The sequence below is a fragment of the Streptopelia decaocto genome (assembly GCF_964273445.1).
Source record: "Streptopelia decaocto genome assembly, chromosome: 14".
Taxonomy (NCBI): Eukaryota; Metazoa; Chordata; class Aves; order Columbiformes; family Columbidae; genus Streptopelia; species Streptopelia decaocto.
Window position 1 is genome coordinate 15,227,587 of NC_138669.1, and position 144,179 is coordinate 15,371,765.

A 144,179-nucleotide genomic window follows, 5' to 3' on the forward strand; every position below is an offset into this window, starting at 1 on the left:
ATACCCCTAGGGAGAAATCGGTGTGCTCGGCATGCTCCCTGAAATGCCTGTACACCAATGCGCGTAGCATGGGGAATAAGCAGGAGGAGTTAGAATCCTGTGTTCGATCAGAAGGTTACTATCTAGTGGCAATTACAGAAACATGGTGGGACAGCTCACATGACTGGAATGTGGTCATGGATGGCTATGTCCTTCTCAGGAAAGACAGGCCAGCCAGGTGTGGTGGTGGAGTTGCTCTCTGTGTGAAAGAGCGACTACAATGTACTAAATTCTGCCCAGGAGCGGATGAGGAGCGAGTTGAGAGTGTATGGGTCAGGATCAAGGGGCAGGCTGGCAGGGGTGACACTGTTGTAGGTGTCTATTACAGGCCACCGGGTCAGGCTGAGGAAGCTGATGAGGCCTTCTATGGGCAGCTGAGAGTGGCCTCACAATCTCAGGCCCTGCTTGTTGTGGGGGATTTTAATTTCCCTGATGTTCGTTGCAAGGACCATTCAGCCAGCCAGGCACAGTCCAGGAGGTTCCTCCAGTGCATTGACGAGAACTTCCTCATGCAGATGGTGGAGGAGCCGACTAGGAGAGGTGCACTGCTGGATCTCATCCTCACTAACAAGGAGGGTCTGGTCGAAGCAGTAAAGGTTGAGGGCTGCCTGGGTTGCAGTGACCACGAGATGGTGGAGTTCAGCATCTTGTGTGGTAGGACCAGGGCAATAAGTAGAATTGCAACCCTGGACTTTAGCAGGGCTAACTTTGGCCTTGTCAAGCAATTGCTTGGGGAAATCCCATGGGCAAGGCTGCTTGAAGGTAAAGGGGCCCAAGATAGCTGGGGGACATTCAGGGATTGCTTCTTCCAAGCTCAGGATCAGAGCATCCCCACACGCAGGAAGTCAAGGAAGGGAGCCAGGAGGCCTGCGTGGTTAAACAGGGATCTGTTGGGTGTGCTCAAGCAGAAGAGGAGAGTTTACAGGTCATGGAAGCAGGGGCTGGCCACTTGGGAGGAATATAAGGCCTCCTTAGAATTAAACCTGGTGAAAGGGGTCAAGGACAGCAAAAAGAGCTTTTTCAAATACATAGCAGATAAAACTAACAGCAGAGGCAATGTAGGCCCACTGATGAATGGGGTGGGTGCCCTGGTGACGGAAGATACAGAGAAGGCAGAATTACTGAATACCTTCTTTGTCTCTGTCTGCTGTGCCGGAGGCTGTCCTGGGGAGCCCTGTACCCCTGAGACCCCGGATGAAGCCAGGTCAATGGAGGAGTTTGCTTTAGTCGATGAGGACTGGGTTAGAGAGCAATTAAGTAGTCTGGACATCCATAAATCCATGGTTCCAGATGGGATGCATCCGCGGGTGCTGAGGGAGCTGGCTGAAGTCATTGCCGGACCGCTCTCCATCATCTTTGCCAAGTCTTGGGAAACGGGAGAGGTGCCCAAGGACTGGAGGAAAGCAAATGTCACTCCAGTCTTCAAAAAGGGCAAGAAGGAGGACCCGGGTAACTATAGACCGGTCAGTGTCACCTCTGTCCCTGGGAAAGTAATGGAACGAGTTATCCTTGGTGCCATCTCAAGGCACATCAAGACTAGGAGGGCTATTAGGGGCAGTCAGCATGGCTTCACCAAGGGTAAGTCATACTTGACCAACCTCATAGCCTTTTATGAGAACGTAGCAAGGTGGATGGATGATGGCAGAGCGGTGGATGTGGTCTACCTTGACTTCAGCAAAGCGTTTGACACAGTCTCCTCTAGCATCCTAGTTGCTAAGTTGAGGAGGTGTGGTCTGGACAATAGAGTAGTGAGGTGGATTGCAAACTGGCTTAAGGAGAGAAGCCAGAGAGTGGTAGTCAATGGTGCAGAGTCCAGTTGGAGGCCAGTATCTAGTGCAGTGCCTCAGGGGGCAGTACTGGGGCCAATATTATTGAATATATTCATTAATGATTTAGATGAGGGAATAGAGTGACTGTCAGCAAGTTTGCTGATGACACCAAGCTGGGAGGAGTGGCTGACACGCCAGAAGGCTGTGCTGCATCCAGCGGGACCTGGAGAGGCTGGAGAGTTGGGTGGGGAATAACCTGATGAAATTTAACAAGGGCAAGTGTAGAGTCCTGCATCTGGGCAGGAACAACCCCAGGTTCCAGTATAGGCTGGGGAATGACCTATTAGAGAGCAGTGTAGGGGAAAGGGACCTGGGGGTCCTGGTGGACAACAGGATGACCATGAGCCAGCACTGTGCCCTTGTGGCCAGGAAGGCCAATGGCATCCTTGGGTGTATTACAAGGGGGGTGGTTAGTAGATCGAGAGAGGTCCTCCTTCCCCTCTACTCTGCCCTGGTGAGACCCCATCTGGAATATTGTGTCCAGTTCTGGGCCCCTCAGTTCCAGAAGGACAGGGAACTGCTGGAGAGAGTCCAGCGTAGGGCAACAAAGATGATTAAGGGAGTGGAGCATCTCCCTTATGAAGAAAGTCTGAGGGAGCTGGGTCTCTTTAGTTTGGAGGAGACTAAGGGGGGACCTTATTAATGTCTGTAAGTATATAAAAGGTGAGTACCATGAGGACGGAGCCAGGCTCTTCTCGGTGGCAAACAATGATAGGACAAGGGGTAATGGGATCAAGCTGGAACACAAGAGGTTCCACTTAAATTTGAGAAGAAACTTCTTCTCAGTAAGGGTGACAGAGCACTGGAACAGGCTGCCCAGGGAGGTTGTGGAGTCTCCTTCTCTGGAGACATTCAAACCTGTCTGGACATGTTCCTGTGCGACCTCACCCAGGCGTTCCTGCTCTGGCAGGGGGATTAGACTGGATGATCTTCTGAGGTCCCTTCCAATCCCAAACATAGTGTGATACTGTGATACTGTGAGGAATCTCATGTCACATGTCTCATGCTGGGTTGGCATCTTCAGTCATGTGGGTGTGCTTTTTGGTGTTATAATGAGCAAAGTTCATCTAAAGGCCACCACCTTACAATGTCGAGATATACGTTAAACAACTCATCTCTCAGGCTTCAAGATGAAGTCTAAGGTGAAAAGATAAGACTGACCTGAAACTGGTCAATTGCTGACAGATTTCACATATCTTTAGGTTAGCAATCACCCACAGGATTAATTCTTTAAGTGGTAATGACTACAAAAGGATAGGAGAAGATAATAATTGTCAATGACTTACTAGGTTCAGGGTGGAGAATCACAGAATCCCAGAATGTCAGGGGTTGGAAGGGACCTGGAAAGCACATCCAGTGCAATCCCCCCATGGAGCAGGAACACCCAGATGAGGTTACACAGGAAGGTGTCCAGGCGGGTTGGAATGTCTGCAGAGAAGGAGACTCCACAACCTCCCTGGGCAGCCTGGGCCAGGCTCTGGCACCCGCACCAGGAAGAAGTTTCTTCTCATATTTTAGTGGAACCTCCTGTGTTCCAGTTTGCACCCATTGCCCCTTGTTCTATCACTGGTTGTCACCGAGAAGAGCCTGGCTCCATCCTCCTGACACTCAGCCTTTATATATCTGTAAACATTAATGAGGTCACCCCTCAGTCTCCTCTTGTCCAGCTCCAGAGCCCCAGCTCCCTCAGCCTTTCCTCACATGGGAGATTCTCCACTCCCTTTAGCATCTTGGTGGCTGCGCTGGACTCTCTCCAGCAGTTCCCTGTCCTTTTGGAACTGAGGGGCCACAACTGGACACAGTATTCCAGGTGTGGTCTCCCCAGGGCAGAGTAGAGGGGCAGGAGAACCTCTCTGACCTACTGACCACCCCCTTCTAACCCACCCCAGGTACCATTGGCTTCCTGGCCACAAGGGCCCAGTGCTGGCTCATGGTCACCCTGCTGTCCCCAGGACCCCCAGGTCCCTTTCCCCTACACTGCTCTCCAACAGGTCGTTCCCCAAATTATACTGGAACCTGGGGTTGTTCCTGCCCAGATTCGAAACTCTACACTTGCCCTTGTTATATTTCATTACATTTCTCCCTGCCCAGCTCTCCAGCCTGTCCAGGTCTCTGGATGGCAGCACAGCTTCCAGTGTCACCACTCCTCCCAGCTTGGTGTCATCAGCAAACTTGCTGACAGTCACTCTATTCCCTCATCCAAATCATTGATGAATATATTGAACAATATTGGCCCCAGTACTGCCCCCTGAGGCACTGCACTAGATCCAGGTCTCAACTGGACTCTGCCCCATTGACCACGACTCTCTGGCTTCTTCCCTTCAGCCAGTTTGCAGTCCACCTCACTACCCGATCATCCAGCCCGCACTCCCTCAGTTCAGCTGTGAGGATGCTGTGGGAGACTGTGTCAAATGCCTTACTCAAGTCAAGGTAGATCATGTCCACCGCTCTGCCATCATCCATCCATCTTGTTATGTCCTCATAAAAGGCTATGAGGTTGGTCAAGTACGACTTCCTCTTGGTGAGGCCATGTTGACTGCCCCTAATGACCCTCTTATCCCTGATATGCCTTGAGGTGGCACCAAGGATCAGTCGTTCCATCAGTTTCCCAGGGATGGAGGTGAGGCTGACCGGTCTATAGTTACCCAGGTCCTAATTCCTCCCTGACGGTTCCCCTGTCCGTCACTACAACGTCCACAACCTTTATGGGTGGTCACAAACAAAATCCACCCTCCAATAAGTCTCTTTTTTTTTTTCATTCTTTCCAAAATATGTTGCAAATTAATATTCTGTGTCTCTGTTCTCATGACTGAAAGTTTCAGAGTTATTTCCTAGAAATCTTTTTTTCTCATAATTTTTCTATTCATCTGAATATCTTCAGTTCTTCAATTCAGTTACTTGCGGATAATTTGAGTAGTTCAAGTACACAACATTTTTTATTTCTGCAAAAAATTGGGTTATTATAATGTTGAGCTTCTTTTGGCCTTGCCTCACAGGAAGGAAAGTGAACATTAAAATATAACCTATGTTTTACTAATGCTACTAATAAGAATAGAGAAAATAATACAAAATATACAAAACCAATCTTGAAAGTCTCAGCAACTGCAGAGCCGCCACCCGAAGTCCTGGACTGGACTCTGCAGCCAACCGGAGCTGGATTCAGTCTCTCACTAGGGCTCAGTTCACAGGGACGACTCGCAAGGTCCTCTCCTAATGTCGACCATAAGCAGAAGGGAAAAAAGCAAAGGCAAAAGGGACGAGATCCTCGTGATCTCCCACTTTTATATGAAGTATTCACGTGAATGGAATGTTGTACACAGTTGGTCAGTTTCTTGGTCACCGGTTTCTCGTCGCCCCTCTCGCGAGATGTCCATCTGTGCTTATCAATAAGTTTGCATTCCATTGCTAGGTTTACCAAAACATGTGTCTGGTTCTCCAGGAAAATGCAGTTAATATGAAGGCTTTAGCTGACAGGCAAATTCACTAAAAGAGAAACTTGTTTTTAACAAAACTAGGACATTCCACCCCTTATAATATGCCATTCACAGAATACTTAAACCTTATCAATACAATCTATCAACACAATCTAATTAATCACTACTACTATATATATATATATACATATGTACATATATACACAGGAGTAATTAATCAGTGGACCATCCTTTAAAAAGTTCATTAAGTTCATTTTGTCACGACAGTCTCCCAGGGCAGGAAAAATGGTACAAGTGCATCTCATGACCACTGTTTGTGGGTTAAAGACATCAACTTCGAAGAAGTTGTCAGGCGCCACTCGAAGAAGCTAGCTCTGGTTTCATCATCACTGTCTTGATCTGAAAGACACTTATTAAACACTGTTAGTACGGCAATTCACATCATGCAGTTCAGTATTGCATATTTTCACCTAAACTCAAATCCCCTTGAGGTACACACCAAACTTCTCCATCCTTAAGCATCACCCACCAGGTGCTGCCAGGTCCCTGGGCAAAAAAAACCCCACGAATGGGCTTGCCTTTGCCTGAGGCAGGAGTAACCGACTGCCTTTCCTAACATATTTTTCATGTGTACAACAGGGACTTTATCTCCTTCTACAGTCCATAGAATTTCTGATTGGGCAGGCCCGGCTCGATTGGTTGATCCCCTGGTGTTGACCAACCAAGTGGCTTTTGCTAAATGTGAATCCCAGTTTTTAAAGGTTCCACCACCAAGTGCCTTTAGTGTAGTTTTTAACAAACCATTGTACCTTTCAATTTTCCCAGAGGCTGGTGCATGATATGGAATATGATATACCCACTCAATACCATGTTCTTTGGCCCAATTGTCTATAATACTGTTTTTGAAATGAGTACCATTGTCTGATTAAATTCTTTCTGGCGTACCGTGTCGTCAAAGGACTTGCTTTTCAAGGCCCAAGATAGTATTTCGGGCTGTAGCATGAGGTACAGCGTATGTTTCCAACCATCCAGTGGTTGCTTCCACCATTGTAAGTACATAACGCTTACCTTGACGTGTTTGTGGAAGTGTAATATAATCAATCTGCCAAGCTTCTCCATACTTATACTTCAACCATCACCCCCCATACCATACAGGCTTTAGCCGTTTCGCTTGTTTGATTTAGGCACAAGTTTCACGTTCATGAATAACCTGTGAAATAGTGTCCATAGTTAAATCCACCCCTCGATCGCGAGTCCATTTATATGTTGCATCTCTACCTTGATGCCCTGAAGCATCATGGGCCCACCGGGCTAGGAAAAGTTCACCTTTATGTTGCCAGTCCAAGTCCACCTCAGCTACTTTAATCTTAGCAGCTTGATCCGCTTGTTGGTTGTTACGATGTTCCTCGGTGGCTCGACTTTTAGGCACATGAGCATCTACATGACGAACTCTCACAGGCAGGCTCTCCAGCCAAGCAGCAATGTCTTGCCACAGTGTGGCAGCCCAAATGGGTTTACCTCTGTGCTGCCAGTTGCTTTTCTTCCATTGCTGCAGCCACCCCCACAAGGCATTTGCTACCATCCATGAGTCAGTATAAAGTATTGGCCACTTCTCTCGTTCAGCAATGTCCAAAACCAGCTGGATGGCTTTCACTTCTGCAAATTGACTAGATTCACCTTGTCCTTCAGCAGCTTCTGTAACTTGTCATGTGGGACTCCACACAGCAGCTTTCCACCTTCGATGTTTTCCTACAAGATGACAGGATCCGTCTGTGAACGGTGCATACTGCTTATCAGTCTCTGAAAGAGTATTATACGGTGGTGCTTCTTCAGCACGTTTTACTTCCTCCTCATCTGGAGACATCCCAAAGTCTTTGCTTTCTGGCCAGTCTGTAATCACTTCTAAGATCCCTGGGCGATTGGGACTTCCAATTCGAGCTCGTTGCGTGATCAATGCAATCCATTTACTCCACGTAACTTCGGTTGCATGATGTGGAGAGGGAACCGTCCCTTTGAACATCCAGCTTAGCACTGGCAGTCGAGGTGCCAGGAGGAGCTGTGCTTCAGTACCGATCACTTCTGAAGCAGCTCGAACTCCTTCATATGCTGCTAGTATCTCTTTTTCAGTTGGAGTATAGTTGGCCTGAGATCCTTTGTATCCTCAACTCCAAAAACCTAAGGGTCGACCTCAGGTTTCTCGTGGTGCTTTCTGCCAGAGGCTCCAGGTAAGTCCATTATCTCCGGCTGCGGTGTAGAGCACATTTTCAACATCTAGTCCAGTCTGAACTGATCCAAGGGCCACCGCATGAGTTATCTCACACTTAATTTGTTCAAAGGCTTGTCATTGTTCCGGGCCCCACTCAAATTGGTTCTTTCTACGAGTCACTCGATAGAGAGGGCTCACAATCTGGCTGTAGTCAGGAATATGCATCCTCCAAAAACCTACAACGCCCAAGAAAGTCTGTGTCTCCTTTTTATTAGTAGGTGGAGACATTGCTGCAATTTTGTTGATCACATCCATTGGGATCTGACGACGGCCATCTTACCATTTTATTCCTAAAAACTGGATCTCTCGTGCAAGTCCCTTGACCTTGCTTCGTTTTATGGCAAAACCAGCATCCAAAAGAATCTGAATTATTCTCGCACCTTTCTCGAAGACTTCTTTCACTGTGTCACCCCATACGATGATGTCATCAATATATTGCAAGTGTTCTGGAGCTTTACCTTGCTCCAGCGTGGTCTGGATCAGTCCGTGGCAGATGGTAGGACTGTGTTTTCACCCCTGGGGCAAGCGATTCCACGTGTACTCGATGCCTCTCCAGGTGAAAGCAAACTGCGGCCTGCACTCTGCTGCTACAGGAATAGAGAAAAATGCATTAGCAATGTCAATTGTAGCATACCACTGAGCTGCCTTTGACTCCAGTTCAAATTGCAGTTCTAGCATGTCAGGCACAGCAGCACTCAGTGGTGGCGTAACTTCATTCAGGCCACGATAGTCCACAGTTAGTCTCCACTCGTCACTAGACTTACGGACTGGCCAGATTGGGCTGTTAAAAGGTGAGCAAGTCTTACTGATCACACCCTGGCTTTCCAATTGACGGATCAACTTCTGGATAGGAATCAAAGAGTCTCTGCGAGGGTGAAGAATCATGAACTCCACACAATCCAATATGAATTCAAGCAAAGCCGTTTATTACTTGTTATAACTCTCCTTAAATATCTTTTTGACCTGTCCACACGCTGTCCATGCATCAGAAGGCTGCTTGTAATTGGTCAAAGCTGCTGTTCACGCGCCGCAAACTAATAGGTGATTGGATTATACAATTCTTACATAAGCTCTAATGTTAAACAAAATGTATCTATATTATAGCTGGCTTGCTGACTCTTTTCTTCACTAGACAGTCTTTCTTTTGTTTTACCCAAGGTTGTATAAAGTCACATAAGACACGTAGGCTGCTCGACTCTTGCTCTCTTGCTCTCTTGCTGAATACATAGGCCTCAGAGGCCTGTTCAGTTCCATTCCATACAATGTCCATTAACTTCAAGAAAATCATTCAAATGTCCCACAAGTCTCGGTTGGTGCGATACTGCCGGCGATGCACCGTCGTGGTAGCAGCAATTGGCACCTGCTGATCATCAACCATCAGCAGTCCTACAACAGAAGGGTCATCTGAAAGACCAGGCAAATCAGACAGCTGTTCAATTTTCTCAGTGTCCACAGCTGCTATACCAAATGCCCACCTATACCCTTTTGGGTCCTTAAAATACCTTCTCTTGAGGTAGTCTATGCCAAGGATGCATGGAGCATCTGGACCAGTCACAATGGGATGCTTTTGCCAGTTTTTTCCAGTTAGGCTCATTTCAGCCTCTACAACAGTCAGTTCCTGGGATCCCCCAGTCACTCCAACAATATTGATGGATTGTGTTCCTTTATAATTAGAAGGAATTATTGTGCACTGAGCACCAGTGTCCACTAAAGCTTTATAATCCTGGGGGTGTGTTGTACCAGGCCATCGTATTTGTACAGTCCAATAAACTCTGTTATCCCTTTCCTCCACCTGATTGGAGGCAGGGCACCTCTAATTTCTGTTTTGCACAGTCTCTGGGTGTGAATTAGAGGTTCCTTCAAGAGCATCAGAATCTCTTCTGCGCCTTTTGTAAACTGGAGCAGCCACCTTCCTAGGAGTTTTTCCTTTGATCTCACATACTCGTTCTTGAAGTTCTGAGGTAGGTCTTCCATGCCACTTATTCATGTTTTCTCCCTGCTCATGTAGGAAGAACCACAGTGAACCTCTTTTTGTGGGCTGCCTCTGTCCTCTCTTTTGAGATTGGAAACACCTTTTCCTAATAGCTGAAACATAGGTTTGTGCAGGTCGTGAATGGTACGTGTCTTCTCTGAGTTCTTTGATTTCTTGCAATAGCTTTTCAAATCGGTCATCAGATTTTTCACACAGTTTCTCCACAGCAGAGACACAAGCCCGTAGAGAACCAGCAAGGCTGTCCTCAAAGTTCCGGAGCTGCTCAATCACTTCAGTAATATCTTGTGCACCTCCAGCTGACCAGACCATTCCTGCCAATGACTTAGCATATGCAGGTGGTGCACTTTGTACAAATCTGCGCCACAGAGGTCGTGTGCAATTGATTCTATCTGGATCTGTCCCCTCTTGGCTGTTTGGTTCAAAATAGATGATCTCTCGCACAGCTAATTCTCTCAGGAACTGAATACCTCTCTCCATAGTATTCCATTTCCCTAACTTGGATATACAATCTTCCTTGTAGGGAAATCTTACTTTCATAGCTGCCAGCAGTCGGGTCCAGAGAGTAGTGGCATTAGACTCTCTTGAAATTGCCCTATCAATGGTGGAATCTCTTGACAGAGATCCCAGCTGCCTGGCTTCACCACCTTCCAATTCAATTGTTCCTGCCCCATTGTCCCAGCATCGGAGCAACCAGGTTAAAATATTCTCGCCTTCACGACGACTAAAGTCTTTTCGCAGATCTCTCAGCTCACCTGGAGAAAAGGACCGAGTGGTGGTCACTTCATCTCCTCCCTGTCCTGATGGTGCCCCTTGGGTTGATGTTGGCCCTGTGCCATCATCTGCTGCACGGGTAGTCTTTCTAGTGACTTTCTTACAACCGGCAACTGATGCTGATATGGGTTTACCATCATTTGATTCATTTCCAGAGTCTGAATGACTGTCACAGTGGTTACTGTGGTTACAGCAGCAACAGTGCCCAGTGTGTGAAGGAGGGGGGGCTGCCTTAGCCTGTGAGGCTGGAGAAGTAATGTTATCAGTGGCCTTGACAGAGTAACTCTGCGTAGGAGCCGTACCTTCAGCCTGCGAAGTGGCAGCAGCTGCAGCTTTTGCTGTTTTGCTCTTTCTCGAGCGGCTAGGAGAGCTTTTTGCTAAAGCTTCCGAAGACGCACCGCAAATCTCAGGACAACAAAGAGACGCAAACCTCCTGTTGAACGCCATTTCTCTTAACAGAAGCACAAACTGACACACATTCAGCAAACCAGATAACACCATTACAGTTCTATCAAAACTCCAAGGATATTCAAAATTCTCTAAAACATTTGCGAACTCTCCTAGCGAAAAAACGAAAGTATTGTTAGTCAGCCTTTCTAAAGATTCACTTGACCAATTAGCAAACACAGAGCCGTACTGCTCTTTAATCTCTCCTGGAGGCTTTTCAAGGTAAAGCAGAAGCGAGCAGAAATTCATTAGCGGCTGCAGTATAACGAAATAAACCAGTGACAAACCACACAGTATCATCATGATCATTGTCCAGTTCCTTGTTGTTATATAATGAATACTTCGATTTAAAAAGAAAGCCCAACACAGATATGGAATCAGTGAGCACAATGTAGAAAACAACTGATACAACTTATGCCATAACATCTTTAAATCAATGTAATTCACTTTGCCTTAATATCACTAAATAATATCCGAAGCAAGACGCGCAAGTATCACAACTCTATGAGTTGGCACCGTGCCAAGAAAACTAAAAGGTACGTCAGAGCAGTAGAAAAGCCAAAAATCTCCAAATTTACCCCTTTCTCGAGCCCCACGTTGGGCGCCAATTATCTGTCGAGGGTTAAGATTGCGGGGTGACAATAAAACCCTGGCAGATGTATTGTTAACCTCCTCCCCCCCCCACTTCCCCCTTTTTGCCCCTCCCTCTCCCCCCTTCCCACCCAGGACAGGCGATCGGGAGGGAAAGAAGAACAGAGAGAAGAGAGTTGGAAAAATTAAAGATGTTTTACTAATGCTACTAATAAGAATAGAGAAAATAATACAAAATATACAAAACCAATCTTGAACGTCTCAGCAACTGCAGAGCCAGCCACCAAAGTCCTGGATTAGACTCTGCAACCAAGCGGAGCTGGATTCAGTATCTCACTAGGCCTCAGTTCTCAGGGACGACCAGCAAGATCCTCTCTTAAGGTCGGCCATAAGCAGAAGGGAAAAGGCAAAAGGGACGAGATCCTCGTGATCTCCCACTTTTATATGAAGTATTCATGTGAATGGAATGTTATACACAGTTGGTTAGTTTCTTAGTCACTTGTTTCTCGTTACCCCTCTTGCGAGATGTCCATCCATGCTTATCAATAAGTTTGCATTCCATTGCTATGTTTACCAAAACATGGGTCTGGTTCTCCAGGAAAATGCACTTAATATGAAGGCTTTAGCTGACAGGCAAATCCACTGAAAGAGAAACTTGTTTTTAACAAAACCAGGACAAAGTGTCACCGTTTTGTCGGGGATTTGGAACATTTCCTGAGAATTTCCAAAGTTTCCCTGGGATTTCCAAAATTTTTTCAAGGGAACTCCAAACATGTCAACATTGATTTTAAGAATCTCCACTGGAGTTTGAGAGATTTTGACGTGAAAGTGTCACCATTTTGTCGGGGATTTGGAACATTTCCTGAGAATTTCCAAAGTTTCCCCGGGATTTCCAAAATTTTTTCAAGGGAACTCCAAACATGTCAACATTGATTTTAAGAATCTCCAGTGGAGTTTGAGAGATTTTGACGTGAAAGTGTCACCATTTTGTCGGGGATTTGGAAAATTTCCGGAGAATTTCCAAAGTTTCCCCGGGATTTCCAAAATTTGGAAGAAAACTCCAAACATGTCAACATTGATTTTAAGAATCTCCACTGGAGTTTGAGAGATTTTGATGTGAAAGTGTCACCATTTTGTCGGGGATATGGAAAATTTCCTGAGAATTTCAAAAGTTTCCCCGGGATTTCCAAAATTTGGAAGGGAACTCCAAACATGTCAACATTGATTTTCAGAATCTCCACTGGAGTTTGAGAGATTTTCATGTGAAAGTGTCACCATTTTGTCGGGGATTTGGAAAAATTCCCGAGAATTTCCAAAGTTTCCACGGGATTTCCAAAATTTGGAAGGGAACTCCAAACATGTCAACATTGATTTTAAGAATCTCCACTGGAGTTTGAGAGATTTTGACGTGAAAGTGTCACCATTTTGTCGGGGATTTGGAACATTTCCGAAGAATTTCAAAAGATTTCCCGGGATTTCCAAAATTTGGAAGGGAACTCCAAACATGTCAACATTGATTTGAAGAATCTCCACTGGAGTTTAAGAGATTTTGATGTGAAAGTGTCACCATTTTGTCAGGGATTTGGAAAATTTCCTGAGAATTTCCAAAGTTTCCCTGGGATTTCCAAAATTTGGAAGGGAACTCCAAACATGTCAACATGTTGTTAAGAATCTCCACTGGAGTTTGAGAGATTTTGATGTGAAAGTGTCACCATTTTGTCGGGGATTTGGAAAATTTCCGAAGAATTTCCAAAGTTTCCCCGGGATTTCCAAAATTTGGAAGGGAACTCCAAACATGTCAACATTGATTTTCAGAATCTCCACTGGAGTTTGAGAGATTTTCACGTGAAAGTGTCACCATTTTGTCGGGGATTTGGAAAAATTCCCGAGAATTTCCAAAGTTTCCACGGGATTTCCAAAATTTGGAAGGGAACTCCAAACATGTCAACATTGATTTTAAGAATCTCCACTGGAGTTTAAGAGATTTTGACGTGAAAGTGTCACCATTTTGTCGGGGATTTGGAACATTTCCTGAGAATTTCCAAAGTTTCCCCAGGATTTCCAAAATTTGGAAGGGAACTCCAAACATGTCAACATTGATTTTCAGAATCTCCACTGGAGTTTGAGAGATTTTGACGTGAAAGTGTCACCATTTTGTCGGGGATTTGGAACATTTCCTGAGAATTTCCAAAGTTTCCCCAGGATTTCCAAAATTTGGAAGGGGACTCCAAACATGTCAACATTGATGTTGAGAATCTCCACTGGAGTTTTAGAGATTTTGACTTGAAAGTGTCACCATTTTGTCGGGGATTTGGAACATTTCCGAAGAATTTCAAAAGATTTCCCGGGATTTCCAAAATTTGGAAGGGAACTCCAAACATGTCAACATTGATTTGAAGAATCTCCACTGGAGTTTAAGAGATTTTGATGTGAAAGTGTCACCATTTTGTCAGGGATTTGGAAAATTTCCTGAGAATTTCCCAAGTTTCCCTGGGATTTCCAAAATTTAGAAGGGAACTCCAAACATGTCAACATGTTGTTAAGAATCTCCACTGGAGTTTGAGAGATTTTGATGTGAAAGTGTCACCATTTTGTCGGGGATTTGGAAAATTTCCGAAGAATTTCCAAAGTTTCCCCGGGATTTCCAAAATTTGGAAGGGAACTCCAAACATGTCAACATTGATTTTCAGAATCTCCACTGGAGTTTAAGAGATTTTGACGTGAAAGTGTCACCATGTTGTCGGGGATTTGGAACATTTCCTGAGAATTTCCAAAGTTTCCCCGGGATTTCCAAAATTTGGAAGGGAACTCCAAACATGTCAACATTGATGTTAAGAATCTCCACTGGAGTTTGAGACATTTTGACCTGAAAGTGTCACCATTTTGTCAGGGATTTGGAACATTTCCTGAGAATTTCCAAAGTTTCCCTGACATTTCTAAAATTTGGAAGGGAACTCCAAACATGTCAACATTGATTGTAAGAATCTCCACTGGAGTTTGAGACATTTTGACCTGAAAGTGTCACCATTTTGTCGGGGATTTGGAAAATTTCCTGAGAATTTCCAAAGTTTCCCCGGGATTTCCAAAATTAAGATGGGAACTCCAAACATGTCAACATTGATTTTGGGAATCTCCACTGGAGTTGGAGAGATTTTGACGTGAAAGTGTCACCATTTTGTTGGGGATTTGGAAAATTTCCTGAGAATTTCAAAAGTTTCCCCGGGATTTCCAAAATTTGGAAGGGAACTCCAAACATGTCAACATTGAGTTTAAAAATCTCCACTGGAGTTTGAGAGATTTTGACGTGGAAGTGTCACCATTTTGTCGGGGATTTGGAAAATTTCCTGAGAATTTCCAAAGTTTCCCCGTGATTTCCAAAATTTGGAAGGGAATTCCATACATGTCAACATTGATTTGAAGAATCTCCACTGGAGTTTAAGAGATTTTGACGTGAAAGTGTCACCATTTTGTCGGGGATTTGGAACATTTCCGAAGAATTTCAAAAGATTTCCCGGGATTTCCAAAATTTGGATGGGAACTCCAAACATGTCAACATTGATTTTAAGAATCTCCACTGGAGTTTAAGAGATTTTGATGTGAAAGTGTCACCATTTTGTCAGGGATTTGGAAAATTTCCTGAGAATTTCCAAAGTTTCCCTGGGATTTCCCAAATTTGGAAGGGAACTCCAAACATGTCAACATGTTGTTAAGAATCTCCACTGGAGTTTGAGAGATTTTGATGTGAAAGTGTCACCATTTTGTCGGGGATTTGGAGCATTTCCTGAGAATTTCAAAAGTTTCCCCGGGATTTCCAAAATTTGGAATGGAACTCCAAACATGTCAACATTGATGTTGAGAATCTCCACTGGAGTTTTAGAGATTTTGACGTGAAAGTGTCACCATTTTGTCGGGGATTTGGAAAATTTCCTGAGAATTTCCAAAGATTTCCCGGGATTTCCCAAATTTGGAAGGGAACTCCAAACATGTCAACATTGATTTTAAGAATCTCCACTGGAGTTTGAGAGATTTTGATGTGAAAGTGTAACAATTTTGTCGGGGATTTGGAAAAATTCCCGAGAATTTCCAAAGTTTCCCGGGATCTCCAAAATTTGGAAGGGAACTCCAAACATGTCAACATTGATTTTCAGAATCTCCACTGGAGTTTAAGAGATTTTGATGTGAAAGTGTCACCATTTTGTCGGGGATTTGGAAAATTTCCTGAGAAGTTCAAAAGTTTCCCCGGGATTTCCAAAATTTGGAAGGGAATTCCAAATATGTCAACATATGACATTAAGAATCTCCACTGGAGTTTGAGAGATTTTGATGTGAAAGTGTCACCATTTTGTCAGGGATTTGGAAAATTTCCTGAGAATTTCCCAAGTTTCCCTGGGATTTCCAAAATTTAGAAGGGAACTCCAAACATGTCAACATGTTGTTAAGAATCTCCACTGGAGTTTGAGAGATTTTGATGTGAAAGTGTCACCATTTTGTCGGGGATTTGGAAAATTTCCGAAGAATTTCCAAAGTTTCCCCGGGATTTCCAAAATTTGGAAGGGAACTCCAAACATGTCAACATTGATTTTCAGAATCTCCACTGGAGTTTGAGAGATTTTGACGTGAAAGTGTCACCATGTTGTCGGGGATTTGGAACATTTCCTGAGAATTTCCAAAGTTTCCCCGGGATTTCCAAAATTTGGAAGGGAACTCCAAACATGTCAACATTGATGTTAAGAATCTCCACTGGAGTTTGAGACATTTTGACCTGAAAGTGTCACCATTTTGTCAGGGATTTGGAACATTTCCTGAGAATTTCCAAAGTTTCCCTGACATTTCTAAAATTTGGAAGGGAACTCCAAACATGTCAACATTGATTGTAAGAATCTCCACTGGAGTTTGAGACATTTTGACCTGAAAGTGTCACCATTTTGTCGGGGATTTGGAAAATTTCCTGAGAATTTCCAAAGTTTCCCCGGGATTTCCAAAATTAAGATGGGAACTCCAAACATGTCAACATTGATTTTGGGAATCTCCACTGGAGTTGGAGAGATTTTGACGTGAAAGTGTCACCATTTTGTTGGGGATTTGGAAAATTTCCTGAGAATTTCAAAAGTTTCCCCGGGATTTCCAAAATTTGGAAGGGAACTCCAAACATGTCAACATTGAGTTTAAAAATCTCCACTGGAGTTTGAGAGATTTTGACGTGGAAGTGTCACCATTTTGTCGGGGATTTGGAAAATTTCCTGAGAATTTCCAAAGTTTCCCCGTGATTTCCAAAATTTGGAAGGGAATTCCATACATGTCAACATTGATTTGAAGAATCTCCACTGGAGTTTAAGAGATTTTGACGTGAAAGTGTCACCATTTTGTCGGGGATTTGGAACATTTCCGAAGAATTTCAAAAGATTTCCCGGGATTTCCAAAATTTGGATGGGAACTCCAAACATGTCAACATTGATTTTAAGAATCTCCACTGGAGTTTAAGAGATTTTGATGTGAAAGTGTCACCATTTTGTCAGGGATTTGGAAAATTTCCTGAGAATTTCCAAAGTTTCCCTGGGATTTCCCAAATTTTGAAGGGAACTCCAAACATGTCAACATGTTGTTAAGAATCTCCACTGGAGTTTGAGAGATTTTGATGTGAAAGTGTCACCATTTTGTCGGGGATTTGGAGCATTTCCTGAGAATTTCAAAAGTTTCCCCGGGATTTCCAAAATTTGGAATGGAACTCCAAACATGTCAACATTGATGTTGAGAATCTCCACTGGAGTTTTAGAGATTTTGACGTGAAAGTGTCACCATTTTGTCGGGGATTTGGAAAATTTCCTGAGAATTTCCAAAGATTTCCCGGGATTTCCAAAATTTGGAAGGGAACTCCAAACATGTCAACATTGATTTTCAGAATCTCCACTGGAGTTTTAGAGATTTTGACATGAAAGTGTCACCATTTTGTCGGGGATTTGGAACATTTCCTGAGAATTTCCAAAGTTTCCCCGGCATTTCCAAAATTTGGAAGGGAACTCCAAACATGTCAAGATTGATTTTAAGAATCTCCACTGGAGTTTGAGAGATTTTGATGTGAAAGTGTAACAATTTTGTCGGGGATTTGGAAAAATTCCCGAGAATTTCCAAAGTTTCCCGGGATCTCCAAAATTTGGAAGGGAACTCCAAACATGTCAACATTGATTTTCAGAATCTCCACTGGAGTTTAAGAGATTTTGATGTGAAAGTGTCACCATTTTGTCGGGGATTTGGAAAATTTCCTGAGAAGTTCAAAAGTTTCCCCGGGATTTCCAAAATTTGGAAGGGAATTCCAAATATGTCAACATATGACATTAAGAATCTCCACTGGAGTTTGAGAGATTTTGATGTGAAAGTGTCACCATTTTGTCAGGGATTTGGAAAATTTCCTGAGAATTTCCCAAGTTTCCCTGGGATTTCCAAAATTTAGAAGGGAACTCCAAACATGTCAACATGTTGTTAAGAATCTCCACTGGAGTTTGAGAGATTTTGATGTGAAAGTGTCACCATTTTGTCGGGGATTTGGAAAATTTCCGAAGAATTTCCAAAGTTTCCCCGGGATTTCCAAAATTTGGAAGGGAACTCCAAACATGTCAACATTGATTTTCAGAATCTCCACTGGAGTTTGAGAGATTTTGACGTGAAAGTGTCACCATGTTGTCGGGGATTTGGAACATTTCCTGAGAATTTCCAAAGTTTCCCCGGGATTTCCAAAATTTGGAAGGGAACTCCAAACATGTCAACATTGATGTTAAGAATCTCCACTGGAGTTTGAGACATTTTGACCTGAAAGTGTCACCATTTTGTCAGGGATTTGGAACATTTCCTGAGAATTTCCAAAGTTTCCCTGACATTTCTAAAATTTGGAAGGGAACTCCAAACATGTCAACATTGATTGTAAGAATCTCCACTGGAGTTTGAGACATTTTGACCTGAAAGTGTCACCATTTTGTCGGGGATTTGGAAAATTTCCTGAGAATTTCCAAAGTTTCCCCGGGATTTCCAAAATTAAGATGGGAACTCCAAACATGTCAACATTGATTTTGGGAATCTCCACTGGAGTTGGAGAGATTTTGACGTGAAAGTGTCACCATTTTGTTGGGGATTTGGAAAATTTCCTGAGAATTTCAAAAGTTTCCCCGGGATTTCCAAAATTTGGAAGGGAACTCCAAACATGTCAACATTGAGTTTAAAAATCTCCACTGGAGTTTGAGAGATTTTGACGTGGAAGTGTCACCATTTTGTCGGGGATTTGGAAAATTTCCTGAGAATTTCCAAAGTTTCCCCGTGATTTCCAAAATTTGGAAGGGAATTCCATACATGTCAACATTGATTTGAAGAATCTCCACTGGAGTTTAAGAGATTTTGACGTGAAAGTGTCACCATTTTGTCGGGGATTTGGAACATTTCCGAAGAATTTCAAAAGATTTCCCGGGATTTCCAAAATTTGGATGGGAACTCCAAACATGTCAACATTGATTTTAAGAATCTCCACTGGAGTTTAAGAGATTTTGATGTGAAAGTGTCACCATTTTGTCAGGGATTTGGAAAATTTCCTGAGAATTTCCAAAGTTTCCCTGGGATTTCCCAAATTTTGAAGGGAACTCCAAACATGTCAACATGTTGTTAAGAATCTCCACTGGAGTTTGAGAGATTTTGATGTGAAAGTGTCACCATTTTGTCGGGGATTTGGAGCATTTCCTGAGAATTTCAAAAGTTTCCCCGGGATTTCCAAAATTTGGAATGGAACTCCAAACATGTCAACATTGATGTTGAGAATCTCCACTGGAGTTTTAGAGATTTTGATGTGAAAGTGTCACCATTTTGTCGGGGATTTGGAAAATTTCCTGAGAATTTCCAAAGATTTCCCGGGATTTCCAAAATTTGGAAGGGAACTCCAAACATGTCAACATTGATTTTCAGAATCTCCACTGGAGTTTTAGAGATTTTGACATGAAAGTGTCACCATTTTGTCGGGGATTTGGAACATTTCCTGAGAATTTCCAAAGTTTCCCCGGCATTTCCAAAATTTGGAAGGGAACTCCAAACATGTCAACATTGATTTTAAGAATCTCCACTGGAGTTTGAGAGATTTTGATGTGAAAGTGTAACAATTTTGTCGGGGATTTGGAAAAATTCCCGAGAATTTCCAAAGTTTCCCGGGATCTCCAAAATTTGGAAGGGAACTCCAAACATGTCAACATTGATTTTCAGAATCTCCACTGGAGTTTGAGACATTTTGATGTGAAAGTGTCACCATTTTGTCGGGGATTTGGAAAATTTCCTGAGAAGTTCAAAAGTTTCCCCGGGTTTTTCAAAATTTGGAAGGGAATTCCAAATATGTCAACATATGACATTAAGAATCTCCACTGGAGTTTGAGAGATTTTGATGTGAAAGTGTCACAGTTTTGTCGGGGATTTGGAAAAATTCCCGAGAATTTCCAAAGTTTCCACGGGATTTCCAAAATTTGGAAGGGAAGTCCAAACATGTCAACATTGATTTTCAGAATCTCCACTGGAGTTTAAGAGATTTTGATGTGAAAGTGTCACCATTTTGTCGGGGATTTGGAAAATTTCCTGAGAATTTCCAAAGTTTCCCCGGGATTTCCAAAATTTGGAAGGGAATTGCAAATATGTCAACATATGACATTAAGAATCTCCACTGGAGTTTGAGAGATTTTGATGTGAAAGTATCACAATTTTGTCGGGGATTTGGAACATTTCCTGAGAATTTCCAAAGTTTCCCCGGCATTTCCAAAATTTTCAAGGGAACTCCAAACATGTCAACATTGATTTGAAGAATCTCCACTGGAGTTTGAGAGATTTTGACGTGAAAGTGTCATCATTTTGTCAGGGATTTGAAAAATTTCCTGAGAATTTCCAAAGTTTCCCTGGGATTTCCAAAATTTGGAAGGGAACTCCATACATGTCAACATTGATTTTCAGAATCTCCACTGGAGTTTTAGAGATTTTGACGTGAAAGTGTCACCATTTTGTCGGGGATTTGGAACATTTCCTGAGAATTTCCAAAGTTTCCCCCGGATTTCCAAAATTTGGAAGGGAACTCCAAACATGTCAACATTGATTTTAAGAATCTCCACTGGAGTTTAAGAGATTTTGACGTGAAAGTGTCACCATTTTGTCGGGGATTTGGAACATTTCCTGAGAATTTCCAAAGTTTCCCCGGGATTTCCAAAATTTGGAAGGGAACTCCAAACATGTCAACATGTTGTTAAGAATCTCCACTGGAGTTTGAGAGATTTTGATGTGAAAGTGTCACAATTTTGTCGGGGATTTGGAAAAATTCCCGAGAATTTCCAAAGTTTCCCCGTGATTTCCAAAATTTGGAAGGGAAGTCCAAACATGTCAACATTGATTTTCAGGATCTCCACTGGAGTTTAAGAGATTTTAACGTGAAAGTGTCACCATTTTGTCGGGGATTTGGAACATTTCCTGAGAATTTCCAAAGTTTCCCTGGGATTTCCAAAATTTGGAAAGGAATTCCAAACATGTCAACATTGATTTTCAGAATCTCCACTGGAGTTTGAGAGATTTTGATGTGAAAGTATCACAATTTTTTCGGGGATTTGGAAAATTTCCTGAGAATTTCCAAAGTTTCCCCGGCATTTCCAAAATTTTCAAGGGAACACCAAACATGTCAACATTGATTTGAAGAATCTCCACTGGAGTTTGAGAGATTTTGACGTGAAAGTGTCATCATTTTGTCGGGGATTTGAAAAATTTCCTGAGAATTTCCAAAGTTTCCCCGGGATTTCCAAAATTTGGAAGGGAACTCCAAACATGTCAACATTGATTTTAAGAATCTCCACTGGAGTTTGAGAGATTTTGACGTGAAAGTGTCACCATTTTGTCGAGGATACGGAACATTTCCTGAGAATTTCCAAAGTTTTCCCAGGATTTCCAAAATTAGGAAGGGGACTCCAAACATGTCAATATTGATTTTAAGAATCTCCACTGGAGTTTGAGAGATTTTGACGTGAAAGTGTCACCATTTTGTCAGGGATTTGGAACATTTCCTGAGAATTTCCAAAGTTTCCCCAGGATTTCCAAAATTTGGAAGGGAAGTCCAAACATGTCAACATTGATTTTCAGGATCTCCACTGGAGTTTAAGAGATTTTGATGTGAAAGTGTCACCATTTTGTCGGGGATTTGGAAAATTTCCTGAGAATTTCCAAAGTTTCCCCGGGATTTCCAAAATTAAGAAGGGAACTCCAAACATGTCAACATTGATTTTCAGAATCTCCAGTGGAGTTTGAGAGATTTTGACATCAAAGTGTCACCATTTCGTTGGGGATGTGGAAAATTTCCTGGGAATTTCAAAAGTTTCCCCGGGATTTCCAAAATTTGGAAGGGAACTCCAAACATGTCAACATTGATTTTAAAAATCTCCACTGGAGTCTGAGAGATTTTGACGTGGAAGTGTCACCATTTTGTCGGGGATTTGGAAAATTTCCTGAGAATTTCCAAAGTTTCCCCGGGATTTCCAAAATTTGGAAGGGAATTCCATACATGTCAACATTGATTTTAAGAATCTCCACTGGAGTTTGAGAGATTTTGACGTGAAAGTGTCACCATTTTGTCGGGGATTTGGAAAATTTCCTGAGAAGTTCAAAAGTTTCCCCGGGATTTCCAAAATTTGGAAGGGAATTCCAAACATGTCAACATATGATATTAAGAATCTCCACTGGAGTTTGAGAGATTTTGATGTGAAAGTATCACAATTTTGTCGGGGATTTGGAACATTTCCTGAGAATTTCCAAAGTTTCCCCGGCATTTCCAAAATTTGGAAGGGAACTCCAAACATGTCAACATTGATTTTCAGAATCTCCACTGGAGTTTGAGATATTTTGACGTGAAAGTGTCACCATGTTGTCGGGGATTTGGAACATTTCCTGAGAATTTCCAAAGTTTCCCAGGAATTTCCAAAATTTGGAAGGGAACTCCAAACATGTCAACATTGATTTTAAGAATCTCCACTGGAGTTTGAGAGATTTTGATGTGAAAGTGTAACAATTTTGTCGGGGATTTGGAAAAATTCCCGAGAATTTCCAAAGTTTCCCGGGATCTCCAAAATTTGGAAGGGAACTCCAAACATGTCAACATTGATTTTCAGAATCTCCACTGGAGTTTAAGAGATTTTGATGTGAAAGTGTCACCATTTTGTCGGGGATTTGGAAAATTTCCTGAGAAGTTCAAAAGTTTCCCCGGGATTTCCAAAATTTGGAAGGGAATTCCAAATATGTCAACATATGACATTAAGAATCTCCACTGGAGTTTGAGAGATTTTGATGTGAAAGTGTCACCATTTTGTCAGGGATTTGGAAAATTTCCTGAGAATTTCCCAAGTTTCCCTGGGATTTCCAAAATTTAGAAGGGAACTCCAAACATGTCAACATGTTGTTAAGAATCTCCACTGGAGTTTGAGAGATTTTGATGTGAAAGTGTCACCATTTTGTCGGGGATTTGGAAAATTTCCGAAGAATTTCCAAAGTTTCCCCGGGATTTCCAAAATTTGGAAGGGAACTCCAAACATGTCAACATTGATTTTCAGAATCTCCACTGGAGTTTGAGAGATTTTGACGTGAAAGTGTCACCATGTTGTCGGGGATTTGGAACATTTCCTGAGAATTTCCAAAGTTTCCCCGGGATTTCCAAAATTTGGAAGGGAACTCCAAACATGTCAACATTGATGTTAAGAATCTCCACTGGAGTTTGAGACATTTTGACCTGAAAGTGTCACCATTTTGTCAGGGATTTGGAACATTTCCTGAGAATTTCCAAAGTTTCCCTGACATTTCTAAAATTTGGAAGGGAACTCCAAACATGTCAACATTGATTGTAAGAATCTCCACTGGAGTTTGAGACATTTTGACCTGAAAGTGTCACCATTTTGTCGGGGATTTGGAAAATTTCCTGAGAATTTCCAAAGTTTCCCCGGGATTTCCAAAATTAAGATGGGAACTCCAAACATGTCAACATTGATTTTGGGAATCTCCACTGGAGTTGGAGAGATTTTGACGTGAAAGTGTCACCATTTTGTTGGGGATTTGGAAAATTTCCTGAGAATTTCAAAAGTTTCCCCGGGATTTCCAAAATTTGGAAGGGAACTGCAAACATGTCAACATTGAGTTTAAAAATCTCCACTGGAGTTTGAGAGATTTTGACGTGGAAGTGTCACCATTTTGTCGGGGATTTGGAAAATTTCCTGAGAATTTCCAAAGTTTCCCCGTGATTTCCAAAATTTGGAAGGGAATTCCATACATGTCAACATTGATTTGAAGAATCTCCACTGGAGTTTAAGAGATTTTGACGTGAAAGTGTCACCATTTTGTCGGGGATTTGGAACATTTCCGAAGAATTTCAAAAGATTTCCCGGGATTTCCAAAATTTGGATGGGAACTCCAAACATGTCAACATTGATTTTAAGAATCTCCACTGGAGTTTAAGAGATTTTGATGTGAAAGTGTCACCATTTTGTCAGGGATTTGGAAAATTTCCTGAGAATTTCCAAAGTTTCCCTGGGATTTCCCAAATTTTGAAGGGAACTCCAAACATGTCAACATGTTGTTAAGAATCTCCACTGGAGTTTGAGAGATTTTGATGTGAAAGTGTCACCATTTTGTCGGGGATTTGGAGCATTTCCTGAGAATTTCAAAAGTTTCCCCGGGATTTCCAAAATTTGGAATGGAACTCCAAACATGTCAACATTGATGTTGAGAATCTCCACTGGAGTTTTAGAGATTTTGACGTGAAAGTGTCACCATTTTGTCGGGGATTTGGAAAATTTCCTGAGAATTTCCAAAGATTTCCCGGGATTTCCAAAATTTGGAAGGGAACTCCAAACATGTCAACATTGATTTTCAGAATCTCCACTGGAGTTTTGGAGATTTTGACATGAAAGTGTCACCATTTTGTCGGGGATTTGGAACATTTCCTGAGAATTTCCAAAGTTTCCCCGGCATTTCCAAAATTTGGAAGGGAACTCCAAACATGTCAACATTGATTTTAAGAATCTCCACTGGAGTTTGAGAGATTTTGATGTGAAAGTGTAACAATTTTGTCGGGGATTTGGAAAAATTCCCGAGAATTTCCAAAGTTTCCCGGGATCTCCAAAATTTGGAAGGGAACTCCAAACATGTCAACATTGATTTTCAGAATCTCCACTGGAGTTTAAGAGATTTTGATGTGAAAGTGTCACCATTTTGTCGGGGATTTGGAAAATTTCCTGAGAAGTTCAAAAGTTTCCCCGGGTTTTCCAAAATTTGGAAGGGAATTCCAAATATGTCAACATATGACATTAAGAATCTCCACTGGAGTTTGAGAGATTTTGATGTGAAAGTGTCACAGTTTTGTCGGGGATTTGGAAAAATTCCCGAGAATTTCCAAAGTTTCCACGGGATTTCCAAAATTTGGAAGGGAAGTCCAAACATGTCAACATTGATTTTCAGAATCTCCACTGGAGTTTAAGAGATTTTGATGTGAAAGTGTCACCATTTTGTCGGGGATTTGGAAAATTTCCTGAGAATTTCCAAAGTTTCCCCGGGATTTCCAAAATTTGGAAGGGAATTGCAAATATGTCAACATATGACATTAAGAATCTCCACTGGAGTTTGAGAGATTTTGATGTGAAAGTATCACAATTTTGTCGGGGATTTGGAACATTTCCTGAGAATTTCCAAAGTTTCCCCGGCATTTCCAAAATTTTCAAGGGAACTCCAAACATGTCAACATTGATTTGAAGAATCTCCACTGGAGTTTGAGAGATTTTGACGTGAAAGTGTCATCATTTTGTCAGGGATTTGAAAAATTTCCTGAGAATTTCCAAAGTTTCCCTGGGATTTCCAAAATTTGGAAGGGAACTCCATACATGTCAACATTGATTTTCAGAATCTCCACTGGAGTTTTAGAGATTTTGACGTGAAAGTGTCACCATTTTGTCGGGGATTTGGAACATTTCCTGAGAATTTCCAAAGTTTCCCCCGGATTTCCAAAATTTGGAAGGGAACTCCAAACATGTCAACATTGATTTTAAGAATCTCCACTGGAGTTTAAGAGATTTTGACGTGAAAGTGTCACCATTTTGTCGGGGATTTGGAACATTTCCTGAGAATTTCCAAAGTTTCCCCGGGATTTCCAAAATTTGGAAGGGAACTCCAAACATGTCAACATTGATTTTAAGAATCTCCACTGGAGTTTGAGAGATTTTGATGTGAAAGTGTCACAATTTTGTCGGGGATTTGGAAAAATTCCCGAGAATTTCCAAAGTTTCCCCGTGATTTCCAAAATTTGGAAGGGAAGTCCAAACATGTCAACATTGATTTTCAGGATCTCCACTGGAGTTTAAGAGATTTTAACGTGAAAGTGTCACCATTTTGTCGGGGATTTGGAACATTTCCTGAGAATTTCCAAAGTTTCCCTGGGATTTCCAAAATTTGGAAAGGAATTCCAAACATGTCAACATTGATTTTCAGAATCTCCACTGGAGTTTGAGAGATTTTGATGTGAAAGTATCACAATTTTTTCGGGGATTTGGAAAATTTCCTGAGAATTTCCAAAGTTTCCCCGGCATTTCCAAAATTTTCAAGGGAACACCAAACATGTCAACATTGATTTGAAGAATCTCCACTGGAGTTTGAGAGATTTTGACGTGAAAGTGTCATCATTTTGTCGGGGATTTGAAAAATTTCCTGAGAATTTCCAAAGTTTCCCCGGGATTTCCAAAATTTGGAAGGGAACTCCAAACATGTCAACATTGATTTTAAGAATCTCCACTGGAGTTTGAGAGATTTTGACGTGAAAGTGTCACCATTTTGTCGAGGATACGGAACATTTCCTGAGAATTTCCAAAGTTTTCCCAGGATTTCCAAAATTAGGAAGGGGACTCCAAACATGTCAATATTGATTTTAAGAATCTCCACTGGAGTTTGAGAGATTTTGACGTGAAAGTGTCACCATTTTGTCAGGGATTTGGAACATTTCCTGAGAATTTCCAAAGTTTCCCCAGGATTTCCAAAATTTGGAAGGGAAGTCCAAACATGTCAACATTGATTTTCAGGATCTCCACTGGAGTTTAAGAGATTTTGATGTGAAAGTGTCACCATTTTGTCGGGGATTTGGAAAATTTCCTGAGAATTTCCAAAGTTTCCCCGGGATTTCCAAAATTAAGAAGGGAACTCCAAACATGTCAACATTGATTTTCAGAATCTCCAGTGGAGTTTGAGAGATTTTGACATCAAAGTGTCACCATTTCGTTGGGGATGTGGAAAATTTCCTGGGAATTTCAAAAGTTTCCCCGGGATTTCCAAAATTTGGAAGGGAACTCCAAACATGTCAACATTGATTTTAAAAATCTCCACTGGAGTCTGAGAGATTTTGACGTGGAAGTGTCACCATTTTGTCGGGGATTTGGAAAATTTCCTGAGAATTTCCAAAGTTTCCCCGGGATTTCCAAAATTTGGAAGGGAATTCCATACATGTCAACATTGATTTTAAGAATCTCCACTGGAGTTTGAGAGATTTTGACGTGAAAGTGTCACCATTTTGTCGGGGATTTGGAAAATTTCCTGAGAAGTTCAAAAGTTTCCCCGGGATTTCCAAAATTTGGAAGGGAATTCCAAACATGTCAACATATGATATTAAGAATCTCCACTGGAGTTTGAGAGATTTTGATGTGAAAGTATCACCATTTTGTCGGGGATTTGGAACATTTCCTGAGAATTTCCAAAGTTTCCCCGGCATTTCCAAAATTTGGAAGGGAACTCCAAACATGTCAACATTGATTTTCAGAATCTCCACTGGAGTTTGAGATATTTTGACGTGAAAGTGTCACCATGTTGTCGGGGATTTGGAACATTTCCTGAGAATTTCCAAAGTTTCCCAGGAATTTCCAAAATTTGGAAGGGAACTCCAAACATGTCAACATTGATTTTAAGAATCTCCACTGGAGTTTGAGACATTTTGACGTGAAAGTGTCACCATTTTGTCGGGGATTTGGAACATTTCCTGAGAATTTCCAAAGTTTCCCTGACATTTCTAAAATTTGGAAGGGAACTGCAAACATGTCAACATTGATTGTAAGAATCTCCACTGGAGTTTGAGACATTTTGACCTGAAAGTGTCACCATTTTGTCGGGGATTTGGAAAATTTCCGGAGAATTTCCAAAGTTTCCCCCGGATTTCCAAAATTAAGATGGGAACTCCAAACATGTCAACATTGATTTTCAGAATCTCCACTGGAGTTTAAGAGATTTTGATGTGAAAGTGTCACCATTTTGTCGGGGATTTGGAAAATTTCCTGAGAATTTCCAAAGTTTCCCCGGGATTTCCAAAATTTGGAAGGGAACTCCAAACATGTCAACATTGATTTTAAGAATCTCCACTGGAGTTTGAGAGATTTTGATGTGAAAGTGTCACAATTTTGTCGGGGATTTGGAAAAATTCCCGAGAATTTCCAAAGTTTCCCCGTGATTTCCAAAATTTGGAAGGGAAGTCCAAACATGTCAACATTGATTTTCAGGATCTCCACTGGAGTTTAAGAGATTTTAACGTGAAAGTGTCACCATTTTGTCGGGGATTTGGAACATTTCCTGAGAATTTCCAAAGTTTCCCTGGGATTTCCGAAATTTGGAAGGGAATTCCAAACATGTCAACATTGATTTTCAGAATCTCCACTGGAGTTTGAGAGATTTTGATGTGAAAGTATCACAATTTTTTCGGGGATTTGGAAAATTTCCTGAGAATTTCCAAAGTTTCCCCGGCATTTCCAAAATTTTCAAGGGAACACCAAACATGTCAACATTGATTTGAAGAATCTCCACTGGAGTTTGAGAGATTTTGACGTGAAAGTGTCATCATTTTGTCGGGGATTTGAAAAATTTCCTGAGAATTTCCAAAGTTTCCCCGGGATTTCCAAAATTTGGAAGGGAACTCCAAACATGTCAACATTGATTTTAAGAATCTCCACTGGAGTTTGAGACATTTTGACGTGAAAGTGTCACCATTTTGTCGAGGATACGGAACATTTCCTGAGAATTTCCAAAGTTTTCCCAGGATTTCCAAAATTAGGAAGGGGACTCCAAACATGTCAATATTGATTTTAAGAATCTCCACTGGAGTTTGAGAGATTTTGACGTGAAAGTGTCACCATTTTGTCAGGGATTTGGAACATTTCCTGAGAATTTCCAAAGTTTCCCCAGGATTTCCAAAATTTGGAAGGGAAGTCCAAACATGTCAACATTGATTTTCAGGATCTCCACTGGAGTTTAAGAGATTTTGATGTGAAAGTGTCACCATTTTGTCGGGGATTTGGAAAATTTCCTGAGAATTTCCAAAGTTTCCCCGGGATTTCCAAAATTAAGAAGGGAACTCCAAACATGTCAACATTGATTTTCAGAATCTCCAGTGGAGTTTGAGAGATTTTGACGTCAAAGTGTCACCATTTCGTTGGGGATGTGGAAAATTTCCTGGGAATTTCAAAAGTTTCCCCGGGATTTCCAAAATTTGGAAGGGAACTCCAAACATGTCAACATTGATTTTAAAAATCTCCACTGGAGTCTGAGAGATTTTGACGTGGAAGTGTCACCATTTTGTCGGGGATTTGGAAAATTTCCTGAGAATTTCCAAAGTTTCCCCGGGATTTCCAAAATTTGGAAGGGAATTCCATACATGTCAACATTGATTTTAAGAATCTCCACTGGAGTTTGAGAGATTTTGACGTGAAAGTGTCACCATTTTGTCGGGGATTTGGAAAATTTCCTGAGAAGTTCAAAAGTTTCCCCGGGATTTCCAAAATTTGGAAGGGAATTCCAAACATGTCAACATATGATATTAAGAATCTCCACTGGAGTTTGAGAGATTTTGATGTGAAAGTGTCACTATTTTGTCGGGGATTTGGAAAAATTCCCGAGAATTTCCAAAGTTTCCACGGGATTTCCAAAATTTGGAAGGGAACTCCAAACATGTCAACATTGATTTTCAGAATCTCCACTGGAGTTTAAGAGATTTTGATGTGAAAGTGTCACCATTTTGTCGGGGATTTGGAAAATTTCCTGAGAATTTCCAAAGTTTCCCCGGGATTTCCAAAATTTGGAAGGGAATTCCAAACATGTCAACATTGATTTTCAGAATCTCCACTGGAGTTTAAGAGATTTTGACGTGAAAGTGTCACCGTTTTGTCGGGGATTTGGAACATTTCCTGAGAATTTCCAAAGTTTCCCTGGGATTTCCAAAATTTGGAAGGGAACTCCAAACATGTCAACATTGATTTTAAGAATCTCCACTGGAGTTTTAGAGATTTTGACGTCAAAGTGTCACAATTTTGTCGGGGATTTGGAAAATTTCCTGAGAATTTCCAAAGTTTCCCCGGGATTTCCAAAATTTGGAAGGGAATTCTAAATATGTCAACATATGATATTAAGAATCTCCACTGGAGTTTGAGACATTTTTATGTGAAAGTGTCACCATTTTGTCGGGGATTTGGAACATTCCCTGAGAATTTCCAAAGTTTTTCAGGGATTTCCCAAATTTTGGAAGGGAACTCCAAACATGTCAACATTGATTTTAAGAATCTCCACTGGAGTCTGAGACATTTTGACGTGAAAGTGTCACCATTTTGTCGGGGATTTGGAACATTTCCTGACAATTTCCAAAGTTTTTCCGGGATTTCCCAAATTTTGAAGGGAACTCCAAACATGTCAACATTGATTTTAAGAATCTCCACTGGCGTTTGAGAGATTTTGTCGTGAAAGTGTCACCATTTTGTTGGGGATTTGGAACATTCCCTGAGAATTTCCAAAGTTTCCCCGGGATTTCCCAAATTTTGAAGGGAACTCCAAACATGTCAACATTGGTTTTGAGAATTTCCACAGGAGTTTGAGAGATTTTGACGTGAAAGTGTTACCATTTTGTCAGGGATTTGGAAAATGCCTTGACAATTTCCAAAGATTTTCCGGGATTTCCCAAATTTTGAAGGGAACTCCAAACATGTCAACATTGATTTTAAGAATCTCCACTGGAGTTTGAGACATTTTGACGTGAAAGTGTCACCATTTTGTCGGGGATTTGGAACATTCCCTGAGAATTTCCAAAGTTTCCCCGGGATTTCCCAAATTTTGAAGGAAACTCCAAACATGTCAACATTGGTTATGAGAATTTCCACAGGAGTTTGAGAGATTTTTACATGAAAGTGTTACCATTTTGTCAGGGATTTGGAAAATGCCTTGACAATTTCCAAAGTTTTTCAGGGATTTCCCAAATTTTGAAGGGAACTCCAAACATGTCAACATTGATTTTAAGAATCTCCACTGGAGTTTGAGAGATTTCGACGTGAATTTCACCATTTTGTCGGGGATTTGGAACATCTCCTGACAATTTCCAAAGTTTCCCCAGGATTTCCCAAATTTTGAAGGGAACTCCAAACATGTCAACATTGATTTGAAGAATCTCACTGGAGTTTGAGAGATTTTGACGTGAAAGTGTCACCATTTTGTCAGGGAGTTGGAACATTCCCTGAGAATTTCCAAAGTTTCCTCGGGATTTCCCAAATTTTGAAGGGAACTCCAAACATGTCAACATTGATTTGAAGAATCTCCACCGGAGTTTGAGACATTTTGACGTGAAAGTGTCACAGTTTTGTCGGGGATTTGGAACATTTCCTGAGAATTTCCAAAGTTTCCCCGGGATTTCCCAAATTTTGAAGTGAACTCCAAACATGTCAACATTGATTTTCAGAATCTCCACTGGAGTTTAAGAGATTTTGACGTGAAAGTGTCACCGTTTTGTCGGGGATTTGGAACATTTCCTGAGAATTTCCAAAGTTTCCCTGGGATTTCCAAAATTTGGAAGGGAACTCCAAACATGTCAACATTGATTTTAAGAATCTCCACTGGAGTTTTAGAGATTTTGACGTCAAAGTGTCACAATTTTGTCGGGGATTTGGAAAATTTCCTGAGAATTTCCAAAGTTTCCCCGGGATTTCCAAAATTTGGAAGGGAATTCTAAATATGTCAACATATGATATTAAGAATCTCCACTGGAGTTTGAGACATTTTTATGTGAAAGTGTCACCATTTTGTCGGGGATTTGGAACATTCCCTGAGAATTTCCAAAGTTTTTCAGGGATTTCCCAAATTTTGGAAGGGAACTCCAAACATGTCAACATTGATTTTAAGAATCTCCACTGGAGTCTGAGACATTTTGACGTGAAAGTGTCACCATTTTGTCGGGGATTTGGAACATTTCCTGACAATTTCCAAAGTTTTTCCGGGATTTCCCAAATTTTGAAGGGAACTCCAAACATGTCAACATTGATTTTAAGAATCTCCACTGGCGTTTGAGAGATTTTGTCGTGAAAGTGTCACCATTTTGTTGGGGATTTGGAACATTCCCTGAGAATTTCCAAAGTTTCCCCGGGATTTCCCAAATTTTGAAGGGAACTCCAAACATGTCAACATTGGTTTTGAGAATTTCCACAGGAGTTTGAGAGATTTTGACGTGAAAGTGTTACCATTTTGTCAGGGATTTGGAAAATGCCTTGACAATTTCCAAAGATTTTCCGGGATTTCCCAAATTTTGAAGGGAACTCCAAACATGTCAACATTGATTTTAAGAATCTCCACTGGAGTTTGAGACATTTTGACGTGAAAGTGTCACCATTTTGTCGGGGATTTGGAACATTCCCTGAGAATTTCCAAAGTTTCCCCGGGATTTCCCAAATTTTGAAGGAAACTCCAAACATGTCAACATTGGTTATGAGAATTTCCACAGGAGTTTGAGAGATTTTTACATGAAAGTGTTACCATTTTGTCAGGGATTTGGAAAATGCCTTGACAATTTCCAAAGTTTTTCAGGGATTTCCCAAATTTTGAAGGGAACTCCAAACATGTCAACATTGATTTTAAGAATCTCCACTGGAGTTTGAGAGATTTCGACGTGAATTTCACCATTTTGTCGGGGATTTGGAACATCTCCTGACAATTTCCAAAGTTTCCCCAGGATTTCCCAAATTTTGAAGGGAACTCCAAACATGTCAACATTGATTTGAAGAATCTCACTGGAGTTTGAGAGATTTTGACGTGAAAGTGTCACCATTTTGTCAGGGAGTTGGAACATTCCCTGAGAATTTCCAAAGTTTCCTCGGGATTTCCCAAATTTTGAAGGGAACTCCAAACATGTCAACATTGATTTGAAGAATCTCCACCGGAGTTTGAGACATTTTGACGTGAAAGTGTCACAGTTTTGTCGGGGATTTGGAACATTTCCTGAGAATTTCCAAAGTTTCCCCGGGATTTCCCAAATTTTGAAGTGAACTCCAAACATGTCAACATTGATTTTCAGAATCTCCACTGGAGTTGGAGACATTTTGACGTGAAATTTTCACCATTTTTTCGGGGATTTGGAACATTTCCTGACAATTTCCAAAGTTTTTCCGAGATTTCCAAACTTTTGAAGGGAACTCCAAACATGTCAACATTGATTTTAAGAATCTCCACTGGAGTTTGAGAGATTTCGACGTGAATTTCACCATTTTGTCGGGGATTTGGAACATCTCCTGACAATTTCCAAAGTTTCCCCAGGATTTCCCTAATTTTGAAGGGAACTCCAAACATGTCAACATTGATTTGAAGAATCTCCACTGGAGTTTGAGACATTTTGACGTGAAAGTGTCACCATTTTGTCGGGGATTTGGAACATTTCCTGACAATTTCCAAAGTTTCCCCGGGATTTCCCAAATTTTGAAGGGAACTCCAAACATGTCAACATTGATTTTAAGAATCTCCACCGGAGTTTGAGACATTTTGATGTGAAAGTGTAACCGTTTTTTCGGGGATTTGGAACATTCCCTGAGAATTTCCAAAGTTTCCCCGGGATTTCCCAAATTTTGAAGGGAACTCCAAACATGTCATCATTGATTTTAAGAATCTCCACAGGAGTTTGAGAGATTTTGACATGAAAGTGTTACCATTTTGTCAGGGATTTGGAAAATTCCTTGACAATTTCCAAAGTTTTTCCGGGATTTCCCAAATTTTGAAGGGAACTCCAAACATGTCAACATTGATTTTAAGAATCTCCACTGGAGTCTGAGACATTTTGACGTGAAAGTGTCACAGTTTTGTCGGGGATTTGGAACATTTCCTGAGAATTTCCAAAGTTTCCCCGGGATTTCCCAAATTTTGAAGTGAACTCCAAACATGTCAACATTGATTTTAAGAATCTCCACTGGAGTTTGAGACATTTTGACGTGAAAGTGTCACCATTTTGTCGGGGATTTGGAACATTTCCTGACAATTTCCAAAGTTTTTCCGAGATTTCCCAACTTTTGAAGGGAACTCCAAACATGTCAACATTGATTTTAAGAATCTCCACTGGAGTTTGAGACATTTTGACGTGAAAGTGTCACCATTTTGTCGGGGAGTTGGAACATTCCCTGAGAATTTCCAAAGTTTCCCCGGGATTTCCCAAATTTTGAAGGGAACTCCAAACATGTCAACATTGGTTTTGAGAATTTCCACAGGAGTTTGAGAGATTTTGACATGAAAGTGACACCATTTTGTCGGGGATTTGGAAAATTTCCTGAGAATTTCCAAAGTTTGCCCGGGATTTCCCAAATTTTGAAGGGAACTCCAAACATGTCAACATTGATTTTAAGAATCTCCACTGGCGTTTGAGACATTTTTATGTGAAAGTGTCACCATTTTGTTGGGGATTTGGAACATTCCCTGAGAATTTCCAAAGTTTCCCCGGGATTTCCCAAATTTTGAAGGGAACTCCAAACATGTCAACATTGATTTTAAGAATCTCCACTGGAGTCTGAGACATTTTGACGTGAAAGTGTCACCATTTTGTCGGGGATTTGGAACATTTCCTGACAATTTCCAAAGTTTTTCCGGGATTTCCCAAATTTTGAAGGGAACTCCAAACATGTCAACATTGATTTTAAGAATCTCCACTGGAGTTTGAGCCATTTTGACGTGAAAGTGTCACCATTTTGTCGGGGATTTGGAACATTTCCTGACAATTTCCAAAGTTTCCCCGGGATTTCCCAAATTTTGAAGGAAACTCCAAACATGTCAACATTGGTTTTGAGAATTTCCACAGGAGTTTGAGAGATTTTTACATGAAAGTGTTACCATTTTGTCAGGGATTTGGAAAATGCCTTGACAATTTCCAAAGTTTTTCAGGGATTTCCCAAATTTTGAAGGGAACTACAAACATGTCAACATTGATTTTAAGAATCTCCACTGGCGTTTGAGAGATTTTGTCGTGAAAGTGTCACCATTTTGTTGGGGATTTGGAACATTCCCTGAGAATTTCCAAAGTTTCCCCGGGATTTCCCAAATTTTGAAGGCAACTCCAAACATGTCAACATTGATTTGAAGAATCTCCACTGGAGTTTGAGACATTTTGACGTGAAAGTGTCACCATTTTGTCGGGGATTTGGAACATCCCCTGAGAATTTCCAAAGTTTCCCCGGGATTTCCCAAATTTTTAAGGGAACTCCAAACATGTCAACATTGGTTTTGAGAATTTCCACAGGAGTTTGAGAGATTTTTACATGAAAGTGTTACCATTTTGTCGGGGAGTAGGAACATTCCCTGAGAATTTCCAAAGTTTTTCCGGGATTTCCCAAATTTTGAAGGGAACTCCAAACATGTCAACATTGATTTGAAGAATCTCCACTGGAGTTTGATACATTTTGATGTGAAAGTGTCACCGTTATGTCGGGGATTTGGAACATTCCCTGAGAATTTCCAAAGTTTGCCCGGGATTTCCCAAATTTTGAAGGGAACTCCAAACATGTCAACATTGATTTTAAGAATCTCCACTGGAGTTTGAGAGATTTTGACGTGAAAGTGTCACCATTTTATCGGGGATTTGGAACATTTTCTGAGAATTTCCAAAGTTTTTCCGGGATTTCCCAAATTTTGAAGGGAACTCCAAACATGTCAACATTGATTTTAAGAATCTCCACTGGAGTTTGAGAGATTTTGACGTGAAAGTGTCACCATTTTGTCGGGGATTTGGAACATTCCCTGGGAATTTCCAAAGTTTCCCTGGTATTTCCCAAATTTTGAAGGGAACTCCAAACATGTCAACATTGATTTTAAGAATCTCCACTGGAGTTTGAGACATTTTGACGTGAAAGTGTCACCATTTTGTCGGGGATTTGGAACATTTCCTGACAATTTCCAAAGTTTTTCCGAGATTTCCCAACTTTTGAAGGGAACTCCAAACATGTCAACATTGATTTTAAGAATCTCCACAGGAGTTTGAGAGATTTTGACATGAAATTGTCACCGTTTTGTCGGGGATTTGGAACATTCCCTGAGAATTTCCAAAGTTTCCCCGGGATTTCCCAAATTTAGAAGGAAACTCCAAACATGTCAACATTGGTTTTAAGAATCTCCACCGGAGTTTGAGAGATTTTTACATGAAAGTGTTACCATTTTGTCAGGGATTTGGAAAATGCCTTGACAATTTCCAAAGTTTTTCCGGGATTTCCCAAATTTTGAAGGGAACTCCAAACATGTCAACATTGATTTTAAGAATCTCCACTGGAGTTTGAGACATTTTGACGTGAAAGTGTCACAGTTTTGTCGGGGATTTGGAACATTCCCTGGGAATTTCCAAAGTTTCCCCGGGATTTCCCAAATTTTGAAGGAAACTCCAAACATGTCAACATTGGTTTTGAGAATTTCCACAGGAGTTTGAGAGATTTTTACATGAAAGTGTTACCATTTTGTCAGGGATTTGGAAAATGCCTTGACAATTTCCAAAGTTTTTCAGGGATTTCCCAAATTTTGAAGGGAACTCCAAACATGTCAACATTGATTTTAAGAATCTCCACCGGAGTTTGAGAGATTTTGACGTGAAAGTGTCACCATTTTGTCGGGGATTTGGAACATTTCCTGACAATTTCCAAAGTTTTTCCGGGATTTCCCAAATTTTGAAGGGAACTCCAAACATGTCAACATTGATTTTAAGAATCTCCACTGGAGTTTGAGACATTTTGACGTGAAAGTGTCACCATTTTATCGGGGATTTGGAACATTTCCTGAGAATTTCCAAAGTTTCCCCGGGATTTCCCAAATTTTGAAGGGAACTCCAAACATGTCAACATTGATTTTAAGAATCTCCACTGGAGTTTGAGCCATTTTGACGTGAAAGTGTCACCGTTTTGTCGGGGATTTGGAACATTCCCTGAGAATTTCCAAAGTTTCCCCGGGATTTCCCAAATTTTGAAGGAAACTCCAAACATGTCAACATTGGTTTTGAGAATTTCCACAGGAGTTTGAGAGATTTTTACATGAAAGTGTTACCATTTTGTCAGGGATTTGGAAAATGCCTTGACAATTTCCAAAGTTTTTCAGGGATTTCCCAAATTTTGAAGGGAACTCCAAACATGTCAACATTGATGTTAAGAATCTCCACTGGCGTTTGAGAGATTTTGTCGTGAAAGTGTCACCATTTTGTTGGGGATTTGGAACATTCCCTGAGAATTTCCAAAGTTTCCCCGGGATTTCCCAAATTTTGAAGGCAACTCCAAACATGTCAACATTTATTTTAAGAATCTCCACTGGAGTTTGAGAGATTTTGACGTGAAAGTGTCACCATTTTGTCGGGGATTTGGAACATCCCCTGAGAATTTCCAAAGTTTCCCCGGGATTTCCCAAATTTTGAAGAGAACTCCAAACATGTCAACATTGGTTTTGAGAATTTCCACAGGAGTTTGAGACATTTTGACGTGAAAGTGTCACCATTTTGTCGGGGATTTGGAACATTCCCTGGGAATTTCCAAAGTTTCCCCGGGATTTCCCAAATTTTGAAGGGATCTCCAAAAATGTCAACATTGATTTGAAGAATCTCCACTGGAGTTTGAGACATTTTGACGTGAAAGTGTCACCATTTTGTCGGGGATTTGGAACATTCCCTGAGAATTTCCAAAGTTTCCCCGGGATTTCCCAAATTTTGGAAGGCAACTCCAAACATGTCAACATTGATTTTAAGAATCTCCACTGGAGTTTGAGAGATTTTGACGTGAAAGTGTCACCATTTTGTCGGGGATTTGGAACATTCCCTGGGAATTTCCAAAGTTTCCCCGGGATTTCCCAAATTTTGAAGAGAACTCCAAACATGTCAACATTGATTTGAAGAATCTCCACTGGAGTTTGAGACATTTTGACGTGAAAGTGTCACCATTTTGTCGGGGATTTGGAACATTCCCTGGGAATTTCCAAAGTTTTTCCGGGATTTCCCAAATTTTGAAGGGAACTCCAAACATGTCAACATTGATTTTAAGAATCTCCACTGGCGTTTGAGAGATTTTGTCGTGAAAGTGTCACATTTTGTTGGGGATTTGGAACATCCCCTGAGAATTTCCAAAGTTTCCCCGGGATTTCCCAAATTTTGAAGGCAACTCCAAACATGTCAACATTGATTTTAAGAATCTCCACTGGAGTTTGAGAGATTTTGACGTGAAAGTGTCACCATTTTGTCGGGGATTTGGAACATCCCCTGAGAATTTCCAAAGTTTGCCCGGGATTTCCCAAATTTTGAAGGGAACTCCAAACATGTCAACATTGGTTTTGAGAATTTCCACAGGAGTTTGAGAGATTTTTACATGAAAGTGTTACCATTTTGTCGGGGAGTAGGAACATTCCCTGAGAATTTCCAAAGTTTTTCAGGGATTTCCCAAATTTTGAAGGGAACTCCAAACATGTCAACATTGATTTGAAGAATCTCCACTGGAGTTTGATACATTTTGACGTGAAAGTGTCACCGTTATGTCGGGGATTTGGAACATTCCCTGAGAATTTCCAAAGTTTCCCCGGGATTTCCCAAATTTTGAAGGGAACTCCAAACATGTCAACATTGATTTTAAGAATCTCCACTGGAGTTTGAGAGATTTTGACGTGAAAGTGTCACCATTTTATCGGGGATTTGGAACATTTCCTGAGAATTTCCAAAGTTTTTCCGGGATTTCCCAAATTTTGAAGGGAACTCCAAACATGTCAACATTGATTTTAAGAATCTCCACTGGAGTTTGAGAGATTTTGACGTGAAAGTGTCACCATTTTGTCGGGGATTTGGAACATTCCCTGGGAATTTCCAAAGTTTCCCCGGGATTTCCCAAATTTTGAAGGGAACTCCAAACATGTCAACATTGATTTGAAGAATCTCCACTGGAGTTTGAGACATTTTTATGTGAAAGTGTCACCATTTTGTCGGGGATTTGGAACATTCCCTGGGAATTTCCAAAGTTTTTCAGGGATTTCCCAAATCTTGGAAGGGAACTCCAAACATGTCAACATTGATTTTAAGAATCTCCACTGGAGTTTGAGACATTTTGACATGAAATTGTCACCGTTTTGTCGGGGATTTGGAACATTCCCTGAGAATTTCCAAAGTTTCCCCGGGATTTCCCAAATTTTCAAGGAAACTCCAAACATGTCAACATTGGTTTTGATAATTTCCACAGGAGTTTGAGAGATTTTTACATGAAAGTGTTACCATTTTGTCAGGGATTTGGAAAATGCCTTGACAATTTCCAAAGTTTTTCCGGGATTTCCCAAATTTTGAAGGGAACTCCAAACATGTCAACATTGATTTTAAGAATCTCCACTGGAGTTTGAGACATTTTGACGTGAAAGTGTCACCATTTTGTCGGGGATTTGGAACATTTCCTGACAATTTCCAAAGTTTTTCCGGGATTTCCCAAATTTTGAAGGGAACTCCAAACATGTCAACATTGATTTTAAGAATCTCCACTGGAGTTTGAGACATTTTGACGTGAAAGTGTCACCATTTTATCGGGGATTTGGAACATTTCCTGAGAATTTCCAAAGTTTCCCCGGGATTTCCCAAATTTTGAAGGGAACTCCAAACATGTCAACATTGATTTTAAGAATCTCCACTGGAGTTTGAGCCATTTTGACGTGAAAGTGTCACCGTTTTGTCGGGGATTTGGAACATTCCCTGAGAATTTCCAAAGTTTCCCCGGGATTTCCCAAATTTTGAAGGAAACTCCAAACATGTCAACATTGGTTTTGAGAATTTCCACAGGAGTTTGAGAGATTTTTACATGAAAGTGTTACCATTTTGTCAGGGATTTGGAAAATGCCTTGACAATTTCCAAAGTTTTTCAGGGATTTCCCAAATTTTGAAGGGAACTCCAAACATGTCAACATTGATTTTAAGAATCTCCACTGGCGTTTGAGAGATTTTGTCGTGAAAGTGTCACCATTTTGTTGGGGATTTGGAACATTCCCTGAGAATTTCCAAAGTTTTTCCGGGATTTCCCAAATTTTGAAGGCAACTCCAAACATGTCAACATTGATTTGAAGAATCTCCACTGGAGTTTGAGAGATTTTGACGTGAAAGTGTCACCATTTTGTCGGGGATTTGGAACATCCCCTGAGAATTTCCAAAGTTTTTCCGGGATTTCCCAAATTTTGAAGGGAACTCCAAACATGTCAACATTGATTTTAAGAATCTCCACTGGAGTTTGAGAGATTTTGACATGAAATTGTCACCGTTTTGTCGGGGATTTGGAACATTCCCTGAGAATTTCCAAAGTTTCCCCGGGATTTCCCAAATTTTGAAGGAAACTCCAAACATGTCAACATTGGTTTTAAGAATCTCCACCGGAGTTTGAGAGATTTTTACATGAAAGTGTTACCATTTTGTCAGGGATTTGGAAAATGCCTTGACAATTTCCAAAGTTTTTCCGGGATTTCCCAAATTTTGAAGGGAACTCCAAACATGTCAACATTGATTTTAAGAATCTCCACTGGAGTTTGAGACATTTTGACGTGAAAGTGTCACAGTTTTGTCGGGGATTTGGAACATTCCCTGAGAATTTCCAAAGTTTCCCCGGGATTTCCCAAATTTTGAAGGAAACTCCAAACATGTCAACATTGGTTTTGAGAATTTCCACAGGAGTTTGAGAGATTTTTACATGAAAGTGTTACCATTTTGTCAGGGATTTGGAAAATGCCTTGACAATTTCCAAAGTTTTTCAGGGATTTCCCAAATTTTGAAGGGAACTCCAAACATGTCAACATTGATTTTAAGAATCTCCACCGGAGTTTGAGAGATTTTGACGTGAAAGTGTCACCATTTTGTCGGGGATTTGGAACATTTCCTGACAATTTCCAAAGTTTTTCCGGGATTTCCCAAATTTTGAAGGGAACTCCAAACATGTCAACATTGATTTTAAGAATCTCCACTGGAGTTTGAGACATTTTGACGTGAAAGTGTCACCATTTTATCGGGGATTTGGAACATTTCCTGAGAATTTCCAAAGTTTCCCCGGGATTTCCCAAATTTTGAAGGGAACTCCAAACATGTCAACATTGATTTGAAGAATCTCCACTGGAGTTTGAGCCATTTTGACGTGAAAGTGTCACCGTTTTGTCGGGGATTTGGAACATTCCCTGAGAATTTCCAAAGTTTCCCCGGGATTTCCCAAATTTTGAAGGGAACTCCAAACATGTCAACATTGATTTTAAGAATCTCCACTGGAGTTTGAGACATTTTGACGTGAAAGTGTCACAGTTTTGTCGGGGATTTGGAACATTCCCTGAGAATTTCCAAAGTTTCCCCGGGATTTCCCAAATTTTGAAGGAAACTCCAAACATGTCAACATTGGTTTTAAGAATCTCCACCGGAGTTTGAGAGATTTTTACATGAAAGTGTTACCATTTTGTCAGGGATTTGGAAAATGCCTTGACAATTTCCAAAGTTTTTCCGGGATTTCCCAAATTTTGAAGGGAACTCCAAACATGTCAACATTGATTTTAAGAATCTCCACTGGAGTTTGAGACATTTTGACGTGAAAGTGTCACAGTTTTGTCGGGGATTTGGAACATTCCCTGAGAATTTCCAAAGTTTCCCCGGGATTTCCCAAATTTTGAAGGAAACTCCAAACATGTCAACATTGGTTTTGAGAATTTCCACAGGAGTTTGAGAGATTTTTACATGAAAGTGTTACCATTTTGTCAGGGATTTGGAAAATGCCTTGACAATTTCCAAAGTTTTTCAGGGATTTCCCAAATTTTGAAGGGAACTCCAAACATGTCAACATTGATTTTAAGAATCTCCACCGGAGTTTGAGAGATTTTGACGTGAAAGTGTCACCATTTTGTCGGGGATTTGGAACATTTCCTGACAATTTCCAAAGTTTTTCCGGGATTTCCCAAATTTTGAAGGGAACTCCAAACATGTCAACATTGATTTTAAGAATCTCCACTGGAGTTTGAGACATTTTGACGTGAAAGTGTCACAGTTTTGTCGGGGATTTGGAACATTTCCTGAGAATTTCCAAAGTTTCCCCGGGATTTCCCAAATTTTGAAGGGAACTCCAAACATGTCAACATTGATTTTAAGAATCTCCACTAAAGTTTGAGACATTTTGACGTGAAAGTGTCACAGTTTTGTCGGGGATTTGGAACATTCCCTGAGAATTTCCAAAGTTTCCCCGGGATTTCCCAAATTTTGAAGGAAACTCCAAACATGTCAACATTGGTTTTGAGAATTTCCACAGGAGTTTGAGAGATTTTTACATGAAAGTGTTACCATTTTGTCAGGGATTTGGAAAATGCCTTGACAATTTCCAAAGTTTTTCAGGGATTTCCCAAATTTTGAAGGGAACTCCAAACATGTCAACATTGATTTTAAGAATCTCCACCGGAGTTTGAGAGATTTTGACGTGAAAGTGTCACCATTTTGTCGGGGATTTGGAACATTTCCTGACAATTTCCAAAGTTTTTCCGGGATTTCCCAAATTTTGAAGGGAACTCCAAACATGTCAACATTGATTTTAAGAATCTCCACTGGAGTTTGAGACATTTTGACGTGAAAGTGTCACCATTTTATCGGGGATTTGGAACATTTCCTGAGAATTTCCAAAGTTTCCCCGGGATTTCCCAAATTTTGAAGGGAACTCCAAACATGTCAACATTGATTTGAAGAATCTCCACTGGAGTTTGAGCCATTTTGACGTGAAAGTGTCACCGTTTTGTCGGGGATTTGGAACATTCCCTGAGAATTTCCAAAGTTTCCCCGGGATTTCCCAAATTTTGAAGGGAACTCCAAACATGTCAACATTGATTTTAAGAATCTCCACTGGAGTTTGAGACATTTTGACGTGAAAGTGTCACAGTTTTGTCGGGGATTTGGAACATTCCCTGAGAATTTCCAAAGTTTCCCCGGGATTTCCCAAATTTTGAAGGAAACTCCAAACATGTCAACATTGGTTTTAAGAATCTCCACCGGAGTTTGAGAGATTTTTACATGAAAGTGTTACCATTTTGTCAGGGATTTGGAAAATGCCTTGACAATTTCCAAAGTTTTTCCGGGATTTCCCAAATTTTGAAGGCAACTCCAAACATGTCAACATTGATTTTAAGAATCTCCACTGGAGTTTGAGACATTTTGACGTGAAAGTGTCACAGTTTTGTCGGGGATTTGGAACATTCCCTGAGAATTTCCAAAGTTTCCCCGGGATTTCCCAAATTTTGAAGGAAACTCCAAACATGTCAACATTGGTTTTGAGAATTTCCACAGGAGTTTGAGAGATTTTTACATGAAAGTGTTACCATTTTGTCAGGGATTTGGAAAATGCCTTGACAATTTCCAAAGTTTTTCAGGGATTTCCCAAATTTTGAAGGGAACTCCAAACATGTCAACATTGATTTTAAGAATCTCCACCGGAGTTTGAGAGATTTTGACGTGAAAGTGTCACCATTTTGTCGGGGATTTGGAACATTTCCTGACAATTTCCAAAGTTTTTCCGGGATTTCCCAAATTTTGAAGGGAACTCCAAACATGTCAACATTGATTTTAAGAATCTCCACTGGCGTTTGAGAGATTTTGTCGTGAAAGTGTCACCATTTTGTTGGGGATTTGGAACATTCCCTGAGAATTTCCAAAGTTTTTCCGGGATTTCCCAAATTTTGAAGGCAACTCCAAACATGTCAACATTGATTTTAAGAATCTCCACTGGAGTTTGAGAGATTTTGACGTGAAAGTGTCACCATTTTGTCGGGGATTTGGAACATCCCCTGAGAATTTCCAAAGTTTCCCCGGGATTTCCCAAATTTTGAAGAGAACTCCAAACATGTCAACATTGGTTTTGAGAATTTCCACAGGAGTTTGAGACATTTTGACGTGAAAGTGTCACCATTTTGTCGGGGATTTGGAACATTCCCTGGGAATTTCCAAAGTTTCCCCGGGATTTCCCAAATTTTGAAGGGATCTCCAAACATGTCAACATTGATTTGAAGAATCTCCACTGGAGTTTGAGACATTTTGACGTGAAAGTGTCACCATTTTGTCGGGGATTTGGAACATTCCCTGAGAATTTCCAAAGTTTCCCCGGGATTTCCCAAATTTTGGAAGGCAACTCCAAACATGTCAACATTGATTTTAAGAATCTCCACTGGAGTTTGAGAGATTTTGACGTGAAAGTGTCACCATTTTGTCGGGGATTTGGAACATTCCCTGGGAATTTCCAAAGTTTCCCCGGGATTTCCCAAATTTTGAAGAGAACTCCAAACATGTCAACATTGATTGTAAGAATCTCCACTGGAGTTTGAGACATTTTGACGTGAAAGTGTCACCATTTTGTCGGGGATTTGGAACATTCCCTGGGAATTTCCAAAGTTTTTCCGGGATTTCCCAAATTTTGAAGGGAATTCCAAACATGTCAACATTGATTTTAAGAATCTCCACTGGAGTTTGAGACATTTTGACGTGAAAGTGTCACCATTTTGTCGGGGATTTGGAACATTCCCTGAGAATTTCCAAAGTTTCCCCGGGATTTCCCAAATTTTGGAGGGAACTCCAAACATGTCAACATTGATTTGAAGAATCTCCACTGGAGTTTGAGAGATATTGACGTGAAAGTGTCACCATTTTGTCGGGGATTTGGAACATTCCCTGGGAATTTCCAAAGTTTCCCCGGTATTTCCCAAATTTTGAAGGGAACTCCAAACATGTCAACATTGATTTGAAGAATCTCCACTGGAGTTTGAGACATTTTTATGTGAAAGTGTCACCATTTTGTCGGGGATTTGGAACATTCCCTGAGAATTTCCAAAGTTTGCCCGGGATTTCCCAAATTTTGAAGGGAACTCCAAACATGTCAACATTGATTTTAAGAATCTCCACTGGAGTTTGAGACATTTTGACGTGAAAGTGTCACCATTTTATCGGGGATTTGGAACATTTCCTGACAATTTCCAAAGTTTTTCCGGGATTTCCCAAATTTTGAAGGGAACTCCAAACATGTCAACATTGATTTTAAGAATCTCCACTGGAGTTTGAGAGATTTTTATGTGAAAGTGTCACCATTTTGTCGGGGATTTGGAACATTCCCTGGGAATTTCTAAAGTTTCCCTGGTATTTCCCAAATTTTGAAGGGAACTCCAAACATGTCAACATTGATTTGAAGAATCTCCACTGGAGTTTGAGACATTTTGACGTGAAAGTGTCACCATTTTGTCGGGGATTTGGAACATTCCCTGGGAATTTCCAAAGTTTTTCAGGGATTTCCCAAATCTTGGAAGGGAACTCCAAACATGTCAACATTGATTTTAAGAATCTCCACTGGAGTTTGAGACATTTTGACATGAAATTGTCACCGTTTTGTCGGGGATTTGGAACATTCCCTGAGAATTTCCAAAGTTTCCCCGGGATTTCCCAAATTTTCAAGGAAACTCCAAACATGTCAACATTGGTTTTGATAATTTCCACAGGAGTTTGAGAGATTTTTACATGAAAGTGTTACCATTTTGTCAGGGATTTGGAAAATGCCTTGACAATTTCCAAAGTTTTTCCGGGATTTCCCAAATTTTGAAGGGAACTCCAAACATGTCAACATTGATTTTAAGAATCTCCACTGGAGTTTGAGACATTTTGACGTGAAAGTGTCACCGTTTTGTCGGGGATTTGGAACATTCCCTGAGAATTTCCAAAGTTTCCCCGGGATTTCCCAAATTTTGAAGGAAACTCCAAACATGTCAACATTGGTTATGAGAATTTCCACTGGAGTTTGAGAGATTTTTACATGAAAGTGTTACCATTTTGTCAGGGATTTGGAAAATGCCTTGACAATTTCCAAAGTTTTTCAGGGATTTCCCAAATTTTGACGGGAACTCCAAACATGTCAACATTGATTTTAAGAATCTCCACTGGAGTTTGAGAGATTTCGACGTGAATTTCACCATTTTGTCGGGGATTTGGAACATCTCCTGACAATTTCCAAAGTTTCCCCAGGATTTCCCAAATTTTGAAGGGATCTCCAAACATGTCAACATTGATTTGAAGAATCTCCACTGGAGTTTGAGACATTTTGACGTGAAAGTGTCACCATTTTGTCGGGGATTTGGAACATTCCCTGAGAATTTCCAAAGTTTCCCCGGGATTTCCCAAATTTTGGAAGGCAACTCCAAACATGTCAACATTGATTTTAAGAATCTCCACTGGAGTTTGAGAGATTTTGACGTGAAAGTGTCACCATTTTGTCGGGGATTTGGAACATTCCCTGGGAATTTCCAAAGTTTCCCCGGTATTTCCCAAATTTTGAAGAGAACTCCAAACATGTCAACATTGATTTGAAGAATCTCCACTGGAGTTTGAGACATTTTGACGTGAAAGTGTCACCATTTTGTCGGGGATTTGGAACATTCCCTGGGAATTTCCAAAGTTTTTCCGGGATTTCCCAAATTTTGAAGGGAACTCCAAACATGTCAACATTGATTTTAAGAATCTCCACTGGAGTTTGAGACATTTTGACGTGAAAGTGTCACCATTTTGTCGGGGATTTGGAACATCCCCTGAGAATTTCCAAAGTTTCCCCGGGATTTCCCAAATTTTTAAGGGAACTCCAAACATGTCAACATTGGTTTTGAGAATTTCCACAGGAGTTTGAGAGATTTTTACATGAAAGTGTTACCATTTTGTCGGGGATTTGGAACATTTCCTGACAATTTCCAAAGTTTTTCCGGGATTTCCCAAATTTTGAAGGGAACTCCAAACATGTCAACATTGATTTGAAGAATCTCCACTGGAGTTTGAGAGATTTTGACGTGAAAGTGTCACCGTTATGTCGGGGATTTGGAACATTCCCTGAGAATTTCCAAAGTTTGCCCGGGATTTCCCAAATTTTGAAGGGAACTCCAAACATGTCAACATTGATTTTAAGAATCTCCACTGGAGTTTGAGACATTTTGACGTGAAAGTGTCACCATTTTATCGGGGATTTGGAACATTTCCTGAGAATTTCCAAAGTTTTTCCGGGATTTCCCTAATTTTGAAGGGAACTTCAAACATGTCAACATTGATTTTAAGAATCTCCACTGGAGTTTGAGACATTTTGACATGAAATTGTCACCGTTTTGTCGGGGATTTGGAACATTCCCTGAGAATTTCCAAAGTTTCCCCGGGATTTCCCAAATTTTGAAGGGAACTCCAAACATGTCAACATTGGTTTTGAGAATTTCCACAGGAGTTTGAGAGATTTTTACATGAAAGTGTTACCGTTTTGTCAGGGATTTGGAAAATGCCTTGACAAATTCCAAAGTTTTTCCGGGATTTCCCAAATTTTGAAGGGAACTCCAAACATGTCAACATTGATTTTAAGAATCTCCACTGGAGTTTGAGACATTTTTATGTGAAAGTGTCACCATTTTGTCGGGGATTTGGAACATTCCCTGACAATTTCCAAAGTTTTTCCGGGATTTCCCAAATTTTGAAGGGAACTCCAAACATGTCAACATTGATTTTAAGAATCTCGACTGGAGTTTGAGACATTTTGACGTGAAAGTGTCACCATTTTGTCGGGGATTTGGAACATTTCCTGGGAATTTCCAAAGTTTTTCCGGGATTTCCCAGATTTTGAAGGGAACTCCAAACATGTCAACATTGATTTTAAGAATCTCCACTAAAGTTTGAGACATTTTGACGTGAAAGTGTCACCATTTTGTCGGGGATTTGGAACATCCCCTGAGAATTTGCAAAGTTTTTCCGGGATTTCCCAAATTTTGAAGGGAACTCCAAACATGTCAACGTTGGTTTTGAGAATTTCCACAGGAGTTTGAGAGATTTTTACATGAAAGTGTTACAATTTTGTCAGGGATTTGGAAAATTCCTTGACAATTTCCAAAGTTTTTCCGGGATTTCCCAAATTTTGAAGGGAACTCCAAACATGTCAACATTGATTTGAAGAATCTCCACTGGCGTTTGAGAGATTTTGTCGTGAAAGTGTCACCATTTTGTTGGGGATTTGGAACATTCCCTGAGAATTTCCAAAGTTTCCCTGGGATTTCCCAAATTTTGAAGGGAACTCCAAACATGTCAACATTGATTTTAAGAATCTCCACTGGCGTTTGAGAGATTTTGTCGTGAAAGTGTCACCATTTTGTCGGGGAGTTGGAACATTTCCTGGGAATTTCCAAAGTTTTTCCGGGATTTCCCAAATTTTGAAGGGAACTCCAAACATGTCAACATTGATTTTAAGAATCTCCAGTGGAGTTTGAGAGATTTTGTCGTGAAAGTGTCACCATTTTATCGGGGATTTGGAACATTTCCTGAGAATTTCCAAAGTTTTTCTGGGATTTCCCAAATTTTGAAGGGAACTCCAAACATATCAAAATTGATTTTAAGAATCTCCACTGGAGTTTGAGAGATTTTGACGTGAAAGTGTCACCATTTTGTCGGGGATTTTAACATTCCCTGGGAATTTCCAAAGTTTCCCTGGTATTTCCCAAATTTTGAAGGGAACTCCAAACATGTCAACATTGATTTGAAGAATCTCCACTGGAGTTTGAGACATTTTGACGTGAAAGTGTCACCATTTTGTCGGGGATTTGTAACATTTCCTGACAATTTCCAAAGTTTTTCCGGGATTTCCCAAATTTTGAAGGGAACTCCAAACATGTCAACATTGATTTTAAGAATCTCCACTGGAGTTTGAGACATTTTGACGTGAAAGTGTCACCGTTTTGTCGGGGATTTGGAACATTCCCTGACAATTTCCAAAGTTTGCCCGGGATTTCCCAAATTTTGAAGGAAACTCCAAACATGTCAACACTGGTTTTGAGAATTTCCACAGGAGTTTGTGAGATTTTTACATGAAAGTGTTACCATTTTGTCAGGGATTTGGAAAATGCCTTGACAATTTCCAAAGTTTTTCCGGGATTTCCCAAATTTTGAAGGGAACTCCAAACATTTCAACATTGATTTGAAGAATCTCCACTGGCGTTTGAGAGATTTTGTCTTGAAAGTGTCACCATTTTGTCGGGGAGTTGGAACATTGCCTGAGAATTTCCAAAGTTTCCCCGGGATTTCCCAAATTTTGAAGGGAACTCCAAACATGTCAACATTGATTTTAAGAATCTCCACTGGAGTTTGAGACATTTTGACCTGAAAGTGTCACCATTTTGTCGGGGATTTGGAACATTCCCTGGGAATTTCCAAAGTTTCCCCGGTATTTCCCACATTTTGAAGGGAACTCCAAACATGTCAACATTGATTTGAAGAATCTCCACTGGAGTTTGAGACATTTTTATGTGAAAGTGTCACCATTTTGTCGGGGATTTGGAACATTCCCTGGGAATTTCCAAAGTTTTTCAGGGATTTCCCAAATTTTGAAGGGAACTCCAAACATGTCAACATTGATTTGAAGAATCTCCACTGGAGTTTGAGAGATTTTGACGTGAAAGTGTCACCATTTTGTCGGGGATTTGGAACATTTCCTGAGAATTTCCAAAGTTTTTCCGGGATTTCCCAAATTTTGAAGGGAACTCCAAACTTGTCAACATTGATTTTAAGAATCTCCACTGGAGTTTGAGAGATTTTGACGTGAAAGTGTCACCATTTTGTCGGGGATTTGGAACATTCCCTGGGAATTTCCAAAGTTTCCCCGGGATTTCCCAAATTTTGAAGGGAACTCCAAACATGTCAACATTGATTTTAAGAATCTCCACTGGAGTCTGAGACATTTTGACGTGAAAGTGTCACCATTTTGTCGGGGATTTGGAACATTTCCTGACAATTTCCAAAGTTTCCCCGGGATTTCCCAACTTTTGAAGGGAACTCCAAACATGTCAACATTGATGTTAAGAATCTCCACTGGAGTTTGAGACATTTTGTCGTGAAAGTGTCACCATTTTGTCGGGGATTTGGAACATTTCCTGACAATTTCCAAAGTTTTTCCGGGATTTCCCAAATTTTGAAGGGAACTCCAAACATGTCAACATTGATTTGAAGAATCTCCACTGGAGTTTGAGACATTTTGACGTGAAAGTGTCACCATTTTATCGGGGATTTGGAACATTCCCTGACAATTTCCAAAGTTTCCCCGGGATTTCCCAAATTTTGAAGGGAACTCCAAACATGTCAACATTGATTTTAAGAATCTCCACTGGAGTTTGAGAGATTTTGACGTGAAAGTGTCACCATTTTGTCGGGGATTTGGAACATTCCCTGGGAATTTCCAAAGTTTCTCTGGTATTTCCCAAATTTTGAAGGGAACTCCAAACATGTCAACATTGATTTGAAGAATCTCCACTGGAGTTTGAGAGATTTTGACGTGAAAGTGTCACCATTTTGTCAGGGATTTGGAAAATGCCTTGACAATTTCCAAAGTTTTTCCGGGATTTCCCAAATTTTGAAGGGAACTCCAAACATGTCAGCATTGATTTTAAGAATCTCCACTGGAGTTTGAGACATTTTGACGTGAAAGTGTCACAGTTTTGTCGGGGATTTGGAACATTCCCTGAGAATTTCCAAAGTTTCCCCGGGATTTCCCAAATTTTGAAGGAAACTCCAAACATGTCAACATTGGTTTTGAGAATTTCCACAGGAGTTTGAGAGATTTTTACATGAAAGTGTTACCATTTTGTCAGGGATTTGGAAAATGCCTTGACAATTTCCAAAGTTTTTCAGGGATTTCCCAAATTTTGAAGGGAACTCCAAACATGTCAACATTGATTTTAAGAATCTCCACCGGAGTTTGAGAGATTTTGACGTGAAAGTGTCACCATTTTGTCGGGGATTTGGAACATTTCCTGACAATTTCCAAAGTTTTTCCGGGATTTCCCAACTTTTGAAGGGAACTCCAAACATGTCAACATTGATGTTAAGAATCTCCACTGGAGTTTGAGAGATTTTGACATGAAATTGTCACCGTGTTGTCGGGGATTTGGAACATTCCCTGAGAATTTCCAAAGTTTCCCCGGGATTTCCCAAATTTTGAAGGAAACTCCAAACATGTCAACATTGGTTTTGAGAATTTCCACAGGAGTTTGAGAGATTTTTACATGAAAGTGTTACCATTTTGTCAGGGATTTGGAAAATGCCTTGACAATTTCCAAAGTTTTTCCGGGATTTCCCAAATTTTGAAGGGAACTCCAAACATGTCAACATTGATTTTAAGAATCTCCACTGGCGTTTGAGAGATTTTGTCGTGAAAGTGTCACCATTTTGTTGGGGATTTGGAACATTCCCTGAGAATTTCCAAAGTTTCCCCGGGATTTCCCAAATTTTGGAAGGGAACTCCAAACATGTCAACATTGATTTTAAGAATCTCCACTGGAGTTTGAGACATTTTGACGTGAAAGTGTCACCATTTTGTCGGGGATTTGGAACATTCCCTGGGAATTTCCAAAGTTTCCCCGGTATTTCCCAAATTTTGAAGAGAACTCCAAACATGTCAACATTGATTTTAAGAATCTCCACTAGAGTTTGAGACATTTTGACGTGAAAGTGTCACCATTTTGTCGGGGATTTGGAACATTTCCTGAGAATTTCCAAAGTTTTTCCGGGATTTCCCAAATTTTGAAGGGAACTCCAAACATGTCAACATTGATTTGAAGAATCTCCACTGGAGTTTGAGACATTTTTATGTGAAAGTGTCACCATTTTGTCGGGGATTTGGAACATTTCCTGAGAATTTCCAAAGTTTTTCCGGGATTTCCCAAATTTTGAAGGGAACTCCAAACATGTCAACATTGATTTTAAGAATCTCCACTGGAGTTTGAGACATTTTGACGTGAAAGTGTCACAGTTTTGTCGGGGATTTGGAACATTCCCTGAGAATTTCCAAAGTTTCCCCGGGATTTCCCAAATTTTGAAGGAAACTCCAAACATGTCAACATTGGTTTTAGGAATCTCCGCCGGAGTTTGAGAGATTTTTACATGAAAGTGTTACCATTTTGTCAGGGATTTGGAAAATGCCTTGACAATTTCCAAAGTTTTTCCGGGATTTCCCAAATTTTGAAGGGAACTCCAAACATGTCAACATTGATTTTAAGAATCTCCACTGGAGTTTGAGACATTTTGACGTGAAAGTGTCACCATTTTATCGGGGATTTGGAACATTTCCTGAGAATTTCCAAAGTTTCCCCGGGATTTCCCAAATTTTGAAGGGAACTCCAAACATGTCAACATTGATTTGAAGAATCTCCACTGGAGTTTGAGCCATTTTGACGTGAAAGTGTCACCGTTTTGTCGGGGATTTGGAACATTCCCTGAGAATTTCCAAAGTTTCCCCGGGATTTCCCAAATTTTGAAGGAAACTCCAAACATGTCAACATTGGTTTTGAGAATTTCCACATGAGTTTGAGAGATTTTTACATGAAAGTGTTACCATTTTGTCAGGGATTTGGAAAATGCCTTGACAATTTCCAAAGTTTCCCCGGGAATTCCCAAATTTTGAAGGGAAATCCAAACATGTCAGCATTGATTTTAAGAATCTCCACTGGCGTTTGAGAGATTTTGTCGTGAAAGTGTCACCATTTTGTCGGGGATTTGGAACATTCCCTGACAATTTCCAAAGTTTTTCCGGGATTTCCCAAATTTTGAAGGGAACTCCAAACATGTCAACATTGATTTTAAGAATCTCGACTGGAGTTTGAGACATTTTGACGTGAAAGTGTCACCATTTTGTCGGGGATTTGGAACATTTCCTGGGAATTTCCAAAGTTTTTCCGGGATTTCCCAGATTTTGAAGGGAACTCCAAACATGTCAACATTGATTTTAAGAATCTCCACTAAAGTTTGAGACATTTTGACGTGAAAGTGTCACCATTTTGTCGGGGATTTGGAACATCCCCTGAGAATTTGCAAAGTTTTTCCGGGATTTCCCAAATTTTGAAGGGAACTCCAAACATGTCAACGTTGGTTTTGAGAATTTCCACAGGAGTTTGAGAGATTTTTACATGAAAGTGTTACAATTTTGTCAGGGATTTGGAAAATTCCTTGACAATTTCCAAAGTTTTTCCGGGATTTCCCAAATTTTGAAGGGAACTCCAAACATGTCAACATTGATTTGAAGAATCTCCACTGGCGTTTGAGAGATTTTGTCGTGAAAGTGTCACCATTTTGTTGGGGATTTGGAACATTCCCTGAGAATTTCCAAAGTTTCCCTGGGATTTCCCAAATTTTGAAGGGAACTCCAAACATGTCAACATTGATTTTAAGAATCTCCACTGGCGTTTGAGAGATTTTGTCGTGAAAGTGTCACCATTTTGTCGGGGAGTTGGAACATTTCCTGGGAATTTCCAAAGTTTTTCAGGGATTTCCCAAATTTTGAAGGGAACTCCAAACATGTCAACATTGATTTTAAGAATGTCCAGTGGAGTTTGAGAGATTTTGTCGTGAAAGTGTCACCATTTTATCGGGGATTTGGAACATTTCCTGAGAATTTCCAAAGTTTTTCTGGGATTTCCCAAATTTTGAAGGGAACTCCAAACATATCAACATTGATTTTAAGAATCTCCACTGGAGTTTGAGAGATTTTGACGTGAAAGTGTCACCATTTTGTCGGGGATTTTAACATTCCCTGGGAATTTCCAAAGTTTCCCTGGTATTTCCCAAATTTTGAAGGGAACTCCAAACATGTCAACATTGATTTGAAGAATCTCCACTGGAGTTTGAGACATTTTGACGTGAAAGTGTCACCATTTTGTCGGGGATTTGTAACATTTCCTGACAATTTCCAAAGTTTTTCCGGGATTTCCCAAATTTTGAAGGGAACTCCAAACATGTCAACATTGATTTTAAGAATCTCCACTGGAGTTTGAGACATTTTGACGTGAAAGTGTCACCGTTTTGTCGGGGATTTGGAACATTCCCTGACAATTTCCAAAGTTTGCCCGGGATTTCCCAAATTTTGAAGGAAACTCCAAACATGTCAACACTGGTTTTGAGAATTTCCACAGGAGTTTGTGAGATTTTTACATGAAAGTGTTACCATTTTGTCAGGGATTTGGAAAATGCCTTGACAATTTCCAAAGTTTTTCCGGGATTTCCCAAATTTTGAAGGCAACTCCAAACATTTCAACATTGATTTGAAGAATCTCCACTGGCGTTTGAGAGATTTTGTCTTGAAAGTGTCACCATTTTGTCGGGGAGTTGGAACATTCCCTGAGAATTTCCAAAGTTTCCCCGGGATTTCCCAAATTTTGAAGGGAACTCCAAACATGTCAACATTGATTTTAAGAATCTCCACTGGAGTTTGAGACATTTTGACCTGAAAGTGTCACCATTTTGTCGGGGATTTGGAACATTCCCTGGGAATTTCCAAAGTTTCCCCGGTATTTCCCACATTTTGAAGGGAACTCCAAACATGTCAACATTGATTTGAAGAATCTCCACTGGAGTTTGAGACATTTTTATGTGAAAGTGTCACCATTTTGTCGGGGATTTGGAACATTCCCTGGGAATTTCCAAAGTTTTTCAGGGATTTCCCAAATTTTGAAGGGAACTCCAAACATGTCAACATTGATTTGAAGAATCTCCACTGGAGTTTGAGAGATTTTGACGTGAAAGTGTCACCATTTTGTCGGGGATTTAAAACATTTCCTGAGAATTTCCAAAGTTTTTCCGGGATTTCCCAAATTTTGAAGGGAACTCCAAACTTGTCAACATTGATTTTAAGAATCTCCACTGGAGTTTGAGAGATTTTGACGTGAAAGTGTCACCATTTTGTCGGGGATTTGGAACATTCCCTGGGAATTTCCAAAGTTTCCCCGGGATTTCCCAAATTTTGAAGGGAACTCCAAACATGTCAACATTGATTTTAAGAATCTCCACTGGAGTCTGAGACATTTTGACGTGAAAGTGTCACCATTTTGTCGGGGATTTGGAACATTTCCTGACAATTTCCAAAGTTTTTCCGGGATTTCCCAACTTTTGAAGGGAACTCCAAACATGTCAACATTGATGTTAAGAATCTCCACTGGAGTTTGAGACATTTTGTCGTGAAAGTGTCACCATTTTGTCGGGGATTTGGAACATTTCCTGACAATTTCCAAAGTTTTTCCGGGATTTCCCAAATTTTGAAGGGAACTCCAAACATGTCAACATTGATTTGAAGAATCTCCACTGGAGTTTGAGACATTTTGACGTGAAAGTGTCACCATTTTATCGGGGATTTGGAACATTTCCTGACAATTTCCAAAGTTTCCCCGGGATTTCCCAAATTTTTAAGGGAACTCCAAACATGTCAACATTGATGTTAAGAATCTCCACTGGAGTTTGAGACATTTTGTCGTGAAAGTGTCACCATTTTGTCGGGGATTTGGAACATTTCCTGACAATTTCCAAAGTTTTTCCGGGATTTCCCAAATTTTGAAGGGAACTCCAAACATGTCAACATTGATTTGAAGAATCTCCACTGGAGTTTGAGAGATTTTGACGTGAAAGTGTCACCATTTTGTCAGGGATTTGGAAAATGCCTTGACAATTTCCAAAGTTTTTCCGGGATTTCCCAAATTTTGAAGGGAACTCCAAACATGTCAGCATTGATTTTAAGAATCTCCACTGGAGTTTGAGACATTTTGACGTGAAAGTGTCACAGTTTTGTCGGGGATTTGGAACATTCCCTGAGAATTTCCAAAGTTTCCCCGGGATTTCCCAAATTTTGAAGGAAACTCCAAACATGTCAACATTGGTTTTGAGAATTTCCACAGGAGTTTGAGAGATTTTTACATGAAAGTGTTACCATTTTGTCAGGGATTTGGAAAATGCCTTGACAATTTCCAAAGTTTTTCAGGGATTTCCCAAATTTTGAAGGGAACTCCAAACTTGTCAACATTGATTTTAAGAATCTCCACCGGAGTTTGAGAGATTTTGACGTGAAAGTGTCACCATTTTGTCGGGGATTTGGAACATTTCCTGACAATTTCCAAAGTTTTTCCGGGATTTCCCAACTTTTGAAGGGAACTCCAAACATGTCAACATTGATGTTAAGAATCTCCACTGGAGTTTGAGAGATTTTGACATGAAATTGTCACCGTGTTGTCGGGGATTTGGAACATTCCCTGAGAATTTCCAAAGTTTCCCCGGGATTTCCCAAATTTTGAAGGAAACTCCAAACATGTCAACATTGGTTTTGAGAATTTCCACAGGAGTTTGAGAGATTTTTACATGAAAGTGTTACCATTTTGTCAGGGATTTGGAAAATGCCTTGACAATTTCCAAAGTTTTTCCGGGATTTCCCAAATTTTGAAGGGAACTCCAAACATGTCAACATTGATTTTAAGAATCTCCACTGGCGTTTGAGAGATTTTGTCGTGAAAGTGTCACCATTTTGTTGGGGATTTGGAACATTCCCTGAGAATTTCCAAAGTTTCCCCGGGATTTCCCAAATTTTGGAAGGGAACTCCAAACATGTCAACATTGATTTTAAGAATCTCCACTGGAGTTTGAGACATTTTGACGTGAAAGTGTCACCATTTTGTCGGGGATTTGGAACATTCCCTGGGAATTTCCAAAGTTTCCCCGGTATTTCCCAAATTTTGAAGAGAACTCCAAACATGTCAACATTGATTTTAAGAATCTCCACTAGAGTTTGAGAGATTTTGACGTGAAAGTGTCACCATTTTGTCGGGGAGTTGGAACATTCCCTGAGAATTTCCAAAGTTTGCCCGGGATTTCCCAAATTTTGAAGGGAACTCCAAACATGTCAACATTGATTTTAAGAATCTCCACTGGAGTTTGAGAGATTTTGACGTGAAAGTGTCACCATTTTATCGGGGATTTGGAACATTTCCTGAGAATTTCCAAAGTTTTTCCGGGATTTCCCAAATTTTGAAGGGAACTCCAAACATGTCAACATTGATTTTAAGAATCTCCACTGGAGTTTGAGACATTTTGACGTGAAAGTGTCACAGTTTTGTCGGGGATTTGGAACATTCCCTGAGAATTTCCAAAGTTTCCCCGGGATTTCCCAAATTTTGAAGGAAACTCCAAACATGTCAACATTGGTTTTAGGAATCTCCGCCGGAGTTTGAGAGATTTTTACATGAAAGTGTTACCATTTTGTCAGGGATTTGGAAAATGCCTTGACAATTTCCAAAGTTTTTCCGGGATTTCCCAAATTTTGAAGGGAACTCCAAACATGTCAACATTGATTTTAAGAATCTCCACTGGAGTTTGAGACATTTTGACGTGAAAGTGTCACCATTTTATCGGGGATTTGGAACATTTCCTGAGAATTTCCAAAGTTTCCCCGGGATTTCCCAAATTTTGAAGGGAACTCCAAACATGTCAACATTGATTTGAAGAATCTCCACTGGAGTTTGAGCCATTTTGACGTGAAAGTGTCACCGTTTTGTCGGGGATTTGGAACATTCCCTGAGAATTTCCAAAGTTTCCCCGGGATTTCCCAAATTTTGAAGGAAACTCCAAACATGTCAACATTGGTTTTGAGAATTTCCACATGAGTTTGAGAGATTTTTACATGAAAGTGTTACCATTTTGTCAGGGATTTGGAAAATGCCTTGACAATTTCCAAAGTTTCCCCGGGAATTCCCAAATTTTGAAGGGAAATCCAAACATGTCAGCATTGATTTTAAGAATCTCCACTGGCGTTTGAGAGATTTTGTCGTGAAAGTGTCACCATTTTGTTGGGGATTTGGAACATTCCCTGGGAATTTCCAAAGTTTCCCCGGTATTTCCCAAATTTTGAAGAGAACTCCAAACATGTCAAAATTGATTTGAAGAATCTCCACTGGAGTTTGAGAGATTTTGTCGTGAAAGTGTCACCATTTTGTCGGGGATTTGGAACATTCCCTGGGAATTTCCAAAGTTTTTCCGGGATTTCCCAAATTTTGGAAGGGAACTCCAAACATGTCAACATTGATTTTAAGAATCTCCACTGGAGTTTGAGACATTTTGACGTGAAAGTGTCACCATTTTGTCAGGGATTTGGAACATCCCCTGAGAATTTCCAAAGTTTCCCCGGGATTTCCCAAATTTTGAAGGGAACTCCAAACATGTCAACATTGGTTTTGAGAATTTCCACAGGAGTTTGAGAGATTTTTACATGAAAGTGTTACCATTTTGTCAGGGATTTGGAAAATTCCTTGACAATTTCCAAAGTTTTTCCAGGATTTCCCAAATTTTGAAGGGAACTCCAAACATGTCAACATTGATTTTAAGAATCTCCACTGGCGTTTGAGAGATTTTGACGTGAAAGTGTCACCATTTTGTCAGGGATTTGGAACATTCCCTGGGAATTTTCAAAGTTTCCCCGGGATTTCCCAAATTTTGAAGGCAACTCCAAACATGTCAACATTGATTTTAAGAATCTCCACTGGGGTTTGAGAGATTTTTATGTGAAAGTGTCACCATTTTGTCGGGGATTTGGAACATTCCCTGGGAATTTCCAAAGTTTCCCCGGGATTTCCCAAATTTTGAAGGGAACTCCAAACATGTCAACATTGATTTTAAGAATCTCCACTGGAGTCTGAGACATTTTGACGTGAAAGTGTCACCGTTTTTTCGGGGATTTGGAACATTCCCTGAGAATTTCCAAAGTTTCCCCGGGATTTCCCAAATTTTGAAGGAAACTGCAAACATGTCAACATTGGTTTTGAGAATTTCCACAGGAGTTTGAGAGATTTTTACATGAAAGTGTTACCGTTTTGTCAGGGATTTGGAAAATGCCTTGACAATTTCCAAAGTTTTTCCGGGATTTCCCAAATTTTGAAGGGAACTCCAAACATGTCAACATTGATTTTAAGAATCTCCACCGGAGTTTGAGAGATTTTGACGTGAAAGTGTCACCATTTTGTCGGGGATTTGGAACATTTCCTGACAATTTCCAAAGTTTTTCCGGGATTTCCCAAATTTTGAAGGCAACTCCAAACATGTCAACATTGATTTTAAGAATCTCCACTGGAGTTTGAGAGATTTTGACATGAAATTGTCACCGTGTTGTCGGGGATTTGGAACATTCCCTGAGAATTTCCAAAGTTTCCCCGGGATTTCCCAAATTTTGAAGGAAACTCCAAACATGTCAACATTGGTTTTGAGAATTTCCACAGGAGTTTGAGAGATTTTTACATGAAAGTGTTACCATTTTGTCAGGGATTTGGAAAATGCCTTGACAATTTCCAAAGTTTTTCCGGGATTTCCCAAATTTTGAAGGAAACTCCAAACATGTCAACATTGGTTTTGAGAATTTCCACAGGAGTTTGAGAGATTTTTACATGAAAGTGTTACCATTTTGTCAGGGATTTGGAAAATGCCTTGACAATTTCCAAAGTTTTTCCGGGATTTCCCAAATTTTGAAGGGAACTCCAAACATGTCAACATTGATTTTAAGAATCTCCACCGGAGTTTGAGAGATTTTGACGTGAAAGTGTCACCATTTTGTCGGGGATTTGGAACATTTCCTGACAATTTCCAAAGTTTTTCCGGGATTTCCCAAATTTTGAAGGGAACTCCAAACATGTCAACATTGATTTGAAGAATCTCCACTGGAGTTTGAGACATTTTGACGTGAAAGTGTCACCATTTTGTCGGGGATTTGGAACATTCCCTGAGAATTTCCAAAGTTTCCCCGGGATTTCCCAAATTTTGAAGGGAACTCCAAACATGTCAACATTGATTTTAAGAATCTCCACTGGAGTTTGAGAGATTTTGTCGTGAAAGTGTCACCATTTTGTCGGGGATTTGGAACATTTCCTGGGAATTTACAAAGTTTCCCTGGTATTTCCCAAATTTTGAAGGGAACTCCAAACATGTCAACATTGATTTGAAGAATCTCCACTGGAGTTTGAGACATTTTGACGTGAAAGTGTCACCATTTTGTCGGGGATTTGGAACATTCCCTGAGAATTTCCAAAGTTTCCCCGGGATTTCCCAAATTTTGAAGGCAACTCCAAACATGTCAACATTGATTTTAAGAATCTCCACTGGAGTTTGAGAGATTTTGTCGTGAAAGTGTCACCATTTTGTCGGGGATTTGGAACATTCCCTGGGAATTTCCAAAGTTTCCCTGGTATTTCCCAAATTTTGAAGGGAACTCCAAACATGTCAACATTGATTTGAAGAATCTCCACTGGAGTTTGAGACATTTTGACGTGAAAGTGTCACCATTTTGTCGGGGATTTGGAACATTTCCTGACAATTTCCAAAGTTTTTCAGGGATTTCCCAAATTTTGAAGGGAACTCCAAACATGCCAACATTGATTTTAAGAATCTCCACTGGAGTTTGAGAGATTTTGACATGAAATTGTCACCGTTTTGTCGGGGATTTGGAACATTTCCTGAGAATTTCCAAAGTTTCCCCGGGATTTCCCAAATTTTGAAGGGAACTCCAAACATGTCAACATTGATTTTAAGAATCTCCACTGGAGTTTGAGCCATTTTGACGTGAAAGTGTCACAGTTTTGTCGGGGATTTGGAACATTCCCTGAGAATTTCCAAAGTTTCCCCGGGATTTCCCAAATTTTGAAGGAAACTCCAAACATGTCAACATTGGTTTTGAGAATTTCCACTGGAGTTTGAGAGATTTTTACATGAAAGTGTTACCATTTTGTCAGGGATTTGGAAAATGCCTTGACAATTTCCAAAGTTTTTCCGGGATTTCCCAAATTTTGAAGGGAACTCCAAACATGTCAACATTGATTTTAAGAATCTCCACTGGAGTTTGAGACATTTTGACGTGAAAGTGTCACCATTTTATCGGGGATTTGGAACATTTCCTGAGAATTTCCAAAGTTTCCCCGGGATTTCCCAAATTTTGAAGGGAACTCCAAACATGTCAACATTGATTTGAAGAATCTCCACTGGAGTTTGAGCCATTTTGACGTGAAAGTGTCACCGTTTTGTCGGGGATTTGGAACATTCCCTGAGAATTTCCAAAGTTTCCCCGGGATTTCCCAAATTTTGAAGGAAACTCCAAACATGTCAACATTGGTTTTGAGAATTTCCACATGAGTTTGAGAGATTTTTACATGAAAGTGTTACCATTTTGTCAGGGATTTGGAAAATGCCTTGACAATTTCCAAAGTTTCCCCGGGAATTCCCAAATTTTGAAGGGAAATCCAAACATGTCAGCATTGATTTTAAGAATCTCCACTGGCGTTTGAGAGATTTTGTCGTGAAAGTGTCACCATTTTGTTGGGGATTTGGAACATTCCCTGGGAATTTCCAAAGTTTCCCCGGTATTTCCCAAATTTTGAAGAGAACTCCAAACATGTCAAAATTGATTTGAAGAATCTCCACTGGAGTTTGAGAGATTTTGTCGTGAAAGTGTCACCATTTTGTCGGGGATTTGGAACATTCCCTGGGAATTTCCAAAGTTTTTCCGGGATTTCCCAAATTTTGGAAGGGAACTCCAAACATGTCAACATTGATTTTAAGAATCTCCACTGGAGTTTGAGACATTTTGACGTGAAAGTGTCACCATTTTGTCGGGGATTTGGAACATTCCCTGAGAATTTCCAAAGTTTCCCCGGGATTTCCCAAATTTTGAAGGGAACTCCAAACATGTCAACATTGGTTTTGAGAATTTCCACAGGAGTTTGAGAGATTTTTACATGAAAGTGTTACCATTTTGTCAGGGATTTGGAAAATTCCTTGACAATTTCCAAAGTTTTTCCAGGATTTCCCAAATTTTGAAGGGAACTCCAAACATGTCAACATTGATTTTAAGAATCTCCACTGGCGTTTGAGAGATTTTGACGTGAAAGTGTCACCATTTTGTCAGGGATTTGGAACATTCCCTGGGAATTTTCAAAGTTTCCCCGGGATTTCCCAAATTTTGAAGGCAACTCCAAACATGTCAACATTGATTTTAAGAATCTCCACTGGGGTTTGAGAGATTTTTATGTGAAAGTGTCACCATTTTGTCGGGGATTTGGAACATTCCCTGGGAATTTCCAAAGTTTCCCCGGGATTTCCCAAATTTTGAAGGGAACTCCAAACATGTCAACATTGATTTTAAGAATCTCCACTGGAGTCTGAGACATTTTGACGTGAAAGTGTCACCGTTTTTTCGGGGATTTGGAACATTCCCTGAGAATTTCCAAAGTTTCCCCGGGATTTCCCAAATTTTGAAGGAAACTGCAAACATGTCAACATTGGTTTTGAGAATTTCCACAGGAGTTTGAGAGATTTTTACATGAAAGTGTTACCGTTTTGTCAGGGATTTGGAAAATGCCTTGACAATTTCCAAAGTTTTTCCGGGATTTCCCAAATTTTGAAGGGAACTCCAAACATGTCAACATTGATTTTAAGAATCTCCACCGGAGTTTGAGAGATTTTGACGTGAAAGTGTCACCATTTTGTCGGGGATTTGGAACATTTCCTGACAATTTCCAAAGTTTTTCCGGGATTTCCCAAATTTTGAAGGCAACTCCAAACATGTCAACATTGATTTTAAGAATCTCCACTGGAGTTTGAGAGATTTTGACATGAAATTGTCACCGTGTTGTCGGGGATTTGGAACATTCCCTGAGAATTTCCAAAGTTTCCCCGGGATTTCCCAAATTTTGAAGGAAACTCCAAACATGTCAACATTGGTTTTGAGAATTTCCACAGGAGTTTGAGAGATTTTTACATGAAAGTGTTACCATTTTGTCAGGGATTTGGAAAATGCCTTGACAATTTCCAAAGTTTTTCCGGGATTTCCCAAATTTTGAAGGAAACTCCAAACATGTCAACATTGGTTTTGAGAATTTCCACAGGAGTTTGAGAGATTTTTACATGAAAGTGTTACCATTTTGTCAGGGATTTGGAAAATGCCTTGACAATTTCCAAAGTTTTTCCGGGATTTCCCAAATTTTGAAGGGAACTCCAAACATGTCAACATTGATTTTAAGAATCTCCACCGGAGTTTGAGAGATTTTGACGTGAAAGTGTCACCATTTTGTCGGGGATTTGGAACATTTCCTGACAATTTCCAAAGTTTTTCCGGGATTTCCCAAATTTTGAAGGGAACTCCAAACATGTCAACATTGATTTGAAGAATCTCCACTGGAGTTTGAGACATTTTGACGTGAAAGTGTCACCATTTTGTCGGGGATTTGGAACATTCCCTGAGAATTTCCAAAGTTTCCCCGGGATTTCCCAAATTTTGAAGGGAACTCCAAACATGTCAACATTGATTTTAAGAATCTCCACTGGAGTTTGAGAGATTTTGTCGTGAAAGTGTCACCATTTTGTCGGGGATTTGGAACATTTCCTGGGAATTTACAAAGTTTCTCTGGTATTTCCCAAATTTTGAATGGAACTCCAAACATGTCAACATTGATTTGAAGAATCTCCACTGGAGTTTGAGACATTTTGACGTGAAAGTGTCACCATTTTGTCGGGGATTTGGAACATTCCCTGAGAATTTCCAAAGTTTCCCCGGGATTTCCCAAATTTTGAAGGCAACTCCAAACATGTCAACATTGATTTTAAGAATCTCCACTGGAGTTTGAGAGATTTTGTCGTGAAAGTGTCACCATTTTGTCGGGGATTTGGAACATTCCCTGGGAATTTCCAAAGTTTCCCTGGTATTTCCCAAATTTTGAAGGGAACTCCAAACATGTCAACATTGATTTGAAGAATCTCCACTGGAGTTTGAGACATTTTGACGTGAAAGTGTCACCATTTTGTCGGGGATTTGGAACATTTCCTGACAATTTCCAAAGTTTTTCAGGGATTTCCCAAATTTTGAAGGGAACTCCAAACATGCCAACATTGATTTTAAGAATCTCCACTGGAGTTTGAGAGATTTTGACATGAAATTGTCACCGTTTTGTCGGGGATTTGGAACATTTCCTGAGAATTTCCAAAGTTTCCCCGGGATTTCCCAAATTTTGAAGGGAACTCCAAACATGTCAACATTGATTTTAAGAATCTCCACTGGAGTTTGAGCCATTTTGACGTGAAAGTGTCACAGTTTTGTCGGGGATTTGGAACATTCCCTGAGAATTTCCAAAGTTTCCCCGGGATTTCCCAAATTTTGAAGGAAACTCCAAACATGTCAACATTGGTTTTGAGAATTTCCACTGGAGTTTGAGAGATTTTTACATGAAAGTGTTACCATTTTGTCAGGGATTTGGAAAATGCCTTGACAATTTCCAAAGTTTTTCCGGGATTTCCCAAATTTTGAAGGGAACTCCAAACATGTCAACATTGATTTTAAGAATCTCCACCGGAGTTTGAGAGATTTTGACGTGAAAGTGTCACCATTTTGTCGGGGATTTGGAACATTTCCTGACAATTTCCAAAGTTTTTCCGGGATTTCCCAAATTTTGAAGGGAACTCCAAACATTTCAACATTGATTTGAAGAATCTCCACTGGCGTTTGAGAGATTTTGTCTTGAAAGTGTCACCATTTTGTCGGGGAGTTGGAACATTCCCTGAGAATTTCCAAAGTTTCCCCGGGATTTCCCAAATTTTGAAGGGAACTCCAAACATGTCAACATTGATTTTAAGAATCTCCACAGGAGTTTGAGACATTTTGACGTGAAAGTGTCACCATTTTGTCGGGGATTTGGAACATTCCCTGGGAATTTCCAAAGTTTCCCCGGTATTTCCCACATTTTGAAGGGAACTCCAAACATGTCAACATTGATTTGAAGAATCTCCACTGGAGTTTGAGACATTTTGACGTGAAAGTGTCACCATTTTGTCGGGGATTTGGAACATTGCCTGAGAATTTCCAAAGTTTCCCCGGGATTTCCCAAATTTTGAAGGGAACTCCAAACATGTCAACATTGATGTTAAGAATCTCCACTGGAGTTTGAGACATTTTGTCGTGAAAGTGTCACCATTTTGTCGGGGATTTGGAACATTTCCTGACAATTTCCAAAGTTTTTCCGGGATTTCCCAAATTTTGAAGGGAACTCCAAACATGTCAACATTGATTTGAAGAATCTCCACTGGAGTTTGAGACATTTTGACGTGAAAGTGTCACCATTTTATCGGGGATTTGGAACATTTCCTGAGAATTTCCAAAGTTTTTCCGGGATTTCCCAAATTTTGAAGGGAACTCCAAACTTGTCAACATTGATTTTAAGAATCTCCACTGGAGTTTGAGAGATTTTGACGTGAAAGTGTCACCATTTTGTCGGGGATTTGGAACATTCCCTGGGAATTTCCAAAGTTTCTCTGGTATTTCCCAAATTTTGAAGGGAACTCCAAACATGTCAACATTGATTTGAAGAATCTCCACTGGAGTTTGAGAGATTTTGACGTGAAAGTGTCACCATTTTGTCAGGGATTTGGAAAATGCCTTGACAATTTCCAAAGTTTTTCCGGGATTTCCCAAATTTTGAAGGGAACTCCAAACATGTCAGCATTGATTTTAAGAATCTCCACCGGAGTTTGAGAGATTTTGACGTGAAAGTGTCACCATTTTATCGGGGATTTGGAACATTTCCTGACAATTTCCAAAGTTTTTCCGGGATTTCCCAAATTTTGAAGGGAACTCCAAACATGTCAACATTGATTTTAAGAATCTCCACTGGAGTTTGAGAGATTTTGACATGAAATTGTCACCGTGTTGTCGGGGATTTGGAACATTCCCTGAGAATTTCCAAAGTTTCCCCGGGATTTCCCAAATTTTGAAGGAAACTCCAAACATGTCAACATTGGTTTTGAGAATTTCCACAGGAGTTTGAGAGATTTTGACATGAAAGTGTTACCATTTTGTCAGGGATTTGGAAAATGCCTTGACAATTTCCAAAGTTTTTCCGGGATTTCCCAAATTTTGAAGGGAACTCCAAACATGTCAACATTGATTTTAAGAATCTCCACTGGCGTTTGAGACATTTTGTCGTGAAAGTGTCACCATTTTGTTGGGGATTTGGAACATTCCCTGAGAATTTCCAAAGTTTCCCCGGGATTTCCCAAATTTTGGAAGGGAACTCCAAACATGTCAACATTGATTTTAAGAATCTCCACTGGAGTTTGAGAGATTTTGACGTGAAAGTGTCACCATTTTGTCGGGGATTTGGAACATTCCCTGGGAATTTCCAAAGTTTCCCCGGTATTTCCCAAATTTTGAAGAGAACTCCAAACATGTCAACATTGATTTTAAGAATCTCCACTAGAGTTTGAGAGATTTTGACGTGAAAGTGTCACCATTTTGTCGGGGATTTGGAACATTCCCTGGGAATTTCCAAAGTTTCCCCGGGATTTCCCAAATTTTGAAGGGAACTCCAAACATGTCAACATTGATTTTAAGAATCTCCACCGGAGTTTGAGAGATTTTGACGTGAAAGTGTCACCATTTTGTCGGGGATTTGGAACATTTCCTGACAATTTCCAAAGTTTCCCCGGGATTTCCCAAATTTTGAAGGGAACTCCAAACATGTCAACATTGATTTTAAGAATCTCCACTGGAGTTTGAGACATTTTGACGTGAAAGTGTCACCATTTTGTCGGGGATTTGGAACATTCCCTGAGAATTTCCAAAGTTTCCCCGGGATTTCCCAAATTTTGAAGGGAACTCCAAACATGTCAACATTGATTTTAAGAATCTCCACTGGAGTTTGAGAGATTTTGTCGTGAAAGTGTCACCATTTTGTCGGGGATTTGGAACATTCCCTGGGAATTTCCAAAGTTTCCCTGGTATTTCCCAAATTTTGAAGGGAACTCCAAACATGTCAACATTGATTTGAAGAATCTCCACTGGAGTTTGAGAGATTTTGACGTGAAAGTGTCACCATTTTGTCGGGGATTTGGAACATTCCCTGAGAATTTCCAAAGTTTCCCCGGGATTTCCCAAATTTTGAAGGCAACTCCAAACATGTCAACATTGATTTTAAGAATCTCCACTGGAGTTTGAGAGATTTTGTCGTGAAAGTGTCACCATTTTGTCGGGGATTTGGAACATTCCCTGGGAATTTCCAAAGTTTCCCTGGTATTTCCCAAATTTTGAAGTGAACTCCAAACATGTCAACATTGATTTGAAGAATCTACACTGGAGTTTGAGACATTTTGACGTGAAAGTGTCACCATTTTGTCGGGGATTTGGAACATTTCCTGACAATTTCCAAAGTTTTTCAGGGATTTCCCAAATTTTGAAGGGAACTCCAAACATGCCAACATTGATTTTAAGAATCTCCACTGGAGTTTGAGAGATTTTGACGTGAAAGTGTCACCATTTTGTCGGGGATTTGGAACATTTCCTGACAATTTCCAAAGTTTTTCCGGGATTTCCCAAATTTTGAAGGCAACTCCAAACATGTCAACATTGATTTTAAGAATCTCCACTGGAGTTTGAGAGATTTTGACATGAAATTGTCACCGTGTTGTCGGGGATTTGGAACATTCCCTGAGAATTTCCAAAGTTTCCCCGGGATTTCCCAAATTTTGAAGGAAACTCCAAACATGTCAACATTGGTTTTGAGAATTTCCACAGGAGTTTGAGAGATTTTTACATGAAAGTGTTACCATTTTGTCAGGGATTTGGAAAATGCCTTGACAATTTCCAAAGTTTTTCCGGGATTTCCCAAATTTTGAAGGAAACTCCAAACATGTCAACATTGGTTTTGAGAATTTCCACAGGAGTTTGAGAGATTTTTACATGAAAGTGTTACCATTTTGTCAGGGATTTGGAAAATGCCTTGACAATTTCCAAAGTTTTTCCGGGATTTCCCAAATTTTGAAGGGAACTCCAAACATGTCAACATTGATTTTAAGAATCTCCACCGGAGTTTGAGAGATTTTGACGTGAAAGTGTCACCATTTTGTCGGGGATTTGGAACATTTCCTGACAATTTCCAAAGTTTTTCCGGGATTTCCCAAATTTTGAAGGGAACTCCAAACATGTCAACATTGATTTGAAGAATCTCCACTGGAGTTTGAGACATTTTGACGTGAAAGTGTCACCATTTTGTCGGGGATTTGGAACATTCCCTGAGAATTTCCAAAGTTTCCCCGGGATTTCCCAAATTTTGAAGGGAACTCCAAACATGTCAACATTGATTTTAAGAATCTCCACTGGAGTTTGAGAGATTTTGTCGTGAAAGTGTCACCATTTTGTCGGGGATTTGGAACATTTCCTGGGAATTTACAAAGTTTCCCTGGTATTTCCCAAATTTTGAAGGGAACTCCAAACATGTCAACATTGATTTGAAGAATCTCCACTGGAGTTTGAGACATTTTGACGTGAAAGTGTCACCATTTTGTCGGGGATTTGGAACATTCCCTGAGAATTTCCAAAGTTTCCCCGGGATTTCCCAAATTTTGAAGGCAACTCCAAACATGTCAACATTGATTTTAAGAATCTCCACTGGAGTTTGAGAGATTTTGTCGTGAAAGTGTCACCATTTTGTCGGGGATTTGGAACATTCCCTGGGAATTTCCAAAGTTTCCCTGGTATTTCCCAAATTTTGAAGTGAACTCCAAACATGTCAACATTGATTTGAAGAATCTACACTGGAGTTTGAGACATTTTGACGTGAAAGTGTCACCATTTTGTCGGGGATTTGGAACATTTCCTGACAATTTCCAAAGTTTTTCAGGGATTTCCCAAATTTTGAAGGGAACTCCAAACATGCCAACATTGATTTTAAGAATCTCCACTGGAGTTTGAGAGATTTTGACGTGAAAGTGTCACCATTTTGTCGGGGATTTGGAACATTTCCTGACAATTTCCAAAGTTTTTCCGGGATTTCCCAAATTTTGAAGGCAACTCCAAACATGTCAACATTGATTTTAAGAATCTCCACTGGAGTTTGAGAGATTTTGACATGAAATTGTCACCGTGTTGTCGGGGATTTGGAACATTCCCTGAGAATTTCCAAAGTTTCCCCGGGATTTCCCAAATTTTGAAGGAAACTCCAAACATGTCAACATTGGTTTTGAGAATTTCCACAGGAGTTTGAGAGATTTTTACATGAAAGTGTTACCATTTTGTCAGGGATTTGGAAAATGCCTTGACAATTTCCAAAGTTTTTCCGGGATTTCCCAAATTTTGAAGGAAACTCCAAACATGTCAACATTGGTTTTGAGAATTTCCACAGGAGTTTGAGAGATTTTTACATGAAAGTGTTACCATTTTGTCAGGGATTTGGAAAATGCCTTGACAATTTCCAAAGTTTTTCCGGGATTTCCCAAATTTTGAAGGGAACTCCAAACATGTCAACATTGATTTTAAGAATCTCCACCGGAGTTTGAGAGATTTTGACGTGAAAGTGTCACCATTTTGTCGGGGATTTGGAACATTTCCTGACAATTTCCAAAGTTTTTCCGGGATTTCCCAAATTTTGAAGGGAACTCCAAACATGTCAACATTGATTTGAAGAATCTCCACTGGAGTTTGAGACATTTTGACGTGAAAGTGTCACCATTTTGTCGGGGATTTGGAACATTCCCTGAGAATTTCCAAAGTTTCCCCGGGATTTCCCAAATTTTGAAGGGAACTCCAAACATGTCAACATTGATTTTAAGAATCTCCACTGGAGTTTGAGAGATTTTGTCGTGAAAGTGTCACCATTTTGTCGGGGATTTGGAACATTTCCTGGGAATTTACAAAGTTTCCCTGGTATTTCCCAAATTTTGAAGGGAACTCCAAACATGTCAACATTGATTTGAAGAATCTCCACTGGAGTTTGAGACATTTTGACGTGAAAGTGTCACCATTTTGTCGGGGATTTGGAACATTCCCTGAGAATTTCCAAAGTTTCCCCGGGATTTCCCAAATTTTGAAGGCAACTCCAAACATGTCAACATTGATTTTAAGAATCTCCACTGGAGTTTGAGAGATTTTGTCGTGAAAGTGTCACCATTTTGTCGGGGATTTGGAACATTCCCTGGGAATTTCCAAAGTTTCCCTGGTATTTCCCAAATTTTGAAGGGAACTCCAAACATGTCAACATTGATTTGAAGAATCTCCACTGGAGTTTGAGACATTTTGACGTGAAAGTGTCACCATTTTGTCGGGGATTTGGAACATTTCCTGACAATTTCCAAAGTTTTTCAGGGATTTCCCAAATTTTGAAGGGAACTCCAAACATGCCAACATTGATTTTAAGAATCTCCACTGGAGTTTGAGAGATTTTGACATGAAATTGTCACCGTTTTGTCGGGGATTTGGAACATTTCCTGAGAATTTCCAAAGTTTCCCCGGGATTTCCCAAATTTTGAAGGGAACTCCAAACATGTCAACATTGATTTTAAGAATCTCCACTGGAGTTTGAGCCATTTTGACGTGAAAGTGTCACAGTTTTGTCGGGGATTTGGAACATTCCCTGAGAATTTCCAAAGTTTCCCCGGGATTTCCCAAATTTTGAAGGAAACTCCAAACATGTCAACATTGGTTTTGAGAATTTCCACTGGAGTTTGAGAGATTTTTACATGAAAGTGTTACCATTTTGTCAGGGATTTGGAAAATGCCTTGACAATTTCCAAAGTTTTTCCGGGATTTCCCAAATTTTGAAGGGAACTCCAAACATGTCAACATTGATTTTAAGAATCTCCACCGGAGTTTGAGAGATTTTGACGTGAAAGTGTCACCATTTTGTCGGGGATTTGGAACATTTCCTGACAATTTCCAAAGTTTTTCCGGGATTTCCCAAATTTTGAAGGGAACTCCAAACATTTCAACATTGATTTGAAGAATCTCCACTGGCGTTTGAGAGATTTTGTCTTGAAAGTGTCACCATTTTGTCGGGGAGTTGGAACATTCCCTGAGAATTTCCAAAGTTTCCCCGGGATTTCCCAAATTTTGAAGGGAACTCCAAACATGTCAACATTGATTTTAAGAATCTCCACAGGAGTTTGAGACATTTTGACGTGAAAGTGTCACCATTTTGTCGGGGATTTGGAACATTCCCTGGGAATTTCCAAAGTTTCCCCGGTATTTCCCACATTTTGAAGGGAACTCCAAACATGTCAACATTGATTTGAAGAATCTCCACTGGAGTTTGAGACATTTTGACGTGAAAGTGTCACCATTTTGTCGGGGATTTGGAACATTGCCTGAGAATTTCCAAAGTTTCCCCGGGATTTCCCAAATTTTGAAGGGAACTCCAAACATGTCAACATTGATGTTAAGAATCTCCACTGGAGTTTGAGACATTTTGTCGTGAAAGTGTCACCATTTTGTCGGGGATTTGGAACATTTCCTGACAATTTCCAAAGTTTTTCCGGGATTTCCCAAATTTTGAAGGGAACTCCAAACATGTCAACATTGATTTGAAGAATCTCCACTGGAGTTTGAGACATTTTGACGTGAAAGTGTCACCATTTTATCGGGGATTTGGAACATTTCCTGAGAATTTCCAAAGTTTTTCCGGGATTTCCCAAATTTTGAAGGGAACTCCAAACTTGTCAACATTGATTTTAAGAATCTCCACTGGAGTTTGAGAGATTTTGACGTGAAAGTGTCACCATTTTGTCGGGGATTTGGAACATTCCCTGGGAATTTCCAAAGTTTCTCTGGTATTTCCCAAATTTTGAAGGGAACTCCAAACATGTCAACATTGATTTGAAGAATCTCCACTGGAGTTTGAGAGATTTTGACGTGAAAGTGTCACCATTTTGTCAGGGATTTGGAAAATGCCTTGACAATTTCCAAAGTTTTTCCGGGATTTCCCAAATTTTGAAGGGAACTCCAAACATGTCAGCATTGATTTTAAGAATCTCCACCGGAGTTTGAGAGATTTTGACGTGAAAGTGTCACCATTTTATCGGGGATTTGGAACATTTCCTGACAATTTCCAAAGTTTTTCCGGGATTTCCCAAATTTTGAAGGGAACTCCAAACATGTCAACATTGATTTTAAGAATCTCCACTGGAGTTTGAGAGATTTTGACATGAAATTGTCACCGTGTTGTCGGGGATTTGGAACATTCCCTGAGAATTTCCAAAGTTTCCCCGGGATTTCCCAAATTTTGAAGGAAACTCCAAACATGTCAACATTGGTTTTGAGAATTTCCACAGGAGTTTGAGAGATTTTGACATGAAAGTGTTACCATTTTGTCAGGGATTTGGAAAATGCCTTGACAATTTCCAAAGTTTTTCCGGGATTTCCCAAATTTTGAAGGGAACTCCAAACATGTCAACATTGATTTTAAGAATCTCCACTGGCGTTTGAGACATTTTGTCGTGAAAGTGTCACCATTTTGTTGGGGATTTGGAACATTCCCTGAGAATTTCCAAAGTTTCCCCGGGATTTCCCAAATTTTGGAAGGGAACTCCAAACATGTCAACATTGATTTTAAGAATCTCCACTGGAGTTTGAGAGATTTTGACGTGAAAGTGTCACCATTTTGTCGGGGATTTGGAACATTCCCTGGGAATTTCCAAAGTTTCCCCGGTATTTCCCAAATTTTGAAGAGAACTCCAAACATGTCAACATTGATTTTAAGAATCTCCACTAGAGTTTGAGAGATTTTGACGTGAAAGTGTCACCATTTTGTCGGGGATTTGGAACATTCCCTGGGAATTTCCAAAGTTTCCCCGGGATTTCCCAAATTTTGAAGGGAACTCCAAACATGTCAACATTGATTTTAAGAATCTCCACCGGAGTTTGAGAGATTTTGACGTGAAAGTGTCACCATTTTGTCGGGGATTTGGAACATTTCCTGACAATTTCCAAAGTTTCCCCGGGATTTCCCAAATTTTGAAGGGAACTCCAAACATGTCAACATTGATTTTAAGAATCTCCACTGGAGTTTGAGACATTTTGACGTGAAAGTGTCACCATTTTGTCGGGGATTTGGAACATTCCCTGAGAATTTCCAAAGTTTCCCCGGGATTTCCCAAATTTTGAAGGGAACTCCAAACATGTCAACATTGATTTTAAGAATCTCCACTGGAGTTTGAGAGATTTTGTCGTGAAAGTGTCACCATTTTGTCGGGGATTTGGAACATTCCCTGGGAATTTCCAAAGTTTCCCTGGTATTTCCCAAATTTTGAAGGGAACTCCAAACATGTCAACATTGATTTGAAGAATCTCCACTGGAGTTTGAGAGATTTTGACGTGAAAGTGTCACCATTTTGTCGGGGATTTGGAACATTCCCTGAGAATTTCCAAAGTTTCCCCGGGATTTCCCAAATTTTGAAGGCAACTCCAAACATGTCAACATTGATTTTAAGAATCTCCACTGGAGTTTGAGACATTTTGTCGTGAAAGTGTCACCATTTTGTCGGGGATTTGGAACATTCCCTGGGAATTTCCAAAGTTTCCCTGGTATTTCCCAAATTTTGAAGTGAACTCCAAACATGTCAACATTGATTTGAAGAATCTACACTGGAGTTTGAGACATTTTGACGTGAAAGTGTCACCATTTTGTCGGGGATTTGGAACATTTCCTGACAATTTCCAAAGTTTTTCAGGGATTTCCCAAATTTTGAAGGGAACTCCAAACATGCCAACATTGATTTTAAGAATCTCCACTGGAGTTTGAGAGATTTTGACATGAAATTGTCACCGTTTTGTCGGGGATTTGGAACATTTCCTGAGAATTTCCAAAGTTTCCCCGGGATTTCCCAAATTTTGAAGGGAACTCCAAACATGTCAACATTGATTTTAAGAATCTCCACTGGAGTTTGAGACATTTTGACGTGAAAGTGTCACCGTTTTGTCGGGGATTTGGAACATTCCCTGAGAATTTCCAAAGTTTCCCCGGGATTTCCCAAATTTTGAAGGAAACTCCAAACATGTCAACATTGGTTTTGAGAATTTCCACAGGAGTTTGAGAGATTTTTACATGAAAGTGTTACCATTTTGTCAGGGATTTGGAAAATGCCTTGACAATTTCCAAAGTTTTTCCGGGATTTCCCAAATTTTGAAGGAAACTCCAAACATGTCAACATTGGTTTTGAGAATTTCCACAGGAGTTTGAGAGATTTTTACATGAAAGTGTTACCATTTTGTCAGGGATTTGGAAAATGCCTTGACAATTTCCAAAGTTTTTCCGGGATTTCCCAAATTTTGAAGGAAACTCCAAACATGTCAACATTGGTTTTGAGAATTTCCACAGGAGTTTGAGAGATTTTTACATGAAAGTGTTACCATTTTGTCAGGGATTTGGAAAATGCCTTGACAATTTCCAAAGTTTTTCCGGGATTTCCCAAATTTTGAAGGGAACTCCAAACATGTCAACATTGATTTTAAGAATCTCCACCGGAGTTTGAGAGATTTTGACGTGAAAGTGTCACCATTTTGTCGGGGATTTGGAACATTTCCTGACAATTTCCAAAGTTTTTCCGGGATTTCCCAAATTTTGAAGGGAACTCCAAACATGTCAACATTGATTTGAAGAATCTCCACTGGAGTTTGAGACATTTTGACGTGAAAGTGTCACCATTTTGTCGGGGATTTGGAACATTCCCTGAGAATTTCCAAAGTTTCCCCGGGATTTCCCAAATTTTGAAGGGAACTCCAAACATGTCAACATTGATTTTAAGAATCTCCACTGGAGTTTGAGAGATTTTGTCGTGAAAGTGTCACCATTTTGTCGGGGATTTGGAACATTTCCTGGGAATTTACAAAGTTTCTCTGGTATTTCCCAAATTTTGAATGGAACTCCAAACATGTCAACATTGATTTGAAGAATCTCCACTGGAGTTTGAGACATTTTGACGTGAAAGTGTCACCATTTTGTCGGGGATTTGGAACATTCCCTGAGAATTTCCAAAGTTTCCCCGGGATTTCCCAAATTTTGAAGGCAACTCCAAACATGTCAACATTGATTTTAAGAATCTCCACTGGAGTTTGAGAGATTTTGTCGTGAAAGTGTCACCATTTTGTCGGGGATTTGGAACATTCCCTGGGAATTTCCAAAGTTTCCCTGGTATTTCCCAAATTTTGAAGGGAACTCCAAACATGTCAACATTGATTTGAAGAATCTCCACTGGAGTTTGAGACATTTTGACGTGAAAGTGTCACCATTTTGTCGGGGATTTGGAACATTTCCTGACAATTTCCAAAGTTTTTCAGGGATTTCCCAAATTTTGAAGGGAACTCCAAACATGCCAACATTGATTTTAAGAATCTCCACTGGAGTTTGAGAGATTTTGACATGAAATTGTCACCGTTTTGTCGGGGATTTGGAACATTTCCTGAGAATTTCCAAAGTTTCCCCGGGATTTCCCAAATTTTGAAGGGAACTCCAAACATGTCAACATTGATTTTAAGAATCTCCACTGGAGTTTGAGCCATTTTGACGTGAAAGTGTCACAGTTTTGTCGGGGATTTGGAACATTCCCTGAGAATTTCCAAAGTTTCCCCGGGATTTCCCAAATTTTGAAGGAAACTCCAAACATGTCAACATTGGTTTTGAGAATTTCCACTGGAGTTTGAGAGATTTTTACATGAAAGTGTTACCATTTTGTCAGGGATTTGGAAAATGCCTTGACAATTTCCAAAGTTTTTCCGGGATTTCCCAAATTTTGAAGGGAACTCCAAACATGTCAACATTGATTTTAAGAATCTCCACCGGAGTTTGAGAGATTTTGACGTGAAAGTGTCACCATTTTGTCGGGGATTTGGAACATTTCCTGACAATTTCCAAAGTTTTTCCGGGATTTCCCAAATTTTGAAGGGAACTCCAAACATTTCAACATTGATTTGAAGAATCTCCACTGGCGTTTGAGAGATTTTGTCTTGAAAGTGTCACCATTTTGTCGGGGAGTTGGAACATTCCCTGAGAATTTCCAAAGTTTCCCCGGGATTTCCCAAATTTTGAAGGGAACTCCAAACATGTCAACATTGATTTTAAGAATCTCCACAGGAGTTTGAGACATTTTGACGTGAAAGTGTCACCATTTTGTCGGGGATTTGGAACATTCCCTGGGAATTTCCAAAGTTTCCCCGGTATTTCCCACATTTTGAAGGGAACTCCAAACATGTCAACATTGATTTGAAGAATCTCCACTGGAGTTTGAGACATTTTGACGTGAAAGTGTCACCATTTTGTCGGGGATTTGGAACATTGCCTGAGAATTTCCAAAGTTTCCCCGGGATTTCCCAAATTTTGAAGGGAACTCCAAACATGTCAACATTGATGTTAAGAATCTCCACTGGAGTTTGAGACATTTTGTCGTGAAAGTGTCACCATTTTGTCGGGGATTTGGAACATTTCCTGACAATTTCCAAAGTTTTTCCGGGATTTCCCAAATTTTGAAGGGAACTCCAAACATGTCAACATTGATTTGAAGAATCTCCACTGGAGTTTGAGACATTTTGACGTGAAAGTGTCACCATTTTATCGGGGATTTGGAACATTTCCTGAGAATTTCCAAAGTTTTTCCGGGATTTCCCAAATTTTGAAGGGAACTCCAAACTTGTCAACATTGATTTTAAGAATCTCCACTGGAGTTTGAGAGATTTTGACGTGAAAGTGTCACCATTTTGTCGGGGATTTGGAACATTCCCTGGGAATTTCCAAAGTTTCTCTGGTATTTCCCAAATTTTGAAGGGAACTCCAAACATGTCAACATTGATTTGAAGAATCTCCACTGGAGTTTGAGAGATTTTGACGTGAAAGTGTCACCATTTTGTCAGGGATTTGGAAAATGCCTTGACAATTTCCAAAGTTTTTCCGGGATTTCCCAAATTTTGAAGGGAACTCCAAACATGTCAGCATTGATTTTAAGAATCTCCACCGGAGTTTGAGAGATTTTGACGTGAAAGTGTCACCATTTTATCGGGGATTTGGAACATTTCCTGACAATTTCCAAAGTTTTTCCGGGATTTCCCAAATTTTGAAGGGAACTCCAAACATGTCAACATTGATTTTAAGAATCTCCACTGGAGTTTGAGAGATTTTGACATGAAATTGTCACCGTGTTGTCGGGGATTTGGAACATTCCCTGAGAATTTCCAAAGTTTCCCCGGGATTTCCCAAATTTTGAAGGAAACTCCAAACATGTCAACATTGGTTTTGAGAATTTCCACAGGAGTTTGAGAGATTTTGACATGAAAGTGTTACCATTTTGTCAGGGATTTGGAAAATGCCTTGACAATTTCCAAAGTTTTTCCGGGATTTCCCAAATTTTGAAGGGAACTCCAAACATGTCAACATTGATTTTAAGAATCTCCACTGGCGTTTGAGACATTTTGTCGTGAAAGTGTCACCATTTTGTTGGGGATTTGGAACATTCCCTGAGAATTTCCAAAGTTTCCCCGGGATTTCCCAAATTTTGGAAGGGAACTCCAAACATGTCAACATTGATTTTAAGAATCTCCACTGGAGTTTGAGAGATTTTGACGTGAAAGTGTCACCATTTTGTCGGGGATTTGGAACATTCCCTGGGAATTTCCAAAGTTTCCCCGGTATTTCCCAAATTTTGAAGAGAACTCCAAACATGTCAACATTGATTTTAAGAATCTCCACTAGAGTTTGAGAGATTTTGACGTGAAAGTGTCACCATTTTGTCGGGGATTTGGAACATTCCCTGGGAATTTCCAAAGTTTCCCCGGGATTTCCCAAATTTTGAAGGGAACTCCAAACATGTCAACATTGATTTTAAGAATCTCCACCGGAGTTTGAGAGATTTTGACGTGAAAGTGTCACCATTTTGTCGGGGATTTGGAACATTTCCTGACAATTTCCAAAGTTTCCCCGGGATTTCCCAAATTTTGAAGGGAACTCCAAACATGTCAACATTGATTTTAAGAATCTCCACTGGAGTTTGAGACATTTTGACGTGAAAGTGTCACCATTTTGTCGGGGATTTGGAACATTCCCTGAGAATTTCCAAAGTTTCCCCGGGATTTCCCAAATTTTGAAGGGAACTCCAAACATGTCAACATTGATTTTAAGAATCTCCACTGGAGTTTGAGAGATTTTGTCGTGAAAGTGTCACCATTTTGTCGGGGATTTGGAACATTCCCTGGGAATTTCCAAAGTTTCCCTGGTATTTCCCAAATTTTGAAGGGAACTCCAAACATGTCAACATTGATTTGAAGAATCTCCACTGGAGTTTGAGAGATTTTGACGTGAAAGTGTCACCATTTTGTCGGGGATTTGGAACATTCCCTGAGAATTTCCAAAGTTTCCCCGGGATTTCCCAAATTTTGAAGGCAACTCCAAACATGTCAACATTGATTTTAAGAATCTCCACTGGAGTTTGAGAGATTTTGTCGTGAAAGTGTCACCATTTTGTCGGGGATTTGGAACATTCCCTGGGAATTTCCAAAGTTTCCCTGGTATTTCCCAAATTTTGAAGTGAACTCCAAACATGTCAACATTGATTTGAAGAATCTACACTGGAGTTTGAGACATTTTGACGTGAAAGTGTCACCATTTTGTCGGGGATTTGGAACATTTCCTGACAATTTCCAAAGTTTTTCAGGGATTTCCCAAATTTTGAAGGGAACTCCAAACATGCCAACATTGATTTTAAGAATCTCCACTGGAGTTTGAGAGATTTTGACGTGAAAGTGTCACCATTTTGTCGGGGATTTGGAACATTTCCTGACAATTTCCAAAGTTTTTCCGGGATTTCCCAAATTTTGAAGGCAACTCCAAACATGTCAACATTGATTTTAAGAATCTCCACTGGAGTTTGAGAGATTTTGACATGAAATTGTCACCGTGTTGTCGGGGATTTGGAACATTCCCTGAGAATTTCCAAAGTTTCCCCGGGATTTCCCAAATTTTGAAGGAAACTCCAAACATGTCAACATTGGTTTTGAGAATTTCCACAGGAGTTTGAGAGATTTTTACATGAAAGTGTTACCATTTTGTCAGGGATTTGGAAAATGCCTTGACAATTTCCAAAGTTTTTCCGGGATTTCCCAAATTTTGAAGGAAACTCCAAACATGTCAACATTGGTTTTGAGAATTTCCACAGGAGTTTGAGAGATTTTTACATGAAAGTGTTACCATTTTGTCAGGGATTTGGAAAATGCCTTGACAATTTCCAAAGTTTTTCCGGGATTTCCCAAATTTTGAAGGGAACTCCAAACATGTCAACATTGATTTTAAGAATCTCCACCGGAGTTTGAGAGATTTTGACGTGAAAGTGTCACCATTTTGTCGGGGATTTGGAACATTTCCTGACAATTTCCAAAGTTTTTCCGGGATTTCCCAAATTTTGAAGGGAACTCCAAACATGTCAACATTGATTTGAAGAATCTCCACTGGAGTTTGAGACATTTTGACGTGAAAGTGTCACCATTTTGTCGGGGATTTGGAACATTCCCTGAGAATTTCCAAAGTTTCCCCGGGATTTCCCAAATTTTGAAGGGAACTCCAAACATGTCAACATTGATTTTAAGAATCTCCACTGGAGTTTGAGAGATTTTGTCGTGAAAGTGTCACCATTTTGTCGGGGATTTGGAACATTTCCTGGGAATTTACAAAGTTTCCCTGGTATTTCCCAAATTTTGAAGGGAACTCCAAACATGTCAACATTGATTTGAAGAATCTCCACTGGAGTTTGAGACATTTTGACGTGAAAGTGTCACCATTTTGTCGGGGATTTGGAACATTCCCTGAGAATTTCCAAAGTTTCCCCGGGATTTCCCAAATTTTGAAGGCAACTCCAAACATGTCAACATTGATTTTAAGAATCTCCACTGGAGTTTGAGAGATTTTGTCGTGAAAGTGTCACCATTTTGTCGGGGATTTGGAACATTCCCTGGGAATTTCCAAAGTTTCCCTGGTATTTCCCAAATTTTGAAGTGAACTCCAAACATGTCAACATTGATTTGAAGAATCTACACTGGAGTTTGAGACATTTTGACGTGAAAGTGTCACCATTTTGTCGGGGATTTGGAACATTTCCTGACAATTTCCAAAGTTTTTCAGGGATTTCCCAAATTTTGAAGGGAACTCCAAACATGCCAACATTGATTTTAAGAATCTCCACTGGAGTTTGAGAGATTTTGACGTGAAAGTGTCACCATTTTGTCGGGGATTTGGAACATTTCCTGACAATTTCCAAAGTTTTTCCGGGATTTCCCAAATTTTGAAGGCAACTCCAAACATGTCAACATTGATTTTAAGAATCTCCACTGGAGTTTGAGAGATTTTGACATGAAATTGTCACCGTGTTGTCGGGGATTTGGAACATTCCCTGAGAATTTCCAAAGTTTCCCCGGGATTTCCCAAATTTTGAAGGAAACTCCAAACATGTCAACATTGGTTTTGAGAATTTCCACAGGAGTTTGAGAGATTTTTACATGAAAGTGTTACCATTTTGTCAGGGATTTGGAAAATGCCTTGACAATTTCCAAAGTTTTTCCGGGATTTCCCAAATTTTGAAGGAAACTCCAAACATGTCAACATTGGTTTTGAGAATTTCCACAGGAGTTTGAGAGATTTTTACATGAAAGTGTTACCATTTTGTCAGGGATTTGGAAAATGCCTTGACAATTTCCAAAGTTTTTCCGGGATTTCCCAAATTTTGAAGGGAACTCCAAACATGTCAACATTGATTTTAAGAATCTCCACCGGAGTTTGAGAGATTTTGACGTGAAAGTGTCACCATTTTGTCGGGGATTTGGAACATTTCCTGACAATTTCCAAAGTTTTTCCGGGATTTCCCAAATTTTGAAGGGAACTCCAAACATGTCAACATTGATTTGAAGAATCTCCACTGGAGTTTGAGACATTTTGACGTGAAAGTGTCACCATTTTGTCGGGGATTTGGAACATTCCCTGAGAATTTCCAAAGTTTCCCCGGGATTTCCCAAATTTTGAAGGGAACTCCAAACATGTCAACATTGATTTTAAGAATCTCCACTGGAGTTTGAGAGATTTTGTCGTGAAAGTGTCACCATTTTGTCGGGGATTTGGAACATTTCCTGGGAATTTACAAAGTTTCCCTGGTATTTCCCAAATTTTGAAGGGAACTCCAAACATGTCAACATTGATTTGAAGAATCTCCACTGGAGTTTGAGACATTTTGACGTGAAAGTGTCACCATTTTGTCGGGGATTTGGAACATTCCCTGAGAATTTCCAAAGTTTCCCCGGGATTTCCCAAATTTTGAAGGCAACTCCAAACATGTCAACATTGATTTTAAGAATCTCCACTGGAGTTTGAGAGATTTTGTCGTGAAAGTGTCACCATTTTGTCGGGGATTTGGAACATTCCCTGGGAATTTCCAAAGTTTCCCTGGTATTTCCCAAATTTTGAAGGGAACTCCAAACATGTCAACATTGATTTGAAGAATCTCCACTGGAGTTTGAGACATTTTGACGTGAAAGTGTCACCATTTTGTCGGGGATTTGGAACATTTCCTGACAATTTCCAAAGTTTTTCAGGGATTTCCCAAATTTTGAAGGGAACTCCAAACATGCCAACATTGATTTTAAGAATCTCCACTGGAGTTTGAGAGATTTTGACATGAAATTGTCACCGTTTTGTCGGGGATTTGGAACATTTCCTGAGAATTTCCAAAGTTTCCCCGGGATTTCCCAAATTTTGAAGGGAACTCCAAACATGTCAACATTGATTTTAAGAATCTCCACTGGAGTTTGAGCCATTTTGACGTGAAAGTGTCACAGTTTTGTCGGGGATTTGGAACATTCCCTGAGAATTTCCAAAGTTTCCCCGGGATTTCCCAAATTTTGAAGGAAACTCCAAACATGTCAACATTGGTTTTGAGAATTTCCACTGGAGTTTGAGAGATTTTTACATGAAAGTGTTACCATTTTGTCAGGGATTTGGAAAATGCCTTGACAATTTCCAAAGTTTTTCCGGGATTTCCCAAATTTTGAAGGGAACTCCAAACATGTCAACATTGATTTTAAGAATCTCCACCGGAGTTTGAGAGATTTTGACGTGAAAGTGTCACCATTTTGTCGGGGATTTGGAACATTTCCTGACAATTTCCAAAGTTTTTCCGGGATTTCCCAAATTTTGAAGGGAACTCCAAACATTTCAACATTGATTTGAAGAATCTCCACTGGCGTTTGAGAGATTTTGTCTTGAAAGTGTCACCATTTTGTCGGGGAGTTGGAACATTCCCTGAGAATTTCCAAAGTTTCCCCGGGATTTCCCAAATTTTGAAGGGAACTCCAAACATGTCAACATTGATTTTAAGAATCTCCACAGGAGTTTGAGACATTTTGACGTGAAAGTGTCACCATTTTGTCGGGGATTTGGAACATTCCCTGGGAATTTCCAAAGTTTCCCCGGTATTTCCCACATTTTGAAGGGAACTCCAAACATGTCAACATTGATTTGAAGAATCTCCACTGGAGTTTGAGACATTTTGACGTGAAAGTGTCACCATTTTGTCGGGGATTTGGAACATTGCCTGAGAATTTCCAAAGTTTCCCCGGGATTTCCCAAATTTTGAAGGGAACTCCAAACATGTCAACATTGATGTTAAGAATCTCCACTGGAGTTTGAGACATTTTGTCGTGAAAGTGTCACCATTTTGTCGGGGATTTGGAACATTTCCTGACAATTTCCAAAGTTTTTCCGGGATTTCCCAAATTTTGAAGGGAACTCCAAACATGTCAACATTGATTTGAAGAATCTCCACTGGAGTTTGAGACATTTTGACGTGAAAGTGTCACCATTTTATCGGGGATTTGGAACATTTCCTGAGAATTTCCAAAGTTTTTCCGGGATTTCCCAAATTTTGAAGGGAACTCCAAACTTGTCAACATTGATTTTAAGAATCTCCACTGGAGTTTGAGAGATTTTGACGTGAAAGTGTCACCATTTTGTCGGGGATTTGGAACATTCCCTGGGAATTTCCAAAGTTTCTCTGGTATTTCCCAAATTTTGAAGGGAACTCCAAACATGTCAACATTGATTTGAAGAATCTCCACTGGAGTTTGAGAGATTTTGACGTGAAAGTGTCACCATTTTGTCAGGGATTTGGAAAATGCCTTGACAATTTCCAAAGTTTTTCCGGGATTTCCCAAATTTTGAAGGGAACTCCAAACATGTCAGCATTGATTTTAAGAATCTCCACCGGAGTTTGAGAGATTTTGACGTGAAAGTGTCACCATTTTATCGGGGATTTGGAACATTTCCTGACAATTTCCAAAGTTTTTCCGGGATTTCCCAAATTTTGAAGGGAACTCCAAACATGTCAACATTGATTTTAAGAATCTCCACTGGAGTTTGAGAGATTTTGACATGAAATTGTCACCGTGTTGTCGGGGATTTGGAACATTCCCTGAGAATTTCCAAAGTTTCCCCGGGATTTCCCAAATTTTGAAGGAAACTCCAAACATGTCAACATTGGTTTTGAGAATTTCCACAGGAGTTTGAGAGATTTTGACATGAAAGTGTTACCATTTTGTCAGGGATTTGGAAAATGCCTTGACAATTTCCAAAGTTTTTCCGGGATTTCCCAAATTTTGAAGGGAACTCCAAACATGTCAACATTGATTTTAAGAATCTCCACTGGCGTTTGAGACATTTTGTCGTGAAAGTGTCACCATTTTGTTGGGGATTTGGAACATTCCCTGAGAATTTCCAAAGTTTCCCCGGGATTTCCCAAATTTTGGAAGGGAACTCCAAACATGTCAACATTGATTTTAAGAATCTCCACTGGAGTTTGAGAGATTTTGACGTGAAAGTGTCACCATTTTGTCGGGGATTTGGAACATTCCCTGGGAATTTCCAAAGTTTCCCCGGTATTTCCCAAATTTTGAAGAGAACTCCAAACATGTCAACATTGATTTTAAGAATCTCCACTAGAGTTTGAGAGATTTTGACGTGAAAGTGTCACCATTTTGTCGGGGATTTGGAACATTCCCTGGGAATTTCCAAAGTTTCCCCGGGATTTCCCAAATTTTGAAGGGAACTCCAAACATGTCAACATTGATTTTAAGAATCTCCACCGGAGTTTGAGAGATTTTGACGTGAAAGTGTCACCATTTTGTCGGGGATTTGGAACATTTCCTGACAATTTCCAAAGTTTCCCCGGGATTTCCCAAATTTTGAAGGGAACTCCAAACATGTCAACATTGATTTTAAGAATCTCCACTGGAGTTTGAGACATTTTGACGTGAAAGTGTCACCATTTTGTCGGGGATTTGGAACATTCCCTGAGAATTTCCAAAGTTTCCCCGGGATTTCCCAAATTTTGAAGGGAACTCCAAACATGTCAACATTGATTTTAAGAATCTCCACTGGAGTTTGAGAGATTTTGTCGTGAAAGTGTCACCATTTTGTCGGGGATTTGGAACATTCCCTGGGAATTTCCAAAGTTTCCCTGGTATTTCCCAAATTTTGAAGGGAACTCCAAACATGTCAACATTGATTTGAAGAATCTCCACTGGAGTTTGAGAGATTTTGACGTGAAAGTGTCACCATTTTGTCGGGGATTTGGAACATTCCCTGAGAATTTCCAAAGTTTCCCCGGGATTTCCCAAATTTTGAAGGCAACTCCAAACATGTCAACATTGATTTTAAGAATCTCCACTGGAGTTTGAGACATTTTGTCGTGAAAGTGTCACCATTTTGTCGGGGATTTGGAACATTCCCTGGGAATTTCCAAAGTTTCCCTGGTATTTCCCAAATTTTGAAGTGAACTCCAAACATGTCAACATTGATTTGAAGAATCTACACTGGAGTTTGAGACATTTTGACGTGAAAGTGTCACCATTTTGTCGGGGATTTGGAACATTTCCTGACAATTTCCAAAGTTTTTCAGGGATTTCCCAAATTTTGAAGGGAACTCCAAACATGCCAACATTGATTTTAAGAATCTCCACTGGAGTTTGAGAGATTTTGACATGAAATTGTCACCGTTTTGTCGGGGATTTGGAACATTTCCTGAGAATTTCCAAAGTTTCCCCGGGATTTCCCAAATTTTGAAGGGAACTCCAAACATGTCAACATTGATTTTAAGAATCTCCACTGGAGTTTGAGACATTTTGACGTGAAAGTGTCACCGTTTTGTCGGGGATTTGGAACATTCCCTGAGAATTTCCAAAGTTTCCCCGGGATTTCCCAAATTTTGAAGGAAACTCCAAACATGTCAACATTGGTTTTGAGAATTTCCACAGGAGTTTGAGAGATTTTTACATGAAAGTGTTACCATTTTGTCAGGGATTTGGAAAATGCCTTGACAATTTCCAAAGTTTTTCCGGGATTTCCCAAATTTTGAAGGAAACTCCAAACATGTCAACATTGGTTTTGAGAATTTCCACAGGAGTTTGAGAGATTTTTACATGAAAGTGTTACCATTTTGTCAGGGATTTGGAAAATGCCTTGACAATTTCCAAAGTTTTTCCGGGATTTCCCAAATTTTGAAGGGAACTCCAAACATGTCAACATTGATTTTAAGAATCTCCACCGGAGTTTGAGAGATTTTGACGTGAAAGTGTCACCATTTTGTCGGGGATTTGGAACATTTCCTGACAATTTCCAAAGTTTTTCCGGGATTTCCCAAATTTTGAAGGGAACTCCAAACATGTCAACATTGATTTGAAGAATCTCCACTGGAGTTTGAGACATTTTGACGTGAAAGTGTCACCATTTTGTCGGGGATTTGGAACATTCCCTGAGAATTTCCAAAGTTTGCCCGGGATTTCCCAAATTTTGAAGGGAACTCCAAACATGTCAACATTGATTTTAAGAATCTCCACTGGAGTTTGAGAGATTTTGTCGTGAAAGTGTCACCATTTTGTCGGGGATTTGGAACATTTCCTGGGAATTTACAAAGTTTCCCTGGTATTTCCCAAATTTTGAAGGGAACTCCAAACATGTCAACATTGATTTTAAGAATCTCCACTGGAGTTTGAGACATTTTGACGTGAAAGTGTCACCATTTTGTCGGGGATTTGGAACATTCCCTGAGAATTTCCAAAGTTTCCCCGGGATTTCCCAAATTTTGAAGGCAACTCCAAACATGTCAACATTGATTTTAAGAATCTCCACTGGAGTTTGAGAGATTTTGTCGTGAAAGTGTCACCATTTTGTCGGGGATTTGGAACATTCCCTGGGAATTTCCAAAGTTTCCCTGGTATTTCCCAAATTTTGAAGGGAACTCCAAACATGTCAACATTGATTTGAAGAATCTCCACTGGAGTTTGAGACATTTTGACGTGAAAGTGTCACCATTTTGTCGGGGATTTGGAACATTTCCTGACAATTTCCAAAGTTTTTCAGGGATTTCCCAAATTTTGAAGGGAACTCCAAACATGCCAACATTGATTTTAAGAATCTCCACTGGAGTTTGAGAGATTTTGACATGAAATTGTCACCGTTTTGTCGGGGATTTGGAACATTTCCTGAGAATTTCCAAAGTTTCCCCGGGATTTCCCAAATTTTGAAGGGAACTCCAAACATGTCAACATTGATTTTAAGAATCTCCACTGGAGTTTGAGCCATTTTGACGTGAAAGTGTCACAGTTTTGTCGGGGATTTGGAACATTCCCTGAGAATTTCCAAAGTTTCCCCGGGATTTCCCAAATTTTGAAGGAAACTCCAAACATGTCAACATTGGTTTTGAGAATTTCCACAGGAGTTTGAGAGATTTTGACATGAAAGTGTTACCATTTTGTCAGGGATTTGGAAAATGCCTTGACAATTTCCAAAGTTTTTCCGGGATTTCCCAAATTTTGAAGGGAACTCCAAACATGTCAACATTGATTTTAAGAATCTCCACTGGCGTTTGAGACATTTTGTCGTGAAAGTGTCACCATTTTGTTGGGGATTTGGAACATTCCCTGAGAATTTCCAAAGTTTCCCCGGGATTTCCCAAATTTTGGAAGGGAACTCCAAACATGTCAACATTGATTTTAAGAATCTCCACTGGAGTTTGAGAGATTTTGACGTGAAAGTGTCACCATTTTGTCGGGGATTTGGAACATTCCCTGGGAATTTCCAAAGTTTCCCCGGTATTTCCCAAATTTTGAAGAGAACTCCAAACATGTCAACATTGATTTTAAGAATCTCCACTAGAGTTTGAGAGATTTTGACGTGAAAGTGTCACCATTTTGTCGGGGATTTGGAACATTCCCTGGGAATTTCCAAAGTTTCCCCGGGATTTCCCAAATTTTGAAGGGAACTCCAAACATGTCAACATTGATTTTAAGAATCTCCACCGGAGTTTGAGAGATTTTGACGTGAAAGTGTCACCATTTTGTCGGGGATTTGGAACATTTCCTGACAATTTCCAAAGTTTTTCCGGGATTTCCCAAATTTTGAAGGGAACTCCAAACATGTCAACATTGATTTTAAGAATCTCCACTGGAGTTTGAGAGATTTTGACGTGAAAGTGTCACCATTTTGTCGGGGATTTGGAACATTCCCTGGGAATTTCCAAAGTTTCCCCGGGATTTCCCAAATTTTGAAGGGAACTCCAAACATGTCAACATTGATTGTAAGAATCTCCACTGGAGTTTGAGACATTTTGACGTGAAAGTGTCACCATTTTGTCGGGGATTTGGAACATTCCCTGGGAATTTCCAAAGTTTTTCCGGGATTTCCCAAATTTTGAAGGGAATTCCAAACATGTCAACATTGATTTTAAGAATCTCCACTGGAGTTTGAGACATTTTGACGTGAAAGTGTCACCATTTTGTCGGGGATTTGGAACATTCCCTGAGAATTTCCAAAGTTTCCCCGGGATTTCCCAAATTTTGAAGGCAACTCCAAACATGTCAACATTGATTTTAAGAATCTCCACTGGAGTTTGAGAGATTTTGTCGTGAAAGTGTCACCATTTTGTCGGGGATTTGGAACATTCCCTGGGAATTTCCAAAGTTTCCCTGGTATTTCCCAAATTTTGAAGTGAACTCCAAACATGTCAACATTGATTTGAAGAATCTACACTGGAGTTTGAGACATTTTGACGTGAAAGTGTCACCATTTTGTCGGGGATTTGGAACATTTCCTGACAATTTCCAAAGTTTTTCAGGGATTTCCCAAATTTTGAAGGGAACTCCAAACATGCCAACATTGATTTTAAGAATCTCCACTGGAGTTTGAGAGATTTTGACATGAAATTGTCACCGTTTTGTCGGGGATTTGGAACATTTCCTGAGAATTTCCAAAGTTTCCCCGGGATTTCCCAAATTTTGAAGGGAACTCCAAACATGTCAACATTGATTTTAAGAATCTCCACTGGAGTTTGAGACATTTTTACATGAAAGTGTTACCATTTTGTCAGGGATTTGGAAAATGCCTTGACAATTTCCAAAGTTTTTCCGGGATTTCCCAAATTTTGAAGGGAACTCCAAACATGTCAACATTGATTTTAAGAATCTCCACCGGAGTTTGAGAGATTTTGACGTGAAAGTGTCACCATTTTGTCGGGGATTTGGAACATTTCCTGACAATTTCCAAAGTTTTTCCGGGATTTCCCAAATTTTGAAGGCAACTCCAAACATGTCAACATTGATTTTAAGAATCTCCACTGGAGTTTGAGAGATTTTGACATGAAATTGTCACCGTGTTGTCGGGGATTTGGAACATTCCCTGAGAATTTCCAAAGTTTCCCCGGGATTTCCCAAATTTTGAAGGAAACTCCAAACATGTCAACATTGGTTTTGAGAATTTCCACAGGAGTTTGAGAGATTTTTACATGAAAGTGTTACCATTTTGTCAGGGATTTGGAAAATGCCTTGACAATTTCCAAAGTTTTTCCGGGATTTCCCAAATTTTGAAGGAAACTCCAAACATGTCAACATTGGTTTTGAGAATTTCCACAGGAGTTTGAGAGATTTTTACATGAAAGTGTTACCATTTTGTCAGGGATTTGGAAAATGCCTTGACAATTTCCAAAGTTTTTCCGGGATTTCCCAAATTTTGAAGGGAACTCCAAACATGTCAACATTGATTTTAAGAATCTCCACCGGAGTTTGAGAGATTTTGACGTGAAAGTGTCACCATTTTGTCGGGGATTTGGAACATTTCCTGACAATTTCCAAAGTTTTTCCGGGATTTCCCAAATTTTGAAGGGAACTCCAAACATGTCAACATTGATTTGAAGAATCTCCACTGGAGTTTGAGACATTTTGACGTGAAAGTGTCACCATTTTGTCGGGGATTTGGAACATTCCCTGAGAATTTCCAAAGTTTGCCCGGGATTTCCCAAATTTTGAAGGGAACTCCAAACATGTCAACATTGATTTTAAGAATCTCCACTGGAGTTTGAGAGATTTTGTCGTGAAAGTGTCACCATTTTGTCGGGGATTTGGAACATTTCCTGGGAATTTACAAAGTTTCCCTGGTATTTCCCAAATTTTGAAGGGAACTCCAAACATGTCAACATTGATTTTAAGAATCTCCACTGGAGTTTGAGACATTTTGACGTGAAAGTGTCACAGTTTTGTCGGGGATTTGGAACATTCCCTGAGAATTTCCAAAGTTTCCCCGGGATTTCCCAAATTTTGAAGGCAACTCCAAACATGTCAACATTGATTTTAAGAATCTCCACTGGAGTTTGAGAGATTTTGTCGTGAAAGTGTCACCATTTTGTCGGGGATTTGGAACATTCCCTGGGAATTTCCAAAGTTTCCCTGGTATTTCCCAAATTTTGAAGGGAACTCCAAACATGTCAACATTGATTTGAAGAATCTCCACTGGAGTTTGAGACATTTTGACGTGAAAGTGTCACCATTTTGTCGGGGATTTGGAACATTTCCTGACAATTTCCAAAGTTTTTCAGGGATTTCCCAAATTTTGAAGGGAACTCCAAACATGCCAACATTGATTTTAAGAATCTCCACTGGAGTTTGAGAGATTTTGACATGAAATTGTCACCGTTTTGTCGGGGATTTGGAACATTTCCTGAGAATTTCCAAAGTTTCCCCGGGATTTCCCAAATTTTGAAGGGAACTCCAAACATGTCAACATTGATTTTAAGAATCTCCACTGGAGTTTGAGCCATTTTGACGTGAAAGTGTCACAGTTTTGTCGGGGATTTGGAACATTCCCTGAGAATTTCCAAAGTTTCCCCGGGATTTCCCAAATTTTGAAGGAAACTCCAAACATGTCAACATTGGTTTTGAGAATTTCCACAGGAGTTTGAGAGATTTTTACATGAAAGTGTTACCATTTTGTCAGGGATTTGGAAAATGCCTTGACAATTTCCAAAGTTTTTCCGGGATTTCCCAAATTTTGAAGGGAACTCCAAACATGTCAACATTGATTTTAAGAATCTCCACCGGAGTTTGAGAGATTTTGACGTGAAAGTGTCACCATTTTGTCGGGGATTTGGAACATTTCCTGACAATTTCCAAAGTTTTTCCGGGATTTCCCAAATTTTGAAGGCAACTCCAAACATTTCAACATTGATTTGAAGAATCTCCACTGGCGTTTGAGAGATTTTGTCTTGAAAGTGTCACCATTTTGTCGGGGAGTTGGAACATTCCCTGAGAATTTCCAAAGTTTCCCCGGGATTTCCCAAATTTTGAAGGGAACTCCAAACATGTCAACATTGATTTTAAGAATCTCCACAGGAGTTTGAGACATTTTGACGTGAAAGTGTCACCATTTTGTCGGGGATTTGGAACATTCCCTGGGAATTTCCAAAGTTTCCCCGGTATTTCCCACATTTTGAAGGGAACTCCAAACATGTCAACATTGATTTGAAGAATCTCCACTGGAGTTTGAGACATTTTGACGTGAAAGTGTCACCATTTTGTCGGGGATTTGGAACATTGCCTGAGAATTTCCAAAGTTTCCCCGGGATTTCCCAAATTTTGAAGGGAACTCCAAACATGTCAACATTGATGTTAAGAATCTCCACTGGAGTTTGAGACATTTTGTCGTGAAAGTGTCACCATTTTGTCGGGGATTTGGAACATTTCCTGACAATTTCCAAAGTTTTTCCGGGATTTCCCAAATTTTGAAGGGAACTCCAAACATGTCAACATTGATTTGAAGAATCTCCACTGGAGTTTGAGACATTTTGACGTGAAAGTGTCACCATTTTATCGGGGATTTGGAACATTTCCTGAGAATTTCCAAAGTTTTTCCGGGATTTCCCAAATTTTGAAGGGAACTCCAAACTTGTCAACATTGATTTTAAGAATCTCCACTGGAGTTTGAGAGATTTTGACGTGAAAGTGTCACCATTTTGTCGGGGATTTGGAACATTCCCTGGGAATTTCCAAAGTTTCTCTGGTATTTCCCAAATTTTGAAGGGAACTCCAAACATGTCAACATTGATTTGAAGAATCTCCACTGGAGTTTGAGAGATTTTGACGTGAAAGTGTCACCATTTTGTCAGGGATTTGGAAAATGCCTTGACAATTTCCAAAGTTTTTCCGGGATTTCCCAAATTTTGAAGGGAACTCCAAACATGTCAGCATTGATTTTAAGAATCTCCACCGGAGTTTGAGAGATTTTGACGTGAAAGTGTCACCATTTTGTCGGGGATTTGGAACATTTCCTGACAATTTCCAAAGTTTTTCCGGGATTTCCCAAATTTTGAAGGGAACTCCAAACATGTCAACATTGATTTTAAGAATCTCCACTGGAGTTTGAGAGATTTTGACATGAAATTGTCACCGTGTTGTCGGGGATTTGGAACATTCCCTGAGAATTTCCAAAGTTTCCCCGGGATTTCCCAAATTTTGAAGGAAACTCCAAACATGTCAACATTGGTTTTGAGAATTTCCACAGGAGTTTGAGAGATTTTGACATGAAAGTGTTACCATTTTGTCAGGGATTTGGAAAATGCCTTGACAATTTCCAAAGTTTTTCCGGGATTTCCCAAATTTTGAAGGGAACTCCAAACATGTCAACATTGATTTTAAGAATCTCCACTGGCGTTTGAGAGATTTTGTCGTGAAAGTGTCACCATTTTGTTGGGGATTTGGAACATTCCCTGAGAATTTCCAAAGTTTCCCCGGGATTTCCCAAATTTTGGAAGGGAACTCCAAACATGTCAACATTGATTTTAAGAATCTCCACTGGAGTTTGAGAGATTTTGACGTGAAAGTGTCACCATTTTGTCGGGGATTTGGAACATTCCCTGGGAATTTCCAAAGTTTCCCCGGGATTTCCCAAATTTTGAAGAGAACTCCAAACATGTCAACATTGATTTTAAGAATCTCCACTAGAGTTTGAGAGATTTTGACGTGAAAGTGTCACCATTTTGTCGGGGATTTGGAACATTCCCTGAGAATTTCCAAAGTTTCCCCGGGATTTCCCAAATTTTGAAGGGAACTCCAAACATGTCAACATTGATTTTAAGAATCTCCACTGGAGTTTGAGACATTTTGACGTGAAAGTGTCACCATTTTGTCGGGGATTTGGAACATTCCCTGGGAATTTCCAAAGTTTCCCCGGGATTTCCCAACTTTTGAAGGGAACTCCAAACATGTCAACATTGATGTTAAGAATCTCCACTGGAGTTTGAGACATTTTGTCGTGAAAGTGTCACCATTTTGTCGGGGATTTGGAACATTTCCTGACAATTTCCAAAGTTTTTCCGGGATTTCCCAAATTTTGAAGGGAACTCCAAACATGTCAACATTGATTTGAAGAATCTCCACTGGAGTTTGAGACATTTTGACGTGAAAGTGTCACCATTTTGTCGGGGATTTGGAACATTTCCTGAGAATTTCCAAAGTTTTTCCGGGATTTCCCAAATTTTGAAGGGAACTCCAAACTTGTCAACATTGATTTTAAGAATCTCCACTGGAGTTTGAGACATTTTGACGTGAAAGTGTCACCATTTTGTCGGGGATTTGGAACATTCCCTGGGAATTTCCAAAGTTTCTCTGGTATTTCCCAAATTTTGAAGGGAACTCCAAACATGTCAACATTGATTTGAAGAATCTCCACTGGAGTTTGAGAGATTTTGACATGAAAGTGTCACCATTTTGTCAGGGATTTGGAAAATGCCTTGACAATTTCCAAAGTTTTTCCGGGATTTCCCAAATTTTGAAGGGAACTCCAAACATGTCAGCATTGATTTTAAGAATCTCCACCGGAGTTTGAGAGATTTTGACGTGAAAGTGTCACCATTTTGTCGGGGATTTGGAACATTTCCTGACAATTTCCAAAGTTTTTCCGGGATTTCCCAAATTTTGAAGGGAACTCCAAACATGTCAACATTGATTTTAAGAATCTCCACTGGAGTTTGAGAGATTTTGACATGAAATTGTCACCGTGTTGTCGGGGATTTGGAACATTCCCTGAGAATTTCCAAAGTTTCCCCGGGATTTCCCAAATTTTGAAGGAAACTCCAAACATGTCAACATTGGTTTTGAGAATTTCCACAGGAGTTTGAGAGATTTTTACATGAAAGTGTTACCATTTTGTCAGGTATTTGGAAAATGCCTTGACAATTTCCAAAGTTTTTCCGGGATTTCCCAAATTTTGAAGGGAACTCCAAACATGTCAACATTGATTTTAAGAATCTCCACTGGCGTTTGAGAGATTTTGTCGTGAAAGTGTCACCATTTTGTTGGGGATTTGGAACATTCCCTGAGAATTTCCAAAGTTTCCCCGGGATTTCCCAAATTTTGGAAGGGAACTCCAAACATGTCAACATTGATTTTAAGAATCTCCACTGGAGTTTGAGAGATTTTGACGTGAAAGTGTCACCATTTTGTCGGGGATTTGGAACATTCCCTGGGAATTTCCAAAGTTTCCCCGGTATTTCCCAAATTTTGAAGAGAACTCCAAACATGTCAACATTGATTTTAAGAATCTCCACTAGAGTTTGAGAGATTTTGACGTGAAAGTGTCACCATTTTGTTGGGGATTTGGAACATTCCCTGAGAATTTCCAAAGTTTGCCCGGGATTTCCCAAATTTTGAAGGGAACTCCAAACATGTCAACATTGATTTTAAGAATCTCCACTGGAGTTTGAGAGATTTTGACGTGAAAGTGTCACCATTTTATCGGGGATTTGGAACATTTCCTGAGAATTTCCAAAGTTTGCCCGGGATTTCCCAAATTTTGAAGGGAACTCCAAACATGTCAACATTGATTTGAAGAATCTCCACTGGAGTTTGAGACATTTTGACGTGAAAGTGTCACAGTTTTGTCGGGGATTTGGAACATTCCCTGAGAATTTCCAAAGTTTCCCCGGGATTTCCCAAATTTTGAAGGAAACTCCAAACATGTCAACATTGGTTTTAGGAATCTCCACTGGAGTTTGAGACATTTTGACGTGAAAGTGTCACCATTTTGTCGGGGATTTGGAACATTCCCTGGGAATTTCCAAAGTTTCCCCGGGATTTCCCAACTTTTGAAGGGAACTCCAAACATGTCAACATTGATGTTAAGAATCTCCACTGGAGTTTGAGACATTTTGTCGTGAAAGTGTCACCATTTTGTCGGGGATTTGGAACATTTCCTGACAATTTCCAAAGTTTTTCCGGGATTTCCCAAATTTTGAAGGGAACTCCAAACATGTCAACATTGATTTGAAGAATCTCCACTGGAGTTTGAGACATTTTGACGTGAAAGTGTCACCATTTTGTCGGGGATTTGGAACATTTCCTGAGAATTTCCAAAGTTTTTCCGGGATTTCCCAAATTTTGAAGGGAACTCCAAACTTGTCAACATTGATTTTAAGAATCTCCACTGGAGTTTGAGACATTTTGACGTGAAAGTGTCACCATTTTGTCGGGGATTTGGAACATTCCCTGGGAATTTCCAAAGTTTCTCTGGTATTTCCCAAATTTTGAAGGGAACTCCAAACATGTCAACATTGATTTGAAGAATCTCCACTGGAGTTTGAGAGATTTTGACATGAAAGTGTCACCATTTTGTCAGGGATTTGGAAAATGCCTTGACAATTTCCAAAGTTTTTCCGGGATTTCCCAAATTTTGAAGGGAACTCCAAACATGTCAGCATTGATTTTAAGAATCTCCACCGGAGTTTGAGAGATTTTGACGTGAAAGTGTCACCATTTTGTCGGGGATTTGGAACATTTCCTGACAATTTCCAAAGTTTTTCCGGGATTTCCCAAATTTTGAAGGGAACTCCAAACATGTCAACATTGATTTTAAGAATCTCCACTGGAGTTTGAGAGATTTTGACATGAAATTGTCACCGTGTTGTCGGGGATTTGGAACATTCCCTGAGAATTTCCAAAGTTTCCCCGGGATTTCCCAAATTTTGAAGGAAACTCCAAACATGTCAACATTGGTTTTGAGAATTTCCACAGGAGTTTGAGAGATTTTTACATGAAAGTGTTACCATTTTGTCAGGTATTTGGAAAATGCCTTGACAATTTCCAAAGTTTTTCCGGGATTTCCCAAATTTTGAAGGGAACTCCAAACATGTCAACATTGATTTTAAGAATCTCCACTGGCGTTTGAGAGATTTTGTCGTGAAAGTGTCACCATTTTGTTGGGGATTTGGAACATTCCCTGAGAATTTCCAAAGTTTCCCCGGGATTTCCCAAATTTTGGAAGGGAACTCCAAACATGTCAACATTGATTTTAAGAATCTCCACTGGAGTTTGAGAGATTTTGACGTGAAAGTGTCACCATTTTGTCGGGGATTTGGAACATTCCCTGGGAATTTCCAAAGTTTCCCCGGTATTTCCCAAATTTTGAAGAGAACTCCAAACATGTCAACATTGATTTTAAGAATCTCCACTAGAGTTTGAGAGATTTTGACGTGAAAGTGTCACCATTTTGTTGGGGATTTGGAACATTCCCTGAGAATTTCCAAAGTTTGCCCGGGATTTCCCAAATTTTGAAGGGAACTCCAAACATGTCAACATTGATTTTAAGAATCTCCACTGGAGTTTGAGAGATTTTGACGTGAAAGTGTCACCATTTTATCGGGGATTTGGAACATTTCCTGAGAATTTCCAAAGTTTGCCCGGGATTTCCCAAATTTTGAAGGGAACTCCAAACATGTCAACATTGATTTGAAGAATCTCCACTGGAGTTTGAGACATTTTGACGTGAAAGTGTCACAGTTTTGTCGGGGATTTGGAACATTCCCTGAGAATTTCCAAAGTTTCCCCGGGATTTCCCAAATTTTGAAGGAAACTCCAAACATGTCAACATTGGTTTTAGGAATCTCCACCGGAGTTTGAGAGATTTTTACATGAAAGTGTTACCATTTTGTCAGGGATTTGGAAAATGCCTTGACAATTTCCAAAGTTTTTCCGGGATTTCCCAAATTTTGAAGGGAACTCCAAACATGTCAACATTGATTTTAAGAATCTCCACTGGAGTTTGAGACATTTTGACGTGAAAGTGTCACCATTTTATCGGGGATTTGGAACATTACCTGAGAATTTCCAAAGTTTCCCCGGGATTTCCCAAATTTTGAAGGGAACTCCAAACATGTCAACATTGATTTTAAGAATCTCCACTGGAGTTTGAGCCATTTTGACGTGAAAGTGTCACCGTTTTGTCGGGGATTTGGAACATTCCCTGAGAATTTCCAAAGTTTCCCCGGGATTTCCCAAATTTTGAAGGAAACTCCAAACATGTCAACATTGGTTTTGAGAATTTCCACAGGAGTTTGAGAGATTTTTACATGAAAGTGTTACCATTTTTTTCAGGGATTTGGAAAATGCCTTGACAATTTCCAAAGTTTCCCCGGGAATTCCCAAATTTTGAAGGGAACTCCAAACATGTCAGCATTGATTTTAAGAATCTCCACTGGCGTTTGAGAGATTTTGTCGTGAAAGTGTCACCATTTTGTTGGGGATTTGGAACATTCCCTGGGAATTTCCAAAGTTTCCCCGGTATTTCCCAAATTTTGAAGAGAACTCCAAACATGTCAACATTGATTTGAAGAATCTCCACTGGAGTTTGAGAGATTTTGTCGTGAAAGTGTCACCATTTTGTCGGGGATTTGGAACATTCCCTGGGAATTTCCAAAGTTTTTCCGGGATTTCCCAAATTTTGGAAGGGAACTCCAAACATGTCAACATTGATTTTAAGAATCTCCACTGGAGTTTGAGACATTTTGACGTGAAAGTGTCACCGTTTTTTCGGGGATTTGGAACATCCCCTGAGAATTTCCAAAGTTTCCCCGGGATTTCCCAAATTTTGAAGGGAACTCCAATTTGTCAACATTGGTTTTGAGAATTTCCACAGGAGTTTGAGAGATTTTTACATGAAAGTGCTACCATTTTGTCAGGGATTTGGAAAATTCCTTGACAATTTCCAAAGTTTTTCCAGGATTTCCCAAATTTTGAAGGGAACTCCAAACATGTCAACATTGATTTTAAGAATCTCCACTGGCGTTTGAGAGATTTTGACGTGAAAGTGTCACCATTTTGTCAGGGATTTGGAACATTCCCTGGGAATTTCCAAAGTTTCCCCGGGATTTCCCAAATTTTGAAGGCAACTCCAAACATGTCAACATTGATTTTAAGAATCTCCACTGGAGTTTGATAGATTTTTATGTGAAAGTGTCACCATTTTGTCGGGGATTTGGAACATTCCCTGGGAATTTCCAAAGTTTCCCCGGGATTTCCCAAATTTTGAAGGCAACTCCAAACATGTCAACATTGATTTTAAGAATCTCCACTGGAGTCTGAGACATTTTGACGTGAAAGTGTCACCGTTTTTTCGGGGATTTGGAACATTCCCTGAGAATTTCCAAAGTTTCCCCGGGATTTCCCAAATTTTGAAGGAAACTGCAAACATGTCAACATTGGTTTTGAGAATTTCCACAGGAGTTTGAGAGATTTTTACATGAAAGTGTTACCGTTTTGTCAGGGATTTGGAAAATTCCTTGACAATTTCCAAAGTTTTTCAGGGATTTCCCAAATTTTGAAGGGAACTCCAAACATGTCAACATTGATTTTAAGAATCTCCACTGGAGTTTGAGACATTTTGTCGTGAAAGTGTCACCATTTTGTCGGGGATTTGGAACATTCCCTGGGAATTTCCAAAGTTTCCCCGGTATTTCCCAAATTTTGAAGGGAACTCCAAACATGTCAACATTGATTTTAAGAATCTCCACTGGAGTTTGAGACATTTTGACGTGAAAGTGTCACCATTTTATCGGGGATTTGGAACATTTCCTGAGAATTTCCAAAGTCTCCCCGGGATTTCCCAAATTTTGAAGGGAACTCCAAACATGTCAACATTGATTTTAAGAATCTCCACTGGAGTTTGAGACATTTTGACGTGAAAGTGTCACCGTTTTGTCGGGGATTTGGAACATTCCCTGAGAATTTCCAAAGTTTCCCCGGGATTTCCCAAATTTTGAAGGAAACTCCAAACATGTCAACATTGGTTTTGAGAATTTCCACAGGAGTTTGAGAGATTTTTACATGAAAGTGTTACCATTTTGTCAGGGATTTGGAAAATGCCTTGACAATTTCCAAAGTTTTTCAGGGATTTCCCAAATTTTGAAGGGAACTCCAAACATGTCAACATTGATTTTAAGAATCTCCACCGGAGTTTGAGAGATTTTGACGTGAAAGTGTAACCATTTTGTCGGGGATTTGGAATATTTCCTGACAATTTCCAAAGTTTTTCCGGGATTTCCCAAATTTTGAAGGGAACTCCAAACATGTCAACATTGATTTTAAGAATCTCCACTGGAGTTTGAGAGATTTTGACATGAAATTGTCACCGTGTTGTCGGGGATTTGGAACATTCCCTGAGAATTTCCAAAGTTTCCCCGGGATTTCCCAAATTTTGAAGGAAACTCCAAACATGTCAACATTGGTTTTGAGAATTTCCACAGGAGTTTGAGAGATTTTTACATGAAAGTGTTACCATTTTGTCAGGGATTTGGAAAATGCCTTGACAATTTCCAAAGTTTTTCCGGGATTTCCCAAATTTTGAAGGGAACTCCAAACATGTCAACATTGATTTTAAGAATCTCCACTGGAGTTTGAGACATTTTGACGTGAAAGTGTCACCATTTTGTCGGGGATTTGGAACATTCCCTGGGAATTTCCAAAGTTTCCCCGGTATTTCCCAAATTTTGAAGAGAACTCCAAACATGTCAACATTGATTTTAAGAATCTCCACTGGAGTTTGAGACATTTTGACGTGAAAGTGTCACCATTTTGTCGGGGATTTGGAACATTCCCTGAGAATTTCCAAAGTTTCCCCGGGATTTCCCAAATTTTGAAGGGAACTCCAAACATGTCAACATTGATTTTAAGAATCTCCACTGGAGTTTGAGAGATTTTGACGTGAAAGTGTCACCATTTTATCGGGGATTTGGAACATTTCCTGAGAATTTCCAAAGTTTCCCCGGGATTTCCCAAATTTTGAAGGGAACTCCAAACATGTCAACATTGATTTGAAGAATCTCCACTGGAGTTTGAGACATTTTGACGTGAAAGTGTCACCATTTTGTCGGGGATTTGGAACATTCCCTGAGAATTTCCAAAGTTTCCCCGGAATTTCCCAAATTTTGGAAGGCAACTCCAAACATGTCAACATTGATTTTAAGAATCTCCACTGGAGTTTGAGAGATTTTGTCGTGAAAGTGTCACCATTTTGTCGGGGATTTGGAACATTCCCTGGGAATTTCCAAAGTTTCCCTGGTATTTCCCAAATTTTGAAGGGAACTCCAAACATGTCAACATTGATTTGAAGAATCTCCACTGGAGTTTGAGACATTTTGACGTGAAAGTGTCACCATTTTGTCGGGGATTTGGAACATTCCCTGAGAATTTCCAAAGTTTCCCCGGGATTTCCCAAATTTTGAAGGGAACTCCAAACATGTCAACATTGATTTTAAGAATCTCCACTGGAGTTTGAGAGATTTTGTCGTGAAAGTGTCACCATTTTGTCGGGGATTTGGAACATTCCCTGGGAATTTCCAAAGTTTCCCTGGTATTTCCCAAATTTTGAAGGGAACTCCAAACATGTCAACATTGATTTTAAGAATCTCCACTGGAGTTTGAGACATTTTGACGTGAAAGTGTCACCATTTTGTCGGGGATTTGGAACATTTCCTGAGAATTTCCAAAGTTTTTCAGGGATTTCCCAAATTTTGAAGGGAACTCCAAACATGCCAACATTGATTTTAAGAATCTCCACTGGAGTTTGAGAGATTTTGACATGAAATTGTCACCATTTTGTCGGGGATTTGGAACATTTCCTGAGAATTTCCAAAGTTTCCCCGGGATTTCCCAAATTTTGAAGGGAACTCCAAACATGTCAACATTGATTTTAAGAATCTCCACTGGAGTTTGAGAGATTTTGACATGAAATTGTCACCGTGTTGTCGGGGATTTGGAACATTCCCTGAGAATTTCCAAAGTTTCCCCGGGATTTCCCAAATTTTGAAGGAAACTCCAAACATGTCAACATTGGTTTTGAGAATTTCCACAGGAGTTTGAGAGATTTTTACATGAAAGTGTTACCATTTTGTCAGGGATTTGGAAAATGCCTTGACAATTTCCAAAGTTTTTCTGGGATTTCCCAAATTTTGAAGGGAACTCCAAACATGTCAACATTGATTTGAAGAATCTCCACTGGAGTTTGAGAGATTTTGACGTGAAAGTGTCACCATTTTATCGGGGATTTGGAACATTTCCTGAGAATTTCCAAAGTTTTTCCGGGATTTCCCAAATTTTGAAGGGAACTCCAAACATGTCAACATTGATTTGAAGAATCTCCACTGGAGTTTGAGACATTTTGACGTGAAAGTGTCACCATTTTGTCGGGGATTTGGAACATTCCCTGAGAATTTCCAAAGTTTCCCCGGGATTTCCCAAATTTTGAAGGCAACTCCAAACATGTCAACATTGATTTTAAGAATCTCCACTGGAGTTTGAGAGATTTTGTCGTGAAAGTGTCACCATTTTGTCGGGGATTTGGAACATTCCCTGGGAATTTCCAAAGTTTCCCTGGTATTTCCCAAATTTTGAAGGGAACTCCAAACATGTCAACATTGATTTGAAGAATCTCCACTGGAGTTTGAGACATTTTGACGTGAAAGTGTCACCATTTTGTCGGGGATTTGGAACATTCCCTGAGAATTTCCAAAGTTTCCCCGGGATTTCCCAAATTTTGAAGGGAACTCCAAACATGTCAACATTGATTTTAAGAATCTCCACTGGAGTTTGAGAGATTTTGTCGTGAAAGTGTCACCATTTTGTCGGGGATTTGGAACATTCCCTGGGAATTTCCAAAGTTTCCCTGGTATTTCCCAAATTTTGAAGGGAACTCCAAACATGTCAACATTGATTTTAAGAATCTCCACTGGAGTTTGAGACATTTTGACGTGAAAGTGTCACCATTTTGTCGGGGATTTGGAACATTTCCTGAGAATTTCCAAAGTTTTTCAGGGATTTCCCAAATTTTGAAGGGAACTCCAAACATGCCAACATTGATTTTAAGAATCTCCACTGGAGTTTGAGAGATTTTGACATGAAATTGTCACCGTTTTGTCGGGGATTTGGAACATTTCCTGAGAATTTCCAAAGTTTCCCCGGGATTTCCCAAATTTTGAAGGGAACTCCAAACATGTCAACATTGATTTTAAGAATCTCCACTGGAGTTTGAGACATTTTGACGTGAAAGTGTCACCATTTTGTCGGGGATTTGGAACATTCCCTGAGAATTTCCAAAGTTTCCCCGGGATTTCCCAAATTTTGAAGGGAACTCCAAACATGTCAACATTGATTTTAAGAATCTCCACTGGAGTTTGAGAGATTTTGTCGTGAAAGTGTCACCATTTTGTCGGGGATTTGGAACATTCCCTGGGAATTTCCAAAGTTTCCCTGGTATTTCCCAAATTTTGAAGGGAACTCCAAACATGTCAACATTGATTTGAAGAATCTCCACTGGAGTTTGAGACATTTTGACGTGAAAGTGTCACCATTTTGTCGGGGATTTGGAACATTCCCTGAGAATTTCCAAAGTTTCCCCGGGATTTCCCAAATTTTGAAGGGAACTCCAAACATGTCAACATTGATTTTAAGAATCTCCACTGGAGTTTGAGAGATTTTGTCGTGAAAGTGTCACCGTTTTGTCGGGGATTTGGAACATTCCCTGGGAATTTCCAAAGTTTCCCTGGTATTTCCCAAATTTTGAAGGGAACTCCAAACATGTCAACATTGATTTTAAGAATCTCCACTGGAGTTTGAGACATTTTGACGTGAAAGTGTCACCATTTTGTCGGGGATTTGGAACATTTCCTGACAATTTCCAAAGTTTTTCAGGGATTTCCCAAATTTTGAAGGGAACTCCAAACATGCCAACATTGATTTTAAGAATCTCCACTGGAGTTTGAGAGATTTTGACATGAAATTGTCACCGTTTTGTCGGGGATTTGGAACATTTCCTGAGAATTTCCAAAGTTTCCCCGGGATTTCCCAAATTTTGAAGGGAACTCCAAACATGTCAACATTGATTTTAAGAATCTCCACTGGAGTTTGAGACATTTTGACGTGAAAGTGTCACCGTTTTGTCGGGGATTTGGAACATTCCCTGAGAATTTCCAAAGTTTCCCCGGGATTTCCCAAATTTTGAAGGAAACTCCAAACATGTCAACATTGGTTTTGAGAATTTCCACAGGAGTTTGAGAGATTTTTACATGAAAGTGTTACCATTTTGTCAGGGATTTGGAAAATGCCTTGACAATTTCCAAAGTTTTTCAGGGATTTCCCAAATTTTGAAGGGAACTCCAAACATGTCAACATTGATTTTAAGAATCTCCACCGGAGTTTGAGAGATTTTGACGTGAAAGTGTCACCATTTTGTCGGGGATTTGGAACATTTCCTGACAATTTCCAAAGTTTTTCCGGGATTTCCCAAATTTTGAAGGGAACTCCAAACATGTCAACATTGGTTTTGAGAATCTCCACTGGAGTTTGAGAGATTTTGACATGAAATTGTCACCGTGTTGTCGGGGATTTGGAACATTCCCTGAGAATTTCCAAAGTTTCCCCGGGATTTCCCAAATTTTGAAGGAAACTCCAAACATGTCAACATTGGTTTTGAGAATTTCCACAGGAGTTTGAGAGATTTTTACATGAAAGTGTTACCATTTTGTCAGGGATTTGGAAAATGCCTTGACAATTTCCAAAGTTTTTCCGGGATTTCCCAAATTTTGAAGGCAACTCCAAACATGTCAACATTGATTTTAAGAATCTCCACTGGCGTTTGAGAGATTTTGTCGTGAAAGTGTCACCATTTTGTTGGGGATTTGGAACATTCCCTGAGAATTTCCAAAGTTTCCCCGGGATTTCCCAAATTTTGGAAGGGAACTCCAAACATGTCAACATTGATTTTAAGAATCTCCACTGGAGTTTGAGACATTTTGACGTGAAAGTGTCACCATTTTGTCGGGGATTTGGAACATTCCCTGGGAATTTCCAAAGTTTCCCCGGTATTTCCCAAATTTTGAAGAGAACTCCAAACATGTCAACATTGATTTTAAGAATCTCCACTAGAGTTTGAGACATTTTGACGTGAAAGTGTCACCATTTTGTCGGGGATTTGGAACATTCCCTGAGAATTTCCAAAGTTTGCCCGGGATTTCCCAAATTTTGAAGGGAACTCCAAACATGTCAACATTGATTTGAAGAATCTCCACTGGAGTTTGAGAGATTTTGACGTGAAAGTGTCACCATTTTATCGGGGATTTGGAACATTTCCTGAGAATTTCCAAAGTTTTTCCGGGATTTCCCAAATTTTGAAGGGAACTCCAAACATGTCAACATTGATTTTAAGAATCTCCACTGGAGTTTGAGACATTTTGACGTGAAAGTGTCACCATTTTGTCGGGGATTTGGAACATTCCCTGAGAATTTCCAAAGTTTCCCCGGGATTTCCCAAATTTTGAAGGCAACTCCAAACATGTCAACATTGATTTTAAGAATCTCCACTGGAGTTTGAGAGATTTTGACATGAAAGTGTCACCATTTTGTCGGGGATTTAGAACATTCCCTGGGAATTTCCAAAGTTTCCCTGGTATTTCCCAAATTTTGAAGGGAACTCCAAACATGTCAACATTGATTTGAAGAATCTCCACTGGAGTTTGAGACATTTTGACGTGAAAGTGTCACCATTTTGTCGGGGATTTGGAACATTTCCTGACAATTTCCAAAGTTTTTCAGGGATTTCCCAAATTTTGAAGGGAACTCCAAACATGTCAACATTGATTTTAAGAATCTCCACTGGAGTTTGAGAGATTTTTACATGAAATTGTCACCGTTTTGTCGGGGATTTGGAACATTCCCTGAGAATTTCCAAAGTTTCCCCGGGATTTCCCAAATTTTGAAGGAAACTCCAAAGATGTCAACATTGGTTTTAGGAATCTCCACCGGAGTTTGAGAGATTTTTACATGAAAGTGTTACCATTTTGTCAGGGATTTGGAAAATGCCTTGACAATTTCCAAAGTTTTTCCGGGATTTCCCAAATTTTGAAGGGAACTCCAAACATGTCAACATTGATTTTAAGAATCTCCACTGGAGTTTGAGACATTTTGACGTGAAAGTGTCACCATTTTGTCGGGGATTTGGAACATTTCCTGAGAATTTCCAAAGTTTTTCCGGGAATTCCCAAATTTTGAAGGAAACTCCAAACATGTCAGCATTGATTTTAAGAATCTCCACTGGCGTTTGAGAGATTTTGTCGTGAAAGTGTCACCATTTTGTTGGGGATTTGGAACATTCCCTGAGAATTTCCAAAGTTTCCCCGGGATTTCCCAAATTTTGGAAGGCAACTCCAAACATGTCAACATTGATTTTAAGAATCTCCACTGGAGTTTGAGACATTTTGACGTGAAAGTGTCACCATTTTGTCGGGGATTTGGAACATTCCCTGGGAATTTCCAAAGTTTCCCCGGTATTTCCCAAATTTTGAAGAGAACTCCAAACATGTCAACATTGATTTGAAGAATCTCCACTGGAGTTTGAGAGATTTTGTCGTGAAAGTGTCACCGTTTTGTCGGGGATTTGGAACATTCCCTGGGAATTTCCAAAGTTTCCCCGGGATTTCCCAAATTTTGAAGGGAACTCCAAACATGTCAACATTGATTTTAAGAATCTCCACTGGAGTTTGAGACATTTTGACGTGAAAGTGTCACCGTTTTTTCGGGGATTTGGAACATCCCCTGAGAATTTCCAAAGTTTCCCCGGGATTTCCCAAATTTTGAAGGGAACTCCAAACATGTCAACATTGGTTTTGAGAATTTGCACAGGAGTTTGAGAGATTTTTACATGAAAGTGTTACCATTTTGTCAGGGATTTGGAACATTCCCTGAGAATTTCCAAAGTTTCCCCGGAATTTCCCAAATTTTGGAAGGCAACTCCAAACATGTCAACATTGATTTTAAGAATCTCCACTGGAGTTTGAGACATTTTGACGTGAAAGTGTCACCGTTTTTTCGGGGATTTGGAACATTTCCTGACAATTTCCAAAGTTTCCCCGGTATTTCCCAAATTTTGAAGAGAACTCCAAACATGTCAACATTGATTTGAAGAATCTCCACTGGAGTTTGAGAGATTTTGTCGTGAAAGTGTCACCATTTTGTCGGGGATTTGGAACATTCCCTGGGAATTTCCAAAGTTTTTCCGGGATTTCCCAAATTTTGAAGGGAACTCCAAACATGTCAACATTGATTTGAAGAATCTCCACTGGAGTTTGAGACATTTTGACGTGAAAGTGTCACCGTTTTTTCGGGGATTTGGAACATCCCCTGAGAATTTCCAAAGTTTCCCCGGGATTTCCCAAATTTTGAAGGGAACTCCAAACATGTCAACATTGGTTTTGAGAATTTGCACAGGAGTTTGAGAGATTTTTACATGAAAGTGTTACCATTTTGTCAGGGATTTGGAAAATTCCTTGACAATTTCCAAAGTTTTTCCGGGATTTCCCAAATTTTGAAGGGAACTCCAAACATGTCAACATTGATTTTAAGAATCTCCACTGGAGTTTGAGACATTTTGACGTGAAAGTGTCACCGTTTTTTCGGGGATTTGGAACATTTCCTGACAATTTCCAAAGTTTGCCCGGGATTTCCCAAATTTTGAAGGGAACTCCAAACATGTCAACATTGGTTTTGAGAATTTCCACAGGAGTTTGAGAGATTTTTACATGAAAGTGTTACCATTTTGTCAGGGATTTGGAACATTCCCTGACAATTTCCAAAGTTTTTCCAGGATTTCCCAAATTTTGAAGGGAACTCCAAACATGTCAACATTGATTTTAAGAATCTCCACTGGCGTTTGAGAGATTTTGTCGTGAAAGTGTCACCATTTTGTCGGGGATTTGGAACATTCCCTGACAATTTCCAAAGTTTCCCCGGGATTTGCAAAATTTTGAAGGGAACTCCAAACATGTCAACATTGATTTTAAGAATCTCCACTGGAGTTTGAGAGATTTTGATGTGAAAGTGTCACCATTTTGTCGGGGATTTGGAACATTCCCTGGGAATTTCCAAAGTTTCCCCGGGATTTCCCAAATTTTGAAGGCAACTCCAAACATGTCAACATTGATTTGAAGAATCTCCACTGGAGTTTGAGACATTTTGACGTGAAAGTGTCACCGTTTTGTCGGGGATTTGGAACATTCCCTGAGAATTTCCAAAGTTTCCCCGGGATTTCCCAAATTTTGAAGGAAACTGCAAACATGTCAACATTGGTTTTGAGAATTTCCACAGGAGTTTGAGAGATTTTTACATGAAAGTGTTACCGTTTTGTCAGGGATTTGGAAAATGCCTTGACAATTTCCAAAGTTTTTCCGGGATTTCCCAAATTTTGAAGGGAACTCCAAACATGTCAACATTGATTTTAAGAATCTCCACTGGAGTTTGAGAGATTTTGACGTGAAAGTGTCACCATTTTGTCGGGGATTTGGAACATTCCCTGACAATTTCCAAAGTTTCCCCGGTATTTCCCAAATTTTGGAGGGATCTCCAAACATGTCAACATTGATTTTAAGAATCTCCACTAGAGTTTGAGAGATTTTGACGTGAATGTGTCACCATTTTGTCGGGGATTTGGAACATTCCCTGAGAATTTCCAAAGTTTCCCCGGGATTTCCCAAATTTTGAAGGAAACTCCAAAGATGTCAACATTGGTTTTAGGAATCTCCACCGGAGTTTGAGAGATTTTTACATGAAAGTGTTACCATTTTGTCAGGGATTTGGAAAATGCCTTGACAATTTCCAAAGTTTTTCCGGGATTTCCCAAATTTTGAAGGGAACTCCAAACATGTCAACATTGATTTTAAGAATCTCCACTGGAGTTTGAGACATTTTGACGTGAAAGTGTCACAGTTTTGTCGGGGATTTGGAACATTCCCTGAGAATTTCCAAAGTTTTTCCGGGATTTCCCAAATTTTGAAGGAAACTCCAAACATGTCAACATTGGTTTTAGGAATCTCCACCGGAGTTTGAGAGATTTTTACATGAAAGTGTTACCATTTTGTCAGGGATTTGGAAAATGCCTTGACAATTTCCAAAGTTTTTCCGGGATTTCCCAAATTTTGAAGGGAAATCCAAACATGTCAACATTGATTTTAAGAATCTCCACTGGAGTTTGAGACATTTTGACGTGAAAGTGTCACCATTTTGTCGGGGATTTGGAACATTTCCTGAGAATTTCCAAAGTTTCCCCGGGATTTCCCAAATTTTGAAGGGAACTCCAAACATGTCAACATTGATTTGAAGAATCTCCACTGGAGTTTGAGACATTTTGACGTGAAAGTGTCACCGTTTTGTCGGGGATTTGGAACATTCCCTGAGAATTTCCAAAGTTTCCCCGGGATTTCCCAAATTTTGAAGGAAACTCCAAACATGTCAACATTGGTTTTGAGAATTTCCACAGGAGTTTGAGAGATTTTTACATGAAAGTGTTACCATTTTGTCAGGGATTTGGAAAATTCCTTGACAATTTCCAAAGTTTCCCCGGGAATTCCCAAATTTTGAAGGGAAATCCAAACATGTCAGCATTGATTTTAAGAATCTCCACTGGCGTTTGAGAGATTTTGTCGTGAAAGTGTCACCGTTTTGTCGGGGATTTGGAACATTCCCTGGGAATTTCCAAAGTTTCCCCGGTATTTCCCAAATTTTGAAGAGAACTCCAAACATGTCAACATTGATTTGAAGAATCTCCACTGGAGTTTGAGAGATTTTGTCGTGAAAGTGTCACCATTTTGTCGGGGATTTGGAACATTCCCTGGGAATTTCCAAAGTTTTTCCGGGATTTCCCAAATTTTGAAGGCAACTCCAAACATGTCAACATTGATTTTAAGAATCTCCACTGGAGTTTGAGACATTTTGACGTGAAAGTGTCACCGTTTTTTCGGGGATTTGGAACATTTCCTGACAATTTCCAAAGTTTGCCCGGGATTTCCCAAATTTTGAAGGGAACTCCAAACATGTCAACATTGGTTTTGAGAATTTCCACAGGAGTTTGAGAGATTTTTACATGAAAGTGTTACCATTTTGTCAGGGATTTGGAACATTCCCTGACAATTTCCAAAGTTTTTCCAGGATTTCCCAAATTTTGAAGGGAACTCCAAACATGTCAACATTGATTTTAAGAATCTCCACTGGCGTTTGAGAGATTTTGACGTGAAAGTGTCACCATTTTGTCGGGGATTTGGAACATTCCCTGAGAATTTCCAAAGTTTCCCCGGGATTTCCCAAATTTTGAAGGCAACTCCAAACATGTCAACATTGATTTTAAGAATCTCCACTGGAGTTTGAGAGATTTTGACGTGAAAGTGTCACCATTTTGTCGGGGATTTGGAACATTCCCTGGGAATTTCCAAAGTTTCCCCGGGATTTCCCAAATTTTGAAGGCAACTCCAAACATGTCAACATTGATTTGAAGAATCTCCACTGGAGTTTGAGACATTTTGACGTGAAAGTGTCACAGTTTTGTCGGGGATTTGGAACATTCCCTGAGAATTTCCAAAGTTTCCCCGGGATTTCCCAAATTTTGAAGGAAACTGCAAACATGTCAACATTGGTTTTGAGAATTTCCACAGGAGTTTGAGAGATTTTTACATGAAAGTGTTACCGTTTTGTCAGGGATTTGGAAAATGCCTTGACAATTTCCAAAGTTTTTCCGGGATTTCCCAAATTTTGAAGGGAACTCCAAACATGTCAACATTGATTTTAAGAATCTCCACTGGAGTTTGAGAGATTTTGACGTGAAAGTGTCACCATGTGTCGGGGATTTGGAACATTCCCTGACAATTTCCAAAGTTTCCCCGGGATTTCCCAAATTTTGGAGGGATCTCCAAACATGTCAACATTGATTTGAAGAATCTCCACTGGAGTTTGAGAGATTTTGACGTGAATGTGTCACCATTTTGTCGGGGATTTGGAACATTCCCTGGGAATTTCCAAAGTTTTTCCGGGATTTCCCAAATTTTGAAGGCAACTCCAAACATGTCGACATTGTTTTTAAGAATCTCCACTGGAGTTTGAGACATTTTGACGTGAAAGTGTCACCGTTTCTTCGGGGATTTGGAACATTCCCTGAGAATTTCCAAAGTTTCCCCGGGATTTCCCAAATTTTGAAGGAAACTCCAAACATGTCAACATTGGTTTTGAGAATTTCCACAGGAGTTTAAGAGATTTTTACATGAAAGTGTTACCATTTTGTCAGGGATTTGGAAAATTCCTTGACAATTTCCAAAGTTTCCCCGGGAATTCCCAAATTTTGAAGGGAAATCCAAACATGTCAGCATTGATTTTAAGAATCTCCACTGGCGTTTGAGAGATTTTGTCGTGAAAGTGTCACCATTTTGTTGGGGATTTGGAACATTCCCTGAGAATTTCCAAAGTTTCCCCGGAATTTCCCAAATTTTGGAAGGCAACTCCAAACATGTCAACATTGATTTTAAGAATCTCCACTGGAGTTTGAGACATTTTGACGTGAAAGTGTCACCATTTTGTCGGGGATTTGGAACATTCCCTGGGAATTTCCAAAGTTTCCCCGGGATTTCCCAAATTTTGAAGAGAACTCCAAACATGTCAACATTGATTTGAAGAATCTCCACTGGAGTTTGAGAGATTTTGTCGTGAAAGTGTCACCATTTTGTCGGGGATTTGGAACATTCCCTGGGAATTTCCAAAGTTTTTCCGGGATTTCCCAAATTTTGAAGGGAACTCCAAACATGTCAACATTGATTTGAAGAATCTCCACTGGAGTTTGAGACATTTTGACGTGAAAGTGTCACCGTTTTTTCGGGGATTTGGAACATCCCCTGAGAATTTCCAAAGTTTCCCCGGGATTTCCCAAATTTTGAAGGGAACTCCAAACATGTCAACATTGGTTTTGAGAATTTGCACAGGAGTTTGAGAGATTTTTACATGAAAGTGTTACCATTTTGTCAGGGATTTGGAAAATTCCTTGACAATTTCCAAAGTTTTTCCGGGATTTCCCAAATTTTGAAGGGAACTCCAAACATGTCAACATTGATTTTAAGAATCTCCACTGGAGTTTGAGACATTTTGACGTGAAAGTGTCACCGTTTTTTCGGGGATTTGGAACATTTCCTGACAATTTCCAAAGTTTGCCCGGGATTTCCCAAATTTTGAAGGGAACTCCAAACATGTCAACATTGGTTTTGAGAATTTCCACAGGAGTTTGAGAGATTTTTACATGAAAGTGTTACCATTTTGTCAGGGATTTGGAACATTCCCTGACAATTTCCAAAGTTTTTCCGGGATTTCCCAAATTTTGAAGGGAACTCCAAACATGTCAACATTGATTTTAAGAATCTCCACTGGCGTTTGAGAGATTTTGACGTGAAAGTGTCACCATTTTGTCGGGGATTTGGAACATTCCCTGAGAATTTCCAAAGTTTCCCCGGGATTTCCCAAATTTTGAAGGCAACTCCAAACATGTCAACATTGATTTTAAGAATCTCCACTGGAGTTTGAGAGATTTTGACGTGAAAGTGTCACCATTTTGTCGGGGATTTGGAACATTCCCTGGGAATTTCCAAAGTTTCCCCGGGATTTCCCAAATTTTGAAGGCAACTCCAAACATGTCAACATTGATTTGAAGAATCTCCACTGGAGTTTGAGACATTTTGACGTGAAAGTGTCACAGTTTTGTCGGGGATTTGGAACATTCCCTGAGAATTTCCAAAGTTTCCCCGGGATTTCCCAAATTTTGAAGGGAACTCCAAACATGTCAACATTGGTTTTGAGAATTTCCACAGGAGTTTGAGAGATTTTTACATGAAAGTGTTACCGTTTTGTCAGGGATTTGGAAAATGCCTTGACAATTTCCAAAGTTTTTCCGGGATTTCCCAAATTTTGAAGGGAACTCCAAACATGTCAACATTGATTTTAAGAATCTCCACTGGAGTTTGAGAGATTTTGACGTGAAAGTGTCACCATTTTGTCGGGGATTTGGAACATTCCCTGACAATTTCCAAAGTTTCCCCGGGATTTCCCAAATTTTGGAGGGATCTCCAAACATGTCAACATTGATTTGAAGAATCTCCACTGGAGTTTGAGAGATTTTGACGTGAATGTGTCACCATTTTGTCGGGGATTTGGAACATTCCCTGGGAATTTCCAAAGTTTTTCCGGGATTTCCCAAATTTTGAAGGCAACTCCAAACATGTCGACATTGTTTTTAAGAATCTCCACTGGAGTTTGAGACATTTTGACGTGAAAGTGTCACCGTTTCTTCGGGGATTTGGAACATTCCCTGAGAATTTCCAAAGTTTGCCCGGGATTTCCCAAATTTTGAAGGGAACTCCAAACATGTCAACATTGGTTTTGAGAATTTGCACAGGAGTTTGAGAGATTTTTACATGAAAGTGTTACCATTTTGTCAGGGATTTGGAAAATTCCTTGACAATTTCCAAAGTTTTTCCGGGATTTCCCAAATTTTGAAGGGAACTCCAAACATGTCAACATTGATTTTAAGAATCTCCACTGGAGTTTGAGACATTTTGACGTGAAAGTGTCACCGTTTTTTCGGGGATTTGGAACATTTCCTGACAATTTCCAAAGTTTGCCCGGGATTTCCCAAATTTTGAAGGGAACTCCAAACATGTCAACATTGGTTTTGAGAATTTCCACAGGAGTTTGAGAGATTTTTACATGAAAGTGTTACCATTTTGTCAGGGATTTGGAACATTCCCTGACAATTTCCAAAGTTTTTCCAGGATTTCCCAAATTTTGAAGGGAACTCCAAACATGTCAACATTGATTTTAAGAATCTCCACTGGCGTTTGAGAGATTTTGACGTGAAAGTGTCACCATTTTGTCGGGGATTTGGAACATTCCCTGAGAATTTCCAAAGTTTCCCCGGGATTTCCCAAATTTTGAAGGCAACTCCAAACATGTCAACATTGATTTTAAGAATCTCCACTGGAGTTTGAGACATTTTGACGTGAAAGTGTCACCATTTTGTCGGGGATTTGGAACATTCCCTGGGAATTTCCAAAGTTTCCCCGGGATTTCCCAAATTTTGAAGGCAACTCCAAACATGTCAACATTGATTTGAAGAATCTCCACTGGAGTTTGAGACATTTTGACGTGAAAGTGTCACAGTTTTGTCGGGGATTTGGAACATTCCCTGAGAATTTCCAAAGTTTCCCCGGGATTTCCCAAATTTTGAAGGAAACTGCAAACATGTCAACATTGGGTTTGAGAATTTCCACAGGAGTTTGAGAGATTTTTACATGAAAGTGTTACCGTTTTGTCAGGGATTTGGAAAATGCCTTGACAATTTCCAAAGTTTTTCCGGGATTTCCCAAATTTTGAAGGGAACTCCAAACATGTCAACATTGATTTTAAGAATCTCCACTGGAGTTTGAGAGATTTTGACGTGAAAGTGTCACCATTTTGTCGGGGATTTGGAACATTCCCTGACAATTTCCAAAGTTTCCCCGGGATTTCCCAAATTTTGGAGGGATCTCCAAACATGTCAACATTGATTTGAAGAATCTCCACTGGAGTTTGAGAGATTTTGACGTGAATGTGTCACCATTTTGTCGGGGATTTGGAACATTCCCTGGGAATTTCCAAAGTTTTTCCGGGATTTCCCAAATTTTGAAGGCAACTCCAAACATGTCGACATTGTTTTTAAGAATCTCCACTGGAGTTTGAGACATTTTGACGTGAAAGTGTCACCGTTTCTTCGGGGATTTGGAACATTCCCTGAGAATTTCCAAAGTTTCCCCGGGATTTCCCAAATTTTGAAGGAAACTCCAAACATGTCAACATTGGTTTTGAGAATTTCCACAGGAGTTTAAGAGATTTTTACATGAAAGTGTTACCATTTTGTCAGGGATTTGGAAAATTCCTTGACAATTTCCAAAGTTTCCCCGGGAATTCCCAAATTTTGAAGGGAAATCCAAACATGTCAGCATTGATTTTAAGAATCTCCACTGGCGTTTGAGAGATTTTGTCGTGAAAGTGTCACCATTTTGTTGGGGATTTGGAACATTCCCTGAGAATTTCCAAAGTTTCCCCGGAATTTCCCAAATTTTGGAAGGCAACTCCAAACATGTCAACATTGATTTTAAGAATCTCCACTGGAGTTTGAGACATTTTGACGTGAAAGTGTCACCATTTTGTCGGGGATTTGGAACATTCCCTGGGAATTTCCAAAGTTTCCCCGGTATTTCCCAAATTTTGAAGAGAACTCCAAACATGTCAACATTGATTTGAAGAATCTCCACTGGAGTTTGAGACATTTTGACGTGAAAGTGTCACCGTTTTTTCGGGGATTTGGAACATCCCCTGAGAATTTCCAAAGTTTCCCCGGGATTTCCCAAATTTTGAAGGGAACTCCAAACATGTCAACATTGGTTTTGAGAATTTCCACAGGAGTTTGAGAGATTTTTACATGAAAGTGTTACCATTTTGTCAGGGATTTGGAAAATTCCTTGACAATTTCCAAAGTTTTTCTGGGATTTCCCAAATTTTGAAGGGAACTCCAAACATGTCAACATTGATTTTAAGAATCTCCACTGGAGTTTGAGACATTTTGACATGAAAGTGTCACCGTTTTTTCGGGGATTTGGAACATTTCCTGACAATTTCCAAAGTTTGCCCGGGATTTCCCAAATTTTGAAGGGAACTCCAAACATGTCAACATTGGTTTTGAGAATTTCCACTGGAGTTTGAGAGATTTTTACATGAAAGTGTTACCATTTTGTCAGGGATTTGGAACATTCCCTGACAATTTCCAAAGTTTTTCCAGGATTTCCCAAATTTTGAAGGGAACTCCAAACATGTCAACATTGATTTTAAGAATCTCCACTGGCGTTTGAGAGATTTTGACGTGAAAGTGTCACCATTTTGTCGGGGATTTGGAACATTCCCTGAGAATTTCCAAAGTTTCCCCGGGATTTCCCAAATTTTGAAGGCAACTCCAAACATGTCAACATTGATTTTAAGAATCTCCACTGGAGTTTGAGAGATTTTGACGTGAAAGTGTCACCATTTTGTCGGGGATTTGGAACATTCCCTGGGAATTTCCAAAGTTTCCCCGGGATTTCCCAAATTTTGAAGGCAACTCCAAACATGTCAACATTGATTTGAAGAATCTCCACTGGAGTTTGAGACATTTTGACGTGAAAGTGTCACAGTTTTGTCGGGGATTTGGAACATTCCCTGAGAATTTCCAAAGTTTCCCCGGGATTTCCCAAATTTTGAAGGAAACTGCAAACATGTCAACATTGGTTTTGAGAATTTCCACAGGAGTTTGAGAGATTTTTACATGAAAGTGTTACCGTTTTGTCAGGGATTTGGAAAATGCCTTGACAATTTCCAAAGTTTTTCCGGGATTTCCCAAATTTTGAAGGGAACTCCAAACATGTCAACATTGATTTTAAGAATCTCCACTGGAGTTTGAGAGATTTTGACGTGAAAGTGTCACCATTTTGTCGGGGATTTGGAACATTCCCTGACAATTTCCAAAGTTTCCCCGGGATTTCCCAAATTTTGGAGGGATCTCCAAACATGTCAACATTGATTTGAAGAATCTCCACTGGAGTTTGAGAGATTTTGACGTGAATGTGTCACCATTTTGTCGGGGATTTGGAACATTCCCTGGGAATTTCCAAAGTTTCCCCGGGATTTCCCAAATTTTGAAGGCAACTCCAAACATGTCGACATTGTTTTTAAGAATCTCCACTGGAGTTTGAGACATTTTGACGTGAAAGTGTCACCGTTTCTTCGGGGATTTGGAACATTCCCTGAGAATTTCCAAAGTTTGCCCGGGATTTCCCAAATTTTGAAGGGAACTCCAAACATGTCAACATTGGTTTTGAGAATTTGCACAGGAGTTTGAGAGATTTTTACATGAAAGTGTTACCATTTTGTCAGGGATTTGGAAAATTCCTTGACAATTTCCAAAGTTTTTCCGGGATTTCCCAAATTTTGAAGGGAACTCCAAACATGTCAACATTGATTTTAAGAATCTCCACTGGAGTTTGAGACATTTTGACGTGAAAGTGTCACCGTTTTTTCGGGGATTTGGAACATTTCCTGACAATTTCCAAAGTTTGCCCGGGATTTCCCAAATTTTGAAGGGAACTCCAAACATGTCAACATTGGTTTTGAGAATTTCCACAGGAGTTTGAGAGATTTTTACATGAAAGTGTTACCATTTTGTCAGGGATTTGGAACATTCCCTGACAATTTCCAAAGTTTTTCCAGGATTTCCCAAATTTTGAAGGGAACTCCAAACATGTCAACTTTGATTTTAAGAATCTCCACTGGCGTTTGAGAGATTTTGACGTGAAAGTGTCACCATTTTGTCGGGGATTTGGAACATTCCCTGAGAATTTCCAAAGTTTCCCCGGGATTTCCCAAATTTTGAAGGCAACTCCAAACATGTCAACATTGATTTTAAGAATCTCCACTGGAGTTTGAGAGATTTTGACGTGAAAGTGTCACCATTTTGTCGGGGATTTGGAACATTCCCTGGGAATTTCCAAAGTTTCCCCGGGATTTCCCAAATTTTGAAGGCAACTCCAAACATGTCAACATTGATTTGAAGAATCTCCACTGGAGTTTGAGACATTTTGACGTGAAAGTGTCACAGTTTTGTCGGGGATTTGGAACATTCCCTGAGAATTTCCAAAGTTTCCCCGGGATTTCCCAAATTTTGAAGGAAACTGCAAACATGTCAACATTGGTTTTGAGAATTTCCACAGGAGTTTGAGAGATTTTTACATGAAAGTGTTACCGTTTTGTCAGGGATTTGGAAAATGCCTTGACAATTTCCAAAGTTTTTCCGGGATTTCCCAAATTTTGAAGGGAACTCCAAACATGTCAACATTGATTTTAAGAATCTCCACTGGAGTTTGAGAGATTTTGACGTGAAAGTGTCACCATTTTGTCGGGGATTTGGAACATTCCCTGACAATTTCCAAAGTTTCCCCGGGATTTCCCAAATTTTGGAGGGATCTCCAAACATGTCAACATTGATTTGAAGAATCTCCACTGGAGTTTGAGAGATTTTGACGTGAATGTGTCACCATTTTGTCGGGGATTTGGAACATTCCCTGGGAATTTCCAAAGTTTTTCCGGGATTTCCCAAATTTTGAAGGCAACTCCAAACATGTCGACATTGTTTTTAAGAATCTCCACTGGAGTTTGAGACATTTTGACGTGAAAGTGTCACCATTTTATCGGGGATTTGGAACATTCCCTGAGAATTTCCAAAGTTTGCCCGGGATTTCCCAAATTTTGAAGGGAACTCCAAACATGTCAACATTGGTTTTGAGAATTTGCACAGGAGTTTGAGAGATTTTTACATGAAAGTGTTACCATTTTGTCAGGGATTTGGAAAATTCCTTGACAATTTCCAAAGTTTTTCCGGGATTTCCCAAATTTTGAAGGGAACTCCAAACATGTCAACATTGATTTTAAGAATCTCCACTGGAGTTTGAGACATTTTGACGTGAAAGTGTCACCGTTTTGTCGGGGATTTGGAACATTCCCTGAGAATTTCCAAAGTTTCCCCGGGATTTCCCAAATTTTGAAGGCAACTCCAAACATGTCAACATTGGTTTTGAGAATTTCCACAGGAGTTTAAGAGATTTTTACATGAAAGTGTTACCATTTTGTCAGGGATTTGGAAAATTCCTTGACAATTTCCAAAGTTTCCCCGGGAATTCCCAAATTTTGAAGGGAAATCCAAACATGTCAGCATTGATTTTAAGAATCTCCACTGGCGTTTGAGAGATTTTGTCGTGAAAGTGTCACCATTTTGTTGGGGATTTGGAACATTCCCTGAGAATTTCCAAAGTTTCCCCGGAATTTCCCAAATTTTGGAAGGCAACTCCAAACATGTCAACATTGATTTGAAGAATCTCCACTGGAGTTTGAGACATTTTGACGTGAAAGTGTCACCATTTTGTCGGGGATTTGGAACATTCCCTGGGAATTTCCAAAGTTTCCCCGGTATTTCCCAAATTTTGAAGAGAACTCCAAACATGTCAACATTGATTTGAAGAATCTCCAGTGGAGTTTGAGAGATTTTGTCGTGAAAGTGTCACCATTTTGTCGGGGATTTGGAACATTCCCTGGGAATTTCCAAAGTTTTTCCGGGATTTCCCAAATTTTGAAGGGAACTCCAAACATGTCAACATTGATTTGAAGAATCTCCACTGGAGTTTGAGACATTTTGACGTGAAAGTGTCACCGTTTTTTCGGGGATTTGGAACATCCCCTGAGAATTTCCAAAGTTTCCCCGGGATTTCCCAAATTTTGAAGGGAACTCCGAACATGTCAACATTGGTTTTGAGAATTTCCACAGGAGTTTGAGAGATTTTTACATGAAAGTGTTACCGTTTTGTCAGGGATTTGGAAAATGCCTTGACAATTTCCAAAGTTTTTCAGGGATTTCCCAAATTTTGAAGGGAACTCCAAACATGTCAACATTGATTTTAAGAATCTCCACTGGAGTTTGAGACATTTTGACGTGAAAGTGTCACCGTTTTTTCGGGGATTTGGAACATTTCCTGACAATTTCCAAAGTTTGCCCGGGATTTCCCAAATTTTGAAGGGAACTCCAAACATGTCAACATTGGTTTTGAGAATTTCCACAGGAGTTTGAGAGATTTTTACATGAAAGTGTTACCATTTTGTCAGGGATTTGGAACATTCCCTGACAATTTCCAAAGTGTTTCCAGGATTTCCCAAATTTTGAAGGGAACTCCAAACATGTCAACATTGATTTTAAGAATCTCCACTGGCGTTTGAGAGATTTTGACGTGAAAGTGTCACCATTTTGTCGGGGATTTGGAACATTCCCTGAGAATTTCCAAAGTTTCCCCGGGATTTCCCAAATTTTGAAGGCAACTCCAAACATGTCAACATTGATTTTAAGAATCTCCACTGGAGTTTGAGACATTTTGACGTGAAAGTGTCACCATTTTGTCGGGGATTTGGAACATTCCCTGGGAATTTCCAAAGTTTCCCCGGGATTTCCCAAATTTTGAAGGCAACTCCAAACATGTCAACATTGATTTGAAGAATCTCCACTGGAGTTTGAGACATTTTGACGTGAAAGTGTCACAGTTTTGTCGGGGATTTGGAACATTCCCTGAGAATTTCCAAAGTTTCCCCGGGATTTCCCAAATTTTGAAGGAAACTGCAAACATGTCAACATTGGTTTTGAGAATTTCCACAGGAGTTTGAGAGATTTTTACATGAAAGTGTTACCGTTTTGTCAGGGATTTGGAAAATGCCTTGACAATTTCCAAAGTTTTTCCGGGATTTCCCAAATTTTGAAGGGAACTCCAAACATGTCAACATTGATTTTAAGAATCTCCACTGGAGTTTGAGAGATTTTGACGTGAAAGTGTCACCATTTTGTCGGGGATTTGGAACATTCCCTGAGAATTTCCAAAGTTTCCCCGGGATTTCCCAAATTTTGGAGGGATCTCCAAACATGTCAACATTGATTTGAAGAATCTCCACTGGAGTTTGAGAGATTTTGACGTGAATGTGTCACCATTTTGTCGGGGATTTGGAACATTCCCTGGGAATTTCCAAAGTTTTTCCGGGATTTCCCAAATTTTGAAGGCAACTCCAAACATGTCGACATTGTTTTTAAGAATCTCCACTGGAGTTTGAGACATTTTGACGTGAAAGTGTCACCGTTTCTTCAGGGATTTGGAACATTCCCTGAGAATTTCCAAAGTTTGCCCGGGATTTCCCAAATTTTGAAGGGAACTCCAAACATGTCAACATTGGTTTTGAGAATTTCCACAGGAGTTTGAGAGATTTTTACATGAAAGTGTTACCATTTTGTCAGGGATTTGGAAAATTCCTTGACAATTTCCAAAGTTTTTCCGGGATTTCCCAAATTTTGAAGGGAACTCCAAACATGTCAACATTGATTTTAAGAATCTCCACTGGAGTTTGAGACATTTTGACGTGAAAGTGTCACCATTTTTTCGGGGATTTGGAACATTTCCTGACAATTTCCAAAGTTTGCCCGGGATTTCCCAAATTTTGAAGGGAACTCCAAACATGTCAACATTGGTTTTGAGAATTTCCACAGGAGTTTGAGAGATTTTTACATGAAAGTGTTACCATTTTGTCAGGGATTTGGAACATTCCCTGACAATTTCCAAAGTTTTTCCAGGATTTCCCAAATTTTGAAGGGAACTCCAAACATGTCAACATTGATTTTAAGAATCTCCACTGGCGTTTGAGAGATTTTGACGTGAAAGTGTCACCATTTTGTCGGGGATTTGGAACATTCCCTGAGAATTTCCAAAGTTTCCCCGGGATTTCCCAAATTTTGAAGGCAACTCCAAACATGTCAACATTGGTTTTGAGAATTTCCACAGGAGTTTGAGAGATTTTTACATGAAAGTGTTACCGTTTTGTCAGGGATTTGGAAAATGCCTTGACAATTTCCAAAGTTTTTCAGGGATTTCCCAAATTTTGAAGGGAACTCCAAACATGTCAACATTGATTTGAAGAATCTCCACTGGAGTTTGAGACATTTTGACGTGAAAGTGTCACCATTTTATCGGGGATTTGGAACATTTCCTGAGAATTTCCAAAGTTTCCCCGGGATTTCCCAAATTTTGAAGGGAACTCCAAACATGTCAACATTGATTTTAAGAATCTCCACTGGAGTTTGAGACATTTTGACGTGAAAGTGTCACCGTTTTGTCAGGGATTTGGAACATTCCCTGAGAATTTCCAAAGTTTCCCCGGGATTTCCCAAATTTTGAAGGAAACTCCAAACATGTCAACATTGGTTTTGAGAATTTCCACAGGAGTTTGAGAGATTTTTACATGAAAGTGTTACAATTTTGTCAGGGATTTGGAAAATGCCTTGACAATTTCCAAAGTTTTTCAGGGATTTCCCAAATTTTGAAGGGAACTCCAAACATGTCAACATTGATTTTAAGAATCTCCACTGGCGTTTGAGAGATTTTGACGTGAAAGTGTCACCATTTTGTTGGGGATTTGGAACATTCCCTGAGAATTTCCAAAGTTTCCCCGGGATTTCCCAAATTTTGGAAGGCAACTCCAAACATGTCAACATTGATTTTAAGAATCTCCACTGGAGTTTGAGAGATTTTGACGTGAAAGTGTCACCATTTTGTCGGGGATTTGGAACATTCCCTGACAATTTCCAAAGTTTCCCCGGGATTTCCCAAATTTTGGAGGGATCTCCAAACATGTCAACATTGATTTTAAGAATCTCCACTGGAGTTTGAGAGATTTTGACGTGAAAGTGTCACCATTTTGTCGGGGATTTGGAACATTCCCTGGGAATTTCCAAAGTTTCCCCGGGATTTCCCAAATTTTGAAGGGAACTCCAAACATGTCAACATTGATTTGAAGAATCTCCACTGGAGTTTGAGAGATTTTGACGTGAAAGTGTCACCATTTTGTTGGGGATTTGGAACATTCCCTGGGAATTTCCAAAGTTTTTCCGGGATTTCCCAAATTTTGAAGGCAACTCCAAACATGTCGACATTGTTTTTAAGAATCTCCACTGGAGTTTGAGACATTTTGACGTGAAAGTGTCACCGTTTCTTCGGGGATTTGGAACATGCCCTGAGAATTTCCAAAGTTTGCCCGGGATTTCCCAAATTTTGAAGGGAACTCCAAACATGTCAACATTGGTTTTGAGAATTTCAACAGGAGTTTGAGAGATTTTTACATGAAAGTGTTACCATTTTGTCAGGGATTTGGAAAATTCCTTGACAATTTCCAAAGTTTTTCCGGGATTTCCCAAATTTTGAAGGGGAAGTCCAAACATGTCAACATTGATTTTAAGAATCCCCACTGGCGTTTGAGACATTTTGTCGTGAAAGTGTCACCATTTTGTCGGGGAGTTGGAACATTCCCTGAGAATTTTCAAAGTTTGCCCGGGATTTCCCAAATTTTGAAGGGAACTCCAAACATGTCAACATTGATTTGAAGAATCTCCACTGGAGTTTGAGACATTTTGACATGAAAGTGTCACCATTTTGTCGGGGATTTGGAACATTCCCTGAGAATTTCCAAAGTTTCCCCGGGATTTCCCAAATTTTGGAGGGAACTCCAAACATGTCAACATTGATTTTAAGAATCTCCACTGGTGTTGGAGACATTTTGACGTGAAAGTGTCACCATTTTGTTGGGGATTTGGAACATCCCCTGAGAATTTCCAAAGTTTCCCCGGGATTTCCCAAATTTTGAAGGGAACTCCAAACATGTCAACATTGATTTTAAGAATCTCCACTGGAGTTTGAGAGATTTTGACGTGAAAGTGTCACCATTTTGTCGGGGATTTGGAACATTCCCTGGGAATTTCCAAAGTTTTTCCGGGATTTCCCAAATTTTGAAGGCAACTCCAAACATGTCAACATTGATTTTAAGAATCTCCACTGGAGTTTGAGACATTTTGACGTGAAAGTGTCACCGTTTTGTCGGGGATTTGGAACATTCCCTGAGAATTTCCAAAGTTTCCCCGGGATTTCCCAGATTTTGAAGGAAACTGCAAACATGTCAACATTGGTTTTGAGAATCTCCACTGGAGTTTGAGACATTTTGACGTGAAAGTGTCACCGTTTTTTCGGGGATTTGGAACATCCCCTGAGAATTTCCAAAGTTTCCCCGGGATTTCCCAAATTTTGAAGGGAACTCCAAACATGTCAATATTGGTTTTGAGAATTTCCACAGGAGTTTGAGAGATTTTTACATGAAAGTGTTACCATTTTGTCAGGGATTTGGAAAATTCCTTGACAATTTCCAAAGTTTTTCCAGGATTTCCCAAATTTTGAAGGGAAATCCAAACATGTCAACATTGATTTTAAGAATCTCCACTGGCGTTTGAGAGATTTTGTCGTGAAAGTGTCACCATTTTGTCGGGGAGTTGGAACATTCCCTGAGAATTTCCAAAGTTTTTCTGGGATTTCCCAAATTTTGAAGGGAACTCCAAACATGTCAACATTGATTTGAAGAATCTCCACTGGAGTTTGAGACATTTTGACGTGAAAGTGTCACCATTTTGTCGGGGATTTGGAACATTCCCTGAGAATTTCCAAAGTTTCCCCCGGATTTCCCAAATTTTGGAAGGGAACTCCAAACATGTCAACATTGATTTGAAGAATCTCCACTGGAGTTTGAGAGATTTTCACGTGAAAGTGTCACCATTTTGTCGGGGATTTGGAACATTCCCTGGGAATTTCCAAAGTTTCCCCGGTATTTCCCAAATTTTGAAGAGAACTCCAAACATGTCAACATTGATTTAAAGAATCTCCACTGGAGTTTGAGACATTTTGACGTGAAAGTGTCACCATTTTGTCGGGGATTTGGAACATTTCCTGAGAATTTCCAAAGTTTTTCCGGGATTTCCCAAATTTTGAAGGGAACTCCAAACATGTCAACATTGATTTTAAGAATCTCCACTGGAGTTTGAGACATTTTGACGTGAAAGTGTCACCATTTTGTCGGGGATTTGGAACATTCCCTGGGAATTTCCAAAGTTTCCCCGGGATTTCCCAAATTTTGAAGGCAACTCCAAACATGTCAACATTGATTTTAAGAATCTCCACTGGAGTTTGAGACATTTTGACATGAAAGTGTCACAGTTTTGTCGGGGATTTGGAACATTCCCTGAGAATTTCCAAAGTTTCCCCGGGATTTCCCAAATTTTGAAGGAAACTGCAAACATGTCAACATTGGTTTTGAGAATTTCCACAGGAGTTTGAGAGATTTTTACAGGAAAGTGTTACCGTTTTGTCAGGGATTTGGAAAATGCCTTGACAATTTCCAAAGTTTTTCAGGGATTTCCCAAATTTTGAAGGGAACTCCAAACATGTCAACATTGATTTTAAGAATCTCCACTGGAGTTTGAGACATTTTGTCGTGAAAGTGTCACCATTTTGTCGGGGATTTGGAACATTTCCTGACAATTTCCAAAGTTTTTCCGGGATTTCCCAAATTTTGAAGGGAACTCCAAACATGTCAACATTGATTTGAAGAATCTCCACTGGAGTTTGAGACATTTTGACGTGAAAGTGTCACCATTTTATCGGGGATTTGGAACATTTCCTGAGAATTTCCAAAGTTTCCCCGGGATTTCCCAAATTTTGAAGGGAACTCCGAACATGTCAACATTGATTTTAAGAATCTCCACTGGAGTTTGAGACATTTTGACGTGAAAGTGTCACCGTTTTGTCGGGGATTTGGAACATTCCCTGAGAATTTCCAAAGTTTCCCCGGGATTTCCCAAATTTTGAAGGAAACTCCAAACATGTCAACATTGGTTTTGAGAATTTCCACAGGAGTTTGAGAGATTTTTACATGAAAGTGTTACCATTTTGTCAGGGATTTGGAACATTCCCTGACAATTTCCAAAGTTTTTCCAGGATTTCCCAAATTTTGAAGGGAACTCCAAACATGTCAACATTGATTTTAAGAATCTCCACTGGCGTTTGAGAGATTTTGACGTGAAAGTGTCACCATTTTGTTGGGGATTTGGAACATTCCCTGAGAATTTCCAAAGTTTCCCCGGTATTTCCCAAATTTTGGAAGGCAACTCCAAACATGTCAACATTGATTTTAAGAATCTCCACTGGAGTTTGAGAGATTTTGACGTGAAAGTGTCACCATTTTGTCGGGGATTTGGAACATTCCCTGGGAATTTCCAAAGTTTCCCCGGGATTTCCCAAATTTTGAAGGCAACTCCAAACATGTCAACATTGATTTTAAGAATCTCCACTGGAGTTTGAGAGATTTTTATTAGAAAGTGTCACCATTTTGTCGGGGATTTGGAACATTCCCTGAGAATTTCCAAAGTTTCCCCGGTATTTCCCAAATTTTGGAAGGCAACTCCAAACATGTCAACATTGATTTTAAGAATCTCCACTGGAGTTTGAGACATTTTGACGTGAAAGTGTCACCATTTTGTCGGGGATTTGGAACATTCCCTGGGAATTTCCAAAGTTTCCCCGGGATTTCCCAAATTTTGAAGGCAACTCCAAACATGTCAACATTGATTTTAAGAATCTCCACTGGAGTTTGAGAGATTTTTATGAGAAAGTGTCACCATTTTGTCGGGGATTTGGAACATTCCCTGGGAATTTCCAAAGTTTCCCCGGGATTTCCCAAATTTTGAAGGCAACTCCAAACATGTCAACATTGATTTTAAGAATCTCCACTGGAGTTTGAGACATTTTGACGTGAAAGTGTCACAGTTTTGTCGGGGATTTGGAACATTCCCTGAGAATTTCCAAAGTTTCCCCGGGATTTCCCAAATTTTGAAGGAAACTGCAAACATGTCAACATTGGTTTTGAGAATTTCCACAGGAGTTTGAGAGATTTTTACATGAAAGTGTTACCGTTTTGTCAGGGATTTGGAAAATGCCTTGACAATTTCCAAAGTTTTTCAGGGATTTCCCAAATTTTGAAGGGAACTCCAAACATGTCAACATTGATTTTAAGAATCTCCACTGGAGTTTGAGACATTTTGTCGTGAAAGTGTCACCATTTTGTCGGGGATTTGGAACATTTCCTGACAATTTCCAAAGTTTTTCCGGGATTTCCCAAATTTTGAAGGGAACTCGAAACATGTCAACATTGATTTGAAGAATCTCCACTGGAGTTTGAGACATTTTGACGTGAAAGTGTCACCATTTTATCGGGGATTTGGAACATTTCCTGAGAATTTCCAAAGTTTCCCCGGGATTTCCCAAATTTTGAAGGGAACTCCGAACATGTCAACATTGATTTTAAGAATCTCCACTGGAGTTTGAGACATTTTGACGTGAAAGTGTCACCGTTTTGTCGGGGATTTGGAACATTCCCTGAGAATTTCCAAAGTTTCCCCGGGATTTCCCAAATTTTGAAGGAAACTCCAAACATGTCAACATTGGTTTTGAGAATTTCCACAGGAGTTTGAGAGATTTTTACATGAAAGTGTTACAATTTTGTCAGGGATTTGGAAAATGCCTTGACAATTTCCAAAGTTTTTCAGGGATTTCCCAAATTTTGAAGGGAACTCCAAACATGTCAACATTGATTTTAAGAATCTCCACCGGAGTTTGAGACATTTTGACGTGAAAGTGTCACCGTTTTTTCGGGGATTTGGAACATTCCCTGAGAATTTCCAAAGTTTCCCCGGTATTTCCCAAATTTTGGAAGGCAACTCCAAACATGTCAACATTGATTTTAAGAATCTCCACTGGAGTTTGAGAGATTTTGACGTGAAAGTGTCACCATTTTGTCGGGGATTTGGAACATTCCCTGACAATTTCCAAAGTTTCCCCGGGATTTCCCAAATTTTGGAGGGATCTCCAAACATGTCAACATTGATTTGAAGAATCTCCACTGGAGTCTGAGAGATTTTGACGTGAAAGTGTCACCATTTTGTTGGGGATTTGGAACATTCCCTGGGAATTTCCAAAGTTTTTCTGGGATTTCCCAAATTTTGAAGGCAACTCCAAACATGTCGACATTGTTTTTAAGAATCTCCACTGGAGTTTGAGACATTTTGACATGAAAGTGTCACCGTTTCTTCGGGGATTTGGACATGCCCTGAGAATTTCCAAAGTTTGCCCGGGATTTCCCAAATTTTGAAGGGAACTCCAAACATGTCAACATTGGTTTTGAGAATTTCCACAGGAGTTTGAGAGATTTTTACATGAAAGTGTTACCATTTTGTCAGGGATTTGGAAAATTCCTTGACAATTTCCAAAGTTTTTCCGGGATTTCCCAAATTTTGAAGGGAACTCCAAGCATGTCAACATTGATTTTAAGAATCTCCACTGGCGTTTGAGACATTTTGTCGTGAAAGTGTCACCATTTTGTCGGGGAGTTGGAACATTCCCTGAGAATTTTCAAAGTTTGCCCGGGATTTCCCAAATTTTGAAGGGAACTCCAAACATGTCAACATTGATTTGAAGAATCTCCACTGGAGTTTGAGACATTTTGACATGAAAGTGTCACCATTTTGTCGGGGATTTGGAACATTTCCTGAGAATTTCCAAAGTTTCCCCGGGATTTCCCAAATTTTGAAGGGAACTCCAAACATGTCAACATTGATTTTAAGAATCTCCACTGGAGTTTGAGAGATTTTGACGTGAAAGTGTCACCATTTTGTCGTGGATTTGGAACATTCCCTGGGAATTTCCAAAGTTTCCCCGGGATTTCCCAAATTTTGAAGGGAACTCCAAACATGTCAACATTGATTTTAAGAATCTCCACTGGAGTTTGAGAGATTTTGACGTGAAAGTGTCACCATTTTGTCAGGGATTGGGAACATTTCCTGAGAATTTCCAAAGTTTCCCCGGGATTTCCCAAATTTTGAAGGGAACTCCAAACATGTCAACATTGATTTTAAGAATCTCCACTGGAGTTTGAGAGATTTTGACATGAAAGTGTCACCGTTTTTTCGGGGATTTGGAACATTCCCTGGGAATTTCCAAAGTTTCCCCGGGATTTCCCAAAATTTGAAGGGAACTCCAAACATGTCAACATTGATTTTACGAATTTCCACAGGAGTTTGAGAGATTTTTACATGAAAGTGTTACCATTTTGTCAGGGATTTGGAAAATTCCTTTACAATTTCCAAAGTTTTTCCGGGATTTCCCAAATTTTGAAGGGAACTCCAAACATGTCAACATTGATTTTAAGAATCTCCACTGGCGTTTGAGAGATTTTGTCGTGAAAGTGTCACCATTTTGTCGGGGAGTTGGAACATTCCCTGAGAATTTCCAAAGTTTTTCCGGGATTTCCCAAATTTTGAAGGGAACTCCAAGCATGTCAACATTGATTTTAAGAATCTCCACTGGCGTTTGAGAGATTTTGTCGTGAAAGTTTGACAATTTGTCGGGGAGTTGGAACATTCCCTGAGAATTTCCAAAGTTTTTTCGGGATTTTCCAAATTTTGAAGGGAACTCCAAACATGTCAACATTGATTTTAAGAATCTCCACTGGAGTTTGAGACATTTTGACGTGAAAGTGTCACCATTTTGTCGGGGAGTTGGAACATTCCCTGAGAATTTCCAAAGTTTCCCCGGGATTTCCCAAATTTTGAAGGGAACTCCAAACATGTCAACATTGGTTTTGAGAATTTCCACAGGAGTTTGAGAGATTTTTACATGAAAGTGTTACCATTTTGTCAGGGATTTGGAAAATTCCTTGACAATTTCCAAAGTTTCGCCGGGAATTCCCAAATTTTGAAAGGAAATCCAAACATGTCAACATTGATTTTAAGAATCTCCACTGGCGTTTGAGAGATTTTGTCGTGAAAGTGTCACCATTTTGTCTGGGAGTTGGAACATTCCCTGAGAATTTCCAAAGTTTCCCCGGGATTTCCCAACTTTTGAAGGAAACTCCAAACATGTCAACATTGATTTTAAGAATCTCCACTGGAGTTTGAGACATTTTGACGTGAAAGTGTCACCATTTTGTCGGGGATTTGGAACATTCCCTGAGAATTTCCAAAGTTTCCCCGAGATATCCCAAATTTTGGAGTGAACTCCAAACGTGTCAACATTGATTTTAAGAATCTCCACTGGAGTTTGAGACATTTTGACGTGAAAGTGTCACCATTTTGTCGGGGATTTGGAACATTCCCTGGGAATTTCCAAAGTTTTTCAGGGATTTCCCAAATTTTGAAGGGAACTCCAAACATGTCAACATTGATTTTTAGAATCTCCACCGGAGTTTGAGAGATTTTGTCGTGAAAGTTTCACCATTTTGTCGGGGAGTTGGAACATTCCCTGAGAATTTCCAAAGTTTCCCCGGGATTTCCCAAATTTTGAAGGGAACTGCAAACATGTCAACATTGGTTTTGAGAATTTCCACAGGAGTTTGAGAGATTTTTACATGAAAGTGTTACCATTTTGTCAGGGATTTGGAAAATGCCTTGACAATTTCCAAAGTTTCCCCGGGAATTCCCAAATTTTGAAGGGAAATCCAAACATGTCAGCATTGATTTTAAGAATCTCCACTGGCGTTTGAGAGATTTTGTCGTGAAAGTGTCACCATTTTGTCGGGGAGTTGGAACATTCCCTGAGAATTTCCAAAGTTTCCCCGGGATTTCCCAAATTTTGAAGGGAACTCCAAACATGTCAACATTGATTTTTAGAATCTCCACCGGAGTTTGAGACATTTTGACGTGAAAGTGTCACCGTTTTTTCGGGGATTTGGAACATTCCCTGAGAATTTCCAAAGTTTCCCCGGGATTTCCCAAATTTTGAAGGGAACTCCAAACACGTCATCATTGATTTGAGAATTTCCACAGGAGTTTGAGAGATTTTTACATGAAAGTGTTACCATTTTGTCAGGGATTTGGAAAATTCCTGGACAATTTCCAAAGTTTTTCCGGGATTTCCCAAATTTTGAAGGAAAATCCAAACATGTCAACATTGATTTTAAGAATCTCCACTGGCGTTTGAGAGATTTTGTCGTGAAAGTGTCACCATTTTGTTGGAGAGTTGGAACATTCCCTGAGAATTTCCAAAGTTTTTCCGGGATTTCCCAAATTTTGAAGGGAACTCCAAACATGTCAACATTGATTTTAAGAATCTCCACTGGAGTTTGAGACATTTTGACGTGAAAGTGTCACCATTTTGTCGGGGATTTGGAACATTCCCTGAGAATTTCCAAAGTTTCCCCGGGATTTCCCAAATTTTGGAGGCAACTCCAAACATGTCAACATTGATTTTAAGAATCTCCACTGGAGTTTGAGAGATTTTGACGTGAAAGTGTCACCATTTTGTCGGGGATTTGGAACATTCCCTGGGAATTTCCAAAGTTTCCCCGGTATTTCCCAAATTTTGAAGGGAACTCCAAACATGTCAACATTGATTTTAAGAATCTCCACTGGAGTTTGAGAGATTTTGACGTGAAAGTTTCACCATTTTGTCGGGGATTTGGAGCATTTCCTGAGAATTTCCAAAGTTTCCCCGGGATTTCCCAAATTTTGAAGGGAACTCCAAACATGTCAACATTGATTTTAAGAATCTCCACCGGAGTTTGAGACATTTTGACGTGAAAGTGTCACCGTTTCTTCGGGGATTTGGAACATTCCCTGAGAATTTCCAAAGTTTCCCCGGGATTTCCCAAATTTTGAAGGGAACTCCAAACACGTCATCATTGATTTGAGAATTTCCACAGGAGTTTGAGAGATTTTTACATGAAAGTGTTACCATTTTGTCAGGGATTTGGAAAATTCCTTGACAATTTCCAAAGTTTGCCCGGGATTTCCCAAATTTTGAAGGGAACTCCAAACATGTCAACATTGATTTTAAGAATCTCCACTGGAGTTTGAGACATTTTGACGTGAAAGTGTCACCATTTTGTCGGGGAGTTGGAACATTCCCTGAGAATTTCCAAAGTTTCCCCGGGATTTCCCAAATTTTGAAGGGAACTCCAAACATTTCAACATTGGTTTTGAGAATTTCCACAGGAGTTTGAGAGATTTTTACATGAAAGTGTTACCATTTTGTCAGGGATTTGGAAAATTCCTTGACAATTTCCAAAGTTTCGCCGGGAATTCCCAAATTTTGAAAGGAAATCCAAACATGTCAACATTGATTTTAAGAATCTCCACTGGCGTTTGAGAGATTTTGTCGTGAAAGTGTCACCATTTTGTCGGGGATTTGGAACATTCCCTGAGAATTTCCAAAGTTTCCCCGGGATTTCCCAAATTTTGGAGGCAACTCCAAACATGTCAACATTGATTTTAAGAATCTCCACTGGAGTTTGAGACATTTTGACGTGAAAGTGTCACCATTTTGTCGGGGATTTGGAACATTCCCTGAGAATTTCCAAAGTTTCCCCGGGATATCCCAAATTTTGGAGGGAACTCCAAACGTGTCAACATTGATTTTAAGAATCTCCACTGGAGTTTGAGAGATTTTGACGTGAAAGTGTCACCATTTTGTCGGGGATTTGGAACATTCCCTGGGAATTTCCAAAGTTTTTCAGGGATTTCCCAAATTTTGAAGGGAACTCCAAACATGTCAACATTGATTTGAAGAATCTCCACTGGAGTTTGAGAGATTTTGACGTGAAAGTGTCACCATTTTGTCGGGGATTTGGAACATTTCCTGAGAATTTCCAAAGTTTCCCCGGGATTTCCCAAATTTTGAAGGGAACTCCAAACATGTCAACATTGATTTTTAGAATCTCCACCGGAGTTTGAGACATTTTGACGTGAAAGTGTCACCGTTTTTTCGGGGATTTGGAACATTCCCTGAGAATTTCCAAAGTTTCCCCGGGATTTCCCAAATTTTGAAGGGAACTCCAAACACGTCATCATTGATTTGAGAATTTCCACAGGAGTTTGAGAGATTTTTACATGAAAGTGTTACCATTTTGTCAGGGATTTGGAAAATTCCTGGACAATTTCCAAAGTTTTTCCGGGATTTCCCAAATTTTGAAGGAAAATCCAAACATGTCAACATTGGTTTTAAGAATCTCCACTGGCGTTTGAGAGATTTTGTCGTGAAAGTGTCACCATTTTGTTGGAGACTTGGAACATTCCCTGAGAATTTCCAAAGTTTTTCCGGGATTTCCCAAATTTTGAAGGGAACTCCAAACATGTCAACATTGATTTTAAGAATCTCCACTGGAGTTTGAGACATTTTGACGTGAAAGTGTCACCATTTTGTCGGGGATTTGGAACATTCCCTGGGAATTTCCAAAGTTTCCCCGGGATTTCCCAAATTTTGAAGGGAACTCCAAACATGTCAACATTGATTTTAAGAATCTCCACTGGAGTTTGAGAGATTCTGACGTGAAAGTTTCACCATTTTGTCGGGGATTTGGAGCATTTCCTGAGAATTTCCAAAGTTTCCCCGGGATTTCCCAAATTTTGAAGGGAACTCCAAACATGTCAACATTGATTTTAAGAATCTCCACCGGAGTTTGAGACATTTTGACGTGAAAGTGTCACCGTTTCTTCGGGGATTTGGAACATTCCCTGAGAATTTCCAAAGTTTCCCCGGGATTTCCCAAATTTTGAAGGGAACTCCAAACACGTCATCATTGATTTGAGAATTTCCACAGGAGTTTGAGAGATTTTTACATGAAAGTGTTACCATTTTGTCAGGGATTTGGAAAATTCCTTGACAATTTCCAAAGTTTGCCCGGGATTTCCCAAATTTTGAAGGGAACTCCAAACATGTCAACATTGATTTTAAGAATCTCCACTGGAGTTTGAGACATTTTGACGTGAAAGTGTCACCATTTTGTCGGGGATTTGGAACATTTCCTGACAATTTCCAAAGTTTGCCCGAGATTTCCCAAATTTTGAAGGGAACTCCAAACATGTCAACATTGATTTTAAGAATCTCCACTGGAGTTTGAGACATTTTGACGTGAAAGTGTCACCATTTTGTCGGGGATTTGGAACATTTCCTGACAATTTCCAAAGTTTTTCAGGGATTTCCCAAATTTTGAAGGGAACTCCAAACATGTCAACATTGATTTTAAGAATCTCCACTGGAGTTTGAGACATTTTGACGTGAAAGTGTCACCATTTTGTCGGGGAGTTGGAACATTCCCTGAGAATTTCCAAAGTTTCCCCGGGATTTCCCAAATTTTGAAGGGAACTCCAAACATTTCAACATTGGTTTTGAGAATTTCCACAGGAGTTTGAGAGATTTTTACATGAAAGTGTTACCATTTTGTCAGGGATTTGGAAAATTCCTTGACAATTTCCAAAGTTTCGCCGGGAATTCCCAAATTTTGAAAGGAAATCCAAACATGTCAACATTGATTTTAAGAATCTCCACTGGCGTTTGAGAGATTTTGTCGTGAAAGTGTCACCATTTTGTCGGGGATTTGGAACATTCCCTGAGAATTTCCAAAGTTTCCCCGGGATTTCCCAAATTTTGGAGGCAACTCCAAACATGTCAACATTGATTTTAAGAATCTCCACTGGAGTTTGAGACATTTTGACGTGAAAGTGTCACCATTTTGTCGGGGATTTGGAACATTCCCTGAGAATTTCCAAAGTTTCCCCGGGATATCCCAAATTTTGGAGGGAACTCCAAACGTGTCAACATTGATTTTAAGAATCTCCACTGGAGTTTGAGAGATTTTGACGTGAAAGTGTCACCATTTTGTCGGGGATTTGGAACATTCCCTGGGAATTTCCAAAGTTTTTCAGGGATTTCCCAAATTTTGAAGGGAACTCCAAACATGTCAACATTGATTTGAAGAATCTCCACTGGCGTTTGAGAGATTTTGACGTGAAAGTGTCACCATTTTGTCGGGGATTTGGAACATTTCCTGAGAATTTCCAAAGTTTCCCCGGGATTTCCCAAATTTTGAAGGGAACTCCAAACATGTCAACATTGATTTTTAGAATCTCCACCGGAGTTTGAGACATTTTGACGTGAAAGTGTCACCGTTTTTTCAGGGATTTGGAACATTCCCTGAGAATTTCCAAAGTTTCCCCGGGATTTCCCAAATTTTGAAGGGAACTCCAAACACGTCATCATTGATTTGAGAATTTCCACAGGAGTTTGAGAGATTTTTACATGAAAGTGTTACCATTTTGTCAGGGATTTGGAAAATTCCTGGACAATTTCCAAAGTTTTTCCGGGATTTCCCAAATTTTGAAGGAAAATCCAAACATGTCAACATTGATTTTAAGAATCTCCACTGGCGTTTGAGAGATTTTGTCGTGAAAGTGTCACCATTTTGTTGGAGAGTTGGAACATTCCCTGAGAATTTCCAAAGTTTTTCCGGGATTTCCCAAATTTTGAAGGGAACTCCAAACATGTCAACATTGATTTTAAGAATCTCCACTGGAGTTTGAGACATTTTGACGTGAAAGTGTCACCATTTTGTCGGGGATTTGGAACATTCCCTGAGAATTTCCAAAGTTTCCCCGGGATTTCCCAAATTTTGGAGGGAACTCCAAACATGTCAACATTGATTTTAAGAATCTCCACTGGAGTTTGAGAGATTTTGACGTGAAAGTGTCACCATTTTGTCGGGGATTTGGAACATTCCCTGGGAATTTCCAAAGTTTCCCCGGTATTTCCCAAATTTTGAAGGGAACTCCAAACATGTCAACATTGATTTTAAGAATCTCCACTGGAGTTTGAGAGATTCTGACGTGAAAGTTTCACCAATTTGTCGGGGATTTGGAGCATTTCCTGAGAATTTCCAAAGTTTCCCCGGGATTTCCCAAATTTTGAAGGGAACTCCAAACATGTCAACATTGATTTTAAGAATCTCCACCGGAGTTTGAGACATTTTGACGTGAAAGTGTCACCGTTTCTTCGGGGATTTGGAACATTCCCTGAGAATTTCCAAAGTTTCCCCGGGATTTCCCAAATTTTGAAGGGAACTCCAAACACGTCATCATTGATTTGAGAATTTCCACAGGAGTTTGAGAGATTTTTACATGAAAGTGTTACCATTTTGTCAGGGATTTGGAAAATTCCTTGACAATTTCCAAAGTTTGCCCGGGATTTCCCAAATTTTGAAGGGAACTCCAAACATGTCAACATTGATTTTAAGAATCTCCACTGGAGTTTGAGACATTTTGACGTGAAAGTGTCACCATTTTGTCGGGGATTTGGAACATTTCCTGACAATTTCCAAAGTTTTTCAGGGATTTCCCAAATTTTGAAGGGAACTCCAAACATGTCAACATTGATTTTAAGAATCTCCACTGGAGTTTGAGACATTTTGACGTGAAAGTGTCACCATTTTGTCGGGGAGTTGGAACATTCCCTGAGAATTTCCAAAGTTTCCCCGGGATTTCCCAAATTTTGAAGGGAACTCCAAACATTTCAACATTGGTTTTGAGAATTTCCACAGGAGTTTGAGAGATTTTTACATGAAAGTGTTACCATTTTGTCAGGGATTTGGAAAATTCCTTGACAATTTCCAAAGTTTCGCCGGGAATTCCCAAATTTTGAAAGGAAATCCAAACATGTCAACATTGATTTTAAGAATCTCCACTGGCGTTTGAGAGATTTTGTCGTGAAAGTGTCACCATTTTGTCTAGGAGTTGGAACATTCCCTGAGAATTTCCAAAGTTTCCCCGGGATTTCCCAAATTTTGAAGGCAACTCCAAACATGTCAACATTGATTTTAAGAATCTCCACTGGAGTTTGAGACATTTTGACGTGAAAGTTTCACCATTTTGTCGGGGATTTGGAACATTTCCTGAGAATTTCCAAAGTTTCCCCGGGATTTCCCAAATTTTGGAGGGAACTCCAAACGTGTCAACATTGATTTTAAGAATCTCCACTGGAGTTTGAGACATTTTGACGTGAAAGTGTCACCGTTTCTTCGGGGATTTGGAACATTCCCTGGGAATTTCCAAAGTTTCCCCGGGATTTCCCAAATTTTGAAGGGAACTCCAAACACGTCATCATTGATTTGAGAATTTCCACAGGAGTTTGAGAGATTTTTACATGAAAGTGTTACCATTTTGTCATGGATTTGGAAAATTCCTTGACAATTTCCAAAGTTTGCCCGGGATTTCCCAAATTTTGAAGGGAACTCCAAACATGTCAACATTGATTTTAAGAATCTCCACTGGAGTTTGAGACATTTTGACGTGAAAGTGTCACCATTTTGTCGGGGAGTTGGAACATTCCCTGAGAATTTCCAAAGTTTCCCCGGGATTTCCCAAATTTTGAAGGGAACTCCAAACATTTCAACATTGGTTTTGAGAATTTCCACAGGAGTTTGAGAGATTTTTACATGAAAGTGTTACCATTTTGTCAGGGATTTGGAAAATTCCTTGACAATTTCCAAAGTTTCGCCGGGATTTCCCAAATTTTGAAGGAAAATCCAAACATGTCAACATTGATTTTAAGAATCTCCACTGGCGTTTGAGAGATTTTGTCGTGAAAGTGTCACCATTTTGTCGGGGATTTGGAACATTCCCTGAGAATTTCCAAAGTTTCCCCGGGATTTCCCAAATTTTGGAGGCAACTCCAAACATGTCAACATTGATTTTAAGAATCTCCACTGGAGTTTGAGACATTTTGACGTGAAAGTGTCACCATTTTGTCGGGGATTTGGAACATTCCCTGAGAATTTCCAAAGTTTCCCCGGGATACCCCAAATTTTGGAGGGAACTCCAAACGTGTCAACATTGATTTTAAGAATCTCCACTGGAGTTTGAGAGATTTTGACGTGAAAGTGTCACCATTTTGTCGGGGATTTGGAACATTCCCTGGGAATTTCCAAAGTTTTTCAGGGATTTCCCAAATTTTGAAGGCAACTCCAAACATGTCAACATTGATTTGAAGAATCTCCACTGGAGTTTGAGAGATTTTGACGTGAAAGTGTCACCATTTTGTCGGGGATTTGGAACATTTCCTGAGAATTTCCAAAGTTTCCCCGGGATTTCCCAAATTTTGAAGGGAACTCCAAACATGTCAACATTGATTTTTAGAATCTCCACCGGAGTTTGAGACATTTTGACGTGAAAGTGTCACCGTTTTTTCGGGGATTTGGAACATTCCCTGAGAATTTCCAAAGTTTCCCCGGGATTTCCCAAATTTTGAAGGGAACTCCAAACACGTCATCATTGATTTGAGAATTTCCACAGGAGTTTGAGAGATTTTTACATGAAAGTGTTACCATTTTGTCAGGGATTTGGAAAATTCCTGGACAATTTCCAAAGTTTTTCCGGGATTTCCCAAATTTTGAAGGAAAATCCAAACATGTCAACATTGATTTTAAGAATCTCCACTGGCGTTTGAGAGATTTTGTCGTGAAAGTGTCACCATTTTGTTGGAGAGTTGGAACATTCCCTGAGAATTTCCAAAGTTTTTCCGGGATTTCCCAAATTTTGAAGGGAACTCCAAACATGTCAACATTGATTTTAAGAATCTCCACTGGAGTTTGAGACATTTTGACGTGAAAGTGTCACCATTTTGTCGGGGATTTGGAACATTCCCTGAGAATTTCCAAAGTTTCCCCGGGATTTCCCAAATTTTGGAGGGAACTCCAAACATGTCAACATTGATTTTAAGAATCTCCACTGGAGTTTGAGAGATTTTGACGTGAAAGTGTCACCATTTTGTCGAGGATTTGGAACATTCCCTGGGAATTTCCAAAGTTTCCCCGGTATTTCCCAAATTTTGAAGGGAACTCCAAACATGTCAACATTGATTTTAAGAATCTCCACTGGAGTTTGAGAGATTTTGACGTGAAAGTTTCACCATTTTGTCGGGGATTTGGAGCATTTCCTGAGAATTTCCAAAGTTTCCCCGGGATTTCCCAAATTTTGAAGGGAACTCCAAACATGTCAACATTGATTTTAAGAATCTCCACCGGAGTTTGAGACATTTTGACGTGAAAGTGTCACCGTTTCTTCGGGGATTTGGAACATTCCCTGAGAATTTCCAAAGTTTCCCCGGGATTTCCCAAATTTTGAAGGGAACTCCAAACATGTCAACATTGGTTTTGAGATTTTCCACAGGAGTTTGAGAGATTTTTACATGAAAGTGTTACCATTTTGTCAGGGATTTGGAAAATTCCTTGACAATTTCCAAAGTTTCGCCGGGAATTCCCAAATTTTGAAAGGAAATCCAAACATGTCAACATTGATTTTAAGAATCTGCACTGGCGTTTGAGAGATTTTGTCGTGAAAGTGTCACCATTTTGTCGGGGATTTGGAACATTCCCTGAGAATTTCCAAAGTTTCCCCGGGATTTCCCAAATTTTGGAGGCAACTCCAAACATGTCAACATTGATTTTAAGAATCTCCACTGGAGTTTGAGACATTTTGACGTGAAAGTGTCACCATTTTGTCGGGGATTTGGAACATTCCCTGAGAATTTCCAAAGTTTCCCCGGGATATCCCAAATTTTGGAGGGAACTCCAAACGTGTCAACATTGATTTTAAGAATCTCCACTGGAGTTTGAGACATTTTGACGTGAAAGTGTCACCATTTTGTCGGGGATTTGGAACATTCCCTGGGAATTTCCAAAGTTTTTCAGGGATTTCCCAAATTTTGAAGGGAACTCCAAACATGTCAACATTGATTTGAAGAATCTCCACTGGAGTTTGAGAGATTTTGACGTGAAAGTGTCACCATTTTGTCGGGGATTTGGAACATTTCATGAGAATTTCCAAAGTTTCCCCGGGATTTCCCAAATTTTGAAGGGAACTCCAAACATGTCAACATTGATTTTTAGAATCTCCACCGGAGTTTGAGACATTTTGACGTGAAAGTGTCACCGTTTTTTCGGGGATTTGGAACATTCCCTGAGAATTTCCAAAGTTTCCCCGGGATTTCCCAAATTTTGAAGGGAACTCCAAACACGTCATCATTGATTTGAGAATTTCCACAGGAGTTTGAGAGATTTTTACATGAAAGTGTTACCATTTTGTCAGGGATTTGGAAAATTCCTTGACAATTTCCAAAGTTTTTCCGAGATTTCCCAAATTTTGAAGATAACTCCAAACATGTCAACATTGATTTTAAGAATCTCCACTGGCGTTTGAGAGATTTTGTCGTGGAAGTTTCACCATTTTGTCGGGGAGTTGGAACATTCCCTGAGAATCTCCAAAGTTTGCCCGGGATTTCCCAAATTTTGTAGGGAACTCCAAACGTGTCAACATTGATTTTACGAATCTCCACTGGAGTTTGAGAGATATTTACATGAAAGTGTTACCATTTTGTCAGGGATTTGGAAAATTCCTGGACAATTTCCAAAGTTTTTCCGGGATTTCCCAAATTTTGAAGGAAAATCCAAACATGTCAACATTGATTTTAAGAATCTCCACTGGCGTTTGAGAGATTTTGTCGTGAAAGTGTCACCATTTTTTTGGAGAGTTGGAACATTCCCTGAGAATTTCCAAAGTTTTTCCGGGATTTCCCAAATTTTGAAGGGAACTCCAAACATGTCAACATTGATTTTAAGAATCTCCACTGGAGTTTGAGACATTTTGACGTGAAAGTGTCACCATTTTGTCGGGGATTTGGAACATTCCCTGAGAATTTCCAAAGTTTCCCCGGGATTTCCCAAATTTTGGAGGGAACTCCAAACATGTCAACATTGATTTTAAGAATCTCCACTGGAGTTTGAGAGATTTTGACGTGAAAGTGTCACCATTTTGTCGGGGATTTGGAACATTCCCTGGGAATTTCCAAAGTTTCCCCGGTATTTCCCAAATTTTGAAGGGAACTCCAAACATGTCAACATTGATTTTAAGAATCTCCACTGGAGTTTGAGAGATTTTGACGTGAAAGTTTCACCATTTTGTCGGGGATTTGGAGCATTTCCTGAGAATTTCCAAAGTTTCCCCGGGATTTCCCAAATTTTGAAGGGAACTCCAAACATGTCAACATTGATTTTAAGAATCTCCACCGGAGTTTGAGACATTTTGACGTGAAAGTGTCACCGTTTCTTCGGGGATTTGGAACATTCCCTGAGAATTTCCAAAGTTTCCCCGGGATTTCCCAAATTTTGAAGGGAACTCCAAACACGTCATCATTGATTTGAGAATTTCCACAGGAGTTTGAGAGATTTTTACATGAAAGTGTTACCATTTTGTCAGGGATTTGGAAAATTCCTTGACAATTTCCAAAGTTTGCCCGGGATTTCCCAAATTTTGAAGGGAACTGCAAACATGTCAACATTGATTTTAAGAATCTCCACTGGAGTTTGAGACATTTTGACGTGAAAGTGTCACCATTTTGTCGGGGATTTGGAACATTCCCTGAGAATTTCCAAAGTTTCCCCGGGATTTCCCAAATTTTGAAGGAAACTCCAAACATGTCAACATTGGTTTTGAGAATTTCCACAGGAGTTTGAGAGATTTTTACATGAAAGTGTTACCATTTTGTCAGGGATTTGGAAAATTCCTGGACAATTTCCAAAGTTTCGCCGGGAATTCCCAAATTTTGAAAGGAAATCCAAACATGTCAACATTGATTTTAAGAATCTCCACTGGCGTTTGAGAGATTTTGTCGTGAAAGTGTCACCATTTTGTCGGGGATTTGGAACATTCCCTGAGAATTTCCAAAGTTTCCCCGGGATTTCCCAAATTTTGGAGGCAACTCCAAACATGTCAACATTGATTTTAAGAATCTCCACTGGAGTTTGAGACATTTTGACGTGAAAGTGTCACCATTTTGTCGGGGATTTGGAACATTCCCTGAGAATTTCCAAAGTTTCCCCGGGATTTCCCAAATTTTGGAGGGAACTCCAAACATGTCAACATTGATTTTAAGAATCTCCACTGGAGTTTGAGAGATTTTGACGTGAAAGTGTCACCATTTTGTCGGGGATTTGGAACATTCCCTGGGAATTTCCAAAGTTTCCCCGGGATTTCCCAAATTTTGAAGGGAACTCCAAACATGTCAACATTGATGTTAAGAATCTCCACTGGAGTTTGAGAGATTCTGACGTGAAAGTTTCACCATTTTGTCGGGGATTTGGAGCATTTCCTGAGAATTTCCAAAGTTTCCCCGGGATTTCCCAAATTTTGAAGGGAACTCCAAACATGTCAACATTGATTTTAAGAATCTCCACCGGAGTTTGAGACATTTTGACGTGAAAGTGTCACCGTTTTTTCGGGGATTTGGAACATTCCCTGAGAATTTCCAAAGTTTCCCCGGGATTTCCCAAATTTTGAAGGGAACTCCAAACACGTCATCATTGATTTGAGAATTTCCACAGGAGTTTGAGAGATTTTTACATGAAAGTGTTACCATTTTGTCAGGGATTTGGAAAATTCCTGGACAATTTCCAAAGTTTGCCCGGGATTTCCCAAATTTTGAAGGGAACTCCAAACATGTCAACATTGATTTTAAGAATCTCCACTGGAGTTTGAGACATTTTGACGTGAAAGTGTCACCATTTTGTCGGGGATTTGGAACATTTCCTGACAATTTCCAAAGTTTGCCCGAGATTTCCCAAATTTTGAAGGGAACTCCAAACATGTCAACATTGATTTTAAGAATCTCCACTGGAGTTTGAGACATTTTGACGTGAAAGTGTCACCATTTTGTCGGGGATTTGGAACATTTCCTGACAATTTCCAAAGTTTTTCAGGGATTTCCCAAATTTTGAAGGGAACTCCAAACATGTCAACATTGATTTGAAGAATCTCCACTGGAGTTTGAGACATTTTGACGTGAAAGTGTCACCATTTTGTCGGGGAGTTGGAACATTCCCTGAGAATTTCCAAAGTTTCCCCGGGATTTCCCAAATTTTGAAGGGAACTCCAAACATTTCAACATTGGTTTTGAGAATTTCCACAGGAGTTTGAGAGATTTTTACATGAAAGTGTTACCATTTTGTCAGGGATTTGGAAAATTCCTTGACAATTTCCAAAGTTTCGCCGGGAATTCCCAAATTTTGAAAGGAAATCCAAACATGTCAACATTGATTTTAAGAATCTCCACTGGCGTTTGAGAGATTTTGTCGTGAAAGTGTCACCATTTTGTCGGGGATTTGGAACATTCCCTGAGAATTTCCAAAGTTTCCCCGGGATTTCCCAAATTTTGGAGGCAACTCCAAACATGTCAACATTGATTTTAAGAATCTCCACTGGAGTTTGAGACATTTTGACGTGAAAGTTTCACCATTTTGTCGGGGATTTGGAGCATTTCCTGAGAATTTCCAAAGTTTCCCCGGGATTTCCCAAATTTTGGAGGGAACTCCAAACGTGTCAACATTGATTTTAAGAATCTCCACTGGAGTTTGAGAGATTTTGACGTGAAAGTGTCACCGTTTCTTCGGGGATTTGGAACATTCCCTGGGAATTTCCAAAGTTTCCCCGGGATTTCCCAAATTTTGAAGGGAACTCCAAACACGTCATCATTGATTTGAGAATTTCCACAGGAGTTTGAGAGATTTTTACATGAAAGTGTTACCATTTTGTCAGGGATTTGGAAAATTCCTTGACAATTTCCAAAGTTTGCCCGGGATTTCCCAAATTTTGAAGGGAACTCCAAACATGTCAACATTGATTTTAAGAATCTCCACTGGAGTTTGAGACATTTTGACGTGAAAGTGTCACCATTTTGTCGGGGAGTTGGAACATTCCCTGAGAATTTCCAAAGTTTCCCCGGGATTTCCCAAATTTTGAAGGGAACTCCAAACATTTCAACATTGGTTTTGAGAATTTCCACAGGAGTTTGAGAGATTTTTACATGAAAGTGTTACCATTTTGTCAGGGATTTGGAAAATTCCTTGACAATTTCCAAGGTTTCGCCGGGATTTCCCAAATTTTGAAGGAAAATCCAAACATGTCAACATTGATTTTAAGAATCTCCACTGGCGTTTGAGAGATTTTGTCGTGAAAGTGTCACCATTTTGTCGGGGATTTGGAACATTCCCTGAGAATTTCCAAAGTTTCCCCGGGATTTCCCAAATTTTGGAGGCAACTCCAAACATGTCAACATTGATTTTAAGAATCTCCACTGGAGTTTGAGACATTTTGACGTGAAAGTGTCACCATTTTGTCGGGGATTTGGAACATTCCCTGAGAATTTCCAAAGTTTCCCCGGGATATCCCAAATTTTGGAGGGAACTCCAAACGTGTCAACATTGATTTTAAGAATCTCCACTGGAGTTTGAGACATTTTGACGTGAAAGTGTCACCATTTTGTCGGGGATTTGGAACATTCCCTGGGAATTTCCAAAGTTTTTCAGGGATTTCCCAAATTTTGAAGGGAACTCCAAACATGTCAACATTGATTTGAAGAATCTCCACTGGAGTTTGAGAGATTTTGACGTGAAAGTGTCACCATTTTGTCGGGGATTTGGAACATTTCCTGAGAATTTCCAAAGTTTCCCCGGGATTTCCCAAATTTTGAAGGGAACTCCAAACATGTCAACATTGATTTTTAGAATCTCCACCGGAGTTTGAGACATTTTGACGTGAAAGTGTCACCGTTTTTTCGGGGATTTGGAACATTCCCTGAGAATTTCCAAAGTTTCCCCGGGATTTCCCAAATTTTGAAGGGAACTCCAAACACGTCATCATTGATTTGAGAATTTCCACAGGAGTTTGAGAGATTTTTACATGAAAGTGTTACCATTTTGTCAGGGATTTGGAAAATTCCTGGACAATTTCCAAAGTTTTTCCGGGATTTCCCAAATTTTGAAGGAAAATCCAAACATGTCAACATTGATTTTAAGAATCTCCACTGGCGTTTGAGAGATTTTGTCGTGAAAGTGTCACCATTTTGTTGGAGAGTTGGAACATTCCCTGAGAATTTCCAAAGTTTTTCCGGGATTTCCCAAATTTTGAAGGGAACTCCAAACATGTCAACATTGATTTTAAGAATCTCCACTGGAGTTTGAGACATTTTGACGTGAAAGTGTCACCATTTTGTCGGGGATTTGGAACATTCCCTGAGAATTTCCAAAGTTTCCCCGGGATTTCCCAAATTTTGGAGGGAACTCCAAACATGTCAACATTGATTTTAAGAATCTCCACTGGAGTTTGAGAGATTTTGACGTGAAAGTGTCACCATTTTGTCGGGGATTTGGAACATTCCCTGGGAATTTCCAAAGTTTCCCCGGTATTTCCCAAATTTTGAAGGGAACTCCAAACATGTCAACATTGATTTTAAGAATCTCCACTGGAGTTTGAGAGATTCTGACGTGAAAGTTTCACCAATTTGTCGGGGATTTGGAGCATTTCCTGAGAATTTCCAAAGTTTCCCCGGGATTTCCCAAATTTTGAAGGGAACTCCAAACATGTCAACATTGATTTTAAGAATCTCCACCGGAGTTTGAGACATTTTGACGTGAAAGTGTCACCGTTTCTTCGGGGATTTGGAACATTCCCTGAGAATTTCCAAAGTTTCCCCGGGATTTCCCAAATTTTGAAGGGAACTCCAAACACGTCATCATTGATTTGAGAATTTCCACAGGAGTTTGAGAGATTTTTACATGAAAGTGTTACCATTTTGTCAGGGATTTGGAAAATTCCTGGACAATTTCCAAAGTTTCGCCGGGAATTCCCAAATTTTGAAAGGAAATCCAAACATGTCAACATTGATTTTAAGAATCTGCACTGGCGTTTGAGAGATTTTGTCGTGAAAGTGTCACCATTTTGTCGGGGATTTGGAACATTCCCTGAGAATTTCCAAAGTTTCCCCGGGATTTCCCAAATTTTGGAGGCAACTCCAAACATGTCAACATTGATTTTAAGAATCTCCACTGGAGTTTGAGACATTTTGACGTGGAAGTTTCACCATTTTGTCGGGGAGTTGGAACATTCCCTGAGAATCTCCAAAGTTTGCCCGGGATTTCCCAAATTTTGTAGGGAACTCCAAACGTGTCAACATTGATTTTACGAATCTCCACTGGAGTTTGAGAGATTTTTACATGAAAGTGTTACCATTTTGTCAGGGATTTGGAAAATTCCGGGACAATTTCCAAAGTTTTTCCAGGATATCCCAAATTTTGAAGGGAACTCCAAACATGTCAACATTGATTTTAAGAATCTCCACCGGAGTTTGAGACATTTTGTCGTGAAAGTGTCACCATTTTGTTGGGGATTTGGAACATTCCCTGGGAATTTCCAAAGTTTTTCCGGGATTTCCCAAATTTTGAAGGGAACTCCAAACATGTCAACATTGATTTTAAGAATCTCCACTGGAGTTTGAGACATTTTGACGTGAAAGTGTCACCATTTTGTCAGGGATTTGGAACATTCCCTGAGAATTTCCAAAGTTTCCCCGGGATTTCCCAAATTTTGGAGGGAACTCCAAACATGTCAACATTGATTTTAAGAATCTCCACTGGAGTTTGAGACATTTTGACGTGAAAGTGTCACCATTTTGTCGGGGATTTGGAACATTCCCTGGGAATTTCCAAAGTTTCCCCGGTATTTCCCAAATTTTGAAGGGAAATCCAAACATGTCAACATTGATTTTAAGAATCTCCACTGGAGTTTGAGAGATTTTGACGTGAAAGTTTCACCATTTTGTCGGGGATTTGGAGCATTTCCTGAGAATTTCCAAAGTTTCCCCGGGATTTCCCAAATTTTGAAGGGAACTCCAAACATGTCAACATTGATTTTAAGAATCTCCACCGGAGTTTGAGACATTTTGACGTGAAAGTGTCACAGTTTTGTCGGGGATTTGGAACATTCCCTGAGAATTTCCAAAGTTTCCCCGGGATTTCCCAAATTTTGAAGGGAACTGCAAACATGTCAACATTGGTTTTGAGAATTTCCACAGGAGTTTGAGAGATTTTTACATGAAAGTGTTACCATTTTTTCAGGGATTTGGAACATGCCCTGAGAATTTCCAAAGTTTGCCCGGGATTTCCCAAATTTTGAAGGGAACTCCAAACATGTCAACATTGATTTTAAGAATCTCCACTGGCGTTTGAGAGATTTTGTCG